We start from the raw sequence: 144,179 nt of genomic DNA on the forward strand, positions 1-144,179 counted from the left end.
GTCATTACTGGATTGTGTCATTACTGCTCTAAAACATATTGGCTGATGTTTAACCTCAGCTGTATGTGGAAAATTACATACAGTGAGAGAAAAAAGTATTTGATCCCCTGCTGATTTTGTATGTTTGCTCACTGACAAAGAAATGACCAGTCTATAATTTTAATGGTAGATTTATTTGAACAGTGAGAGACAGAATAACAACAAGAAAATCCAGAAAAACGCATGTCAAAAATGTTATAAATTGATTTGCATTTTAATGAGGGAAATATGTATTTGACCCCTCTGCAAAACATGACTTAGTACTTGGTGGCAAAACCCTTGTTGGCAATCACAGAGGTCAGACGTTTCTTGTAGTTGGCCACCAGGTTTGCACACATCTCAGGAGGGATTTTGTCCCACTCCTCTTTGCAGATCTTCTCCAAGTCATTAAGGTTTTGAGGCTGACGTTTGGCAACTCGAACCTTCAGCTCTCTCCACAGATTTTCTATGGGATTAAGGTCTGGAGACTGGCTAAGCCACTCCAGGACCTTAATGTGCTTCTTCTTGACCCACTCCTTTGTTGCCTTGGCCGTGTGTTTTGGGTCATTGTCATGCTGGAATACCCATCCACGACCCATTTTCAATGCCCTGGCTGAGGAAAGGAGGTTATCACCCAAGATTTGACGGTACATGGCCCCGTCCATCGTCCCTTTGATGCGGTGAAGTTGTCCTCTCCCCTTAGCAGAAAAACACCCCCAAAGCATAACGTTTCCACCTCCATGTTTGACGGTGGGGATGGTGTTCTTGGGGTCATAGGCAGAATTCCTCCTCCTCCAAACACGGCAAGTTGAGTCGATGCCAAAGAGCTCCATTTTGGTCTCATCTGAACACAACACTTTCACCCAGTTGTCCTCTGAATCATTCAGATGTTCATTGGCAAACATCAGACGGCCATGTATATGTGCTTTCTTGAGCAGGGGGACCTTGCGGGCGCTGCAGGATTTCAGTCCTTCACGGCGTAGTGTGTTACCAATTGTTTTCTTGGTGACTATGGTCCCAGCTGCCTTGAGATCATTGACAAGATCCTCCCGTGTAGTTCTGGGCTGATTCCTCACTGTTCTCATGATCATTGCAACTCCACAAGGTGAGATCTTGCATGGAGCCCCAGGCCGAGGGAGATTGACAGTTCTTTTGTGTTTCTTCCATTTGCGAATAATCGCACCAACTGTTGTCACCTTCTCACCAAGCTGCTTGGCAATGGTCTTGTAGCCCATTCCAGACTTGTGTAGGTCTACAATCTTGTCCCTGACATCCTTGGAGAGCTCTTTGGTCTTGGCCATGGTGGAGAGTTTGGAATCTGATTGATTGATTGCTTCTGTGGATAGGTGTCTTTTATACAGGTAACAAGCTGAGATTAGGAGTACTCCCTTTAAGAGTGTGCTCCTAATCTCAGCTCGTTACCTGTATAAAAGACACCTGGGAGCCAGAAATCTTTCTGATTGAGAGGGGGTCAAATACTTATTTCCCTCATTAAAATGCAAATCAATTTATAACATTTTTGACATGCGTTTTTCTGGATTTTCTTGTTGTTATTCTGTCTCTCACTGTTCAAATAAACCTACCATTAAAATTATAGACTGATCATTTCTTTGTCAGTGGGCAAACGTACAAAATCAGCAGGGGATCAAATACTTCTTTCCCTCACTGTATATACATATAGTAAATTGTGAATGGAATGCTCTGAGCCTTTATTAGCTGACGAGATTACACTCTATATCATGCCCTTTTCGGATGAATAAACACATGGATCATGCCATAGCCAATAAATATCTGTGGTTTTGTATATGACAGATTGTACACGTGCTGGTCATGTGACTGTGTCGCACACTTATTAGCTGGTGGTGTTTTATATATATATATATGTCCTTTTTAGAGATCACATCACAGGAGCCAATAATATTAGAATTATAAATGGCATAACCGCAAATAGTGCAACCTGATGATCACAGGCGGAGTGATCCAGTTCACAACAACATATTTCCTTTAAATAGCTAATTTCATCTGAGAGCCTGAAAATCTCAAAATACCACCAAAGCATTAAACATATTCTGCATCATGCATTAGGCGATGGACTAAAGATGGATTAATATTGTATTGTTTATTTATTTAAAATATTCTACATCATAAGGAATATCTAAAGAATGGATAGATTGATGGATGAATAAAGTATTAGAGAAGCATTTCAAATATCCGATAATCATGTGTATTTTGACAAATGTATAGATAAATAAACAGATGGGGTGACAGATTAATGGATGAATTGATGGATGGATGGACAGTTGAAAGTTCAAATATTCTATTGCATAAGTTTTGGATGGAGATAGCTGGATTGATGAAAGAATGCAGATGGATGGATGAATGGATAGATAGGTTAATGGATGGATATAAAACAAAAAAAGAAGCATCCTCTCACATTCAACTGCTTTTATTTCTAGCAAATAAAAGCGTAATGTGTAAATATTTCTATTAACATAAAAAGATTCAACAACTGAGACATAAACTGAACAAGTTTCACAGACATTTCATGAACAGAAATGGAATAATGAATCCTGGATCCTTGTAGCACTGTCTTAGGCGTCTTACATTACAGACCTTGCAGTTTATTGCGCTGGACACATCTGCAGTCCTCATGCCTCCCTGCAGCAGGCCTATGGCATGTTCACGCAGGTGAGCAGGAACCCTAGGCATGTTTCTTCTGGTGTTTTTCAGAGTCAGTAGAAAGGTCTCTTTAGTGTCCTAAGTTATTGTAACTGTGACCTTAAATGCCTACCACCTGTAAACTGTTAACATCTTAAGGACTGTTCCACAGGTGCATGTGCAGTAATTGTTTAAATTGAAGAATTGATGGATGGAAATAGGTAGATTAATGAATGGATATATTATTGCCAAAGTGATGGATGGGTAGATGGATGGATGGATGGATGGATAGATACATTTGTGTATAGACAGATAGATGGATGAATTGATGGATGGAAATAGGTAGATGAATGAATGTATATAGTATTGCCAAAGTGACGGATGGATGGATGGGTGAGTGGATGGATGGATGGATGAATGGATGGATAAATGTATAAATGAACAGATGGATGGATGGGTGGATACATTTGTGTGTAGACAGATGGATGGAAATAGGTGGATGAGTGAATGGATATAGCATTGCCAAAGTGATGGATGGATAGATGAATGGATAAATGAAAAAAATGGATGGATGGATACATATGTGTGTAGACAGATGGATGGATGAATTGATGGATGGAAATAGGTGGATGAATGAATGCATACAGTATTGCCAAAGCAATGGATGGATGGATGGATGGATAGATTTAGCATTGCAAACTATTTCAAACATTCCATATCATAATGAACACTTCCTTGGTCCTGTATGTGAAACGTGGGTTGTTAGAGCAGCCAATCACAGTGCAGCTCTGAGATAATGAGCAGCACATCCACACTGTACACATAGTATATAAATATAAGTGCTCCTACATGTCTCCTGGTCATGCTAGTCGTGTTGTGCTGTGCTAACCTCAGGTAGACTGGAAGAAGAGAAGCAGCAGTTCTGTGAAACCCCGCTGATGATTGGGAGGAGAGATAAAGGCAGCGAAGGCTGATTATTATGCTCTCACGGCGATAGATTAAAAGGGTGCTTCAGGTACGAGAGGTCAAAGCTTCGCCCTCTAATTATTTCAACGAGGACTTGAGCAGTCCTTCACGCCGCCATCTGAGAAGTCCTCAAGCGTGAAGGCGACACGGGAGCAGGGAATTCTCAATATGTCCACTTAATCAGTGCAATTAAAACAGATGTGTTCCAGCATGCTGTGTGTCTCTCACCGTGTGTCAGCCGGCTGGAAAGTGACAAGACGCTCTTGCAGGGAGATGGATTTCTCTCTATGCCTCAAAATGAGCCATTTACACATTTTACATGTCAAACATTACTCAAAGTGAGCTTTACAAATAATATACAAATAATATTCCGTGAGCGATTTTGACCTGAGAGTAACAAGACAAACAAGAAATGGCAATTATTTCAAATAATCATTGAAACGTGAAACACTGTTAAAATTAATTTTAAGAAATATATCTCATATTTCACAATTAAAAATAGATTTTAGTCACAGTCACATGACCTCCATTTCATATTAAGATACACTAATGCCATCATGAGGGAACCCCCCAAAAATCAATTTTTTCTATTTATATTATTGGTGTGGCTAAAAATGAAGAGTAATTTTCAATTTATTGAGTATTTAATATTTTTTAAAAGATTTAATGGCATAGAAATGTTGATTTTTTTATTTTATTCATGATAAACATATTAATCATATTTCATAGTAAGCAATACTAACAATATTATTAAACAGACACACAATATCCAATCCTATTTTTGTGTTTCCTCATGATGGCATTATGCGACATCGACTAAAAACTTCTAAACTTGCAAATTTTACACGTGAAACATAAAAATCCTTCATTTAAAAAAATAAATATTTAACTAATGCTCCTTTAGCTATTTTGACATGACAGTAACAAGATTTTAGTTTTAGAATTAAAAGTTGATTTTAATCTAATAATAATATGTTCATGTTGGTAATAGTGACAATTAATATTAGATTTATTGAGGATATTAAATAATTTTGGCCTTTCTATTGCTATAAAATCTCAAATAAAACAAAGTAAAATGATGGGACAGTCTTTGCTGAGTAATGAACAGCAGAGCATCTGAGGCACAGCCAGCATTTATTTACTTTATCTCTAAACTTTGTCAGAAATATGAATGGCACGCTTGAACTGGATATATAGCTTTTCCGATTTGCGATCATTAAACGAGATTAAACTTGCGTGCGCAAAAAAACCAAAGAAAACCATATTCATTTCTTCTGGTGCACCAAATACGAAACATTGCAGTCCATACATCTACATCCTGACAGCGTAATTGATTTTCTATTGATGCACTGCCCAGCCAGGCTTATCCCTAATTCTATCACTGAATTTAATGACAGAAAATAAAAGCTATCGGATCTTGAGCTGGCCATGATGGAAGAGAGGCCGAGAGCGGAGAAAATCGACCCCGGACTTCTACGTCTCACGCCGTACATACAAAATTTAAGGAACTTTAAGGAATTGCAATGTTTTATGACCTAAAGGATTTCAATATTGATTCAGGAAAACGGTTCTGTTTTTCCTTTAAGCTGTAAGCGACACGTGATGGATGATGCACTTATGGTCGTAATATTAACAAGGTGAATAGACAAGATTCAAGATTTACAACTCAAAAGTGAGAGAAGTTTCAGAAGAACACTTCACCAGGAGAAGACGTGTGTGTGAGACTACTACTGGTAGACTGGTTACAGTTCTGTCCTAGTGACCAAATTGTTTTGAGTTAAAATCCCAGGGATTATACTCAACTGTCAGCTGTGTAAATGGCTTGTATGGATATTTTTGTCATTAGTAGCTAATAATAATAATAATAATAATAATAATAATAATAAATATAGCTGCAAGCAGCCATACTGGGGACAAGCCAATTATCAGCACCATGAGCAGCAAATGAATCTTTGTGACATGTTTTTCGTTAGAGTCCAATGAACAGTGTATGCGGAGTTAGAAAAAGTACATTTTCAATCATATAAAAAGCAGGCAATTTTCCAAATCAGACAAACGGCGTAGGACGAGTTAGAAAAAGTAGGTTTTTAAGAACATTCAAAATGGTGGAAAAATTTTCATGACGGAAAATGTCATAGGAATTCATGCAATTGAATAATCTTGAGCCAAGGAATCGGAGAAAAAAATAATTTTGTTTTTATTAACGTAAACATGAGGGCAACTTTGGACAGTTGGTGGCACTAGAGGGATTGAGTTAGAGACTCCAAATTTGCTTTATTAACAGATCAGACTGCCCCCTATCTGTGTGCCAAATTTTATAACTTTCCCGCTAGCGGTTCTATGGCCTGCCTTAGACTTCCAGAGCAGAAGAAGCTGAAGAAGAAGAAAAAGAAAACTAATGCTTGACTTCTAATAATAATAATAATATAATAATAATAATAATAATAGTAATAATAATAATAATAATAATATTTATTTATATTAAAAGTGCTTTACAGACAATAAAGAATTAATGTAAATAATAATATTGACAAATGTATAGATAGATGCTGATAAAAATAAACAATAAATGAATCATATATAAAGCCAATAAAAGGCAAAAAATACAATAATAAAATATAAGCATGTAAATAGTCAAACAAAATTACGTTCAGAGAGAAGTGCAATATATAGCAGAGCTAAAATTGGCACGAACAAAAAAGATTTAAAATTGAGATTTATTGCACTGTGGGTGCCAATAATTTTGCACAAAAAAACATAGACTGAGTTGCTAGAGCAAATGTTTGCGTAAGTATTTACATAATGCTGGATTACAGATATGAGAAGTGTTTAAAGGATTTCATACCACAGTGCTGTTGATGAATTTTCTAGAACAACAGCACTGACAGTAGCACAGCTTCTAATGACGTTATGCAAAATGCCCTCGCGCTGATCATGTCATCGTTTCTATAGTAACAGCTTGAATAGGGACTTTTACTGTATGCTGGAGGCTTGTGTTTATTTATGTTTATTTAACATTTTTGGAAGGAGTTTCCAGTGTCAGGACTTTGTAACAGTTAGATGTTATGTGACAAGCAGCAGGTTTTTTTGTTTGTTTGTTTGATTGTATTGTATTTCGTATTTGTATTTTTGTATCCAGAGAGAAAAAAAACAGGGTTGGTTAGGGAACATCTGTTTATAGCTGCTATAACGTAAGTGAGAACAAGAGCCAACTTGCTTCATGGCTAAAACATAACTACAATTACAGCATTTGGCCTTATCCAGAGCAACATATATTTTTATATATCTGAGAAATTGAGCGTTAAGGGCCTTGCTCAAGGGCCCAACAGTGGTGGCTGGCAGAGCTGCGGTTTGAACTCACGACCTTCTGATCAGTACCCCCAACATCTTAACCACAGAGCTACCACTGCCATTGTTCTTGATGATAATTTGAAAAAATTGCTGTGGTATAAGAGGAATAAAACACTTCACTTAGGGACGTGCTATTAGAGAATTATATATATAATATATCATATATATATGTTATTCCAAACCACCTTCCTATTCATTCATTTCATTGTGTCTCACGATCCACGAACACAAAAAACATGTTGGATTTCAAGATTTATAGCTTCTCCTCCGCTAGTCAACCGTAAACACTGAGGAAATTACAAAGCATGCAGCATCATAGCCTTCGCAGATAAGGATGTCACGGATAATAACGCCTTCTTCTGGACAGCTCATTATCAGTAGACACAAACATGTATTTAGGCTTTGATTAGCGTGATTTGCACCGCTCTCAAACGCTTTTGGACGAACTTCAAACCAGGTTCCCGGACAAAGGCCTCTCTCGCCTGCGCCTTGGCTGAATGAGACAATCATTTTGAATGGGGCCCCCGCGGCTCGCTTTTTCCCCCTCCCGCTACACACCGCTTCAAGGATTCGGCACTGTGAATGTTTGTTGATTTTCCCCCTCCCGAAATCAAGCGGCAGATTAGCTTGAATTGGTCAGGAATGAGGCTCGGAGGCTAGGTGGCTCGCTGCAGCCCGAACCCATTTTCCATTTCCTGTGTGGGTGTATGCGCGTGCTGGAGGTGTGACAGAGAGGGCAATGGTAATTACCGTCTGTTTCTGTGGCGGACTGCAACACCATCCCTACACTAAAATTGGCTGAGCAACTTGTGTTTGCATTTGCACCATATTACATTCCAAGAGTATCAAATTCTAGATCTGGACTCACATAAGACACAAAAATATCTGAAATAATCACATTCTGGCTATTTGTTTGGATCTTATCCCAGTGCATTATGGGATTTCTTAAGTGTGCTAAATATTCTCCACTACGACTAACCCTAGGTGCGATTTCAGACAGATTCATCCCTCACCGGTTCTTTTTATTCCCCTCGACGGGTTGCTGTGTGTGTGTGTGTCAGCTCATCATCTCCTTTTTTCTCATCCTTCACATCATCTTGTTTTTTTTTTGCCTGGAAAAATGCATCTGATTACAAAGGGGAAAGTGTGGCGCTAACCGCAGGCCCAGCTGAAATGCTTAATTAGTAGATTATAATGAGATTTCACCTGACACAAGGTTTTGGGGTTTTATTTATTTGCTTATTTTTTTTATACTTGGCCCCCCATGTTCAGTATGGACTGTTTAGGTGGTGTTCAGGTTTCTGAAAAGGGCATGAAGGCATCTACGATGTAAGAACAATGCACCAATCAGCTCAGAGCAATTCCTCAGATTTCTTGAACTAATGATGTGTTCAAATGTGGACGCGTGTTTGCCTCTTTTTCTTATATTTATGTTACTTTGGACAAAATTTTCAGATAGCGCTGATTGAGGAAGGAAACTGTGATGCAATGTTGATGTAGAACCCATGGAATTTGGGTTAGCGGTCAGTGCTAAGTGTAATTTTAACTGTCTAGTATGTTAATTTTTAATTGTTTACCTAAGGAAAATCTGAGGAAAATGTTGATATTTCTCTTGGTTTTGCATCATTTTCTCTTCACATTTTACCTGTACACATATTAAACGCTTCTTGCTAGCTAGCTGAATTATTTACCTGTCATTAACTAGTTGTTAATGACTGAGTAGTTAATGACTAGTCATAGTGTTCTCAGGACTTTAACACTTTCGCTAGGCAACATAAGGTAGCTAATGTCTGAGGCTAATGATTCAGCCAGCTGACATATAACCACTGCACTCTTGGAAAGGTCACATGACTTCTATTCTTAGTGCCCTGCCCCTTTTATTCATCATGTTAACTAGGGGTGTGACGATTGGATGAGTTGGATTGATGCATTGATTTGAAAGGCGATGACTGAAATGAATCAAAGCAACTACGAATCGATTATCATTATCAAAATAGGACAAACAATGATTGTGTGTACAAAATCAATTATATTTTTAATATTTTTATATTTTTGGTGTAGGCCTTTGCTAGATTCTAAACAAAGTTAGTCACATAGAGATCAGAGGACACTAAATGGTATCGTCAAATATCGTATCATTGCATTATGAATCAAATATCGAATCGTTGCCTGAAGAAAAATAACCTAAAGCACATGTTATTTGACGTTGGGAGAAATTACAGCCCAAAATTTCTGGCCCCCCATTTCTTTTTTTTCCACGTTAACAATGAATACATTTCACAGCTCGCTTGCTCTAAAAGTGTGGGTGGTGCGGCATAACATCCTACACGGCAAGAGAGAGAGAGTATATCCAACGGCTCGAGCCCATCTCCAAAGCTGCACACTTCGCCAAGCTCATCAATTATTGACAGCCATGCACACAAAACTCCTGCGCTTGAAATGCAGTTTCAGGAGTCTGAACGAGCAGCAGCACAAAGAAAATGACTCGCTTACAGATTTCTGTCCCAAACCTGTTCTAATATGCACCAGCATCATGCTATTCAATAATAATAATAATAATAATAATAATAATAATAGCAATATTATTATTATTATTATTATTATTGTTGTTATTATTATTATTGTTATTATTATTATTATTATTATTATTATAGTGATAGTAACAATAACGATCATCATCCATTCATTCATTAAATCATCTTGGAGCTGGAGTCTATCCCGGGAATTCATGCATACCGAATGGGATGCAGTTCCATCGCACACACATTTACACACTCATGCACACCATGGGGCAATTTTGAGTCACCAATCCACCTGCATGTTTTTGGGAGATGGGAGGAAACTGGAGAACCTGGAGCAAACCCGGGACACACATAGAACATGTGGAATTCCAACCGTAACCCGAGCTCAAGATCGAACTGCTTCTATGATAATAATAATAATAAGAAGAAGAAGACAAGGTTGTGCATTCACCGTATTTACGAGAAACATCCTTGAGCTCCGTATACAAAATGATCCGATGCAAATTTGCTTCGTTCTTTTCTCAATTTGCCAAAATCCATAGAAGTTTGGCTAGCAGTTGATCCTAAATGTAAATGTAAATGAATGGAATTTGAGAGGAAATGTTTATATTCATCATTTTATTTTTACGTTGTTCTTAACACTGTACACTCCCAAAAATAAAGGTACCAAACTGTACTTTTCCTTGATGGTGTTGGTGGTACCATCAAGAGTCCATTTTTTTGTACCTTTCGTATCCATTTTTTACATTTTAAAATAATTTAATGACCACTGATACCTGTACCTTTAAAGCTTTACTCTCAAATTTCATTAAAGCTACATCACAAACACCTTCCCACTTGAAAGGTACTAAAGTTGTACCCTTGGTGATACTGTATCACACGAGCAACAAGAAAAGGTACCAAAAGGTACCGTTTAATACCCTGCATTTCTGGCAGTGCCTGCTGTTGTGTCTTATTACTCTAGGTACTTATAGGTTTATGTAGAATAATACCAACAATCATTATCTATTTCTACAGATTGATCAGTGGAAGTCGTGTCAATATATAACACGACACACACTAGGACACTTTCCTATATTCATATACACTATTCATGACTATGTCATGTTTAATACAATTTTCTTTCTTTTTTTACAGGATATAAATTTCAGCTTTTATTCAATTGGCAAAGATCTCATACAGTGCTCTCAGAAATAAAGGTACCAAACTCTGCTTATCCTTGTCTCTGGATTGGTGCCATCAAAATGATGAAAATGTTTTGTGATTTTAGTATTTACTTTTTTATACCTTTAAAAAAAAAAAAAGGTATAATAAATAACATAATTAGGCCTTTAGAGCCACTGATACCGGAACCTTTAAAGTTTATTATTCTAAAAGCTAAGTACTACAAGCTAGATATAGTGACTGGGACACTATACTGTAAAATCAGCACCGTCTTTCGAATGAGACGTTAAACCGAGGTCCGGACTCTCTGTGGTCATTAAAAATCCCAAGACACATATCGTAATAGAGTAGGGGTATATCCCTGGTGAAATTCCCTCATTGGCCCTTATCTATCATGGCCCCCTAATAATCTCTATTCCTGAATTGGCTACATCTCTCTCTTCTCTCCACCAATAGCTGGTGTGTGGTGGGTGTTCTGGTGCACTATGGCTGTAGTCGCATCATCCCTGTGGATGTTACACACTAGTGGTGGTTGAGGAGATCCCCCCTCCACTATGTCAAGCACTTTGAGTGTCTAGAATAGCACTATATAAACGTAACTGTAACTAACTAACTAGATACAAAATGGCGGTACCACACCAGCACCAAGGAAAGCACTTTATTTCTGACAGTGTATAATGACATACATGGATTCTTTAACCGTGTACTTCACATTTTAAGAGTTTTCCATACAGCTATTTCACCAGAAATTGAAAAACTTTTTTTTTCATTCGAATAGTACTCACATTGAATATTTTATGACAAAAAGAAAATGTTAAAAACCTTTTTACACAGGGTTAAAACACACAGTGGGAGTGCGAGTGCAAGCGCTGCTTCTTGCACCGCACACATTCCCTCCGTACTGTATATTATGCACCTCTGGGCAGATAGAGAATAAAAGAAAAAGAGGGAGAGAGAGAGGGGGAGATGGAGGGGGAGGGAGGACGAGTGCATTGGCTGCAATGTATAGGAATGAAAAGAGAGAGCCAATGGAGTGTGGAGCTCTGCCCCTCCCGCTTGCACATCTCAGCTCCTCTGCAGCTCGCGCAAAGCCTGATGAATAACAGAGAAGGGACTTGTCTCTGGGATTATTAATTTCCCATCTCTCTCTCTCTCTTTCTCTCTCTCTCTTCCACTCTCGTGCGCACTCGCGTTCCCTTGATCTCTTTCTTTCTCTTTCTCCATCTCATGCGCTCGTTGTTCTCAGGAGCTCTTTCTGTTGTTGTTGTTTCATGGTTATCCTTTTCCTCAATCTCCTCCTCCTACTCCTTTTTCTTCTTGTTGTTGTTCTTGTTCTCCTTCTTTTTCTTTTCTTGAAATGATCCTTTCGCTCACGTGCGAGAGCGCGCGAGTGGGCTGCATGGAGCCACTCTGTAGCTGCCGATTCTGCTAACGCCGATCCTCATCATCCTCATCCTTGTGAGAGATTCGCATCCGGTGAGTGGATACACGTTACAATGAATGAGGAAGAAGGATTCCGGGATGCAGAGGGGTGATGGAGGGGTGCGTTTACTAATGAAAAACAAGCCTATAAAGATGCAGTTTCTGAGGACTGTGTGCTGGTGCGCACCGCCGGCACGTGTGTGTGTGTGTGTGTATGAGAGAGAGAGAGAGAAATAGAGAGAGAGAGATCGAAAGAGAGAGCGAGACAGACAGTCAAAGTATATTGGCCTTAGTTACCTTGTTCACAGAGGCGAAAATGGCAAACAGTGCCTAAATGGGTGATGATAATAATGATAATGAGGCATAATTGAAATAGCTGGGAATTATGGTTTGTTTTGTTGATCTCATTCCATTCCTGTCTCACACACACACACACACACACACACACACACTTGCACATGCACCAATCCCATCTCTATCTAAACTACTCGCTCTCCATGTTCAAATATTGATGGCTCTCCGGCTGCAGAAACAATAACGACACTAATGACATTTGCATTGGAAATGAGTTATGGAAGCAATAATAAGTTCTAATTGAACACTCAGCTATTTATGTGACCTGCTTAAGGCACTAAATTGTTTGTTGAAGAATGATGAAGAATAATTGCTCTTGAATAGATATTGGATTTGAAATATGCACATGGATGGATGAAGGGGCGGAGTCTGACTGTGGTGGTTTTGTTTGAATGGGATAGGCATGATGGGGTTGGAATTGTTTTTTTGTTTGTTTGTTTGTTTGTTTTTTCATCACAGTGATGTCAAAACCCAGCGGTTGGGAATAAATAGTTAAATAGATGAATAGTTAATAGCTTAAAAAAAGTTCAAAGTGCTTATTGAATATGAACGAATGATATTTGTTTGATGCCAGACTTTATTACAATATGAAACATCCAGCAGTGTGATGAAACAAAATCAAACCACACCATAATCTAATCAGACTGCTCTGAGCACTGTCAAAGTGGGTGTGGCCTACTATTCTAATCAGCATGCTTGACTGACAGCTCTCTGCAATGAACTGGGATTGTTCAAGTCATGCGCCAGTCACATGGGCTATACTGGCTAGTTCATTTTTGCTAGCTAGATTTTGCGTAGTTTCGATGAAATATCTATGAGAAATATGAGCAACTTCAGCCCCGTTACCTTACATTCAAGCTAGCAAGCAGCATATTAGCAAATTGTGTATGACACCATAAACCGACAAATCCAAATGATTGGTTCGAATGATTCCTGTGACATATGTGGTCCGTCGTTTTTTTTTAAATTCCCCACCTGCAGTTAGTTCCCGTTTGCTGTTTAACACACAAATATTGAAGAAGAATTGTCATATAGAATAATCAAGAAGAAAAATAAAGGTTGGAAGGAAGTAGCAGAGCTCGTTGGTGCGATCTCTGATGAGTATACATAGCTAATACAGTTAGCATGCTCTGCTAATCTAATCTGGAAATCAAGCCAAGCATGTACCAGGTATTCATACTTATATTTAATTTGCTATTTAATTATATATATATATATATATATATATATATATATATATATATATATATATATATATATATATATAGCAGTTGCTATACATCCACACAAGAAACAGACAACAAGCGCGACACAGGTGATGCCACAAAAATTAAACAGAATTAGCCCCACCCACTTTTCATTACCAAGTACTTGTAGACGTTGAAATATTTCCAGTTATTCATAGTTTGTTCTGTGTATTGTGCCCATGTTAATGTCCTGTTTCTTTTTACTGCTTTGAAAATTGCTTTCATGGCAAGAAAAACAAAACAAACAAAAAAAAAAAACAAATGACTTTACTACATTTCCATGCTGCTGTGTTTCTCGTGCTGTGCGAGTGTAGTTTTCTTCCGCAGCGTGCTCGGAGGCGAGGATGGAACATGGCACACGTTTACAAACTGAAAACAAATCATCCTCCATAAACTACACATTTTTTCCTCGTGTCATCCCCGCACGATGTATCAGTTTTCAGCCGTATTTTTTTTTCTCTTTTACTCTGTGGGAAGGCAGCCGCGAGTGCTAGAATACCCCCATATCCAGTTTATGTAATTCGGTGACTCATGATGTGGGTGCACCAGGGCGTTATGCAAGTTCTGGACTGCGCTTTGAATAATTGCTTGTCTGTGCAGCACCTACGAGGTTCCTGGCAAACACACGCTTGACTGCACCCCCTGCTCCCATCGGCAGAGTGTGTGTGTGTGTGTGTGTGTGAGCAGTGTGTGTGTGAGCAGAGTATATGTATGAGCAGAGACATCCTTTTTGCTCTCCCGCGAACCACCCCACAGCCCCTACCCCCCGCTGGGTGATGTTTCGATGGATAAATCCTGATGGGCGGCAGCACACTCACATGTCTGGGCTAAATTATTCCGGCGTGAGGAACAGACGAAGGATCCTGCACATGCCCCGTGCCTGCAATCTACTTTAGCACTCATTAGACCCGGAATACATCATGCAGATTTTCTGCCCGGTCCTCTCATTTAAAATTCCACTGTACTTGACAGAATTTGAGGGGGGGTTGTATCATCAAAGTCACGCAGCTCGAGCTTGCCATAGTTTTTCTTTTAAAAACCAGAGCCACAGTGAGGTTCCAATGTCCAATGTGGAGATCCATTGTGAAAGTTGGGGAGGAAAACTATCAGTATAAGATTTTATTCAACAACACCACTGACGGACGTAAGAAAAAACACACAGAATAGCGTGAAGTCTGATTTCTTTCTAGCCCAGACTGTAGGGCTGATTTGGTACGATGTTTTTCACACACGTCCACAACATGTGAAATACAGTCGCGGGACTAATGAACGTGAGGTGGATGATCTACTCTGTCATCGTTTTTTTCCCTCAAAACACCTTTGGAAGAGAAGTAGATAGACTAAACACACATTGTCCAGTCAAAGTAGAAATGACACCAAAGGACAAAGAACTATAGTATTTTGTTTGCTTTTTTTTGCTTAAAGGTGTGTTTTGTATTTGGAGGAAACACGGCATGAACCAGTCAAGCTTGACACACTTTAAAAAATTTGAAATCACGAACACAGCTGCTGATCTCTCTTTAAGTGTGTGTGTAATATATTTTGCACCACATCATTCTCATGGCATCATCAATGAAACCTCGTGATATACAATTCATACCGTGTTATAGACACATGTGATACTGTAAATGTTGGTGTGACTCGTAATCCTTCAGAAGAAGTGCAGTGTGGCAGTCTGCTGCTGTGATTTCATGTTTTGATCTGTGGAATATGCTTAGCTGAACTCAGCGATCCGTTTCCTCTCGTCTTTACATTTTCCCTCTGAGCCTGGCAGGGTAGCTCTGTCATTTTCTGCCCAAGTTAAGTGCTGCGCAATTCACTTGCTTATGCACAGGTTATGTAATGACGGCTGTAGTTTTATTTCGGGGGCTCTACGAGGCCTGCAGCGAGCGCGTTACACTCGTTTTTAGCTCGCCGTCTCAGGTCAGAAAGGGGAGGGGAGGACGGTAGAAACCTCACATCAGGGAGTCTGTGATGCTTTATGGCTTGGGAACATCGCCTTCCACTTGAAATGTTAATGCGGCGAATGCAGATGGTCAGGAACCGAAGTCTGAACCCCCTCAGGGAGCCGAGGAAATAAACGACACACGAGATAAATACAGTCGCACCTTCTGATCTGATGCGACTCCAGGGGCGTTAGCTGGAGTCCAGATTCTTCTCCATGCATTTTTTCCAGCTCAGCTAGTAGCCTAAGTTTTGTTTTATGGAAGCTGAGGTAACTTAGCTGTCAATGTATGACATGATCAGAAAAGTTTGGATTTTATCATAAAACTTGCCTCGGGTGTTGTCACTGTTTGTAGGACTACCAGACTGATAAAATATAAAACTTTTCTAACTAGGTTAGTTTGGTGTCGCTAGCCAAGGGGAGGCAGTTTAGCTGCTACAGCCCCATGCAAAGTACATTATCTGTCCTTATGCTCTGCTCATATCATGTTCACATAAATTGTAACTCATACAGACATTTACACACCTTGTTTTCCTGCTCAGCTTCAGAGGATGTCACTGTTTCAGTTTCAATCTCTTTACTGGTTAAAAAACTAAAATCGGAGTATGTCAATTTTCCCTCACACTGACTGTGAGTTAGTGTTTGGCGGAATTGAGAGACTGTCAGCCAATAAGAGTATTTCCATGTATTTTCCTGTAAACCCTGTCTGATTGGTCTCACCTCCATTCACTGAAGGTAGAAAATTATAGGCGGTCTTCTTTTACTGACGTTCAGTTACGTAGTATCAAACCACTCCAAGTGGAGAATTATTCAGGGCTAAAGACAAAGTCTTCAGGGCTACAGCCCCGAATGCCTAGGCCAGGTTACGCCCCTGTGCGGCTCTATAAAAAAAGGAGCAAATACAAGGAAGCTGACTCGGTTATGAAGTGCGTACACGTTAGAGGAACGCTCACCGACTATCTTAATACTTTAAACTGAAGCATTAGCGAGCAGAAGGGCGAGCCTGGCGCTTTGTAAACATTTCCGCATGAGCGGACGCGCCGCCACAACAGAACGATAAACCCTGGGTCGAACACGACGATAAAGCGACTGCTTCACCAGATTAAAAAGCGAGCTGGGTGCCAGCTTGGCAGCATCGCGTGGATTATTTATAATGGGTGCCAGAGAAAAAAAATGCAAATCATGCAATTACAAGGCTCGGAGCTATAACAGAGCGGAATTAATACATTCTGCAGATGTGAAGAAGTTAAAAGAGATAAATTTAAATCTGGAAATGTTGCCAAAATGAGACAGACATCTTGCAAAAGAGTATCATTTATAACCAGAGTTTAATTCACATAATGGCAAGGCTTTGAGAAAAGAACTGTATTTTTACGTTTACACAGACACAAGCTGTTTTCCATATGCATTATATTTACATTTATATCACACTCACGCTGCATGTAGCGCATAGTGCCGATGCTAGCTGGTATATTTACCCACTGCTGAATGTTGACGTATAATCCACCGAAGTACCAGTACAAAAATGCTGAATATTCTTATGAATTATTTTAAATTTGCAGATTTCTGATTATTTTAGCTGGCTGTCTTCATTTTGTTAGTAGCTAATAGCTTTGGACACTGGAATTATTTAGCAATTAACTTAATGTAATTATGTTTATTATTGATTTACAAAAAAAAAAAAAAATTTATAGAAATAAATGTTTTCCATGCAGCCAGTGGTGCTATAGTAATGTGTACAAAATCATGAACTTCTTAAACATTCTTTAAAAGTTTAAAGAAATCTCTATATAATAAAGATAAAGATTCTCCTCAGAAATAGCCTTTAGTCTGGATAATTGATCTTAGCTATGTCTGTTGATCAAACAAGCTAGCTGTGTTAGCTACCTGAACTAGCTATAATGCTAATTCAGGCCCAGCTGTGTACCAGTTGCTATTGCATTAGTCATTCTACTCTCTGCTAGCTAAGCTTGCGAAGTCAAAGATATGTGTGCATGCGATTTAGCACAATGCTAGTTTAGGGGTTACAGTACCATATAGTGGAGCCACTGTTGGATTATTTACTTCTCAGATTTACTCTTCGATTGTATTTTGCGTTATTTAAAAAAAAATGACCGAACATGAATTATAAACATGAGTCAGAAATCCTACGTAACTCTAATGCAATATACGCTAAACAGGACATTCAGGGTAGCGTGTGAGTGGTGACTCGGCCAATCTACACCGCCGTTGTTCATTAAAGTTCAAATCCATGTTCACACGTTCATTGCGTACTGTTTATGCTTTTTTTTTCTCCCCTGCTGTGTTTTCACATCGTCTTGAGTTTAATTTAAAGGACGTGAATGGGCAGCTAATTCCTGTGGTTTGTACGTAGCGAAAGCTTGTATAGGGAAGAGGGAAAAAACTAAGATGTAGCATTGGCCATGTGAGATTAGGCTTATCTTTAATTGCATTGTATATATGGATATCCGTGGTGACATTGACAAACGGGGGCGCATCTGCCTCCAGAACAATCCAGGAGCGGGGTGTGTGTGTGTGTGTGTGTATGTGTGTGTGGCAGTGTTTTTTTGTGGTGATGAATAACATCGTGGTCGGGATCCATCCACCAAATACCTTTAGTACTGGCTGAAAAGAAGCGCTGTGCATCTGAGGCCAGAAAAATTATATTAAGATCTGTATATTGTTTAAAAAATGTAATGTGTGTCATGCTGTTATAGGAAAATAATCAACAATGGAGTGGAGTGATGAAATGGCGTTACTGAAGTTGATTATTCCTCTTCTACCACAGCAATTTGCCAAGGAGCACAGTTTATTTTTATTTATTAAAGAAAGGCACGTCATGTTTTTTTTAATCCGTTTATAGTTGCATTTAGTGTTGCAGAACTCCATAGCACATTTCTGAATGGGAATCACTGTTGTAGGGTTCTACGTAGTACCTTTAATGCTTTCTCAAAATCTGTATAACTTTTTTTTTTTAATAAATGAGACTAAGAGTTAGAAAAAACAGTTCCTTAATGGTACTTCGGGTGCTTAAAGCTTAGCTTCTGAATGGCAAATGCATTGTTTTAGGGTTCTACATAGAAGCATTAAAAGCATCTCCCACATGGAACCCTTTAAATCACTAGACAGATCTTGTATTTCTGACCATGGCCTTTTATTCCACTGCACTAAGTACCAGAACATTCGGCACCAGAAAAACTGTAACTGTGTGGTGTTTTTTTTTCCTTCCAGTGTTCCAGTACCATATTGGTTCCCCAAGATGGACAAACCAAAGAATGCTTATAACCTATATCTGTCATCATGGCCCTTTTCCAACTGCACCATTAGTCTCTTACCAAACAATCCATCTAGAGGTACCAAATTAAGATCAGTACATAGCTGTACAGCAACGAATGGTACTCGGGTCATGTTGGCATGAATAAAACTGGTGGTCAGTGATTGGTTAACGATACAGCTTTACATAAAACATTGAAAAAGCCACAGAAAATTTTGTTGCTGTTTTATTTTTATGTTTCTGCACAGATTTTTATCAATGTATTTATTTTGTCTGCCTGTGTTTACGTAAAATAGCAGGAACGTGATTGTAACTGGTGTCCCATCCAGGGGATGGTATCCGAAACAGTATGCCTGTTTTCCTGCACAGTGTCCAGACAAATGAACGATGCTGATCCAAGCTAGTATTCAGTGTTGATCGTACAGCAGTGTCGTCATGCTACATAACAATGATGTCATTGCTTTTTTTTTTCCTCAATCTTTTACTTCCAGTTTGGAAGGGAACAAACTAGAACCTTAAGTTCCATGGTTCTAGTATGGGCCTGCTCTTGTTTCTGAATGTGCAGTGGAAAAACCCCATGTTAAACAATGTTAAGAATCAACTGAGTCATACAGAATTTTGGACTAATTTTACTAACTCATGACTTTTAAACCACAATCTCCTCAGTAAATTCTGGATTTTTCAATCAGTTCCTAATTAATTTACGTTTTAAGTTGATTGGTAAGTATCAACCGATGAAGAAATCAGTGAAGAAATCCGAGTGAGGTCAATTCCGCCGTCATGGTAATCGCTGATCTACAAGAACATCTAATCATCCGCTCTCAAGATGTCTGCCAGAGACGGGCATGCAGGGATTGCCTCGCAGATGGCATTGTCAGCATGAGTTATGTCTTATGGGAGACTTTGGTTTGGAATATTTTAAACACTCATGCTGAGGCGACAGGGGACTTTTTCTTTTTTTCTGCGAATTAATGTTGCATAAAAAGTGAAGACAAAGACGGAAAGCATGAAGAATTCAAAGAGTCAGTATGTGCTAAGGATTGAGTAAGGAAATTGTCGCCAAAATGTTTCTTAAATAATCTTACATCGTTTGTCTTGAGAAATATAAGCAAATAAGGTTGGTTTGTATTGGATAAAAAGGCGGGGCTTATTGATGGACTCCATGTTAGGAGCTTCTCTGTTTTAGAATTTTAATAAATTTGAAGATCCCATGGTTTTTAACATTTTTAATATTAAATTATTTTCATTAAGTCAGGGACAATGCTATGGTTCTGAACTTGATAATTTCATACTTTTTAAGCATTTGAATGGTACTTTTCCCTAGCTAACACCAGTTATCAAGCCTAGCATTTCCTGATTATATTAAATATGACACATCAAATGTGATGTATCTAAAAATCACTTAAAAAGAGTCTGTTTATAGAAACATGTGTTGCATCGAACCCATCTTTGTCAGACAGAGTATGAGTAGGACATTGTTTGGTATTCGTATTTACAAAATTGCGCAACCTACATCACAAAGCATTCTATATAGCTCTGTTAATGTTTAGATAGTGGCAATGGAAAGTGCACAGAAAGTGAATAGGGAAAGTGCAGAGTTGATTTTGAAGTTTTTAGCTAGCTACTAGCTATTAGTTGGCATGGATCGCGTGAAGAAAAAACTTGTTTTCGATTGCGGCTAACCAACATACTAGAGCTCACCTAGTGTCATCTTGAGGCATTTTCTTACCCATCTAGTGTGTGCAGCTAGCGATAAACTCCTGGTACTGACTTTTATGTTTAAGATGTTTTACTTTTTTGTATTGTTGGAAGTTTCTCTCCTCCTCTTGATATATTCACAGAGCACAGATTGCAGTCTTTTTGACCCTTTGATTGTCAGCATTAATAGTGAAATACGTCCAGGTCATCTGTCACTCTGTGTCATCTGTTCATTAGTGCAATAAAGTCACGTCACATAGCATCACCTAGTATCAGATGTCAGATTATGATGTATTTATAACTGAAATAATGAACTACTAATTACTACCTGGTCCAGTTCACTGTTTCAGGTTAATGACAGATTGGCTTATCTCTGAACAAAATATATGATGACTGATACAGTATCTCACAAAAGGGAGTACACCCCTCACATTTTTGTAAATATTTGATTATATCTTTTCATGTGACAACACTGAAGAAATGACACTTTGCTACAATGTAAAGTAGTGAGTGTACAGTTTGTGTAACAGTATAAATTTCCTGTCCCCTCAAAATAACTCAACACACAGCCATTAATGTCTAACCCGCTGGCAACAAAAGTGAGTAAACCCCTAAATGAAAATGTCCAAATTGGGCCCAATTAGCCATTTTCCCTCCCCGGTGTCATGTGACTTGTTAGTGTTACAAGGTCTCAGGTGTTAAATTTGGTGTCATCGCTCTCACACTCCCTCAGACTGGTCACTGGAAGTTCAACATGGCACCTCATGGCAAAGAACTCTCTGAGGACCTGAAAAAAAGAATAGTTGCTCTACTTAAAGATGGCCTAGGCTATAAGAAGATTGCCAAGACCCTGACACTGAGCTGCAGCACGGTGGCCAAGACCATACAGCGGTTTAACAGGACAGGTTCCACTCAGAACAGGCCTCGCCATGGTCGACCAATGAAGTTGAGTGCACGTGCTCAGCGTCATATCCAGAGGTTGTCTTTGGGAAATAGACGTACGAGTGCTGCCAGCATTGCTGCAGAGGTTGAAGGGGTGGGGGTCAGCCTGTCAGTGCTCAGACCATACGCCGCACACTGCATCAAATTGGTCTGCATGGCTGTCGTCCCAGAAGGAAGCCTCTTCTAAAGATGATGCACAAGAAAGCCCACAAACAGTTTGCTGAAGACAAGCAGACTAAGGACATGGATCACTGGAACCATGTCCTGTGGTCTGATGAGACCAAGATAAACTTATTTGGTTCAGATGGTGTCAAGCGTGTGGCGGCAACCAGGTGAGGAGTACAAAGACGATTGTGTCTTGCCTACAGTCAAGCATGGTGGTGGGAGTGTCATGGTCTGGGGCTGCATGAGTCCTGCCGGCACTGGGGAGCTACAGTTCATTGAGGGAACCATGAATGCTAACGTGTACTGTGACATACTGAAACAGAGCATGATCAGTATGCAGTATTCCAGCATAACAACCCCAAAGTACAAGATAACGACCCCAAACACACCTCCAAGACGACCACTGCCTTGCTAAAGAAGCTGAGGGTGAAGGTGATGGACTGGCCAAGCATGTCTCCAGACCTAAACCCTATTGAGCATCTGTGGGGCATCCTCAAATGGAACGTGGAGGAGCACAAGGTCTCTAACATCCACCAGCTCCGTGATGTCGTCATGGAGGAGTGGAAGAGTACTCCAGTCGCAACCTGTGAAGCTCTGGTGAACTCCATGCCCAAGAGGGTTAAGGCAGTGCTGGAAAATAATGGTGGCCACACAAAATATTGACACTTTGGGCCCAATTTGGACATTTTCACTTAGGGGTGTACTCACTTTTGTTGCCAGCGGTTTAGGCATTAATGGCTGTGTGTTGAGTTATTTTGAGGGGACAGCAAATTTACACTGTTACACAAGCTGTACACTCCCTACTTTACATTGTAGCAAAGTGTCATTTCTGCAGTGTTGTCACATGAAAAGATATAATCAAATATTTACAAAAATGTGAGGGGTGTACTCACTTTTGTGAGATACTGTATATATTTATTTATATGTATAGCTTTATATATTTATATATAAAGCAAATGATGTGCAAATAGGATATTCAGATCTGTTTCAGCTCCTTAAAAAAGATTTCTTGTCTTGTCTTGGTTTGTGTATAAATAATGCAGTCTTCGATGATAAGTATAATCCGAGTCAGTCTTTAGATTCTTTTTTGATAAATGATGAAATTATGTGCCCAGCCACACCCGGTGGCCCCCATGACCCCCCTCCATGCCTCCTTTACCCCCAGACTCGGCTCTATTACTGCAGAACCATAGGATCACTAATTGGCCTTGATCCACTTGGCTCTGCCATAAGTGGCCTGTTCTGTCTGGAGCTTTTCTCTATTACTCGTGAACCTTTTTTCCCCCCTCTCTTTTCTTTTTTTTTTCCTCCACTGCCTTTTTAGACCATTACCTAAATGAACCTGCACCATCAGAGAGCCAACAAGCTCCATGCTATTGATTTGTGGCTTATAGGAAGCGATGATATCTGCGTCTTTAATCCTCCAGTGAAAGTTTAAAAAAAAGCGAGCTGGAGAGTTGCATTCTACATTTATCACATGCACGGGTGATTATAGGTTTGGTGATAATACAGTGTTGGCTTGCAAAGGGTTTGCTTAAAGGCTATAGACTTTAGACAGAAAGAAAAGCATGAATATTCATGAGGAGCTCGTGTGATGGGGAAGTGCTCTGCTCAAAGCAGGATGATGTCTAAAAGCTTAGGCCCGAGCTTACATTACTACACTTATAGACAAATATAAACATATTTATAATGTAAATTCAGGTTTTAATCATACATATATAAATCTGTTAATTATTGCATTTTTACTACTTATAACAGGAAGTCCCAGTGGTGTCTATTTAAAGGTATTTTTAAATAATATAAATTAAAAATCTCTCTTTAAGGCATTATAAACAACTTTCAGAAACAAAACAACCTTCTTGAACATGGCAATCCTCCTGAGTATAAATAAAATGGGATAAAAGTCATTTCACATGGAAAAAAATGCTAGAAAATATATTTTAGTATTATTCCTGTTTAAAAGAGAAAGTACTGCATAAGTATTACAATGGCAGAAAAAAATGATCTAGAAAGACTTGTAACATTACTGCACAAGATAAACACCGCACCATTAATTAAAAATGTAAAATGGTACGTGAGCATCTAGAAACCGAGCGCATCCAGGCTTGCAGACCACCATGGCCATCCGGCGTCAGACTTTTTGAGCCAGCAAGTCCGATCCCATTCACTACTCAGCCTCTCCCGAGTGCGTTATTGTGCATTTGACAGTTCTTGACAGTTCAATTTTAGCCCGCCGTCGAAATGACATTATTCTATCAGCGGCCTGTATAATCTGCGGGCCGTAATATGCAGCGCCTGCTTATTTTCCTGGACCTCTGCAGCACAGGCCAGCCACCTCCATCAATCATCTCACCATTACCTAATCTTAATCTAATGCATCTCGCTTACTGTAAGTGCCGGGAAACACGACAACGCACAGAGACGGGGAGGTGTAGGGGAGAGAGAGGGAGACAGACAGAACAGAGAACGAGAGAGAGAGAATGAGATCGGAAGAGAGGAAGATAGAAATCAGGAGTGGAGAGACAGTCATGGTGAGATAAAAAGAGCTTAAGGGAGTTGGGGTTGGGGGTAGGGGGTGTTAAAAATAGAGCCGAAAAGAAAGAGTATGTGGGATTTTATAACAGGAAATGCTGTGTCGGTGCCCAGAGAGAGAGAATCGAGTATGAAACGTGTCAGCGGATGTATAAACAACAAAGAAACAAGATCCAGGGTAGGATTAAATGTAGTTTTTCAAGCACCACTAACAAAAAGGAAACACAATGTTTTGTAGAAAAACCTATATTTAAAAAAAAAAAATACTCATTCAAAACATGATTCTGAAACTAATATGGTAGATTTAATTACGTAAGACCATCAGTGAAAGAAATGTGCTACAGTTTGTTCCCTGACCAGCTCTCTTTTATTTCTCTCTCTTGAAATGCAGGAACAACAGAGTATAAATGTACAGACTGATTAAGGGATGAAGACAGAACAGGTGCACACATTAGGGAAACAAACCATTAAGACAGGACTGGGGACCAAAAGCTGGCTGTGCTGGGACCCATGATTCATACTGAGGTGGGGGAATTTGTGACACTGCCAGGTCACAGCTACAGGTCAAGACTGAAATTGAGCCATTGTATAGAGCAGAACGTATGCTTGGTTCACATTCATTCCAAACCTGAAATGAAAGTGGCCCAAGCGTAAGTTCTGCTCTATATGATGGTTTCATTTCACTTGGGTTATTTTTCATCCAAATGCTGTGAAACCCTCCTAAACTTGTCATAACTGAGCCCTGGTCATGTCCTCTTTGAGTTGCGGTCTCATTCATTTCTGAGTTGTTGTGTTCTGGCCGTCAGATTCGGATGAGTTCATTCCCGTCATCTCACGTTGGTGTGTATGCCGCAGATGAAAGCGGTGTCTCATTTGTTGTCTGAAGTTTGCTAGTAAACCAATTAAGAAATGGATGCAAAGCCAGAAAAGTACAAAAGAGATGGAGGCAGCAGTGCAGCATCTCTTCTCCTCTTCTTTTGATCTCTGTCAGCATGACTGCCCTCGCTAAACGCGCTAACAAACAGCATTTGCGAATATAAAATATCAATAAGGCTCACAAAAAAAAACAACCTCAAAAACAAATAGGAGTGGAGTAACCTGGGGATGTTTCATCTACTACTACTACGTAACTACTAGTTTCCGGGCCAAACCGCAAAGCGAATCGCCTGCTTTTTCTTCAAAGAGCATCATCAGCTGGAGGATTTATGGTGGGCCAGATAATGCAGCCATCCTGAGCCGGCTTCTAAATCATTTTTAAAACTGTCAAGCCAAATGCTTTCCAGTAAAACCGGCACACTAGCATATTAGCGTTGCCCTGGAAACGCGGGGAAAAGAAATTGTTTGATGTATCCTCGCTGGGCTTAAATGAGGCTAGGTTGGTGTGTGTGTGTGTATATGTGTGTGTATGTGCATGCATGTGCATGCGCGTAGAAGTTGTTTTGCATTCCATTCTGGCTAATTGTCTTGGATGGCTCGTAATTAATCAACGTGTTTTTGTCAGGTCGATGCTCTTGCGGATCTGTCAATAAGTTGTCTGCATACGTACTGGCGGCTCACTACGCAATTAGAGACCAGTTGCACTACACACACACCCACACACACATATTGAGCATTGGTGTGTGTGTGTGTATGTATGCATGCAGATCCTCTGTATGTAAAAGTGAAGAGGTTGCAGCCAAGATCTTGAATGTTAATGTGTTTTGTCAGCGACGTGTGTGTGTGTGTGTGTGTGTGTGTGTCAGTGTGTGTAGGTGTTTATGGGGACATTTTCAGCCACAGAACATTATCGTTAGTCCACTACCTTGGTCAGGCTGTTGGAGCTTCAGCAGTGTTACATTCAGATCCCCAGAATCTCCTGAAGCCGTGGATTTCCTCATCCACCGAGCCAAAAAGCCATCGGATTCATCTTGGACACTAAAATTCACCCTCCTCATCTCCAGTACACCTCTTCCTGTCTTCCTGTTGTGTTTACAATCCAGCAACAGATGTCATGCTGAGCCGTGACATTGGATGTGATTTTATAGCAAGACCTCAATGTCTCAGTTATAAATATAGTCAGTATATAACTATATTTATGGAAATCTATGCCCAAAAGCCATTCCCATGCTTGGGAATCCTCCTGCAATCTGTCTGTACAGATTGGTGTAAATCATGCTGTTTTCTGATTTGAAGAAGCCTTTATTTGTCACTATACATTACAGTAGAGTGAAATTCTTTTCTACGCATATCCCAGCTTGTTAGGAAGCTGGGGCCAGAGTGCAGGGTTGGCCATGATTCGGCACCAGAGAGGGTTAAGGGCCTTGCTCAAGGGTCCAACAGTAGCAGCTTGGCAGTAATGGAGCTTAAACTCCAGACCTTCTGATCACTAACCCAGAGTATTAACTGTTGAGCCACCACTGCCACTCTGCACCACTGTTTTACCTTTGGTGTGTTCTCCAACCCTCCAGGATATCGATCTCTTCAGTGAAAGTGTCAAGGAAAACTGATCCTGAGGTTGAACAACATGATTGTTTTTCCAGCCTCTCTTTATTCTTTCTCTTGGAGACAAAAATACGCAGCTTGTCATGTTACAGAGAAACCACAAAGCATAAACTCCTGTGTTCTGAAGATGGCGGAAAAGTTACAGCTTTTCCTCTGACTGTTACTAAAGACTCTGTAACATCCATAAATGTTAAATAAACATCTCATTACCATAAGAACAACTATACACATTTTGAATACGTTTATGTGGAGCATCCGCCATACTCTAAATGAGCCAAGAAACAATGATGGAGGGAATTTAATAATAATTAGAATCACCATTTTGTTTTATAATGACTTGAACATAATCTATAAATTTGTCCATTAAAAATTTGGAAAATGCACTTTTAGGATTGTTCCACTTTTGACCGGAACACAGCATTCAGATTCAGCATGCAAACCCACGGATATCGGACGGAGAATGTCTCTTTAAAATGCTAATAAAAAAAGAAGGACCGAACTGGAAGACAGCATCATTTCTTAGCGTGGGAGTTCTCAGCCCAGGGGAAAAAGATGCCATCTGACAGTTTGTGGCTTTCCGAAGAAAGTGTTTGACACATGGTGGGGAAATCTGATAGGTGCAGACCTTCAGTAAGCCAACTTTAAATCCCGGGGCTTCCAGCAGTCACACATTTAACATACAGCCCTTGATCCTGATCTTTTCCTTTAACCTGCGAGATAGTCCCTCTGAGCAAAACTGACACTTTCCATAGAAATCAGAGCTGATGCATATGCACTGGGGAAATAGTCCGAAAGAAAGATGGCACCCTAAATGTTATGCGTTGATACCGTCATAAAAGTATACCCCTAATATGTGTGACATGTTGTATGAATAATTGTACATAGCACGTTCGCAAAGCAATTTGGGTCATTTGGAAGGCTAACAGATGGGCCACGTTCAGAGATGCTGCATCCTCTGCTAAAATTAATAGTGCGTCTTTTACAGCAGCTGACGCTAATGTTTTTATGTTGTGCTTGCTTTTGGAGTATTTTTATGTTACAAGTTCTAAATTAATAGCTTGGGTTACTACACAGTGTAAACATTCATAACAAACATCTGGCAGCGACGGGATGCATCTTGTTAGACGGCACGGCTCGTCCTGAAAAGCTAACGTAATTATGACAGATGCCAGTCTTCTGGATTCAGTCGTGCAGAAATGTGTGTAGTGATGTGACGCAGAAATCTGCCTCGGGATTAATTGGTTAAAATTAAAAAACAAGCATGATGATTGTTGATAAGATGTTGAGTGAAAGCGTGAAATGTAATCTGTGTGCGCGTGTTATTGTGAATTCTTTAAAGTGTTTCTCATTTAGATTTTGCTAATAGACATGTTGACACAATGTACTGTTGTGATTGGAATAAGTAATTGGAGATGGGCCCGGCTGGCACGGGTACCAACTGACACGGACATCTGCGCGTCCTGGCCCGCTCGATGCATGTGTCCATCTGTGACTGATTAGTCTTGCTCTTAGTGTACCTGTGCGCCTGGTTATAACCTCATGCAGTTCTGCTTCGTAACATCTGCCACGACACAACCTACAGAGACCCACACAACATCTGGGGCGAAAAGCTCAGCCTTTGTTCTTGGCCGTCTTGATCCCTTTTTTTCTCTCATTTCATCTGTCCTGCATCAACTGAATCAGTGTTTATTTAACTGGATTTAGTTTCAGTAATTTGATCAAATTAAATGCTAGTTATATTCATATTGTAATCATTTGGTTATTGTTAGTTTTACTCTAGATTTAGCTGATGAAAAATTATGTTGATTTGTTAAAGGTTTTAGCATTTCTTTCCCTCAGACTTCCCAAGTTAGTTTCCAAAAGACAAATGCAATCATTTCCTAAAAAGCGCATTTAATGTTACTCTACCAAGCATATGAGCATGTTCATTACACTGCATAAACTTAATAATACTGAATTAATTTCAGTGAGCTCTTGTATCTACTATCAATACAGGCACTACAAAAAGCAAATTTCTGTAGGGGACAAGAAAGGTTATTTATTCATAAAATAATGTCACTGTAATTAAAAAAAAAAAAAAGTTGCTGGAAATAAGCTCCACCCCAAGCAGGTACAAAGCTTCCCAACTCTGCCCCTTTTTCTTAAAAGGTAACTCATGAGGTATAAGTAGCATCAAAAGAGAGAGGGTGAGATCATTTGCGGAGAAGCATTTACAATTTGGCAGCAGTGGGCTGTAAAAATTACAAACCACTCCTTTAAAAAATCGTAAGCAAATACTGTGATTACCTGTACATATTTTTTGGAACCATTTCAATAGTTGGCTTTGAGGCAGGAAGTTTTGCTTAACAAAATCAACAGGATTGCATATTTGCAGGCTGCTCAAGCTGAACATCATCAGACCATGTGCATACAGCTGAGCTAGACGAAGTGACATGATTTCAAGGTTAACAGTGATGTGTGATTAATGTTCTTTCAGCGCGTTCTTTTTAGAACAGAGAAAGACAGTGCTATGAGAGGGGGGAAAAGGCATGGAGGGTACCAGGGGGTGGAAATGAGCTTCAACAGCCCGGTGCAGAGCCACCTTGCCACCTCGTGTTTCAGCTGTGTAAATAATGCCTGTAATTAATGTCACCTGTACCTGACAAGCATTGGCCTGATGAGCACTGCGTGTTCGGGCCGCGTTCGCAGCTGTGACAGCAGCCATATTGTTCGGCAAGTCAGGGGGTGAGGATCCACGAGCCATCACGTGGCTCGGGCTAAACATGGAAACATGGAATGACACTGAAACGTTTTATCAGCACAGCCACAAAAGTGCTGTAGTGACTATGATACACAACTGCACACACACAAAAATGCTTTCACATCCTGACATTAAGCAGCTAGCCTTTGTGTTTCTGATTGCCTGAGCTAAGTAGAGAAAAGTCTTTTAATAGCTCTGTGTGTGGGTCTCCGAGAGGTGAGTGTGTCTTTCATTGTGTGCTGTCCTGCTCTCGCTTCAGTGCTACAGGCTGGCTGATGACTCAGGCCTGATCTGCCACCACTCTTAGCATTCATTACTGTTAGCTGTGTCTAGTGTGCCGTTCACATGGACTCTAACCCTGCACACATCCACACTGTAAACTAGTCGATTGCTGAGATGCAGAACAAAAAGTTTGAAAAGATGACAGACGAAAGTGCAGTTCTTTTAAAGGTACTTGAACTTGTGATCTCCTTATACAATATTTACCCAAAGAGAAATCTCTAGCTATAAGCGATATCCAAAGTTGTTTAGACCTCCTGAGCCACCAGGGGGGCCATGGAAACAGCCCTGTCCTCAGTGCTAGAATGTTATTAATGGATTGGCGGCTTTTATTTAGATAACATCCGATGCCTCACAGACCGATCTTTATTGAACCTTATGTCAGGTTTGGTATGCTAGCGCATTCCCAATCCTTTCTTGCTGGTTTGTATTCTTTATGTTAGAGTTTTAGCCTGGAGTGGTATAAACAGTCACTTAAGGTCCACAAGCCACCAGGGGGCCCTAGAATGTTGCTTAGGGCCCCAAAAGGTTCAGAAACAACTCTGGGAACAGGGTAGATAACTTCCAAGGCCTCACAGGGTAATCTTTATTGTATGTTGCATCAAGTTTGGTGTGTTGGTGTGTTCCAAAGCCTTCTTTCTTGCCAGATTCAGCTCTGTGAGTGTTCTGCCTGTTAGAGGTTTAGCCTGGAGTGATATAAACAGTCACTTAGGGCCACTGAGCCACCAGCAGTGGGCCTAGTATGTCGCTAGAATGTAATTAAGGCCTTGGAGACTTTCTTGGATAACTTCCAAGGCCTCACAGACCACTCTTTATTGTTCCTTGCGTCAGGTTTGGTTTGCTAGCACGTTCCTGTGTATTCTTTTTTGCTGTTAAGTAAGCTTCTGCTCTGTGAATGTTCTGCGTGTTAGCCTGGAGCAGGATCGCTGAGCTCTCCCCCATCCTGCCCCATTTCTTTCATGCTGTAACACAGCAAACATGACAAAGGAGTCCACAGCTCCTCTAACAAGAGGCTTCAGAGGGAGGAAAGAGGGAAGGATGCAGACGTCGGGAGTTGAAAAGGTAGTTCAGGAAGTGATCCATGTGCCATGTCGATCTTAGCCTTAGGATGTCAACGAGCATGATGCGTATTCCTCTACGGGCTGTCATACTTCAAGACAAACATACTGGCTTTACAAAGCTGCACTCATTTTTCTATATACTACACTCTTGCCCTTTTTTCAGTAAGTTAAGATCTGTAAAGCAAGCATGACAGGTTCCATACAGACTCCATATGGCCGTGTCGGTTTGCGAGTGCCACCTTCACCCATATGACTGTGACAATAAGTAATTACAGATGTGTATATGCATGTGTGTGCGCGTTCCAGTTGGTGAACTTGAGCGGATGATTAAGCCAAATTAAGCCAAAACATGGCTGTCTAATGACCTTGCTTTATTAGCGACCGTGACAATTTTGAGCCAACATGCTGAGCACTTTCTGCTGCAGTGTGCCAAACCCAGCAGGGACTGAGGGTCCACAGAGAGCAATAGAGGGATGAGAAAGAGAGAAAAAGACAAAGAGGAAAGAGTGCACAGGGTGGACACAGCCAGCTGAGCTGCTCCAAAGTTCACTCCGGTTAGAACATGAGATTTGCAGCTTGGGATGGAAAGCAGATTTGTTCCAGCACGGTGGCTCTGAGGAAGGTTACAGGCCTTCACTTTGGAGATGTATACACTCTTGTCATGTGGAGCGAAGCAGAGCCGCTCAGGATTGATGTGTATCAAAGGAGAACTGGAAGAGGAACAGCTGCAAAGGACACTCAGACTACGTATCTACCATCTGGTTCTCTCACTCCCTCTCCCACATGCATATTCCCTTTCTTCTCTGCATGATGTCATTGACATTCCACTCCTGTACCGTTGCCAACTGCTTCTCTCGACTTTCCCGACAGAGAATTTCTAAAACGACCAGAGGGTCTTAGCAAGTATCCAAGTGAGTGAGACACAGGGTGTGATAGATAGATAAATACAGTAGATAGATATATAGATAGATAGGTAGGTAGGTAAGTAGATAGATAGATAGATAGATAGATATTGTTTAGTGGATGGATAGATACATTAGTTGTTGAATAGGTTGGTTAGTGGTGGATGGGTGTGTTCATTGAGGTTCCATGTTTGGTTGGTTGACTGAATTTTGGGTGGATATGTAGATAGGCTAATTGATAATGGGTACATAGGTAGGTTCATTGATTGACTGGATGGTTGGTTTGTTGTTAGGTAGGTCAGCTGTTGGGTGGATAAGTAGGTAAGCTAATTGGTGGGTAGAAATGTTCGTTGATTGGCTGGTTACTGTCTGGGGGGTTGGTTGGTTAAGTAGGTTAGTAGGTTAACCATTTATGTGATTTGGTGGGTTGGTTTTTGGGTGGGCAGTATGATATGTTGAATACTAATTTCCTGAGTGGATGGGTTTGTTTATTGATTTATTGGCAGGTAGGTTGTTTTAGACGTTGGTTAGTTGTTAGGTTTATTGATTGGCGAGTAGCTAGGTTAATTATTGGTTGATTGCTGGGTAGGTAGGTTCTTTGATTGGTGGTTTGGTGGGTGATTGCCTGGTAGGTAGATTCATTAATTAATTGCTAAGTTGGTAGGTTGGTTGGTGGGTGAGTGGACTGGTTAGTTGGTTGGTGGGTAGAACTGTTTATAGATTGGCTCGCAAAGTAATTTATGAGTTGGTATGCAGGATGGTTGGTTTGTTGGTGGGTGAATAGATCAGTTGGTCAATAGCTCGCCAAATCGATAGGTAAGGTGGTAAAGTTATGGGTGGAAGGTAATAAGCAAACAGCAAAAATAATATGTAAATAGACTAAATGCAAGTAATTAAATAAATACTAAGTAAAAGTAAAATAAGTGGCACTAAAAGAAGTTATGTTATGATATTACTTCTTATTTATTCTGCTGTTATTCTGCCCTCTATCTGCCAATATATTAGTCTGCTGAAGTAAAATGAGAAGGAAACCCAAAACCTCTCAGCAAAAAAACAATGTAAAGATGATTGTATCACATCTCCGTCTCATCTGAGTGAGAAACGGTGGGAAAATGGTGGAGGAGGGAACCGATGCTTTTGATCACTGTTTTTTTTTCCCTAAGCTCCAGCCTGTAGATGGGACTGCATCTGAAATAATGAGGCCAGGAGCCACTGTCTTCCACACTTGGAGACATCATTACTGTTTCTCCGTACACACGCGCTGTACATCGTCTCCAAACTCCTGGCTGAAAAAAAAACAGTGGAATTCAGCCAGCAGTGTTTGAAATAGGAACTTGGTTGTGATTGCATGTTTTTGCGTGCTCAAAATAGACTCCACTAGCGACTCTCAAGAACGCCTGCTCTCGAGATGCTATTTTTTGCATCTTTGTTGCGGCGTTAGGCCAAAGAAATGGCAGCAAGCCTACCTCAAATTGGTAGTCTCCAGTTGCAAAATGTCATGTATGGTTGGACGAACAAGGGCTTTTGCGGCTTTCCCCATAGTCTTGAACAATAGAGGGCACTTGGCTGTATGCCAGTGGAGAATTGTGTATATGAACCTGGGTGGGGGGGGTGGATACTTGTAGGGGTTTTACCATCTCATAGATCACACTGAATCTTACCAGATGCATTTTGAGGTGATATACTTACCCCTAAATATCCTAAGCACTGATAAAATAGTGTGTGTGTGGCTCTCTGTGCTTGGGAAGTATTGAAATGTCAATGCCAGAGGCAGGGTTGATGGGCAGGTGTGTGAGAATCCAGCAGAATAGCGGATGAGTGTTTTTCGGCGGCCATGCTGATTTCCCTTTCGTGATCCTACATGATTGACAGGATTTACGTTTGTCATGGTGCACCGCTTAATCCATATCAGCTCTTTAATTCTAATTAAACTGCTCGGGGATGCACTTTGGCGCCTGCAGTGGCTTTGTCTCAAACCGCTTGGCTTGGAAATGAAACAGGGCTCGGTCTTACGTTGTAGAAATATGAACTGGAAAAATGGAGGGGTGCATTATTTGGTCAGAGTGTTGCAGAATGAAATAACCCTGGACATTCCTTGTCTTTTTGTGTTTGATTAGAGATATAAAGAGTATTTCTGGAAATGGAGACAGCTCCTGATTTGCAAATCCTCCTCACGGAAGTTGACGTGTCTTTGTAAATGATTCTGTTGGAAAAATCCTAAAATCATAAGGGTTAAGATGTTTAATTATAGTCAGTGTGTGTGTGACAGGAGAAAGACCCGTGCGGGGTCCGGAGAGGACGTGGCTAATCCTCTTCCCGCGCCATGTTATCCCCATGTGAGTGTGATTGATGAACTGATTCCACTTTACGTCTTCATTTGCATGAGAGAGAGATGTAGAAAGAGGGAGTAGGCGAAAGAGGGAAGAGGGGACGAGAGAGCGAGCGGGAGAGATAGAGATCAGCTGAGAGTTGCTAATGCAAGCTAATATGATAATGGGGGAAGAAGGCAGAGGCTTCTTGGCCCATGCACAGGCCTCATGCATTAACTCAGTCCACACACACACACACACGTGTGCACATATGCGCACATTTAATATGCATACACATTTGCACACATATACATACACAAGCATGTGCATACACCTAAACACACACACACAGAAAAAAACATACATGCATGCACGTGTGCACATGCGCAAACACAAACACACCTTCTCATCCGCGCACATGCACCCACACACACATTTTCGCTCTCCCTCCACCCACTCACTCAGGAACCTTCCTCGCCGAGATCAGCTCGGGTCACGTCAGAGTTAAAACACACACTTACATTAGCGCGGCACATTCCTGCACCGGGCTCATATCATTTTAAAAAAGATAAAAGCCCCCCTGTTGGGAAGTGGGTTACTTTTGGAACGGTTCGCAGCAACGCGCTACAAAACCTCCTGCATTATTAATTTGTTTACTGCGAGAGAAAGCAAGTCGATGTTCCCGCCGATAGTGCTGCTCACAAAACGTTAAAAAAAAAAAAGCGCACACACACCAGTGCTACAGCTGAAATTATCTCTTTATCACACACACACACACACACACACACACACACACTTTATAACACACTGATGTAGAGAAGGGGACTGGTGTATGTCATCACACGTCTGTCCATCATGACGCCACTGTGGGGGTGTTTCATTGTATAAGCCCCGCCTTTCAAACAGTGCATTATGTTAAATAACAGGGCATTCATGTAGGATTTGTACTATACTGTTTTTGGGGCAAGGCCACGAAATGGAGGGCACTTTCAGTAGTGCCCTATATAGTGAGCAGGTGAGTTTTTGGACTTGCTCTAGGTTTAGCACGCTACATATTAAAAGCAGAACATGAATTGCTCTGAAGTCATGGGGGCTGATTTGACGTGTGGCACACGGTGGAAATAATGAGTGTGTGTGTGTGTGTGTGTGTGAGAGAGAGAGAGAGAGAGACCACAAGGCATCAAGGGAGCGATTTGCCCTTTAAGTCGATGAACTGATGGCCAAAGTGGCACCCTGTGGGTCTGGACAGGATCCAGCTTTGTGTTGGAGAGCCTACAGGTTCTTTCTGTCTCTCTCTCCCACACACAAACACATTGAGCGAGAGGAGGTGAAGGTCGATCGAACGTCCGAGCCATGGGAAAGCGGCCGAGCCAGCAGGAGCTTGGGACGGTCTTACCTCAGCCCGTTTTCCCGGGTTTGGTCCAGGATTTTACTTTGTGTGTGTGTGTGTGTGTGTGTGTGTATGTGTGTGTGTGTGTGTGATATATGACAGGGCCACATGGTTTATGGCTTTACTAAATCAAGTGGGATGGCATGAATATCACAGGTGATCAATCTTCACACACAGACAGCTGGACTTCAGTGTCTCAGTCACAACGTTCGCGCTGACACCAGGAGGAAATACAGTTTTCAATCCTTCCACCATTATATTTCGTTTTTGTTTTTAGTTTTTTTAAACCGTTTGAGAAAGATGAAAGGTCACAGCATCCAGGTTTTCACACCTTACCCTCTTGTTTTCTGAGGGTATTTTTACTCACTGTTTTTTTTTCTTTTTAGTTAATTATCTTGTGTACTTATTTCTTTTTTCAATCTTTCATTTTTTTACTTATTTATTCACTATTTTCTGCTTCTTTGCTAAGCTAGCTTGTTGTTTTATTTGCTGTTATTTCCATATTTTGTCACTGATTTATAACCTTTTTTTAACCAAATTTTTTAACCAACTTTTTTACTTTTTCAGCCATTTGTTGTTTTGTTAACTAACCATTTTTAAATATAGTTAATTGCTTTTTATGTTTTTTGTTGTGATTAGATTAATTTTAAACTTTGGGTTACTTTTTTATTTTTAAAATGTTTTACACGTCATTTGTTTTTGTTTTTTAGATGTTTTGTGCCGTTTTCACTTTGCTTTTTTGTTTAAATCGCTTTTTTTTAGGGTTTTCTTTTTCCTGACTTAGGTAACTAGTTGATTTTTTTAAATTGTTTTTTTTAAATAATTTGTTAAGCAGTCTTTTGTCTTTTTTTAATTGTTTAATTATTTTGCATATTTTTAACTAGCTGCTGTTTGTTGTTTTGGTTTTTTTTTCTTTTGTCCCCCTAGTTGTCCACTTATCGCGTCTTGTAGTATTAAGTCTTGTAGTCAGTTTAAGTAAATATCTTAAATATTAAGTGAATAAACTTTTTTTTTAAAGAAAAGAAAAGAAAAAAAAGAAAGAGGGAGAGAGAAGAAGTGAATAGTTTTGGGGTGTGGTTCTTGTTTGCTTTTTGGATGACTAGTTACTTTTCTTGGTCTTTATTATCAAGTTATTAGATTTTTTTTATTCACTTTTTTGCTATTCGCTTTTTTCTACTATTTATTTATTTATTTAATTATCTTATTAACTTTTTTTGTATAGCAAAAAAATCCTAGTCCTAGTTGTCTTTGCCAGACCCACTCACTGCTCTCAATTTATTTTACAGCCTTGTAGTCAATTTAACTGAATATCTGGCCTTCCAAACTTTAAGAAAAAAAAAAAAAACACAATATAAAAACATCAACAACTGAAGAATGGAGAGAAAAAAGAAGAGAGAGTGAAAAAGTGAAACATTTCAGAGCATGACTCTCATTTACTTCCTCCTCTTCCTCCTCCTCCTCCTTCTCCACCCCTCACTTCCCTCCCACTTGCACTCACTCCCTCATTCACACACACACACACACACACACACACACACACACGCACACACATCCACGCACACACACACTCATCCATAATTGATGCTCGCTCGGGGCCGATGCTGCAGGGCTCAGGACTGAGGCAGTTGCTTAGTTTATGGAGGAAAAAGGGAGCAAGATGGTGGAAGAGGTATATTTTTTAATTTTTTTTTTTTGCTTAGCGAGCATATTGTGCAGAAGCTGCAGTGTGTGTGTGTGTATGAAGAGAGAGAGATACACAGCATGCACCTTGAAGAAAGACTGAGCTCCCTTCAGCTCCTCTTATCAGCAGCTGGTGGGCTTTTTTCCTCTGTGTGTGTGTGTGTGTGTGTGTGTGTGTGTGTGGCTATGATTATGGATTTCTTTAGTCATTTCAAGCTGGTTAAACCTTCTAGCGATGAGACGTCCAGAGTAGTGTCCACAAGTAGTGTGTCTTTTTTGTTTTGTTTTGTTTTGGGGTTTTTTGCAAATATTTTCTGAACTAAAAAAAATCCATGTTGAAGTACGTTTCACGTGATGGCACGCGTCGTCTGCCAGTGATTGTGGAGTGTGTTTTATGGTTCTCTGGAGTGGAGGAACGGTGAGCCCTGTGCGCTGCCACGTAAAACGGAGATCAGGCCTCCAAAATGTGGTTCTCATTAGGGAGGAGGCTGGAGCGCTGGAGCCGAGCCTGACTGTCTGCCATCTATTTTCTCCTTCCTCCTTTTTTCTCCTTCTCCACTGCTGTTCCACTCTCTTTCTTTTCCATCTCTCTCTCTCTCTCTCTCTCTCTCTCTCTCTCTCTCTCCACACACACACACACATACACACAAATGTATCTCTCATCTTTGACAATCAGGCCTAAAGAGTTTAGCACTCCTAATCGAGTGAAAGCCTAATTACAGCACCGGGCGTCTGCTCTCGCTCTCTCTCTCTCTCTCTCTCTCTCTCTCTAGCTCTCTGTCTCTCTCTCTCCATCTCCGGAGGTGTCAGTGCAGGAGGCGGTGATGGTGTTAATGGCAAACGGTGTGATGTGCACAACATCTGCAGAGAAAGCAGCGGGGAAGTTTTTTTTTTTACACGTTTGCCTTTCTATTTCCTTCAGAAAAACACTAGACATGAAAAGATGTGCTCTCTCCTTCTCTCTCTCTCTCTGTCTCTCTGGCTCTCTCTTTCTCTCTCTGTTGCTCTCTCTCTCTCTCTCTCTCTCTCTCTCTCTCTCTCTCTCTCTGTGTTTGTGCGTGCACCTAAGTGGATAATCCTGATCGAATGAGAAAGCTCCTCATGAAATAAAAGTCACATTGTGTGTGTGTGTGTGTGTGTGTGTGTGTGTGTGTGTGTCTGGTGCCCGAACGCACTTGTTTGTTTGTTTGCAGTGTCATGTAATTTGATTCATAATTTGATCTGGCAGCGTTTGGAAGTCTGAGTGTTGAGAGAACTGTTTATATATTTAACTCTAACAATTTTAACCAAGAACTAAAAATGATAAATGGAATTTGTCACAAAAATTCGTTTTGACCAAATGAAGGCATTGGTATCGAAACAAACAAAAAAAGGTGACATCAGATCTTACAAGAACAGACAAGGATTTCTCAAAGTTAAGCGTAGATTAGACATTTTTCCCTCAATTTTTTTTTATAACAAAAAAGTAAAATCAGATGTTCACGCTTGACGTAAAAGGCATCATCAAAATTTCAAGACTTTGCAAAATCTTTTGTCTTTTTTTTTTTCAAAAACTTTGTTTTTTTTCTAAAACTTTTTGTCTGTCCTCTTATTTAAAAAGAAGTCTTTTTGCATGTATGTTTTAGGATACGGTGTCAAAAGTTGTCAAGAATTCCTGTTAAAAATCACAACAAAAACCCTTAAATAATAATGAAATAATTGCACTCAGTGGAACAAGTGAAAATCTAATATTTTCATTGTTATTATTTATTGTAAAGGAAGGAAAATAATAATTATACAATAAGAAAAAATTTTAAATCCCTTTTCTACACATTTTATTAATTCCCAATGGCTTTTACATAAAATATTAGCACCCCTTTTCCACACTTTCACACCTTTTCCTCATTTTCTTGTGTCAGACCTTCACTTTCAGGAAAGAAAACTCATTTTAACTAAGTGTTTTACATTTATTAATAAATCTGAAAAAATATATATATATAATAATAATAATAATAATAATAATAATAATAATAATAATAAACGTTTTGCACAGGTATTTCGACACTTTATGGGTTTAATGCAAAAAGTTCAACACATCTGGATGCCAATAAAAAAGTGAAGTTATATAATTTTTTTCGGATTTTGTCTAATTTCTTTCTCTCTCTGTGTGTGTATGTGTGTGTGTTATTGCAGGGTAATCAAGACGCCCCCGCCCCACCGGAGCCCATGGCCCAGCCATACCCCTCCGCCCAGTTCGCCCCCCCTCAGAATGGCCTGCCCACTGAGTACCCGGCGTCTCACCCTCACCCCGCCCCTGAGTACCCCGGCACGAGCGCCGTACCCGAGCACACGCTGAACATGTATCCTGCAGCGCACACACACAGCGAGCCCAGCGCCGACTCCAGCGCACACACTGTCTCCGGCACAGCTACGGTAAGAAGAGGCAGGGGACACGCCCCAGACATGCCCTGAACACACCCTGAACACGCCCACCCTCCACAAGCACCTTCTCTCTGTATGTTGCTCCAATATTTTCAGGTACAGAATAAAAAGTCCTATCTGAGCTGAGTCGAGTCAAAAGTCCTGGGGGCAGAGTGTGTTTCAGGCTGGACATGCCCGGGCATGTCAAAGACATGCCCTAGACACGGCCTGAACACTCTCAACCTCATCAAGAGTGCTTACTTTTTATATTGCTCCAGTACTTTCAAGTAGCTTTTGCTGCAAAACAAAAAGTCCAGGAGGTGGAGTCAGACCTGCTCCAGCTCCTCCTATCCGGGTAAAGTCCAGGATGGAGTTTGTTTCAGGCTGGACACTCCCTGAACACGCCCACCCCCTCAAGCGTCCCCTCTCTGTTTCTTCAGTTTCTTTCTATTCCGTTGTCTCTTTCTGTCTGTCTGTCTGTCTGTCTGTTTGCTTCTTTGCATTACTTTATCTTTCTTTCTTTCTCTCTTTCTGTCTCTCAGTCTCTGTCTGTCTTTCTGTCTGACTCACTGAGTCTGTGTCTGTATTTCTATCCATTTGTCTCTCACTGTCTGTCTTTCTATTCCTTTCTTTCTGTTTTTATGGTAGTGTCTCTCTGTCTCTCTCTCTCTCTCTCTCTGTCTCTCTCTCTCTACCTGTGTCTGCCTTTCTTGTCCATCAGTCTTTCTCTCTCCTTAACTGTCTTTCTGTTTATATTTTCTGTCTCTTTCTCTCTTTTTATTTCTGTGTGAATCTGTCTATCTTTCTGTCCTTTCGAAATTGTGTATTTCTGTATATTTGTTTTCTCTCTGAGTTTCTCTCTCTCTCTATATCTCCCTCCTCTTTCTCATTATACATCTTTCTGTCTGTCACTCTATCTGTCTGTCAGTTTGTCTCTCTGTCTGCATTGATTTATTTTTATTTTGCTCTCTCTCTCTCTGCATGTTTTTTTTTATTTTTATCTCTGTCTCTCTCGCTCTGTGTGTGTATCACAACCCTTCTTTATTTTTTTCTCTGTCTATCTGTCTCATTCTGCCCTTATCTTTAACTTTTTGTGTCGCTATCTGTTTTTCTGTCTCTCACTGACTCACTATGTCAGTCTTTCAGTGTATTTGCCACCCTCTGTCTGGCTCTCTGTCTGTCTCGCTGTCTGTTTCTCTCTAGATCTGTTTTTCTCTGGTCCTTCGTCTGTCTCTCTCTCTCTTTATCTCTTTCTCTCACTCATTCTGTCTGTCATTTTTTCTGTCTTTCACTCTCTGTCTCTCATTGTATTTCTACTTCTTCTCGGTCTGTCCATCTCTGTCTCTCTCTCTCTCTCTCTCTCTGTATCTTTTTCTTTTGGTTTGTCTCAGAATTCTGGCTGTCTTTTTGTTAGTCAGTCCCTCACTGTCTATCTTTCTATACCGCTATCTGTCTGTCTCTTTCCATCTGTCTTTCACTGTCTATTGTTTCTATTCATCTGTCTGTATCTTTCTGTCTATCTCTCACTGTCTGTTTTTCAATTCATCTGTCTGCCTCTTTGGATCTGTCTCTCACTGTCCATCTTTCTGTTCCTCCCTCTGTCTCTTTCTGTCTCTCTTTCTCACTATTTTTCTATTCCTCTATCTTTTTGTACTGTTTGTTTTTGTCTTCCTCTGTCTGTCTGTCTCTCATTGTCCATCTTTCTTATTCTTTTTTCTCTACTTTTTCTTGGTTTCCCTCTTTCCTTCCTTTTTTCCTTTTTCTTTCTTTCTCTTTCTTTCTTTTCCGCTGCTTCTTTCTTTTCCTCATATATAACAAAAATAACAACAGGAAAATAAAGACTCACACACTGCACGCATTTTGACAGTTGTTCTGGGTTTGGAGTAAAGTGAACGCTCTGCACGTTTTATTTTTATCTGAACTGTTCCTTTAAAGCTCAATTAGTAGAAAAAGTAGTTTCCTGAAGGACCTTCAAACTTTTTTTTAGATTTTATTCCAGAAAGGAAAATGTGATTGCTTTGCAGATGTGGCGCCAGATGTTCTTACGTCTTCTACCTTTCGCATTTTTTCGTAGCGACAGAAAGAAAAGGAGCAAAAGCACATCTGGAAAAGCCATTATACCCACCCCCTTTCTCTCGCTCTCTCGCTCTCTCTCTCTCTCAGGCTCTGCAGGGTTCTAGTGAGAACTGCAGCACCGTCTAAAGCGATGACCTCATCCCGAGTTGTTTAGAGAGCGATGTCATTCCTCACTCGCATTCCTTCCTTCAGTCCTCTACAGAAACACAAATCTGCGCTCTCTATCTCTCTCTTTCCCCCTCTCTCTCTCCATTTGCTTAGTTTGTTTCTTTGTGTGAACACATTATACAGTGCCCTCCACTAATATTGGCACCCTTGGTAAATATGAGCAAAAACGGCTGTGAAAATTGTCTTCGTTGTTTAACCTTTTGATCTTTTGTTTAAAAAATTTACAAAAAAACTCTGCTGTCATGGATATCAAACAATTGCAAAAACAACACAGGTTTATAAAAAATATTTCTTTCTTAAATATAGGTGTGCAACAATTCTTAGTCAATCCTTTTTAGTCAATACTTCGTGCTACCTCCCTGTGCAAGATAACAGCTCTGAGTCTTCTCCTATAATGCCTGATGAGGTTGGAGAATACATGGCAAGGGATCTGAGACTCCTGAGACTGAGAGCTGGGATTCCTCCATACAGAATCTCTCCAGATCCTTCAAATTTCGAGGTCCATGCTGGTGGACTCTCCTCTTCAGTTCACCACACAGGTATTCTATGGGTTTCAAGTCAGGGGACTGGGATGGCCATGGCAGGACCTTGATTTTGTGGTCAGTAAACCCTTTTAGTGTTGATTTTGATCTATGTTTTGGATCATTGTCCTGCTGGAAGATCCAACCACAGCCCATTTTAAGCTTTCTGGCAGAAGCAGTCAGGTTTTCATTTAATATCTATTGATATTCGATAGAGTCCATGATGCCATGTATCCTAACAAAATGTCACCTCCATATTTAACCGTGGGCATGAGGTACTTTTCCATATAGCTACCTCCCTGTGTGCACCAAAACCACCTCTGGTGTTTATTGCCAAAAAGCTCTATTTTGGTTTCATCTGACCATAGAACCCGATCCCATTTGAACTTCCAGTAGTGTCTGGCAAACTGAAGACTGAGTTCTTGAGTTGGTTTTTGGAGAGTAGATGCTTTTTTCTTGAAACCCTTCCAAACAACTTGTGGTGATTTAGGTGACCTTGGATTGTAGTTTTGGAGACTTTCAGACCCCAAGACACAACTAACTTCTGCAATTCTCCATCTGTGATCCTTGGAGATTTTTTGGCCACTTGAACCGTCCTCTTCACAGTGTGTTGAGACAATATAGACACACGTCCAATTCCAGGTTGATTCATAACATTCCCAGTTGACTGGAACTTCTTAATTATCACTGTGATGGTGGAAATGGGCATTTACAATGCTTGTGCTATTTTCTTATAGCCACTTCCCATTTTGTGAAGCTCAACAACCTTTGGCCACACATCACAGATATATTCCTTGGTCTTACCCATTGTTATGAATGACTAAGGGAATTTGGCTGATGTGTTACCTCATATTTATACCCCTGTGAAACAGGAAGTCATGGTTGAATAATTTCCTGTTCCTAGTTACCCAGGTGTATTAAATCATATATTTTCTCATATGAATTCATAGGGGTGCCAGTATATATATTATATATATATAAAATTTATTTATTTGTATTTTTTTTAATAAACCTGTGTTATGTTTGCAATTGTTTGATATCCATTAGAGCTGAGTATTTTTGTCAATTTTTTTGAGACAATTTGTCACAGCCATCTTTGCTCATATTTACCAAGGGTGCCAATATTAGTGGAAGGCATTATACGTGTTTTTAGCTTTATTTATTTAATGTGTGTTATTACTGAGTGAAAGCGTTTCTTTCTTTCTTTCTTTCTTTCTTTCTTACTTTCCTTACTTTCTGTTGTTCTTTTCTTTCTTTCTTTCTTTCTTTCTTTCTATGCCTCTTAGAGAACATGAGACTGCTTTTCTTTCTTTTTTCCTTAATTTCTTTCTTTTGTTTGTTTCTTTGTTGCTTCCTTTTCTTCTTCCTTTCTTTCTGTCTTGCTTTGCCTGGTAGAGTACATTAGTCTGCTTTTCTTTCTTTCTTTCTTTCCTTCTTTCTTTCTTCCTTCTTTCTTTCTTGCTTTTCATGTTAGCATCACAAACCACAAAGCGTAAACTCCTCTGGAAAAACTACAGCTGTACCTCTGACTATTACGGCTGGGTCTCAGGTGGTAGAGCGGGTTGTCCACTAATCGTAGTGTAGGCGGTTCGATTCCCGGTCCACATGACTCCACATGCCGAAGTGTCCTCGGGCAAGACACTGAACCCCAAGTTGTTCCTGATGACAAGTTAGCACCTTCATGGCAGCTCTGTTACCACTGTTGTTTGTGTGTGTGTTTGTGTGAATATGTGAATGAGAACCAGTGTAAAGCACTTTGTTGAACTGCTAAGGTTAAAAATCGCTATGTAAGTACAGACCATTTACCATTTATTACAAAGCACTGACACTAGAGACCCCCTCCATAAATGTTACAGAAAACATCACCATATCAACTTTTTGTTTTTTAGTCCACTGAGCTGAGCTGTTACTATAGCAACAATGATATATTAGAACGAGCGTGTGAATATAAAAACGTGTGATTGAGGTTACAGTCTGAACTACTGTCAGAGCTGCTGTTATAGAAAATGAATCAACAGCTTCTGATCTTGGTTCGGGAGAGTTACAGCGTGCAGACGTGTTCGATACGTGATGACACGACTGACGTACTCACACTTTTACGTGTCCAGTAAGCAGCCCTACATACTACCTCACTTTATCCATGCTTCACTGGCCTGTTTCTCTGCCCTCTGTTTGTGTGTCTGTGTGTCTGTGTGTGTGTGTGTGTGTGTGTGTGTGTGTATGTGTATGTGTGCTGTCTCACTCGGTTGGCTTTCCTCCGTTCATCCTCGTCCTGGGAGAGCGAGAGTCGTGTTTCCTGTCAAGCGCAGAAGACACACACCTGCAGCGTGAGAGAGCGAAGTGTGAAACAGAGAAACATGTCAGATCACTTACTCCCACATTACACCATGACCTCACAAAACGCTGCGCTCTGATTGGCTGCCTGCTGATGTCCCTTATTTTCCTTATATCAGGACACTTTACATTCATTTATAAATTAAATTAATAAGAAGATTCTCTCTCTGATTAATTACATCAGTTATGTTTTCTTTCTTTCTTTTAGTCTTTCTGTTGAATTTTCTTTCTTTCTTCCTTTCTTTTTTCTCCATTCCTTTTTCTTTCTTTTTCCTTCTTTCCTTCCCTTCTTTCTTACTTGCATGTTTCATTTATTTTTTGTTTTCTTTTCTTTATTTTTTCTTCCTTCTTTTTTTCTTCCATTTTTTATGTCTGTCTGTCTTTTTTTCTAGGTTTTCTTATTACATTCCTTTCTTATTTCTACTTCTTCTTTCTTGCATGTTTGCTTCCTTTTTTGTTTTTATTTTTCTGTAATTCCTTCCTTCTTTTCTTCAATTACTTCATTTGTTCCTTTCTTGTTTCTTTCTTACTTACTTTTTCTTTCTTTCTTGCATGTTTGCTTTCTTTTTTGTTTTTCTTTTTTATTCATTCCTTCCTTCCTTTCTTTTTCTCTACTTCTTTCTTTCATTCTTGTTTTCCTTCCATCATTCCTTTCATTTTTCTTTCTTTCTTTCTTGATTTCCTTCCCTTCCTTCCTTTTTGCTTCCTTCTATGCTCCTTCCTTCATTTTTTCTTCCTTGCATTCTTTCATTCTTTCCTTCTGTTAACTGTGTTTGTGTGAGACAGTGTTATATGTTGATCACTCGAACTCACTTTTCTGTGACTCTTTTATTTGTTAATAGATGAGTGTTTTGAAGTGAACTAAAGCGAGTGTATGAAAGCAAGAGCATGTTTCTCTCTCTCTCTCTCTGTCTCTCTCTCTCTCACGTTTGTTTATTTTCCTGTTTGAAGCGGTGAGTGTGTGCCAGCGGGGAGACGAGCACTACGCAGATGGCATGCGGCACCGAGTGTCAGCTGTTAGCGTGCTGCATCCTCGCACAGTGTGTTTTAACTTGGCACTCAGCCCGGGATTGTGTAGAAACAGAGGAACGACAGAATATTCTTATCGTTTAACTCGACTGAAGGAGCTGGAGCTGCAGTGCTGGCTGTGTTTCTGCTCTTTTGCACCATTTTTTATACTCATTATGGAGAGGCTGAAATGTTTATTTAATCCCAGTGAGTTGTGGATCTGCTGGTGGAATATTTCCGCTAACAGACATGACGTCTTCCAGCTCGGGTCCTGCTGCAGGCATCTACAGAAATATCCAGTGTAATGTAAAGAATAATGGCCTCAGCTACAGGCAGGTCCTGTGGATGGTGCTGATGATGCTGATGGTACTGATGGACGCTGATAGTACTGATGGACTTGGATAGTACTGATAATGCTGAAGGTGCTGATGGTGCGGATGGACACTGATAGTGCTGATGGACACTGATGATGCTGATGGACACTGATGATGCTGATGGTGCTGAAGGACAATGATGGTGCTGATGAACACTGATGATGCTGATGGACACTGATGATGCTGATGGTGCTGAAGGACACTAATGATGCTGATGGACACTGATGATGCTGATGGACACTGATGATGCTGATGGTGCTGATGGACACTGATGGTGCTGATGATGCTGATCGACACTGATGGTGCTGATGGTGCTGATGGACACTGATGGTACTGATGATGCTGATGGACACTGATGGTGCTGATAGACACTGATGGTGCTGATAATGCTGATGGTGCTGATGGACACTGATGGTGCTGATAATGCTGATGGTGCTGATGGTACTGGTGATACTGATGGACACTGATGGTGCTGATGATGCTGACGGGATTGATGATGCTGATGGACACTGATGGCACTGATGGTGCTGATGGACACTGATGGCACTGATGATGCTGATGGTGCTGATGGACACTGATTATGTGATGGACACTGATGGTGTGATGGGCACTGATGGTGTGATGGGCACTGATGCTGCTGATGGACATTGATGGTGCTGATAATGCTGATGGTGCTGATGGACACTGATGGTGCTGATGATGCTGATGGACACTGATGGTGCTGATGGACACTGATGGTGCTTATGGACACTGATGGTGTTGATGGACACTGATGATGCTGATGGTGCTGATGATGCTGATGGACACTGATGGTATTGGTGATGCTGATGGACAATGATGATGCTGATGGTGCTTATGATGCTGATGGACACTGATGGTGGTGATGATGCTGATGGACACTAATGGTGCTAATGATGCTGATGGACACTGATGATGCTGATGGTGCTGATGATGCTCATGGACACTGATGGTGCTGATGATGCTGATGGACACTTATGGTGCTGATGGACACTGATGATGCTGATGGTGCTGATGGACACTGATGGTACTGATGATGCTGATGGTACTGATGATGCTGATGGACACTGATGGTACTGGTGATGCTGATGGACACTGATGGTGCTGATGGACGCTGATGGTACTGATGATGCTGATGGACACTGATGGTACTGATGATGCTGATGGACACTGATGGTACTGATGATGCTGATGGACACTGATGGCACTGATGATGCTGCTGGACACTGATTGTGCTGATGGTGCTGATTGCGCTGATTGTGCTGATGGCACTGATGATGCTGATGGTCACTGATGGTGCTGATTGTGCTGATTGTGCTGATGGACACTGATGATGCTGATGGACACTGATGGTGTTGCTGGACACTGATGGTACTGATGATGCTGATGGACACTGATGGCACTGATGATGCTGATGGACACTGATGGTGCTGATTGTGCTGATGGACACTGATGATGCTGATGGACACTGATGATGCTGATGGTGCTGATGGATACTGATGGTGCTGATGGACACTGATGATGCTGATGGTGCTGATGGACACTGATGATGCTGATGGACACTGATGGTGCTGATGGACACTGATGGTACTGATGATGCTGATGGACATTGATGATGCTGATAGACACTGATGGTGCTGATAATGCTGATGGTGCTGATAATGCTGATGGTGCTGATGGACACTGATGGTGCTGATAGACACTGATGGTGCTGATAATGCTGATGGTGCTGATGGACGCTGATGGTGCTGATGGACACTGATGGTGCTGATGATGCTGATGGACACTGATGGTACTGGTGATGCTGATGGACACTGATGGTGCTGATGATGCTGACGGGATCGATGATGCTTATGGACACTGATGGCACTGATGATGCTGATGGTGCTGATGGACACTGATTATGCTGATGGTGTGATGGACACTGATGATGTGATGGACACTGATGGTGTGATAGGCACTGATGCTACTGATGGACATTGATGGTGCTGATAATGCTGATGGTGCTGATGGACACTGATGTTGCTGATGATGCTGATGGATGCTGATGGTGCTGATGGACACTGATGGTGCTTATGGACACTGATGGTGTTGATGGACACTGATGATGCTGATGGTGCTGATGATGCTGATGGACACTGGTGGTGCTGATGATGCTGATGGACACTGATGGTATTGGTGATGCTGATGGACAGTGATGATGCTGATGGTGCTTATGATGCTGATGGACACTGATGGTGGTGATGATGCTGATGATGCTGATGGACACTAATGGTGCTAATGATGCTGATGGACACTGATGATGCTGATGGTGCTGATGATGCTCATGGACACTGATGGTGCTGATGATGCTGATGGACACTGATGATGCTGATGGTGCTGATGGACACTGATGGTACTGATGATGCTGATGGTGCTGATGGTACTGATGATGCTGATGGACACTGATGGTATTGGTGATGCTGATGGACACTGATGGTGCTGAAGGACACTGATGGTACTGATGATGCTGATGGACACTGATGGTACTGATGATGCTGATGGACACTGATGGCACTGATGATGCTGCTGGACACTGATGGTGCTGATTGTGCTGATGGACACTTATGGCACTGATGATGCTGTTGGTGCTGATGGTCACTGATGGTGCTGATTGTGCTGATGGACACTGATGATGCTGATGGACACTGATGGTGCTGCTGGACACTGATGGTACTGATGATGCTGATGGACACTGATGGCACTGATGGTGCTGATGGACACTGATGGTGCTGATTGTGCTGATGGTGCTGATGGACACTGATGATGCTGATGGACACTGATGGTGCTGATGGACACTGATAGTACTGATGATGCTGATGGACACTGATGGCACTGATGATGCTGATGGTGCTGATGGACACTGATGGTGCTGATTGTGCTGATGGTGCTGATGGACACTGTTAATGCTGATGGACACTGATGGTGCTGATTGTGCTGATGGTGCTGATGGACACTGATAATGCTGTTGGACACTGATGGTGCTGATGGACACTGATGGTACTGATGATGCTGATGGACACTGATGGTGCTGATTGTGCTGATGGTACTGATGATGCTGATGGCACTGATGGTGCTGATTGTGCTGATGGTGCTGATTGTGCTGATGGACACTGATGATGCTGATGATGCTGATGGACACTGATGATGAGACTACACATGCGCTTTCTCACTAACATGACAAGCTGTGGGTTTTTTATCCCTTAAAAACAGAGACAAAGAGAGAGGCTGGTGAGGGAGTGACTGTTTATAGCTGCTTTAACGGAGACATTGTTTTGCAGAACTTTGCATTGTAACTATAAGTGGATAAAAGGCATTATGTGTCGTTTTTCATTAAATGAAATAGGTAACAGTTGGCAAACAAGAAAAAGAAAGAAGGACCTCCCATTCTCCATTTCCAGACAACTCCATCTGTCTATTTTTATGTCTGTTTCTCTCTCTACATCTCCATCTCTCTCTTTATGTCCATCTCTCGCTCCACACTTCCATTACTCTCTACACAACCATCTCTCTCTACACCTCCAGCTCTCTCTTTATGTCCATCTCTATATATACCTCCATCTCTCTCGACACCTCCATCTCTCTCTTTACATCCATCTCTCTACACACATCCATCTCTCTATACCTCCATCTCTCTTTCTTTATGTCCATCTCTCTCTCCACACCTCCATCTCTCTCTCCACACCTCTATTTCTCTCTCTACACATCCATCACTCTCTTCAAACCTCCATTTTTCTCTCTACACATGCATCTCTCTCCACGCCTCTGTCACTCTTTCTACACCTCTGTCTCTCTCTCCACACCTCAATCTCTCTCTACACCTCCATCTCTCTCTTTATGTCCATCTCTCTCTATACCTCCATCTCTCTTTATGTAAATCTCTCTCCAGACCTCCATCTCTCTCTATACCTCCATCTCTCTCTTTATGTCCATCTCTCTCCACACCTCCATTTCTCTCTCCATACCTCCATCTGTCTTTCTACACCTGTGTCTCTCTCTACACATCCATATCTCTCCACACCTTTGTTTCTCTCTCCACACCTCCATATCTCTCTCTTTACCCCCATCTGTGTCACTCTGTCCTGGAAGAAGGTTCTTCTGTCCTTTTCTATTTTTTCTTCCTTTATTTCTTTACATCCTTCCTTCCTCAGGTATTCTGTGTTGAAAAAGATTTTTAGTAAAACATCTCTTTATTAATTCTTTAGCACAGTATTTCCTTTAAGACAACCAAAGAAGCATTTATTTTTCAAACGGTGTGTAAACGTGTTGTTCAGAGAAATCGTTAGTGAAGTGGATTTGTTAACTCAACTTTGTGAAATGTTCAACATTTTATTTTTGCAGTGTGAAACAAAAACTTTCCTTGTGCACTTTGAGAGGTAAAACCATGCGTCTTCGATCATGATCAAGTGACGTTAGGAAGTTCAGCTAAAGAGCCACGCCCCCGTCCCCTCAGCTTTATTGCTATTATAAAACAGAACGTGCTCATTTCCGATTATAATCTCACCAGTGTGTCATTTCTGCAGGCTGATCATTAAAAATGAAGCCCCACGCAATCAAGCCGTTTCAATTTGACCAACGCAGTAACACTCTGTCACTTTTACACGTGATACTTTACTGCTGTGCTTTAGTGGATTGCGTGCTGTTGTTTCTCGAGGAGTGGGCGTGATTTTCTTTATGACATGTAATATCACACAATACTGTTTTGATTTTTTTTTTCCCAAGGCCGTTCGTGTCTTGAAAGACTACCGGAGCGATTCTTTACGTCTCTGTCTACTTCTTGTTGTTGTAGCTTGCGGCATTTGTGTTGTTGATGTACGTGTTCAGATCAGCGGGGTGTCATCTTCCTTCTTTTTTTTTTAATCTCGTTCCATCCTTAATATGCGATGCTGCTGATGGAATAGCCCAGAGCACTTCCTGTGATGATAACACACCTATTTGAAGACGTACTAAAGACATAAAACACTCACTTAGGTGCAAGTTTATTACACACACACACACATACAAACTCACACACACACACCTTCATAAAACGTGTTGATGAACAAAACATCTCGTGTCTAGGTGACTTTTTTTTTTTAATCAATTATCTAATTCAATACAAAACAAATACACATCATTATGTTAAATCCTATGTAGTGGTCATGTACAGTATAGTGAACAGGAAACCATTTGACCAGCCAAACCAAATTCTGCATTGTGATTGGTCAGAAGGTGTACAACAGCAGCCCTGAAGAGTGGTGCAGGTTTATATTTATATTAATGCGCTCGTTCTAATACGTTATCGGTTCTATAGCTCGTTCACAGGGAACTTGTGCGGCACACGCTTCTTATAAACGGATTAAATATTTGTTGATTTGGTGAAGTTTTCTGTAGCGAGAGTTTGATTTAACATTTATGGATGGAAAGAGTCTCCAGTGTTGGCACTTTTTAACAGTCAGGTTTTACAGAAACTTTGTGGTTTCTCAGTAACAGTTTTGTCTTATTAACTTCAAGAGAGGTTGGTGAGGGAGTGACTGTTCCATAATGTTAAATGTAACTATAAACGTATAAAAAGTACAACATATCATTCTGCGATTGTTCAAATACTGTTAGTGATGGGAACTAAAATGCTTTGGGACAGTATCAGCGAATCCACTTCATCACACTTTGATTATTCAGTTGTTATAGTAGTTGATGCATTATTTGGACGATGTAAAATGACATAATTTGAGGTAAAAATGCTGTTTTGAAAGCATGCTCATGCTGGGCGTGAGGACAGCAGGACAGTTGAGGACAGGATGTCTTTAAGGACTGGGCAAAGGATGCCACAATGATTGCAGTCTTCTTTGAGATTTAAAAATACCTCCAGGCGCTGCCCGAGCCGAGACGAGCTGAGCTAAGCTTCCCCTCCTGTTTAATGAGACAGTAGTAAGAAAAATAAACATATGCGCATATTATACACACACATACACATACACACACACAAGAAGAAAAAAAGGCTAACTGCAGAAATTCTCTCCAGCTAAGGCAGTATCTCAGAAACATAAAGCCCACACACACATTTAAAGCCCATCACATACACTACACACAGGCATGACGCCTGGCTCAGATGGAGATAGGCACAGAGAACTGGCCGTCAGTCAGCCGTGGAAGAAGAGGAGAGAACAGAAAGAAATAGAGAGAGCGAGACGGAGAAGGCAGCCATGTCACTTTTTACATATAGCCTTTTTTTACACCCCAACCTCCTCTCACACACTGCTATAGTATGAGCCATCAGACACCAGTGCATGTGCATGTTTGTGTGTGTGTGTGTGTGTGTGTGTGTGTGTGTGTGTGTGAGAGATCCACATATGTTTTCCATATAGAACAGAAATTAGGAGCAGGTGGCTAGAAAGAAGCTTCCACTCGCCTGGTTGTTGCTGAGACAGAGCCGAGGCTCCAAAGGACGTCACGGAGAGACAGGCTGAGCAACTATGGCCTTATAATACAGTGCACATGACGCAGGTTGACTTTAAAAAGTCTCAATTTTTCGGAAATATCATTTTACACATTTCGGGTCTGAATGAATTTGTCCAAGTGCACACACTACTGATATTTTGCAGTGCTACTGGTGGTGGGTGCCATTACTTTCACAAGCACTCCATTAGTCCTCCTATGTGCAAAAGTCCATTGGTGCACGACAAGGTTCTACCTGGCACCATAATGCAAGTTTTTATTTCAGAAAATGTTCCTTGGATAGTTGAGAGAAGTTTTGTACTTGTCCATTAAAAAACAAAAAGGTTCCACCTTGCAGCCGACAAGGTTCTTCGGTTTGTCCCTTTCAATTTCTCTCATAAACCCTTAAAAGGTTTCATGTAGGACCCTAGAACACAGAGCATCCCTTGTAGAAAAAGTTCCTAATAGAACCCCTTTTAGAAACCTAGAACTGTTAACTATCTAAAGAACACTTGGGGAATCCATGTACTCTTCACGGATTCTTGGGGGTACTTTTTTGTCCTTTAAAAAAAAAAAACACAAAAAAGTTCCCAGTAGAACCCTAAAGGGTTCTTAAGGTTGTCCCTTATTTTCTGTCATGAATAGTTAAAGGTTTTATGTAGAACACAGGGATTCCCTTTCAGAAAATTAGACCCATTTAGAAAAATAGAACCCTTAAACCATCTAAAGAAGCTGAAAGGTTCTTTGGATTAGTCCCTTCACTTTCTCTGAAGGAGGACCCTTAAAATATTCTGTGAAGAACCTTCCCTTTCAGAAAAGGTTCCAAGTAGAACACTTTTAGAAATCTGGAACCAAGAATCATCTAAAGAACACTTCACAAGTTCTTTAGGAGTTCTTAAATAGTTCTTAGATTCTGTAGATCCTAAGAGGTTCACCGGGAATTCCACATAGAACCCCTTTAGACAGCAAGAACCATTAGAACACTTGCACTCTTCATTGGCTCTTCAAGGCTTCTTTACATTCTTTTTTGGAAGCTTTAAAGGTTCATCCAGAGGAACAATTGGGGTTTTCATTTCATTCAACAATTTCATTATTGGGGTTATTTATGCCTTCAGTGTGAACCCTTGGAGGTCATAGGTATAAACCTATGACATACGATTTCCTTTTCACAAAAACACAAAGTTACTGTAGAGCTTTTGGGAAACCAACAAGACAGCCTTTTTTGTTGAGTTTTACAGTGAAATACATGCATTACATTCTTATACCTAACTGTTCTCCTCCCTTCTTTCATTCTCTCTCTCTCGCTCTCTCTCTTTTTTTTTACCTATTTCTCCATCTATCCTTTTCCTTTACAGCAGACAGACGATGCAGCACAGACAGACAGCCAGCAACAGACACAGTCCTCCGAAACCACGGAAAACAAGACGCAGCCGAAGCGGCTCCACGTCTCTAACATTCCCTTCAGGTTCAGAGATCCAGACCTCAGGCAAATGTTCGGCGTGAGTACCTGCTTTTTCCCCGCTCTCACCATCTCAGCTCGGGTGTTAGAGTACATCTGTTTACTGCGCTCGAGGTTATGCTAGCATGACATCGAGCACCGGCACAGATGCACAGGCTTATTCAGAATGACACTGTGAAAATGCACCCGATATTAAGTGTTTCGAGCCTTTTGGCCTGAGATAAGCTACGCTGGCGACACTTTCAGAATAATATTAGCAAAGCGTCCTGTTTTTAATGTGAATTTTTCAACTCACATTTAAGAAAATTCATCAGGAATCTAACTCACTATATATATATTTAATAAATAGTTCTTAAGCAATAAACTCTTAAGATTTTTTGAGTAAATGAAGAGATAGCAAGTACATGAGTTTGCTTAGCATTATTTTGATTTCATTATGTTCACCTTTGAGATTAATAAGGAAAATTATCCTAAATGTCCTGTCACAATAGCTTATTATCCATGTAGCTAGCATTACTAGGGAATATTGTAAACATTAATAAAAATTATCTTAGAAATCTTGTCAGGTAAGCTCTGTTAACTAGCTTGCTAGCATTAGCATTTAAGATTTATCCTTAGCATTGAAAATTTGTGAATATTACATCAAAATCCTCTCAGACATCCTGTCATGTTAGCTAGCTAACTTGCACTTGGAATTGGCCTATCATTTAAAAAATCCTTAGAAATGTTATCAGATTAGTGCATCTTTGCTTGCTGGCTAGAGTTGGTGATGACCATTGTGAAAGATTTGTGTCAGATTAACATTTCTTAGCCAGCTGGCTACTGTAAATGGTGAAGATTATGAGAATTCATGAATATGGTTTAAAAATCCTCTCAGAAATCCTAGCTCATGTTAGCTAGCTTGATAGCATTGGGAGTGAAAATTTGTGAATTTGACTATTACTTAAAATCCTTAGAAATCCTGTCAGATCTTTTCTAGCTGCTTAGTGTTAGTGGTGAACATGACTAGCAAAATGGTAACCAGCTAGCAAAAGGGACTCAGTCAGGACTCCTTTTCTCAGGGACCTGTTAACATTATTAACTTAACTTTTAACACCAAAGACACATTTAAATGAATAACAACATACATTAGTTTAAAATCCTTCATCCACATCATCCACACATCCTTCATCCACACTTGAAATTTATGAAAGTTATGAACTTGGAAAATGAACTAGGTTATACATTTTGAACCCTCATTTGTGCTGCTCTAAAATAGCTGTTAGTCTCCATTCATACATTCATACAGTTCAACTACATGGACAACTCTATGAACAATAGTGAAATGTATACACTAAACTGAAGAAATACCATATTGTAGCCTATAAAACACAGTAAACAGTCATAAAAGGATGAACGTGTCCCAGTTCTCACTTATGCTGAAGTCTAACTCCAGCTTTAAATCACTGTGTGTTCATTATGTGCCATATAAATCTGGGGAATATGGACACGCTCGCAGATATCTCATGTTAGCTACATAGCTAGCATTAGGAGTGAAAATTGTGAGTTGACCTATTACTAAAAAAAATCCCAAACAACCTGTCAGGTTAGCCCATGTTAGCTAGCTGGCTAGCATTAATGGTGTTCATCAATATGAATGGTGACCATAAGTGACGAATAAGTGATGAAAAAATTTCTGATCATTTGTTTTTTTTTGTTTTTGTTTTCTTTCAGCAATTTGGTAAAATCTTAGATGTTGAAATCATTTTTAATGAGAGGGGTTCTAAGGTATGTATTAGAATCTGTTTCCTTTGCATGCTTTCAATAACAGTATAATATACAGTAGTTATAATAATAATAATAATAATCATAATAATAACAACAATAATAATAATGTCTTCTTATGCTATATACAAATACAGTGTTGCTAATGTGCTTGATTAATTTATGAAAAACGGGAACATGATTGCAATTTAATTCAATGTCTTTCTTTATTTTAATGCACAAGCTATTGTTGGAGAAACATTTTTGCAAAAAGTTCACAAAAGCTGCTGTAGATCTGCTGTTAACTCCCTGTGCAAGCCCAGATTCACGCTTGCCACTCATGTTACACAATAATTATATTAGTTATAATCGTCATAATAGTTATCCCTTTTTTGAATTAAGAGGCTGAGCAGTCAAATACATCATTTAAATTGTTAATGCAATCTCACGATCGCAAATTTTTAAGAATTAATACTTGAAACGTGATGAGAGGTTGGGGTTAAATGGTGCATTCACCACCACATGCCGGAGTAATGATATATGAGTCGTTTCTATGGTAATGCAATGGCAGCATGAGCTAACAGTTAGGTAATATATATGTCAACATCCTTTATTGGTTTTTCACACTTTCAGACTCCTAATCGTGAACCATTTCATATGAAAATATACAAAGGTTAGGGGTGGGGCTTGTGTTTTGACCTTATTGTACAACCATACAGCTAAATCCTTCCAATTCAGTTTGTTCGAATTTGTACCAATTTTGACAGATACGAGCAGAGAATTCCCCCGAGTTTGTAACTGGTTTGTAATTTGCTGCATTTCTGACATATTACATGTGAATGCACTATAAGAAAACGGACAGGGTTAGTCGCATTCATTAGTTGTAATTCCTTAAAATTTGCCATGAGATTGTGTTGAAATGATTTGTTCTAAGTTCAGTTTGATCACTCACTCTTTCTCTACGTCGTAACGTACGTTTCCTAATGAAATACCGAATTCGCTGTGATTTGGGTTTTTTTTATTTTATGTTTTAACATTATGCCATTTCTGTGAACATTGATTTATTTATTTGAATATGAATTATCAGACGGGAAAGAAAACGTAACATTTTTATTAGTATATTTAACTATTAAAGGTATAGCTATCATGACTTTAGATAATGTTTCGTTGTTGTTTTTTTTGTTCTTTTTTTTATTGTTTTCTTTAGAGGTTCTAACTGAACTGGTAAATTACTGTTCATGCCTTTGGCTTAATGGTTGCCCGTGTTGATGCTTGCATGGCGCAGGGGCAAATAAAAAGGAGCAGGGAGGTCTGTAAAAGCAGCAGCAGCAGTAATGTGTAAGAGAATGGCAGTGAGGTAGAGCTCAAAGGGTTGTTTTTTTTATTACTCTTATCGTTTTTTTGTTTGGTCCTCGTGATCGTTTTTTCTGACTGAATTAATGATGTGCATGTTGTTTTCCCCCCTCTCCCACCTGCATGCAGGGTTTTGGTTTCGTAACTTTCGAAAGTAGTGCTGATGCGGACAGGGCGAGGGAGAAATTACACGGCACGGTGGTAGAAGGCCGTAAAATAGAGGTGCATGTAACAAATATTTCCCTTCTCGAAAAACAGTACTCTTTTTTTTATCTTTGTTTTTTTTTGTTTGTTTCTATGTTGCTTTTATCAGTGTTTTCTCTGTGTCTGCTTTACTCTCATTTAATACGTCGATTCCTCTTTTACATGTGTGTGTGAGACACCCCCCTCCTCCCTGCCCCCAAAACCCTGCCCCCTCACCTTTTACCCGTTTGGTTTCGCCTCACTCATTGAACTCTGACAGTTGTATCGCTTCGATATCCGTCCTTCTCTAAAGTTGACATCTGCTTTCGTTTTTATTTAACAAGCTAACGGGTGCAGTGTGTTGTTACGTCATTAACGAGTGGCCCGCTTGCATCTGACATGGCCTTATTGTGAGGTTGATCAGGGGATACGCCGTGACTCCAAACGTAGGCAGCCTACATCCAGAAGGAGCCCTTAATTGGTCCGGTGCTGGCTTTTCCAATTTAGGCCTCTTTGTCCTTGACTTAAAATAAAAAAAGTCCGAAAAAATAACATTTTGAGAGAGATATTGCATTATGCAACTGCGAGGAAACAATGAGTCTCGCCACCACTGGTTTCCCACTCAACACTGTCTCCACTTCTTTCTTTCCTTATTTATTTATTTATTGATTTATTTATTTTCCGATGTGACGTGTTGTCGCATTTTAGTAAGACATTGCATATTTTGCTTCTCATCCCCTCCCCTCCCTTTCTTCTCCTACGGTAGCCCGTAGAGCCCTCACCAAACTCTCACTAGCCAATACACACACGCTGAAATCCGAATGGTAAGTGGAGAAATCCATCTGCCATCTCGCGCTGCAAACCACGTGATCTTTTTTTTTTTTTGACTTTATTACGTTCTCCTTGATACTGTTTTCTCTTGGTACACGTGGACTTTATTAGATGCGTGACAGGCACTGATTGGCTTGGACTTGACTCGTTGCACATCTTACTCCGACTGTTAACTCCATTTATTGTGTTAACCAGTGCACCCTGTTTTTTAGCTGTCGTTCAATCTGGAATGCGTTTCTTTCTTGAGTTTTTTTTTTTTCCTTTTCTCTTTTTGTTTTTCATTTGATATTCTTGCAATGAGACGAAAAAGGCTCTTGGCCCGAGTGTTTGAATGCTAAATGTTGCTTCCTTTCCAACAATTCCAACCTACTCTAAAGTTTTCATGTATGTTGCACAATGCCTCACTTGTTTGTCCTTCTGTTTTCCTTTCTTTCTTTTTTTTTTAAACTTACATTTTTCCCTTTTTTTCCTTTAACCTCCTCCCTCTTTCCACTGCATGTTATTTCATGTGCGATAAGCATTTCGTTTGTTAAATGCATTTTGTGTGTGTGCGTGTGTGTGTGTGCGTGTGTGTGTGTGTGTGTGGGTTTATTTATTTGATTTCATTTTTTCATTCCCACATTTTCTTTCAAATTGGTCTTATGTTTTGATGATGCATGCTGAAAAGTCTCTTCATGATGACACTGTTGTAAATGTTGATTTATTTGCTTTGTATGTCCTTTTTTTAGTATTGATGAATGAGATCTGTTTAAAGTCAACTCTCGCTTATGACAACTGTCGGATTATGTTCATTTTTTTAGTGTAATGCATGCAGACTGCTTAAATATTTTAAGCTGTCCTGTCTTGTGATGTTTGTACTGACTTTACTTTCGTTGTGCTCAGGTGAACAATGCAACAGCACGAGTAATGACAAACAAAAAGACCGTCAACCCATATGCAAACGGTAAGAACCCAAGTTCACGCTTCATCTAATTAGTTATTGCATTACACTCTTTTAATACATATTTCTATAGAATAAGAGCTGCATAAATATTCTTTTTCACAAACTCATTCAAGAAAGTAGTTGACTATTCTTTTTTTCCTCAGTTAAAGCAAAAATGTCACTATTTTTTAGGCTTTTTTATTAGTGCGGTTAAACGCTGATAGACAACAGCATAGAATGCATCAAACTGCACGAATATCAATAAATCAGTGCAATAAATGTACAATTAATATAAAAAATAGTACCTATTCTTTAAATGCATTGGTGTTAACAAGGCTCAGAAACATTCTGGAACTGAGAGCACGCAGCATGGAAGCTCATGCCCATCAACAGAGCTGAGCCATCTTTCTTAGATGGAGGAAATGGTGTCTACAGCAGTGTCTAGGAGATTTTTTTTAGGCCAATAATGACTTGAGAGTTGAACCACCATGTAGTGTCTACAAACAAGTTTGCAAAAGGCTCTGAACAAGTTGAGTGGGCTTGGATAATGACAACAACGATAGCTGGTCAGAATTCCTTCGGGAGCGGGCGGGCACATCTACACTTCATACACAGTGATATGAAAGTGAGAACATTCTATTAAAGCAAATGAAGTCTGAAGTATATTTAGCCTGCTTTCTTTACCGTCTGTCTCGCTGTTATTTCCACTGCCATGACTAGTCCAGAAACAGATACTGCATGAAGTGATGAAGTGGTTCAAAACAGAATCTATATGTAATTCTGTATGTTTCAAAATGAAAAGGCTTGTAAGATGAAGCCTGAGACAAACAAAATGATCTCGAGAGTGCGCTTGTTCTGCACGATTAAAATCCGCCAGTTTACGGCCTTGTCACTTTCAGTTAGCCATGATTTAACATCATCAGTATCAGTAACAGATATCACTGAAGTCTGATCCCTCGTCTCTCTTTTTATTCAGGCTGGAAGTTGAATCCTGTGGTAGGTGCAGTCTACAGCCCAGAATTCTATGCAGGTGAGCATGTGGAGGTGATCTACAGCCATCTGATTGTATTGCATTATGTGGACATTCATAATATTCCTGGAAAATCGAGGCATGGGAAAGTCAGCAACACACCAAAGTAGAACTAAAAAAAATCTCCTTATATAATATAGTAGCATTGAAGCTGGAGAGATGGAGTATGATGTCTAGGGCATGAAAATGACATGCTTTTTTGACACTTTTATACACCATTTTAATTGAAAACATGTCCTTGTACATTCACACTCGACTTGAGCATTGTCCTGACTTTTATGTGGTTTGTCTATTTTGACCTTGCAGAAAATTAGCTTAGGCAAATTTCGTACTTCAAGAAGAGACCACCAGTGTTCTGGCAGGAACCTATTCAGAATCTCAGGAAGTTAGTTTATGGGCTTTAGTTCCAGAAATCTCTTTACTTTGTGTAGGTACTTCCAGAAGACCAAGAAGTGTTGAGAAAGACCTTGTTGTACTGAACATTTCTGATGGGTCAAACCTAAGCTTCATCCATTTTTAAAAACACAGCACATTAGTAAAACTTGATTGATATCAGAGGTGGCACAGGATGACAGGTTTTATCTTGGTCAGGGTTGGAGTAGATCCAGAGCCTGTCCCAGCAACACTAGTTGTGGGGTGGGAATACGCTCAGAAAGGGACACCCGTCCGTTACAGGGAACCCTGAGCTCAGGATCGAACTGTGGAGCTAATATTTGGGTAAACAGGGCAGGGAGAACCAGGAGCAGAGCTGTTAATATTCAGGCGGCAGAAACACTGTTTTATGCAAAGATGGAAAGGTTGGCAGAAGAAAATGAGAATTTTGTATTTCCATCCACTTCTGTTGGGTAAGTAAGGTGAAGAACATCGGGAACTGGAGTACACTTCATCATTTATTTAAAAATTAATCCTTTTCCATCACCCTCAATGCAATCTGTATCGATAAGTCACAGTTTCCATTTCAGCCAAGTGTGAAATCTCCGGGGTGAACCACAGGCTTCTCTGGCGCAGGGTTTGGCACAGACTCGGTTTTGGCACTCTGTGTGTGTGTGTGTGTGTGTGTTTGTGTGCATGTGTGTGTGTTTGTTTGTGTGTGTCGCCCCACCAGCAGGGGGCTTGTGGACTCCGTTGCAAACCCAGCATGCATCTGTGAAAACAGCGGGATTGAGAAAGGATGCATGCTTCTGGGGTCTGTTTTCATTTCCAACTCCAAGAGGAAGGAAGCAGACGCCGGAGGAGATTTTTTACCTCCTCTTTTGCTAAAAATAATGTGATAGCAAGATAATTGTGATTATATCTGAGAATAAAAGAAGGGCCGGTTTATGTAAGCAGGGGACGAAATATAAAAAAAAAAAAGATTAATTTGACGAGGAAATCGAGGAGCTCACAAATGTTTTTGGTGGGGAATTAAAATCAATACTTTCAATTTCTTCAGTCGTTTACCTAATTCCTGAAATCGATCCACGTTTGTCTCACTTTTCCATCCTCCCAGAACGACGCATTAGAGTGAAGGAACGCATCAGATGCTCCACCATTTTATCCTAATTATAATTAGTAGGTCATTAATATGGCATGATTGGCCTGACTCTGGAAAGCTCTTCGAACCGCTTCACTTGATTGAGGGCTAAAAAAAGGGTGTCGGCATCATGGTGCTTCTTTAATCACGGCCAAAATAAATCAGTGTGAGTGGCCTGTTCTGGAGCAGCCATGTTTACAGAGAGCTCTTATTCTGAGTGTAAGCTTCTGATTTACGAGATGGACCACTCAGTGACTCGGCGACTAGAGCTTCGTTTCATTAACCTTACAGCTCGGAAGCTAACAGTTTGAACTACGCAGAACTTTTAGCTATATATAGCGTACATCTCCAATTCCGAAAAAGTTGGGACTGCTAATAGTCACTGCTAAAAGTTGCTAATAAAACAAAGAGGAGTGATTTGTAAATGTACTTTGACTTGTATTTAAACAAAAAATGTATAAAGACAAGGTATTTGTTGTTTTATCTAATCAACTGCATAGTTTTTTTTTAAGGTAAACGGTTATTTTGAAATTGATGCATGCAACACAGGGGTAATTTAGGACTAATAGCGATGTGACAAGTTGAAATGAGAAGGTGATGTGAAACAGGTGAAGCAGTCATCTAATCATAGTGTATAAGGAGCCTCCAAAAAAGGCCTAGTCCTTCAAGAGCAAGGATGGGTTGAGGCTCACCAATCTGCCAACAGATGCATCCGCAAATAATCCAACACTTTGAGAACAACATTCCCCAGAGACAAATCGGTAGGATTTGGGCATTTCACCTTCTACAGTGCACAATATAATTAAAAGATTCAAGGAATCCGGTCAAATCTCGGTGTGTAAAGGGCAAGGCAGAAAACCACTTCTGAATGCATGTGATCTCCGATCCCTCAGATGTCACTATCTTAAAAACCGTCATGAGTCTGTAATGGATATCCTGACATGGGCTCGGGAATTCTTTGATAAACCTTTGTCAGTCAACACCATTCGCCGCTGCATCCAGAGATGCATGTTAAGGCTTTACTATGCAAAGCAGAAGCCATACATCAACACTGGTCAGAAGCATCGCTGACTTCTCTGAGCTCGGTCTCATCTGAGATGGACAGTAGCACAGTGGAATCGTGTTTTGTGGTCCGACGAGTAACATTTCAAATAGTTTTTGGACAAAACAGCCGTCGTGTTCTCCGGGCCATAGAGGAAAAGGACCATCCAAGCTGTTATCAGCGTCAGGTCCAAAAGCCAGCTTCTGTAATGGTATGGGGGTGTGTCAGAGTGTCAGTGTCCATGGCATGGGTAATTTGCACATCTGTGAGGGCAGCATTAATGCAGAAAGATATGTACACGTATTGGAGCAACATATGCTTCCATGCAGAGTAGGACAACGCCAAACCACATTCTGCTTGGATAAGCAGAGTGTGCGGGTACTAGCATGGCCTACCTGCAGTCTTGACCTGTCTCTGATTGAGAATGTGTGGCACATTACGAAGCACAAAATAAGGCAATGAAGGCCCCGTACAGTTGCGCAGCTGAAAAAAAATGTGTGAAATAAATTATTAAAAGAAAAGGTGATGTTACACAGTGGAAAACAGCCAACTCTCCCAACTTTTTTGGAGTGTGTTACAGTCCTCAGATTTGAAATGAGTGTATATTTTCAAAAATAAATTCAATTCACAAAGTAAAACATCAAATAATGTGTTAATAATGTGTTTTCAATAAAGTACAGGGGGAATTGAATTTTCAAATGACCTTTTTTGTTTGTTTTATTGCATTTTCCATACCATCCCAACTTTTTCAGAATTGGGGTTGTATATTGTATGTAAGTAATCAAAGGTGTTCTGATTTGTCAGAAGGTGTTGAATAACATTTTAAACGTTTTTTAAAGAAAACCGTTATTGTTGATATGGTGAAGTTTACTGTAAGGAGATGTTTATTTAACATTTATGGAAGGAATCTCCAGTTTCAGCAGGACAGAGGAGTTTACGCTTACGGTTTCTTGGTAACAAGACCAAGGCTGGTGAGGGAACGACTGTTTATATAACTTGTGCCATGGACGTCCCACAAGAATAAATGTAACTACAAATGGATAAAAAGTACACTAATCATACTTTAATTAATGAATTTGTTATTGTTGGCAAATTGCTCTGATTTAAGAGGAAGAAAACACTTCAGGAACAGTAACCCTCGCCTCATTATTTTCTTATAACAGCACGTCCTGAAGCATTTTATTTCTTATATATATCACTATCAGTACATGTAAATATTACAGACCTGAATTCGCAGTAATTTTCCAGAGAACATGAACCGTTCTGATATGAAACGCGAGATTGCTCAGTGGCGAGGAACAATGCGGACCGACCCCGACATGTGTAAGGAGACAATTAAACGTGTACGTTAATTAAGTCCTCTTTTTCTGAACACATTTGAACAGCGTGCACGCTTTGAGATAGAACACCATTCAGATTACAAAGCCAATAAAGACAGACAAGAGAAGAAGTCCGGCTCAGAGCCCAGGCATTCTCTTCCGAAAAGTACAAAGCAAAAAAAAAAAGACGCTTTTCAAATTTAATTGCCTCTCATTTTGAGTCCTCACCTTTCGCATCCGGTTTTGTAAATGTGGAGTTATTTTCATGTCAAATACAACCCAAATGCCAAAAAAAAGTATGGAAAATGCAAAAAAAAAAAAAAAAAGAGTCATCTGAAAATTCAATTCCCCCTGTACTTTATTGAAAGCACATTATTAACACATTATTTTATGTTTTACTTTGTGAATTGAATTTATTTTTGAAAATATACACTCATTACAAATCTGTTGACTGCAATACACTCCAAAAAAGTTGGGACAGTCGATTGTTTACCACTGTGTAACATCACCTTTTCTTTTAATAATTTCTTTTATGCATTTCTTCAGCTGCGCAACTATACGGGGCCTTCATTGCCTTATTTTGCGCTTCATAATGCACCACACATTCTCATTTGGAGACAGGTCAGGACTGCAGGCAGGCCATGCTAGCACCCGCTATCTCTGCTTATCCAGGCAGAATGTGGTTTGGCGTTGTCCTGCTCTGCATGGAAGCATATGTTGCTCCAAAATGTGTACATATCTTTCTGCATTAATGGTGCACTCACAGATGTGCAAGTTACCTATGCCCTGGCCACTGACACTCTGACACACCCCCATACCATGACAGAAGCTTGGATGGTCCTTTTCCTCTTTGGCCCGGAGAACATGAGGGCTGTTTTGTCCAAAAACTATTTGAAATGTTACTTGTCAGACCACAAAACACGATTCCACTGTGCTACTGTCCATCTCAGATGAGACTGAGCTCAGAGAAGACTGTGTCGCTTCTGGACAGTGTTGATGTATGGCTTCTGCTTTGTATAGCAAAGCTTTAACTTGCATGTGTGGATGTAGCGGCGAATGGTGTTGACTTACAAAGGTTTACCTAAGAATTCCCGAGCTCAAGTCAGGATATCCATTACAGACTCATGACGGTTTTTAAGACGGTTACATCTGAGGGAGATCACGTGCATTCAGAAGTGGTTTTCTGCCTTGCCCTTTACGCACCGAGATTTGACCGGATTCCTTGAATCTTTTAATTATATTGTGCACTGTAGAAGGTGAAATGCGGAAAATCCTACTGATTTGTCTTTGGGTAATGTTGTTCGCAAAGTGTTGGATTATTCGCGGAAGCATCTGTTGGCAGATTGGCCAGCCTCGACCCATCAATGCTCTTGAAGGACTAGGCCTTTTTTGGAGGCTCCTTATATGCTATGATTAGACGATTGCCTCACCTGTTTCACATCATCTTCTTATTTCAACTTGTCACATCACTATTAGTCCTAAATTGCCCTGTCCCAACTTTTTTAGAATGTGTTGCATGGATCAATTTTAAAATAAATACCTTCAAAAAACTATACAGTTGATAAGGTAAAACATCAAATACCTTGTCTTTATACGTTTTTTGTTTAAATACAAGTCAAAGTACATTTACAAATCACTCCTCTTTGTTTTTATTTTCATTTTACATACTGTCCCAACTTTTTCGGAATTGGGGTTGTACAACAACAAAGCTAAAATCTTTTCAGTTTTCAAAAAAATAATAAATAATAAATTGTACTTACTTATGACTTCGCTACATTTACGATTCGCTGCTTCCGCTGCCGAAGCACGGGATTACATCTGAGGAAGTTATCATTAGCGATGCAGCGATCACATTATGTACCGTTTTTAACACCGAGTTCTGGATACTGAATGATTCTGATCACAGTTCGATACTGACATCCTTCTACTAGCTGTTTTTAAAAACGTACCTCCATTTTTAAAGTGTTTTCAGGGAAGATGCGAACACGATGGTATGAACACACCAGCCTGGTGATAGCACGTCATAAACTGTTACGTCAAACACCTCAAGAATATCGTTAAGAGCTGCGTATTGAGCGTTCGAGAAGGACAAATGCAGAAACACGCCAAAGATTTAAAATATTGACAAAAAAAAAAAGATGAGTGATGTGTGAACTGACAATGAGGGGGAACTGCTGTTACGCTTGAATCCAGCCAGAGAGATGGATTCCGGTGGAGTTATAAGGTGTGATCCATATTTTGTGTGTCTGTGTGTGTGTGTATGTGTGTGTGTGTGTGTGTGTGTGAGAGAGAGAGAGAGAGAGCTATGGACTTTTATGGTTTTTGACAGGCAGTGACCACTGACTCCACACTGTCATAATTCATCCCCAACATAGACTGTCTCTCTCTCTCACTCTCCTTCTCTCACTCTCTCTCCCTCATTCCCTCTCTTTCATTTGCTCTTATTCTCTCTTCTCATTCTTTCATTTTCTCTTCATTTCATCTTTCTCTCATTCTCTTTCATTTTCTGTCTTTGATACACTCTCCCTCTTGTATTCTTTTGTTTTTATTTTCTCTCTCTATCATTCTCTTTCTTTTTCATTCTCTCCCCCTTTTATTCTCTCTCTCTCTTTTTGGATTCTCTCTCCCTTTCATTAATTTCTCTCTTAATCTTTTCTTATTTTCTCTCTCTCTCTCTCTCTTGCACTTTTTATTCTCTTTCCTTCTTTATCTCTTTCCTTTACTCTTTATTTCACATGCACTTTCCTCACTTTTGCTCTTTCTTTCTCCCTCTCTTTCTTCTTCTTTCTTGTTCTCTGTCTTTCTGGTTCTTTCTTTCGTTTCCTCTGTCTCTCCTTTTCTCTCTTTACTTCCTCTACCTCTGTCTGTCTCTTTTTCTCATTTTTCCACTTACTCTTGCTTCACTGTCATACTTCCTGTCTTGCTCTCTCCCTTTTCCCCCTGTCTCTCTCACTCACTGTCCTGTCTTTTGTTTTCTTTTATTCTCCACCTCTCTGTCATACTTACCCTCCTTATTCATCTTGTACCTTTCTCTGTTTTTGTCATTTTCTCTTATATGTACCTCTTCCTTCCTAGTGTTCCTCTATTTGCCTCACGCACTATTACTTTTCCTCAGTGTCACGTTACAAAGATGGATGACGGAAGCAATCGCAGATTTCAAACATTTAATAAACAAACAGACAAAAACCAAAGACACAATAACACGAGGCAAAATACTGTAGCAAAACTAAACATCGACACGTGGGCAAAAGCATGGATAGACAATATGTAAGACGAAGAAGCAGTGCAAACAGTGGCTACTGTATATATATGAGTGCTCGTTAAACAAAAAACATGATACACGTGCAGGTGGTCATGTGACAATGATGTAATATGGTGCAGTGGCTGCTGGGAAATAAAGTCCAGAGTTCCCTCCTTGATATATGACAGAACCCCCCCACCCCCCCACCCCCCGGATTCTCCCAGAGCGCCCAAAATGCACTTCCTCCCTCTGGTGGTCCTGGCCCCCTGGGCAAGATGTCCCCAGCTGAACGAGGAGACTGAGTGGCGTCCTCAGCGGAGCAAGAAAGCAACACAACGTCCTCAGCGGAACAGGTAAGCAGAGCAGCGTCCTCAGCGTGGCAGGACAGTGGGACAACTTCCTCAGCAGGACAGGAGAGGGGCACGATGTTCTCCGCGAGGCCTGAGGAAGCTCCAAGATTTCCATGAGGCCATAGAGGGGAGCAAGGTTCTCCGCGAGGTCAAAGGAATGATGGATGCTCTCCGTGAAACACGAGGGGGAAACGATGCCCTCCGTGGAGCAGGAAGGGGGAGTGACATACGGTGCGCAGCAAAGAAGAGGAATGACGTCTTCAGTGGAACATGGAGGCAGAACGACATCCTCAGCGAAGCAGGATGGCGGAGTGACAACCTCAACCGAGCAGGAAGGCAGAGCGACGTCCTCAGCTGAGCAGGAAAGCGGAGCAAAGTCCTCAGCCGAGCAGGTAGGCAGAGCGATGTCCTCAGCCGAGCAGGAAGGCAGAGCGACGTCCTCAGCCGAGCAGGAAGGCAGAGCAACGTCCTCAGCTGAGCAGGAAGGCGGAGCAAAGTCCTCAGCCGAGCAGGTAGGCAGAGCGACGTCCTCAGCCGAGCAGGTAGGCAGAGCGACGTCCTCAGCTGAGCAGGTAGGCAGAGCGACGTCCTCAGCCAAACAGAAAAGCGGAGTGCCTTCCTCAGTGGAGCGGTAAAGCCGAGCGATGCCCTCAGCAGTGCAGAAAAGCAGGGCGAGTTCCTCAGCGGAGCAGGCAAGCACAGCGGTGTTGTGCGCAGGGTTGGCGAACAGAGGGGAGCACTTGGGTATGTTGGGACAAGGAGCAACGTCCTCAGCCCACCAGCGTGACTGAGCGACGTCCTCAGCTGATCCGAAAGGCTGAGCAGCATCCTCAGACGAGCAGGGAGGCTGACTTACGTTCTCCGCTGACTCCGTTTGCTGGACTAGATCCATAATAGGGGAGGGAGGGTGGGAGATGGTACTAGCCCAGTTAACAGGCTCCCACTTGTACCCAGACTCCTCCATGTCCTCCTGCTGCTTACGTAGTGCAGCTAGGTACTCCTCCTCCTGTTGGCGTAGCGTAGCGTATTGGCAGAGTGAAGCCCAGGTATTTCATAATGAATCTGCTGCTTCCGAGTTTTAGGTCTTACGTTCTGTCACGTTACAAAGATGGATGACAGAAGCAATCGCAGATTTCAAACATTTAATAAACAAACAGACAAAAAACAAAGACACAATAACACGAGGGAAAATACTGTAGCAAAACTAAACATCGACACGTGGACAAAAGCATGGATAGACAATACGTAAGATGAGGAAGCAGTGCAAACAGTGGCTATATATATGAGTGCTCGTTAAACAAAAAACGTGATACAGGTGCAGGTGCTCATGTGACAATGATGTAATATGGTGCAGTGGCTGCTGGGAAATAAAGTCCAGAGTTCCCTCCTTGATATATGACACTCAGGTTTTTCCAATATCTTGTTGTTCCATCTCTCTCTCTCTCTCTCTCTCTCTATATATATATATATATATATATACATACATAAAATTTCACACACACCTGTCACATGCTGAGAGAGAGAGAGAGCCGGAAAAATAAAAGATGTGAGATGATCATGCCCACTGCAGCGTCACCATTTTAAAGATATTTTAGTCATTCTGTGTTTTTCCCCCCACAAGTGCTGCACCTCACGTTTAAATGAAAAACTCTCAAATAAATGAAGATGAAGCCCCATGCTGGGTAAAGCCTCAAACAGGACCAAAGCCTTCAGCTGGGCAGAAGTGTGAGCAAATGTAGGGAAGTTTAAAGTTTATAAATAAGAGAAGGACGATATGCAGCAATATGCAATTTTTTAATTCATCCTTATGCTAATTTTATCAGTCGTTTACATGAGCTATATTTACTGTTACCTGTAAATCAATATCTTGGTTTTTGGTGTGTTGGTTTACTGGCTAAACACTAGCTAAGCAAACTTTTGCTTATTGTTACTTAAGGGGCTTTCACACTGAGCACGATTACGCGACACAAATGTACGAAATGATGACGCTCTTGAAACGAAACAATAGATCCCTATGGAGCTATTCACGCCGGAAGCGATATTTTTATTTTCGACCAGTATGTCCGCAATGAAATTTAGCTTGGAGCTTTAGATCACGTTCCCGGAGCCGCTGCTGTTACACAACAGGGCACAAGGTCTGAGAACAGAGAACTTTTTCATAAAAGATATAGAGACTACAAAAACATCTTTTCTGTGCTTCTTAACCATTTGTGTTGTGGTGCTGTGCACCAACATTTAAGTGATTCTTCTTCTCAGTGGTCAAAGGCGATAGGCCGATCAGCTGAATAGTGGTTTTGCGCCACCTAGTGTGCAGGCGTAAAATGCATTCTCGGTCAGCAGTACGTATAATGCAGGCGTGAATTATCAGAAGTCGATCAGTCGTTTCATGTTCGATGTGGAAGCACCGTTCATCTGTGATTCACTTCACTTTATCCCATCACGCTCAGTGTGAAAGGGCCTTTAAGCAGCTCAAAAGTATTTGGTGGTTAATAAATGTTAGCTAGTTGGTAATAAAAGCTAGTTTGGGATTAAATTAATTAAGCTAAAGCTTAATGTTAGATCAAGTTAGATAGTGGTCATGCATGTTACCTAGTGACATGCTAGTGTTTTTGTTTTTTTTTTGGTTAGTTATTAGCTTATTTAAGTTAGCTAGGCATTCATGTGTTATCTAGGGTTTAATGCATGTTATTTAGTGGTTAATGTAGGTTAGCTAGTGGTAATGCAAGCAGTTTAGTGTTTATTTTAGCTATGGGTTAATGTAGGTTAGTTAAAGGTTAATGTAAGTCAGCTAGTAGTTAATGTTGGTTAGTTAAAGGTTAATGTAAGCTATGGGTTAATGTTGGTTACTTAAAGGTTAATGTCAGTTAGCTAGTAGTTATTGTTGGTTAGTTAAATGTTAATGTAAATTAGCTAGTATTTAATGTTGGTTAGTTAAAGGTTAATGTAAATTAGCTAGGGGTTAACGTTAGTTAGCTAAAGGTTTATGTAAGTAAGCAAGTGGTTAAGTAGTTTACCGAAAAACCAGCAGGTGAACGTTAGTGTAAATAAATTGTGTAATATTTTATAACAGCTGAGCTCTGCACACTCGTGTTTAGAATAGACAATTGTGTGATGTTTTGTAATCTTTTGCATATCACTGTATCACTTCTTTTTGCTTCTTCAGTTTTTTAAGTCACTTTGGATAAAACACACCGATCAAGTTAACAGATGTAATATTTCATAAATTTTCACTGTTTATATATTTCACTTTCTTTGTTTCCGATATCTTAATTTTGTTTTTACATTACCTCTAACTCTGAGGCCTCACTTGAGGGTTAAAGACATGAAGGTAAAATGGAACGATTATTGTGTTCACCTTTACACTCGAGCCCTTTTCATCCAGCACTAAATTTTTCATGCGTCTAATGAATGATTCAGTGTTTCTGTTATATTTTTATTAGATCACATCTTTTTAAAACTGTATAATTAAAGGATGAAAGAGCGCCTCCTCCTCTTCCTCCTCCTCCTCCATTTAAATTACCTCTCTCATGTCATCATCATCATCATCACTCCATTAGGATTAATGATAAAAAAGCAATACTGTACTTTTCTCTCTCGCCAAGCCCATAAATCTCTTTACATTTTACTTTTCTGCACTTTTTTATTGCGCCTTCTGTCTAATTTAGGTTTTAAATGGATGGTGTGTGTTTTTTCTCAGTATATGAGCTTATTTGCGAGACACTTTAGAGTTGGATTTATTGCTTTTTGCTTAAATTAGTGTGCTTAAAAAACATCCTCATAAAAATAAATTGTGTTTTCCTTCATTGTAGTTTCACTTCCTGTTGTGTAATGCCATCCGTTTATCTCCTGCTTTACTTCCTGTTATTTTTACTTCTTGTTATATAATGAAATAAAGAATGCTTTTGTGATTTCGACATGCGAATACGCCATATTAGTTAAAATTCGTGAGAATGTTGTTGCTAGGCAACTGGGAAATCTAAACGGCCAGTAGGGAAGCTAGCTACTTAATGACTGAAGCTATTCAGCATTTAGCTTGTTTGTTTGTTTGTTTATTTTAAGATGGAATGTTGGAAAGAGAATAGAAATGAGACAAAAATGTCTAGAATATCAAAATTTTCCTCAGATGTATTGGTAAATTACCAAGAACTCTGTTTGATTAAAATTAAGCTCTAAATATACTTAACACTGACCACTAACCAAGCCCAGAATCTGAGTTTTCTGAAAAAAGTTGCTAGGCGACTTGGGAATGTAAATGCACTTATAGCTTGCACTTGCAATACAGCACTTAGCTATATGACTTTATTTTTAATAGAAGTTAAATTATGATGGAAATGAGACAAAAATGTCCGGAATATAAACATTTTCCTCAGATATGTTGGTAAATTACTAAGAAAAGACTTAATATGACTAAAATTAAGCTGTAAATATACTTAGCATCTACTGCTACCTGACACTCTATGAACTTCTGAAGTGGGTCTCAATTTGATATGTCCTAGCATTTTAATTGCTAATAATTGGGAAATTTGATATCTCAACCTGATCCAAGTTACAGCTGTGAGCTCGCTATCTAGCTAGGTTGCATAGCTAGCATAGAACTTAAATGTCGGCCACTCTAAATCGTAGGCTAACAAATTTTTTATTATTCAGAACTTTGTTGTGGTTTGCAATGTTTTTTGTAAATGTAAACAGTTTTGAAAATAGTATAAAACATGTGCTTCCATTTCCGATCTTTTAAAAGGGGCTTCTAAAAAATGTCTAGCACCTTATTGACCGACTTTATAGCATTATATGCTACTGTGGGGGATTCCGCTCTTTTTTGGAAAGAAAAGATGTTTATTTTATTACTTTATTTTATACAGTGATAGTAGTTAGCTACCAAGCTAACCCTCACAATGACATCCCCTCTGTATAACAGCTTAGCTAACTAGCTATTTAAGTTGTTATCTAATTAGCTGTTTCTTTTTACTTTTTTTATTTTTGTTAAATGTGGCAACTTTTTTTTACTATGTACTGTATTATGTGTATTGTGTGCAAGTTCTGCAAAGTGCTATGGCTAGATAGACTTCGGTTTTTAATGTTTAGGACAAAGTACCATTTGTTGTATGCTTTTAATTAACGGCGTACATTTTATCCCCTAAAGCTGCCATTTTATGATTTGTGGCAGTTACATAGTCATACCTTTATAAACCAGATCAAATTAAAAATGAAACCCTTTTTGGCTGACAGATGCAGTTTTAGCAGTTAATTCCTAATTCGTGTGTGTGTGTGTGTGTACAGTGCCAGGCTTCCCGTACCCAGCTGCCACGGCGGCTGCAGCCTACAGAGGGGCACACTTAAGAGGGAGAGGACGCACCGTGTACAACACATTTCGGGCAGCAGCTCCTCCACCACACATCCCAGCGTACGGAGGGTAAAAGACCACACACACACACACAAACCTGAACACCTCTAAATCTCGAGTATAGGGCGGATCTCAGCACCTCCATTTTCCCCCTTCTGTAATGTAGCAGGATTTGTAGTTATATCTCTATCTGACCAGCAGTATGAAATTATATTTAGATATAGGATGTAAGAGCAAGAGAGCAAAATTGGCCGTGCTTTCTGGGTGGGAGGGGCATATTCTCAATTAGGGCAACACTAGCCAATCGTAGGCTTCTGTGAGCTCGTGTATGTGGAAGAGGTTGGATAGCGGCATGTTTGATTCACTTCCCGAAGTCGAGTCAATTCTGAGTCGAATCGCTTTCTCATTGCACTTGAAACCAGACCGAACTGACCTCGCTCAGGTGCTCTCAGACCCGAGTGTTCCCACCTGCCTGAAGAACCACACCGAGGTCAAGAACAAATCAGGGTTCAGTTTAAACAGACTGTGCGCATGTGAAAGCAGTCTAAGACTCAATAAAGATATCAAATGAAAATAAACATGCAATAATTATTATTAGTTTGGTTAGTTCTGTGATGTTGGAGTTTGTTCAAAACCTTCAAAAAGTTTTAAAGCTTTAATATAAGTGTAAAGGGATTGACTTCCTGTTATATTTTCACTTCTCTGAAGGTGTCCCTGTTTCTGAAGCTAGAGCTTTTTAAATCGTGTGTTCTACCTGACAGAAGCGATTTTGAAGACACCGCGGCTCGCTTCTAGATTGTTTCCTCTAACTTTGTTCCCGTAATACAGTTACCGCATACCTGGGCCGTATTCTGAATGACTCATTTAGAGTTATTGCACTTTATGAGACACTCGCGCTCTCACGCTCTCACACTCTCGCATGTCCTGATTTCCAGCGAGGATTTTTTCACCAATGCCGGCGTCCTTCAGGGTTCTGGAGAAAAGGGGGGAAAAAATCACATTGCAGTCTCTAAATGAATAATACACTCAATAAACAAATATCAAATGCAAACATAGGATGAAAGGAAAATCCTTCATTCACTTGAAGACATTAAATAAAGCCTTCCATTCTGTTTGATAGAATATTGCTGCATGATTGGGGTTTTTTCTACCTGTTTTTCATTCTTATTGGGCTTCTTCATTTTAAAAAAAGAGCGAGTGCCATCGCTGTAAATGGATCAATCTAAAAGAGAAATTGTTTTGTTGTTTGAGTGTGTGTCTGAGTGCAGTTATGAACGTGCTCGCGTTATTTAAATCAGGATTATTAGATTGAACAGCGTTTGCACTTGAATGGGAACATGTACTTACATGGAATTTCTATCTCTGTGTGTATGTGTGTGTGTGTGTGTGTGTGTGTGTGTGTGTGTGTGTGCGCACAGTGTCGTGTACCAGGATGGATTTTATGGTGCAGATATTTATGTAAGTATGAACCGATATATCCTTTCTTACACCACTTCATTCCACCTCATCTCCAATTAACAAGTCTGTTAATAAAAAAGTGTCAAACATGACAATTTGTTCTAATTAACCTAACGAAAAAAAATATACCAAGGTAATGTCAATTACGGTTTTTGGTAAATATGACAAAAAAACATTTTTAGTCACAGAGAAAATGATTTTTTAATGATTTTTTTTGGTTACATTAATTAGTGAAAACACACTAAGTATCATGTTAATTAATGTAACAATTAAAAAAAATTATTACAGTGATTGTTGAAGTTAGTTTAGACTCTTGGTAAATATCAAATGAAAAAATTATTTTTAGTCATTGCGATAGAAATGTCATTTAAAGAAATTAAAATGTTACGTTGACTAGCGAACTCACAAAATGCTATGCAAATTAATGTTTACAAAAAAAAACAACATATTTCTATCACCCCAATATTTTAAGGTCAGTTTGGTAAATATAAAACTTTAAAAATGTCTAGTTGCTGTCACATGACCTTCAGCTCTTATCTCCATAATCTCTTATATTTATTATTGTGTAACTTTGTGATTTGGAATGTGTTACAACATCAGCTATTCCACTCTTCCAGTTAGGGAAGCTGCACCTGATTAGCATTTTGCACAAAAGTAGTCACAACATACGTATGATAAGAATGTTTATCACAAGGAATGATGCAGTGCTACCTTATCCAGATGACTAGCCCATTCAACATGTTTTCTTTTCCCACTGATCATCTGTAGACGGCCTTTCACACCGTTTATTTATTTTTTTCTACAGAAACACACTTACTAGTCCTACCTTGTACCAGCTAACTACTTAGGCTAGCTTTCTCTCTAGATTAGATTTATCATCCTCATTAATGCAGATGAAATAAAGATTGATGAGGCGGTTGTTTGTCTTCACTGCTTTAGCTACAACCCAGCTAATGTCTGCTCATCGGTGGTCCCTTTCCATTGACGTGGCGCCAATACATTATGCAAACCAACAGATGGACTGCAGTCAGTAATTTTACACTTACAAAGTCAGAGGCTCCCAAACGTCCTGGAAAACTAGGAAATGTACAGACTTTTCCAGTCATGAAAAAGATCTGGAAAATAACACAGGCAATAAAACGTCCTGGAAAATCAGCCAGGTCATAAAAAAGTGGGTGCTATCGCTTCATTTATAGTCATTTCTCCTCAGCTGGACTTTCTTTCTTTAAAAGAAAAAAAAAAACGATTATAACTGTTAGCAAATTTGCTGTGTTTTGTAAGGAATAAAACACTCTTTGTCATGCTGTTATAGGAAAATAACCCCGACAGCGTGGTGTGATGAATGGAGTTACTGTTACCACCTCAGAGTCGATTATTTTCCTATAAAAGCACATCCTGTAGTGCAGTTTTTCAACAGCTATTTATTAGTTAACATGTTGCGCTTTTTATGCAGTTATAGTTACATTTAATATGGTGGATTATCTGCACTTACGGACGTTATAGCAGCTATAAACACTTATTCCCTCACTGGCCTCACTTTTTTCTCTTTCCTAACATTTCTTGTCGTTTTTTTCTTACCAAGAATCCTGCAAAGCATTTACCTAACACTGGAGGCTCCTTCAATAAATGTTTAAAAAATAAAGTCCTTAAATTTTCACCACATCAACAATTACACACGTGTTTGTTTGTGAAATAAAAAAACACATCTTGGATTATGCAGATCGCTCATCGTACACGTCCACTCGAATGAGCCGTTACTATGGAAACGATAACGTATTGGAACGAGTGCATTAATATTAAAATAAACCTGTTGTTATGGAAAATTAATCCACACCTTCGATGCATATTTGATACAACTCGACAGCACTATGGTACGAAAGAGGAATACGGCTCTTTGGGACGTGGCATTATTGGAAAATGATCAACGCCGAGTGTTTTATTGCTTACTTGTCTCATACACTTATGTGTCACTCTTGTATCTCATATCTATAAATGTCATGGTGAGAATTATAGAGAAATTACAAACGCAGTAGCAGGTGTGACAATTATCGTCTCCTTTACACAACAGCACTTGGGCAGACAACACACGCCCACGCAGGAGCACTCGATCCCCAGCAGCGGGGTATAGCGGTGCAGATATGCCTCCTCCTCCTACACACACACACATACATAGCACTTCACTTTTCGTCACCCTCTCCTCTCCACCCTTTCCTTGCTGCAAGTCATAAAGATAAATGATGGCTTTGCTCGGGATCGGTATTAAACTCCTGACCGCACTGTCACTCCTCCTGAGCCAGCAGCTTTGTCCCAGTGCTCAGATTGGCCTCAGGACTAAAGGGAGCTTTAAATACAGGTTCTAGATGTTCCCCGTTCCCCCAGTAAAGCCCAGTCCTTCTCTGACACTGTGTGAGTAAATGATTTGTCAAGACGACTGGCTGGAGAGAGAGAGGATGACTGAATTAAGCAGTGAGTCATCAGGCACAGGGTTGCCAGGTCTTTCCTGCAGAATTTCAGTGTCCGGATTTATTTTTGTAGGAAAATAATCAACAACTGAGCAGTGTGATGAACCGGAGTTACCGTTACCACTGTGAAGTTGATCATTTTCCAGTAACAGCATATCCTGCAGTGTTTTAGTCCTCTTAATCCACAGCAAAATGGCAAAAAAAACACTTTTTATACACTTTTTTTTTATCAATTTATAGTTACGTTTAACATCCACAAAACCAGTTAGTTCCTGTGCTCACTTATGTTATAGCAGCTATATACAGTCATTCCCTCACCAGCCTTTCTTTTTATGTTACAGCGTTACCTTGTGCTGACACTGGAGAATCCTTCCATAAATGTTAAATGAACATCTCCTTACACGGAAAAGTTGAAAACGTCCAGCTTAGCTTGAAAAAAAAACCCCATGAATGAGCTGTTACTATAGAAACAATAACGTATTAAAACAAGCATATTCATCTTTGCAAGAACATTGTTGTCATGGAAAATTAATCAACATCTTCTGACCAATCAGAATCCAGAATTCAACATGCAACAGAAATAATTAAACAAAATCAGCACATTAAAAATCGCCTCATCAAATGGTCCCTGTAAAAAGATTTGAATATCTGCAACATCCTGGGTTGATTCTTGTTACGCAGACCTGGCAACCCTAGTCAAGCAGGGAAACCCCATTTCTGGAGCAGAAGCAGAGCGAGGAAGGAGTAATGCAGTGTGATGGCCTAGAGGAGAGAGAGAGAGAGAATGCTGCAGTGTAATATCTTCGGAGAGGAGAGTGAAAATGGAGATGCAGAGAGCAGAGAAGGTTTTTTGGTAGATAAAAATCAAGAGATTTTCTTCTTCAATTTCATGTAATCATAATGTTTACTGTGGCATCATTCTGGGAATCTTTCTTTTCTGAACATGTGCGGCGGTGATGTCTACTCACGCAAGCACTCCACTAATAATAATAATAATAATAATAGAAATAATATGGGCTAGTTAGCTTGTAACAGCTAGGTGGTAGCATTGTTATGGTTGCAGTGTGTGTCACTTGAGCCTTTTTTTAATATCAGTAGCATAAGATCAGTGTTCTGCCCAAGGATGTGCTATATTATTTTAAAATAAAATAGTCTAGTTTAGAGATTTTATGTGTATTCTCACATCTACAAAGAGTATTTAATGAGGAAAGGTAGTAAAAAGATGTTCACTTAATGTTTACTTAGTTCACAAAAGCGTATCATGATGTTCATATATATCACAATATTGATACTGATATTGCATACCCTAATCACAACATTTGTAGAATCAGTACACATAAAATATATCAAATCGGAACAAAACTGAAAACATATGTATCGTTACGTTTCGAGCGAGACGTAAAAAGAAAAGGGAGAAATTGATAATAAATAAATAAATGAATGGAGGCAGCCTTGAGGAGGAAAGAGAGGAGAAGATAAAAGCAGGGTAAGGTGAGAGGGCAGTAATGAAAAAGAAAAGAGGACAAAAAAAGTAAAAGGAAGAAGAGAGAGAGAGGAGCGCTGAAGTGTGACAGCCTGGAGGACGAGTGTACTGTACCATCCCAGATAAGGATAAAGGAGAGAAGAGCAGGACTGCAGAGAGATAGAGAGACAGAGAGAGAGAATGGGGTGAAGAAGTGAGAGAACAGGACAGAGATTGAGTTTGGAGAGAGTCCGGGGAGAACACGAGGGCAGATGGCTTTGTGTTTGTGCCCTCACTTCTCTGTGGGATTTTTAAAGGGGAAACTGCGGATCTTCACTGCACACAGAACCCCTCCGTCCTCGCGGTTTGAGATTTAGGTTTATTATATGAACCTCTGATGTTACACTTCCACATGTTTATAGTATTATATTTAATAACAGTGATTAAAGACATGCGGTGAGGAGTAGGAAGAGGCCACTGTGGAATGTAAACGTCCTGTAGGGAAGCTAGCTAATGATTGAAGCTAAGCAGCATTTACAGGTGCATCTCAAAATATCGTGGAAAAGTTCTCTTTTTTTCATGTAATTTAATTCAAAAAGGAGAACTTTCATGTATTCTAGATTCATTACACATAAGGTAAAATATTTCAAGCCTTTTTTTTTAGAATCAGGAGATTTTTGCAGGTGTTTTGAGTTAATTAGCTGATTCGAGCTCTTCTGAGGTCGATATTTCAGTATTATAAATTCTTTATTCTAATATTTTGAGATAGTGGATTTTTTTATTTCAATGAGCTGTAAGCCATAATGATCAAGATTAAAACAAAAAAAAGGCTTGAAATATTTCACTTTATGTGTAATGAAATTTAAAATGGACAGATAATTATGATGTGATTAAGTATTTCTGATGGTGAGGTAGTGGGCGTAAAGCAACAAGTATCCCTTATAAGTGTTCCTTTGTATGGTTTCTTGTGTGTGTGTGTGTGTTTGTGTGTGTGTGTGTGTTGTAGGGCGGTTACGCTGCCTACCGATACGCCCAGCCTGCCACAGCTGCCGCTGCCGCCTACAGTGACAGGTAAGACACACTCTACTACTTACACACACACACACACACCAGATCTCCAGCAGAGCATTGCACTCCAGCATGGATCAGTTTTGCTTTTTCTTTTTGTTTTTTTCCCTCCGAGGTCAAACTCAGCCCCCCTCCCTCCTCACAGTCCTCGGAGAGGGAAAAAGGCCACGCAGATTTATTAGTCTAATTCCCATCTCACGGCACGTTAATTGGCAAATTAAATCAAATGAGATGTCATGGCAAATGTAATGGCAGGAGGCGTCCATGGTGGACTACAACTGCAAAATGAACCCACAATATCGAGTTTCACTGACCCATGCCTTCCCTCTTCATTTTACAACATTCGTGTTAAAGATTCAGAAGGTAAATAGTGTTTATAATGTAGAAACTCTGTAGATACCCAAACCCATACCTATGATACAAAGAGTAGACATTTCTAACACTTCTGTTTTACCTTCACCTTCATTTAGTCTCAGATTATTTAATGAAATACCTGTAAAATAAATACAAGAGAAATTAAATGAAGGCAAACGATGTTCCGTGCTCTGAGACCCATTTTAGTATTAAATGAATGATGCAAAATAAAATTACACAAATTTACACTCACTCCAAATGTAGTCTTTTACCTAAAACCTTTTTTACTTTTGCACTGGAGCTACACAACTAAAGTAGCTAATAACTATTAGAAGTCGACCTCATCCAAAATCGAAGATGAATACATTATTTTATTATTATTATTATTATTATTATTATTATTATTATTATTGTCTGTTGTTGTTGTTTATTTTCTTTAGAAAGTGTGGGAGAAAGGTTTACAGGGCATCCAGTTAAGACTAGAGGTGTGTATCAGGACTGGGATGTTTAAGGACACAACAGTTTAATTTAGAAAGAAAGAAAGAAAGGATGGAAGGAAGAAGGAAGAAACACAGTCTAATGTACTCTATCAAGGAGAGAAAGAAAGAAAGAAAGAAAGAAAGAAAACCAGTCTAATTTATTTTCAGGGAAGGAAAGAAAGAAAGAAAGAAAAGTAGTCTAATGTGCTCTACCAGGGAAAGAAAGAAAGAAAGAAGGAAAGAAAAGCAGTCTAACATACTCTATCAGGAAAAGGAAGGAAGGAAGGAATAAAGAAAGAAAGAAAGAAAATCAGTCTAATGTACTCTACCAGGGAAAGAAAGAAAGAAATAATGAAAGAAAGAAAGAAAGAAAGAAAAGCAGTCTAATGTACTCTATCAGGGAAAGAAAGGAAGGAAGGAAAAAAGAAAGGAAGGAAGAAAGAAAAGCAGTCTAACATACTCTACTAGGAAAAGAAAGAAAGGAAGGAAGAAAGACAGAATAAAAAGAAAGAAAGAGCCCTTGCTGTTTAGGCCCCCTTCTGGTTTTTAATCCAGATATGATGTTTGGTGCGCTGAACAGATACAGATACAGATAGTCATGTGCATTGCATAACCCTGATTTTGAAACAGTTTTATATTTACAAATTTAAGTTCCACATTTCACATTTGCACCATTTTGCTATAATTTCACCTGCATATTTTGGGAGGCGGGGCATGTAGGGATGGAGTCATATCTAATTGAAGTGAGAAAATTATGTCTAAGATGGTGGCCTTTCATTAGGCTATATTCTCCTCATACCTTGAGTACAAGGTTTTTAATAATAAATAAATAAATACATACATACATACATATATACATACATACATAAATAAGCAAGCATCAAACATGTCTTTGTGGATCGATTTAAAACTGGGCATTTGGGTCAGAATAGAACATAAGAGTTGAATGGGAAAGGCACTGACTTGATTCCAGAACAAAAATGTATGCACATTTTGTGACTTTTGATTTTCTCTTACAGCCCTCAGAGTAAAAAGCACAACACACTGCTGAGTAAACACAGCATAATTCAGCAATACTTTGTTAAAAAAAATACTAGAAAAATAAATCTCACCCACTTTACAGTACCGCATGTTGATCCGTTCTTTGAAGAACAAGATTTCTTTTCTTTTTTTTCAGAGGGTAGGACAGTATACCAGAACTCCTTGTTTACATCATGTTAATTAAAACATATGAAACTCATTCGATACATTGCTAATGCTTGCTTGGTAGATAGACTGAGCAAGTAGATGGCTAATACACGACTCGCATCTACAGTTTATTAAACATGAATCAGGCAATCAGATGATTTATTTTTTCTTAGCTGTGGATTGATACTGTTTACTTCTTCATGTTGTTAAATCTCAAGTTGTAACCCTGATTTGTTAATAGACCAAAAATATGGTGTTGAAGTTTGTACGGTTATCAAACTGAGCATTTTTCATCTAATCTAACCCTGTTTGAAAACAAATTACACATTTGTATACAGTCAACTTCAGAAATTTTTTGGGGGGAAAAACCTGCACTGAAGGATTTCAAACATGAACATGTGAATGCACGGGTAGTTCTCATCATTCTCAAAATTAAATTATTATTATTTTTATTTTGATCTCTTACATTCTTAGACTTCCTGGAGAATGAGAATGAACAAACTTGTTTTTGCGCTTTTTATTTTTAATTAGCAATGTCAGTAATTTTGCTACATATAATTTCATATAAAAAAAACTATTACTATTGTTCTAGCAGAAAATGTGATTTAGCACAATGTTTCTATTTTTATTTTATTATTTTTATTTATTGCCCATTCTCTTGAAGGGTGCCAATAATTCTGAAGTCGACTGTGCTTCTCGGTAGGAGATCCAAACATGAATTATTCTCAATCATCGTGTCAGATATTGACATTTCCCTTTTTTTCAAGGTAATAAATCCTGTAAATATAATGGTTTTTGATGTCACAACATGAGCGCGTGACTTCCTGTCAAAACCGTAACCTGCGACCTTTATTTTCTGTAGAAAAAACTAACACGCTCAAAGTGACACTTTATTATCCTGTCATATTCGAGCTGCAGTCTCATAAACTGTCAATCTTTAGGGTTTCTTTTTGCATGACTTGAGTGTTTGTGCTGTGAAATGTGCTGACTAATTAATTGTGAATGGTGTCATGCCCTCATTACGTCACCTTTTTTTTTGCGTGGTGGTGTGTGTTGTCCTCCTGTTGCTCTCGGCTTGTCTTTTCACACTCACTAACACACACACACACACACACACACACATACACACAGAGTACCCAGTACGTTCACACTATGAGTAGCACCTCTAACAGAACCTCTCCAGAGGCGGCGGCGGTGTGAATGTTGTCAGGTGTGAGATTCAAGTAGCGAGATAATTAAGTCCTTAATCATGCGTTTGCTCTTTTGTGGACAAATGTGCTGGAGCATAAAGACAGTCTGCAGTCTCTAAAGATCAGAGTGGTTTATAAATATGAAATTCAACTTTGTTTTTTTTTTTTTAAGGAATCGAATTGCTAATTTCATTTACAGTAAGTTGAAAAAAGTAGAGGCTGAAGAAAAGAGATCACACTTTCTTTATTGCTTCTTTGAAATTTATATTTTATGTTTCCTGCATTTGCATGCAAACTAACCCAATCCTTTATGAAAACTTAAAAATTTGAATATCTCCAAAGCATAAAAGCTATCTAATTAGTATTCAGGTAATGCTAGCGATGGATAAAATTTTGGTTGTTGAGGAGTTGTATTTTGACAGGTTTAGCTGAAACAAGAGAAGGTTTACCAGGCATTAACTAGCTGCTAGATATTTGGGATCGCAAGGATAAATATGCGAATATTACACTTGGCATATTTATGCAAATTCATAGATCATGGAGTTTTTAATGATGGTAAAGAAGTAGAGATGGCCTTATGTATTAGTTTTATATTTTAATAATTATTGTACATAGATTTGTAATAACTTCTTACAACAACAACAATAATAATAATAATAATAATAATAATAATAATAATAACTACTACTTATGTCCATGGAACAGCCAGATATAAATGTAATATCTTATACAGTAATGTTTACAGAAACACTGTAATCCCCCAAACCTCCCCCGATTCCACCTCTTAATGGTATGATCCATTTTCATTACAGTTTCAAGCATCATGATAAGTAGATAAATAAGGAATAACACACAACTCGGCATGCTGTTAAAGGAAAGTAATTAATGCTGACACAAAGCAGAGCTAGTGCTACCACCTGGAAGGGGATTATTTCCTTATAACGGCACATTCCAGATTGTCCCAAGTGTTTTATTCCTCTTCAACTACTGCCAGTTTCCTATTTATTAATTACTTACACATTTTTTTTATCCTTTTAGAGTTACATTTAATGTTGTGGATCATCTGCGAAGCAAGTTAGTTCTGTTGGAAAACTTAAAGTTGCAGCTTTACCTTTGAGTGTTACAAACAAAGCTCTGACACTGGAGACTCCTTCCATAAATGTTACATAAACATCTCTTTACAGAAAACTTCACCATATCAACGAATTTTTTTTGTTAAATATCAAATCGTATTTCCAAATCTGTTCATTGTTACTCAGATTGCGTCTTGTGTCCATCATATACAGTAGTCCACTTGTATGAGCTGTTACTATAGAAACGATAATGTATTAGAACGAGCGCATTAATATAAACCTGTGATTTATGTTACAGCCGGAGTTATTGTGAGTGCTGCTGTTATAGAAAATTAATCAACACCTTCTGATTGTGGTGTAAAATAATTTAAATATTGATGAAAGATTTTAGTCTGACAAACTGTTCAGTGTGATAGGATAGATGTTAGTTTATATAATGATCAGATGTATGTTTTATGATGTGATATTTTAGATTTTTTACACTTGCCCTCTGGGATTATTTCTGCAAAATGATGTTGTGTTGTTGAAACTCCGTCTCGGCCGAGACCCCAATGCGTCACGTCTATTATGCAAATCGTGCGGCTCTCAGTCACAATCGAGTTCTGCTGTTTGCCCGTGGCGGTGAAAAAGAATAGTTTTTGCGAAAATGAAACTTGCCACAAGATCACCAAGCAGTGAAACCGAGGTAAATCTGAACGTGGCTTTTTGGAAACAACACTGTAATGGATTGTTGTTTACAAGGTCATATTTGTTTTAAATTATGCTAAATAATAAAAACAAATTACTCTGCGGTGTAATTGTCTAGAATTAATTATTCACGTTCCGCTGGGGAACACTGAGAACCATTCACAGCAAAAACAGATGTGAAATTGCTTACTAATCAAGCATAATTAGATATTTACAAAATAAGGTTTTAATCTTTGCCAAGTCTATTCTGAAAGATCTCGTTGACAAAGAAAAAAACATGGCTGCTAAACCAGTATGACCTCAAACTACAGAGTACAGAGTCAGCTCTGGAACTATTGACACCCTTCAAAAAATACATTAAAAAAAAAAACAACATTTTTTTAAGTACACAGTTGAAAAACTGCTTGCTTTGTTTTTTATTAGATTGTTTTATTGTTACTGCACAATTAATTATCTTTTTATTAAATCATAATAAACCATTTGTGGTTTCTTGGAGTTTATAATGTTAAATTAGCTCAAAATATGTCAATAGTACTCAATGTTTACATTCATTTTTTGCTTGTTTTAATGAAGAGTGCCAATAATTTTAGAGCTGCATTTAGCAGATAACATCTAACTGTACATTTTATTTTGTTGACTTGTAAATTTGTAAATTATAGCCTAAAGCTTAATGCTTGCTGCTGTTTCTGTGGGTTAAAATGGATAGATTTGCAATGCATTGTGGGTAACAAGCATATAAATACGTATAAATATTCCAGAATAATGACTAGCAAGACGTTTTCTCAAAAATAAATCTGATTCCATCCTCACTTCACTAAGTGTGCCAATTATAAAAACATTACAGTATTTATCATTAATCTAAAATGGCCACCTTTTTGATAAATAGTGCATTATATATGGTGTTAAAGTCATTGTTTCCAGCCATGTGTACTGCACAATATACCAAAATTTCTCTCATGCAAATTCAGTGTACATGTGAAGCAGGTGGACGGGATTTTAATTTCTTATCGCACCATATCGAGTGCCCTAGGTCAAGGCCAGATGTGATGGGAGAGTGTGTTGCCGTTCTTCACTTCACAAAGCCCTCTAGTCGAGCCTCAATGCCTGCATTAGCCCACTGAACTTTGTGAACTTTGATGTTCTATGTGCATGCACTCAGTTCTCCGGTGTTCCCAGAATCCACGTGCTAACACGCAACACACACCAGCTGTGTTTCTCTGCACCACGAACACTGACTTGGTTTGTTCATGATGAACAGGCTGCATAGATACCAAACGGCTTGTTGTGCATGACCTTGCCTTTGTTGCTTGACTGAGAAAGCTTGAATTAGCTGTTCTATGCTAATTACTAAATAATTACTTAATTACTATTAACCTTTTATGCTCCTTTACATTCATGAACCTTGAGGCTTCTTATTAAGCGCATGGGGGAAAATGACAAAGTGAGGAATGGAATCATTCATGGTTTCTTGGTTTCTGGTTAGAAGGTTAAATTATCTGTTTTGTGCACAAAAAAATGACGCTTGTGTTTTCATACTATTGTTCAGTCATGCATAACTGGCTCTTTAGTTAACACTTCTGTTCTTCAGCATTCTATAGAGGGTCATGTTTTCATCACGCTTTTGTAAACTACAACAAAAGTTGCTGCTTGGTTCATTTGTTCGATTGCATAGCCGCAACAAGCTGCTTTATTTTCCCTCCGGTCAATAGTGTCACGTTGAACGGTGTGCACATTCAAAACAAGTCCACTAATGTGATTAAGAGGGCTGATTCTATCCAAACACTCACAGCGAATGAATGATTCATTAAGTTATTAAATATAGCTGCAAGCAGCAATTAAAAAGGGGCCCTGCAAGATGGCTGCCAAGTCAGTGTCCCTAATTAGATGTGAGTTTGAGGTTGTGATGCGTCATTTGTCACACCTGTGCTCTGAGTCATGCAGGCTGGGTAATGCACTGAATGCAGGTCACATTCACTGTGTTTATGTAGCATACTAACTGATAGATCACACTCACCTTCCATAGACACTGCCTTCACACTCTATGTACTAACTTTATATTCCTCTCTTAGACACTGACTATACACTCCTTCCCTGCATCCTAAGTTTATATTCCTCTCTTAGACATTGACTATACACAACTTTCCTAGCCGCTGGCTTTACACTCCCCTCTGAGACGGTGGTAAACTCCTTCACTTTTATACTGACTTTACACTCCTGCCTTAGACATGGACTTTACGCTCTTGCCTTAGACACTAACTTCATACTCCTCCCTTAAACACTGACTTTACACTCTTGCCATAGACTCTAGCTGCGTTTACATGGACAACAATAATCCACTCTTAACCCGATTAAGACCATACTCTGATTAAGAAACTACCATGTAAACAGCAATTTTTACTTACCTTAATCTAATTAAGGTCATAATCGAAGTAAGCACTAATCGAATTAAGACATGTGGAGTACTCCTGTTTTAGTTGCATTATCGACGTGTATTACAGACATGTAAACACCTTAATCACATTATGAACGTCGTGTGAGAGTTTTCACCACATTTTGCGACAGGACACGATCACACACGGCAGTTTTACGGCAAAGAAGAGAGTTCGGCTGCATCCCAAACCGCATACTTTCCTACTATAGGCCTGTAGTGGGGAAAAATACATGTATCATGGCTACTACATAGACGGTAAGTTCACGGTTTGAGACGCAGCTCACGGCTTCAAGCAGTTGTCTATTAGCACGTATAGCATGACAAATAATTAACTGCACTTAAAGCGTTCGTAAAAATTTTTTATAAAAACACCCAAAACTGTATACAGTACCATAACAAAGACGAACTGTATGTTGATACGTGAAATTCTGGAGGGACATCGGACGGCGTGGCGCGGTGACGTAATGATGTGTGCTGTTAATCTAATTATGTTCTAAAACATGTAAAACGGCAACATGAAAGGAGTATTCTAAAAGCGACTCATGTAAACACCTTAATCACATTATTATCTTAGTAAGGTCCATAATTAGATTACTGCTGTCCATGTAAACGTAGTCACTGAATTTACACTACTGTAGACACTGACTTTACACTCCTCCCTTAAACACTGACTTTACACTCCTGCCTTAGACACTGACTTTACACTCCTGCCTTAGACACTGATTTTACACTCCTGCCTTAGACACTGACTTTGTGACTTTATGCTCCTGCCTTAGACACTGAATTTATTCCTGCCTTAGACACTGGCTTTAGTTCCTGCCTTAGACACTGGCTTTACACCCCTGCTTTAGACACTGACTTTATGCTCCTCCCTTATACACTGATTTTATGCTCCTGCCTTAGACACTGACTTTATGCTACTGCCTTAGACACTGACTTTATGCTCCTCCCTTATACACTGATTTTATGCTCCTGCCTTAGACAATGACTTTATGCTCCTGCCTTAGACACTGACTTTATGCTCCTGCTTGAGTGAGACACTGACTTTATGCTCCTGTAGGCACTGACTTTACATTCTTCCCTTATACACTGACTTTACGCACCTTCCTAGACTTTACGCTCCTCCCTTATACACTGACTTTATACTCCTCCCTTATACACTGAATTTACGCGCCTGCCTTAGACACTAAATTTATGCTCCTCCCGTAGACACTGACTTTACACTCCTGCCTAGACTTTACACTCCTCCCTTAGACACTGACTTTACACTTCTGCCTGAGACACTGACTTTATGCTCCTGTAGACAATAACTTTACGCTCTTTCCTTATGCACTTACTTTACACTCCTGCTTGAGACACCGACTTTAGTCTCCTCTGTTAGACACTGACTTTACACTCCTGTAGACACTAACTTTACACTCCTGTAGACACTAACTTTACACCTCTTCCTTAGACACTGACTTTATGCTCCTGCCTTAGACACTGACTTTACACTTCTGCCTTAGACACTGACTTTACACTCCTGCCTTAGACACTGACTTTACACTCCTGCCTTAGACACAGAATTTACACTCCTGCCTTAGACACTGACTTTATGCTCCTGCCTTAGACACTGACTTTACACTTCTGCCTTAGACACTGACTTTATGCTCCTGCCTTAGACACTGACTTTACACTCCTGCCTTAGACACAGAATTTACACTCCTGCCTTAGACACTGACTTTAGGCTTCTGCCTTAGACACAGAATTTACACTCCTCCCTTAGACACTGACTTTACTGTTCTGCCTTAGACTCTGACTTTACACTTCTGCCTTAGACACTGACTTTACACTCCTGCCTTAGACACAGAATTTACACTCCTGCCTTAGACACTGACTTTAGGCTTCTGCCTTAGACACGGAATTTACAGTCCTCCCTTAGACACTGACTTTACACTCCTGCCTTAGACACTGACTTTACACTCCTGCCTTAGACACTGACTTTACACTCCTGCCTTAGACACAGAATTTACACTCCTGCCTTAGACACTGACTTTAAGCTTCTGCCTTAGACACTGACTTTAGGCTCTTCCCTTATGCACTTACTTTACACTCCTACTTGAGACACCGACTTTATGCTCCTGCCTTAGACACTGACTTTAGGCTTCTGCCTTAGACACGGAATTTACAGTCCTCCCTTAGACACTGACTTGACCTACTGACTTCCCTATATGCTGCCTTTACATTCCTCCCTTAGACACTGCATATATACTCCTCCTTTACACATAGACTTCAGTCCTTCACTTCATGCTGGCTTTACACATCTCCTTCTGACCCTAACTGACACTAACACAATCAAATAAGTGTACCAGAATTAACTGTTGTATAAAGTACTATATATATCATGTTACATATTACACCACATCCTACATTATAAAATTTTCAATATCCAATAAAACAAACATATTTCTGTCTTTCTTTTGTTTTCTTTTTTCATTCTAAGTATAAATCGCAGCATACTGTACAGTAGGGGTATTGCATGGTTGAAATGACAAAATAATCTCAAATAAATATATAGTTAATATTATGCTATACAGGTAAAAATGATGTATGACATTGCATAAACTATTTTGAAATCAGGGTCATATACTTGCTTATATATATATATATATATATATATATATATATATATATATATATATATATATATATATATATATATCAGCTAACAATCGAAGTTTTAAAAAATCTTTACAAGATTGAACAAATTATGAATTTCTGAATGTAAACAATATTCAACCTGCTGGTGAACTGATGGTTTTGCTTGTTTCATGTTGTCTTTGAAATAACGTTGTGCAGAAATATTGAGATATACCTGATATACTTCTGGCTTGTTTGGTTATGATACTGTAATCTTTCATAACGTTCCACCCCGGGTACGATCTGTAGTCCATTATCTCTTACATTGTGTTTTACATTGTGATGTTATCATTAAATATTTTGTAGTGAATAAGTGTGGTTGGTTGTATGCAGATGCATAATGTTATTCTGTCCTGTTTAATGTTTTTTGTTTAGTTTTTTTTTCGGTGATGCTTTACATTTAAGGTTTTCTTATTTGACATTATTTGCTGCGTCAACATATGAACAATAAACTTCAGCATTAATAAACCTTAAGTAATATAGATGAAGTAAGAAAGTTGACGTGTGTTAAACATAACATATTAACTAGCGTTTGTTTGGTCCACAAACAAAAATTAACAAAAATTTTGTTTCATTTATGAAAAGCAAAATAGCATTTTCCAAAATGCTAGTAGCTTCCTGAAATCTGGTCTTGAGGTGTAAATAGTCCAACTTGATTCAGCTTTCATGTGAATTTTGCCTGTTAATTAATCCATTGGTCATTGTCGATTCATTTTACTCCCTGATGAAATGAAGAGTAAAAATAAAAGCGTTGAGTGTTAATTAAGTTGTTAATATTACTCATGGTGTATTAATGCTGAAGTTTGTGTTAACTAATGAATGGACCTTAATGTAAAGCATTACCATTCTTTCGTTTGTTTTCCTGTGCCATACAAATTTGTATGCATGTGTCAGTTTAATATTAAGATTTTCATTATAATGCTTTGAATCTCGTAGCACTTTGATTTACGCCACTATGCCTGCAGTGGTTTCAGGAGCCTTGACACGCTCAGGAATAGACTTAAGGCCATTGCTCGGCAACACAATTCCTCTAGAGAAGATCATGGTTTAAAGAGCAGAAGCCCGAGAGCTTCCAAGAGCCGAACCAGTGTGCATTTTGCACTTCTTTATTGAATCGGACGTGTGGATTGAGTTTAGCCATGTGTGCTGCGCTGTGCCTCACTTCTGATTTGATCTCATCTGTCATATTATTTATATACATATATTTATATATATATATATATATATATATATATATATATATATATATATATATATTTATTTATTTATATATATATATATATATATATTATATATACACCAGGGTATTTCACTGAGATTGGTCGATTTATAGATGGAAAATGAATATAATTGAAGAAGTTGCAGCAGATCCTTTTTTAATCCAAACGATATCACATCATACTCATAACACTTAATGCTTGATTATTAATGAATAATAATAATTATTCCTTATTTTCCTAATGGTTTTCAAACCCCATTTGACTTTACTGACAAATATTTATCAATAAAATCACGTCTCATGCTCTGGAACCCTGCTGTATGATATATTTCCTTCCCCACATCCCCCTTCCTAGCATGCTACATGCAGTACGTGGAGTGTGAGACTGCACCATGAGCTCTGCTCTTATGTGTGTGTACTGAAACCCATTTGCCATAAATCACCCTCCACCTCCACCTCCCTCTTTTCTCCTTTTTTTCTTTCTTTTTTGTTTTTCCTTTTACCGCCCATACAGCCAGTCAGCAAGCGGCATTGTGAATTTTATCTTCTCTTGCAGAAATCATTTCGTCCTCGTTGCGGCAGATGAAATTTCTTGTAACACCTCTTCAGGTAAAATAAATAAAATATGAAAATGAATAACAGCTCACCCTCACTTTCTCGATGCACCCACGAGGGAGCGGGCATATCCTTTTTTTATGCACCTCGACAGTGAGTGCTTTTATTGCTCGCCTCTCTCTTGTTTCCGCCCCTTAATTAGTAGATTTGACTTTCTTTTCTTTTATTTATTTATTTTTATTTTTATTCTTTTCCTTATTGAATGCTCATTTTACGGAGTGAAGTAGTCATAGCATTTTGCATGAGGACAGCCAGCAGGCATTGCAACCCCGTTTTTTTGTTTTGTTTTTGTTTTTTGCTCATTCCTTTGCAGTTGGCACTGCTTTCCAACAGTGCATGCGTCCGTCTGAGGAGTGAAATGAACACGCGTGTTTGTGTGTGTATGATTATGCGTGTGTGTTGGGGTTTTTTTCCTTTCCTTCCGTTCATGTGATTGATTTTTACTCCTGATGTTTCTCCGTCAGAGCATCTCCATCTCGATTGGGGTGTGTGGGTGTGTGTGTGTGTGTGTTGTTGGTGGTGGTAATGGTGTGTTTGTCGTGTCAAAGCTCGCTCGCTTGGTTTGTTACATCTTGCACACTTGGCTGTAGGAGGCTAGACGTCCGTGTGTGTTTTGCGACTGGCTTTTTTTCCCAGAGGCATTGTGTTGAAAGGGAAATGGACCTGTCCATCCATCCACATATTGATTTCTTTTTTTCCTTTAACAACCGCTTTCCTGTTAACCAAGGGGAAATTAATATGCTAACAGGGCCACGATTTCTGGCGACGTCAGCCATTTTGTGAAATTGGAATCTCTAATTTGGATGAGCGAGTAGCTCCATGAGCCAAATGCAGAAAATTATACAACCCCAGTGTGAGCTAAAGTGCTTCCCATAAGAACTCAGTGTTTAAGGTTCCATCTTAGTGACTAGCTTAAAACCCCCAGAACTGCCCCTTTACCCCCACCTGAATTGGGCCACACTGGCTTCTGCTTCACTTTGGTATTAGGATATTTTAACAGTGCCTAGAAATTCATCAGTATGTTTATAGAGACATAACACTGTCACTACAGTTTAACCTAAAATCGTAAGTGTGTAGTCAATAATGTAGAACATAGCTGCTGCTGTTCATTAGCAAGCACATTCTTGTAAATCTGTTTCACCTTTGACCCACATCAATAAAAACCTGAAAGGTCACATGGGAGAAACTATGAGAGATAAAGATCTCACATAATTCATATGCTGAGATTTCAATTCACATTCAGAGTCATTATAAACATAAAGCCTATATTTTTTCTTTGACTTTAAAAGTACACTCCTTAGGCCTGGTTTTATTTCATCAGTTAGTAAAGATGAATGCTTTACAAAGGATACTTTATTAAAAGAACAAAAAAAAGTATTTTTATTACTAATAATTGTTGTGTAATTGTCTTGTATATCGCACCATAGAGCTGTTCTGGATCGGTCAGAATCAATGCGAGCGTTCTAATATATTATCGTTTCTATAGTAACAATGTACTATAGGACAGGAACGTGTATATTCATTGCTATGCTGATGTTTTCTGTAAGATGTTTATTTAACGTTTATGGAAGGAGTCTCCAGTGTCAGTTTCATGTTTTGCAGCATCTTCAGGACAGATGTTTTTGTTTTATTGATAACATGACAAGCTGAGGGAGCGACCATTTAGAGCTACTCTGATGTAAGTGATAACAGGAACTAACTTGTTTCGTGGACGTTCCACAACGTTAAATATAAGCATAAACGGATAAAAAGTATGCTGTCAATGATTAATTAATACAGTTTGTAACTGTTGGTAAATCTCTATTGTATAAGAGGAATAAGAAGAATAATTTGTGCATTTGTGGTGGTAAGAATAACTCTGCTTCATCAAACCACCTTGTGATTGATTATTTTCCTATAACAGCATGACATGGAGTGTTTTATTCTTTACTTAATAATGGATGGAATAAACTCAGACTCTCAAGAAGAATTCAACAGTGATATAATGGCTAATAGAAGATTTTGTGATCAATTCCATTGTAATCGCATATGAATAACTTTCATTTATTTTTAATAATTATAATGGCAGTTAGTTATATTTCTCACAACTGATGAAATAAAAGCACGAGCTGTAGACTTCCTGAACCCTCATGCTATATTATATTTACAACCTCAATTTGAAATCTCAGCTCATCAACCTTTCCATTATCAAAGCGGGGTTAATTTAGCAGACATGGCATCCTAAGAGCCTGCTTTTGAGTCAGGGAGTGTGTGACCTCCTGCCCCTCGCTTTCAGGTTCATATTCATTAAAACTTCTCCTGTAAACAGGGTCAGATAAATCGCTTTTCAGGGCGACGAAACATGAACACCAGCTCGAGTGCAAATAAAACGAATAACGATGTCCGCAGTAATTTGGATTAACTTCTTAATCTTAATCGAACATGCGAATATGCAAATGATTTCATTTGCAGGTCGTGCCCTGCCTCCTGATTGGCTCTGTCTGGTCCAGGCGTCCTTAACGAGGGCAGATAAATGGGGCTTATTTTGCTAGCCGAGCCCCAGGATAATTCACACACTCCTCTTTATCAGAGCGGGATAGCAGGAGGTGCATGTGTTTTATGTTATTTGTTTGTTTGTTTTTCTGTTGCCCTGACAGGAAGTGAAATCCTGATAACGTCATTCCACTCAGGACAAAGACAACTGTCTGAAATAATTGTAGTCAATTTTTAACACTTATGAAACGACATTTGTCTTTGTTTCATACGCTCTTTTATTTCTTTTTTTAGTTTATTTTATTTTTCTCCATCAGCTAGCTAAGATCAAATTATTGTGTTGCATGGAACGCATTAAGTAAATAAATCCCATGATGCTGTATTTTCTTATATGTTTATATTTATTTATTACATCTTATTTATTTATATTTATTTTCCTTCAGAGCATCTTGTCATTCTGGGTTGTTTTTAAGATTGTAAGTAGCGATGTATCTTTGAATTCCAGCATGATGGCAGAACGCCTTGTGGTTCCATCTGATTGTTATTGTGAAACACTTTAACATCATCACCATGTGGGCTTGTGTATGATTAAATGCTTCTTTCTGTCTTGGTGTGTTCATTTGTATGACTCAGGATGTGTGTAAAGTGTGTGACATGCTCGTGCTCTGTCCTTACAGTTACGGACGAGTTTATGCTGCCGACCCCTACAACCACGCACTTGCTCCAGCAGCCACATACAGCGTTGGTGCCATGGTGAGACTCCATTTTGTTTTTCCCGTCTCTCTCCTCTTCTCTCCTGCTCTCTGTTTCTTTTCCATTTGTGCATCATTTGCTTTTTGTTGTTGTTGTTGTTATTGTTGTTGTTCTTGTCTTTGTCTTTTTTTTCCCCCCAGCGCATGGATTTTAGTACAGCTGACACCGGCTCGCTTAAACTTAATTGAATTTGTCTTTTGTGCTAACGGCAGCTGAAATGGCACATTAATCCTCGCGGTAAACGTGATGAATGTCTTAATTTCTTGGCAGTGTAGTGCGTGTTAGTTATTATATTTCTAATTTTGCGAATATCACCTAGCCGAGCGCTCGGCTTAATGGAATAATTAGTCATTTTGATAATTGAATCCATCACCTAAGTGGCGCTGCGGTGGCGGCGAGAGCAAAAAAGGGGGGGGGGGGGTGTCAGGGAGAATGAGAGCGAGCTCAACATTGACAGAGCCGGAATTAGCCTGTGGCGTCCTTGGATTTCCATCACGATGCAAATTTTATTTAACTTCATATCACTGTATGCATATTGTTATTATAATAACAATATTAGTAATGCATGTATGGATGTGCGAAGTGCATGACATCATTCACGGGTTTGTTTCATCTTTTTTTAGCTCATCTGTTTATTTGATGTAGCTAAACACTTTTCTGGCATGCGGTATCTTGGTGTTGCTTGCTGCATGAGGATCGTCTTGCGTACAGGTACAGGAAAACAAGTCGGGGAAAAAAACTTTTTCCGTCTTCATGCTGACTCAGGATTCTGTTAAGTTTGCACACTGGCGGTTTGTCTTTGCAGAACGCTTTCGCACCGCTGACCGACGCCAAGACCAGGAGCCACGCAGACGATGTGGGTCTCGTTCTTTCTTCGCTGCAGGCTAGTATATACCGAGGCGGATACAGCCGTTTCGCTCCATACTAAAAAAAAAAAAAAGGAAATATAATACACACACCTAACTCAACTCAACTCAACTCAACGCAAATTCTTCCCAAGGGTGGTACAGAGGGAATCACTTTTCTGAGGCCTGGGTATTGCAATACAATGCAGTCGTGCATCATTTTTCAGCACCTCTTGCGGAGGAGAGAGGACAAAAAAAAAACCACGGATATTTTTCATCTTATACCTCAAGATATTTTGTGCTGTGTATTTTAATATTGTGGGTTTTTAATTTCTAAAACATAGAATCGTTGGCTGTAGAGGTTTCTGTGGTGATCTAGAGAGCTGCTAGATTTCGAAGAAAAAAAAAAGAAAAAAAGAAGACGTTTAAAGGGAAAAAAAAGCTAATTGTTAGGGCTTTATCATTTATGTAAATGAATTATGTATGATAAATATTTAGTCCCTTGGGGTGATCATATTTTGTAAGTGACTACAGTAGTACTGGATTTCTGCTTTTCGTTGTTTGGTTCTTTTTTTTTTGTTGGGGGGGTTTTTATGGTGGATAAATGGCCCAGACACCCACGGAAGCAGCAGCAGGGCGGGGCAGGAGGGAAACGAGCCCCGCCCTGAGTGGCACGAAGACACAACAGGGAGGAGCAAACCACTAAAGCATTGATTACTTCCTCCATCTGATACCAGTCATTACTCCAAACCAAAGTTTACTTTTTTTTTCCTATGTGTTTTTCCCCTGAGTTTTACATAGCAGCTCTTAGAGTAACTCCAAAACTTCACCATGACAGTATTTCAAATTTTATCTGTTATATAGTTTGTAGGTTTAGACCCTTACTAATTTATGCCAACAACAGATGTTCCATACATATATATATATATATATATATATATATATATATATATATACATATATATATATATATATATATATATATATATATGTATGAGTATATGTATGTATGTGTGTGTGTGTGTGTGTGTGTGTGTGTATATATATATATATATATATATATATATATATATATATATATATATAATTTTAGTTCTTCCACTATATTGATTGATTTGCTGACTTTTATATTATGGGAGAGATGAATTAATAGATTTTAAAAAATGCGGGAAAAGTAGTGGTGTTTATATTTTTCTCTTTTTTTTTCTCCAAAAAATAATGATTATTTGTACCAGATGAAAGTTGTTGGGGGGGGGGGGTGAATTATAACAACACTAATAATAATTTATAATAATATTAGAAATAATAAACCAAGTGTATTACAATATGAGCTGTTCAGTGGAAAATGTTCTCTTCTATGAAATACACAGCTGTGTAATGTTTTAGATTTTAGCGTAGTTAGAAGAACGTGTCTCTTTTATTTTTTTATTATTTTTTTTAATGGGAATCATACTCCAAAAATTTATATCAACACAAGTTCACACAAATAATGCAATCACCATTGTATATATGATTATGATATTTTTTGTCTGTACTATTTTGCACACACAACCTGCATTTGTTTTGGGTTTTTTTCATTAATTATTTGCTATTATTATTATTATTATTATTATTATTATTTGGCTTTTATTATTTTTGAGATCACTTGTAACGTGACATCCTTTGTAAGGTTATTTTCTAGAGACGCAGCCTTTACATTTTGAAAACCGTTCGGAAACCTGAGAACTATAGGACTTGTGAGAAAAAAAAGATATCTATATGTAAATACGAATAAGGATCAATATGTCGTTTTTTTTCCAAGTGCTACACGAATAAAACCAAGTGCTCGACTTGGCTGTGCATACACGAAGAAAAACTTCCCTTCCTGTTGTTTACAAGTATATCTACTTAGAGATGTTTGTCACATATCTCCTTTTTTTAAAAACTTAAAAATATGTCGATAAAAAAATGAAAATGGAAATAAATAAATAAAATAGGGCAGCAGCTCAAATTTATCCAGCTGCGAATATCCTCTCGTGCGTGCACGTGCGTGCGTGCCTGCGTGCGTGTGTGCGTGTGTGTGTGTGTGTGTGTGTGTGTTATCACACACCCAGGGTGAGAAAATTGATCGTATTCCACTGCTGTAACTCTGCTATACTTTTCTGCTTCCAGTAGGTGTTGTGAAACGGGCCTTTTCTCCTTGTCATTGTATGTGCATGCACTCTATGATCCGCATAACAGTAACCATAAATAAAGTTTCTCAAGATAAGGAGAACACTTCGTGGCCTGCTCCTTCTTCTTCCTCTTCTTCTTCTTCTTCTTCTTCCTCTTTCTTTTTTTTAAACTCATAAAGTACTATAGCGAGTGGATCGTGTTTCTCGGTGATGGAGTACATTTTTTCCCTCTGATTCAATTCCCACCAAGCTAAATTGCATTTAAAAGGCAGAAGGAGCTCGGATAAAACTGATGCCTCCAGAAGCAATGCGCTCATCCCTCAGGTTTTTTTTTCCCCGAGCTGGAGAGCGATGCGGAGGCGAGAAAGAAGGACGCAATCTGATAAAAGCTCAGCTTCTTCCAGGCTTCCGGCGCACAAAGGTTATGAAACGGATCTCCAGCCGGATCGTTGAGGTTGAAGAGTGGGGGAAGCTCATAATTTTTTTTTTTTTTAATGGGAAAAAAAACTATGGAGTGATGACTGGTAGGTGATTTTCTCCAATTGCAGTGAACTTTGCTAAAAATATCATTTGGTTTATTTTATTTTAGAGGACAAACACAACTTTTTCTCATCAAGCCAGAAGGAAAGAAAAGGACAGGAAAAAAATACAGGGGAAAAAGAAGAACTAAAAAGATGGGGAAATATATGCTGTGTTCCACAAACAGAGTGGTAATGGAAATCAGAGCTGAGCATTGTCCTCCTAGCATGTTGAGCCTCTTTTTTTTCTACTCGCAACTTAGTTACTCTCAAAAGAACGAAAATCAGAAAGGAAAGAAACAGGAATAGGAAAAATGGTAATAAAAAAAGAAAAGGCAGAAAAGTAGAAAGGGGAAAATGAGAGGAAAGGAAAAAACCTGAATTGAGAAAATTTGAACAATGACAGGTTAGAAAAAGGAAGAAAACAGAAAAAAAACAAATGACAAAAATGGAATGAGGAGAAAAGGAGGGAAAAAACAAAGAAAAACTCAATAGCAATGGCCCTTATTTTGGTTGTTCAGAACTTATTCTCAAAAGATTATATTAAAAGGAAAAGGAAAAAGTATAAATAGTATAAAGAAAAGAAAGTGGGGGGGAGCCATTTCCATTTTTTTTCTCCTCTTAGCATGTTGAACTTAAAACTTACTCTCAAACAATTAGAAAAGAAAAGAAAGGGACAGGAAACAGATAAAAAAATAAAGTAAAAAATGAAAGAAGAGTGGAAAGGAAATGATCAATAGAACATGACTAGTATGTGAAAAGGACAGAAAAGGAAAAATAAAGAAAAAGTGAAAAAGCAAGGCAAACTGGAGGAAATGGAAAAAGAAGAGGAAAAGTACAGGAAAAGAAAGATAAAAAGTTTGAAACAGTTTTTAAATGAATAAGGAATGTGGCTTAGTGCTTAGCTCGTTTGCATCACATCGGGGTTGGGGGTTCTATTCCCACCTGTACCCTGTTTGTGTGGAGTTTACATGTTCTCCCCATGCTTTGGGGGTTTCCGCTGATTACTCTGGTTTCCTCCCCCAGTCTAAAGACATGTGTTGTAGGCTTATTGGCATTTCCAAATTGTCCGTAATGTGTGAGTGTGTGTGATTGTGCCCTCGGTTGGCACCCTGTCCAGGGTGTCCCCTGCCTCCTGCCCCAAGTTCCCTGGGATAGGCTCCGGGCTCCCCTCAACCTTGTGTAGGATAAGCAGCACAGAAAATGGATGGCTGGAAAATGAATAAGAATATTTGAAAGAAAAGAACCAAAACGAAAGATAAAAACAAAAATCTCACTGCAGTGGCGAACTTTGTTAAGTCTTTATTTCAGAATAGGACCAAAACCACAAAGTTGTTCTTCTGGAGTGAGAACGTCTCCTTCCCTCGCAACTGTAAAGTAGAAACATCTATTATGGAGGCCGCATATCATCAAGGTGTGCTGGAACTTCATAAATTATGCGCACTGCAGATAGTTTCTAATTGAAGCAGAGACGAATTGTCTCCCGTTTTCGACTCGATCGGCGTAATTAGAAAAACTTAGCCAGCGGATACGCGGCAAGATAAGCGATATAAATGTTTAAACGTGATGAAGGAGTCACATTATGCTAGGTAATTACAACTCATCTTCACAGAAATGGGTGATCAATAATTAACGCGTCTCGGGTCACGTGTCAGGGAGCGTAATTTAAAATTGGTTATTAATTCCATTATATGAGGAGAAAAAGTGCTTTTCTCTCAAGATGCGGTTCCTCGGGGAGACGTGAAGCAGGCCTCAGCGTTTCTTTAATTCGGTTCCTCGGCTGTCTTTTCTGTTTCCTCCTGCAGTGCTTTAACGCACCCTCGCGCTCCCACGCTCGCTCCCTGCAGCTCCTGTCAGTAATAATATGATACATGTTTCGGAATTAAATCAAGTATTAAATGAAGTAATTTGGGTCTCTTTGCTCTGTTTGAGTCGCTGAATGGGCCTGGATTGATTATCATGCAAATTGCAGCCAGGGTGTGAATGGTTGCTTTCTTCGCCCTCAGCTAGCCATTGCTTTTTTTTCTCCCTTTTTTTCCCTTCCTCCTCCCTTCAGCGCTCTGCAGTCTTACAAATCAGGCATGCCACCAGCCCTCGCATTTATTAAACCTCTAAAAACCTTTAATTTTCCACGAGGTGTTCAGGCTTTTGCGTACATTACATCACTGGGGAGGGGAGTTGGGGGGGGGGCGGTGGTTAGGACTCATTTGCTGTTCTGCTGACCACCAAGGAGTAAAAAAATAAAATATATACACACACACACATATATATATATATATATATATATATATATATATATATATATATATATATATATATATATACACACATATATGAGTCTATTAGCCAGAGAATTTGAATCCGGAATAAAAATGCGTTACGTCAAAATAGTGGGTGATGAAAAACTCTGAGCGGGAGGTCTAAAAGAGTGTAAGTGAAATAATTCTGCCTTTATCACAGGAGTTAGTGGTGAAAATGATGTAAATGATGATTAGAGCTGAAAGGAAAAGTTAAAGTGTGTTTGCATGAAGCAGTGTGTTTTAATGAATTAAAATGTACGGGGTTTTTTCAGTATACGGTAAGTTAGTGGATGTACAGAACGACATGTTGCGCCTATTCCCCTACACATCCAGATAATGTAAGGAATAAAACACTCAGTGCCATGCTGTTATAGGAAAATAATCAGCAACAAGATGGACTGATGATACAGAGTTACCACCCTGAAGATTATTTTCCTGAAGTGCTTTATTCCTCGTACACCACAGCAATTCATCAACACTTACACTCAACATGTACTTTTTTATCACTTTATAGTTTTTTACAGTTACTATTAATGGTGTGAAACATCCATGAGACAAGATATAGCAGCTATAAACAGACATTCCGTGCCTCTTTTCTCTCTTTCTTGACATTAATATGATTTTTAAAAAAACAAACACACAGCTTGTCAGGTTATTGAAAAACTGCAAAGCGTAAACCCTTCTGTCCTGAAGATGTCTGAAAACTTCAAATTACAGCTTTACCTCTGCCACAGGAGACTCCTTCAGTAAATGTTAAATAAGCAAGCACATAAACAATACTTCATAAATATATGATTTGCTGCTGCATTATTGTATGTATTGCTGCTGTTATAGAAAATTAATCAACACCTGCCGACCAACCAGGATCCAGAATTCAACAGCACTGTTGTTTAAACAGGATTATCCGACAAAAGACAGCCAGTGAGGTGTTAAAAATGTTGAAAGATTGTTTTAACTGAGCTACATAGCATTAATTAATCTGTTATATTAGCAGGCTAATTTAGTGGTTTACACAGGTGTTTGTGCACCCTTGGCCAAATGACACATTTTTTTAAATGAACACAGCTATTTCAATTAACATTCTTTTTATTATTTTTTATTCATCAAACATAGTATGCTTTATATATATATATAGTTTGCTATAGTTTGATTTTTTTCATCAAAAAAAAATATATATATATATATATATATATATATATATATATATATATATATATATATATATATATATATATATACACACACACACACACATAGTTTGCTACATATGTCGTGTTTTTATTTCTTTTCACTTCAAAAATCAACAATGTCAGTGGTGCCCAAACTCTTGCATACACCTGCATGGGTACTTCCAGTGTAGCTACTTTTTTTTTTTTTTAAGTAATGAGAACTATTAACTACATGATGTGTTGCCTGCTTATGTAACAGGAAGCTGCTCATTTTTATCACAATATTGTGATGATAATGATATAAAGATCTAGAGTGAAGCAATTATGGTGATATATACATTTCCTATGAGCACACAAGCCTTTCTCCTGCATGGCCTTTTCCAAGCCGCCGCATGACTCATCGAGACCTCAGTTCGGCAAATGAGCAGGAGTCACACGATGCCACGTTCTCTAGATCTTTGTTTGGGTTTCGACCTTCAGCAGTAATGAGGGCCCAGTGGAATCCACACTCAGCAGCACCATTTTCATCTGACCGAGGGACCAAACGTGGCCATCCATCGCCGAAAAATCAATTTTATTGCAGTCAAAGTGAAGCTTTCTCGACCGATATGTCAACGACGCATTGTTAGGATTCTGAGTTTCAGCGTTCTTTGTACAAATAAGGCTGAGCATGCATGGTGGAATTATTTTTGCGAATGCTGACCTCTTTGTAAGAACTATTGCTTTAAAAAAAGAGCTGAACTGAGCTGATCTACTGACCCTTATTCATTTTATCCTCAAAATGAATCTGAAAAATTAATCAAAGATGGAAAACCAGTTAGAAATACAAGAGCTTTTTGTTATATTTCTTGTTTTAAAGCTAAAACTGTTTTGAACATCTCTTTTTGCATAGTTTTTCTTGGTCATAGTTATAATGAGCTATAAACAGATTCATATATAAAGAGTGATTATTTGAGTTACTATAAACTTTTTGTCAGCTCAGACCAGTCTGGTCATTTTATGCATTGTGCTGCTGCCACAAGATTGCCACTGTGCAGTTGTACTGCTGTTCCTATAAGAGGATGGTGAGTGCATAATGCCTTATGAATGCATTGTAACAGGTTATGAATGTATTCATTGTTCATTACAGATATGATCATCATAGAAAGTGTGACCATTTTTTTAAATGAAAAACAAATTAACACAATGTATACAGAATTAAAATAAAGAAAAATGGAAAAGAAAAAAATAGCAACAAAAAAATGGAAAAGACACATTACAATAATGTAGTCTCGAGGTCATGAAAGCATTAACTACTTTTTTATGTAGCTTGGCAATATTTCTAAGGTTTAAGGAGGTTATTGTTTCCTGGGAAATATGATTTTCAAATGACAGCTTGCTGTCTAATATAAGACTCAGATCTTTAACTGTAGTGGATGAAGTAACCGTACATCCTTCTAAATATAGATTGTATTCTAAGAACTTTTGTGTACAGATTTTTGGTCCAATTAGCAATATCTCTGTTTTATCAGAATTTAGTAAAAGAAAATTACTGGTCATCCAGTCTTTAATGTCTTTAACACATTCTGTTAACATGGAAAATTTAGAAATTTCATCTGGTCTTGTAGAAATATATAGCTGAGTATCATCAGCATAACAGTGGAAATTAATCCTGTTTTCTTGTAATATTTCCAAGGGACAACATGTATAAAGAAAACAGCAGGGAGCGTAACACCGATCCTTGCAGCACACGATACTTTACTGCTTTCACGTTAGAAAGTTCATCGTTTAAACAAACAAATTGGTAGCGGTCAGGCAGGTAGGATCTAAACCATTTTAATGCCTGTCCTTGAGTACCAATGTAGTTTTGGAATCTATCTAAGAGTATGTCATGATCTAGGGTGTCGAACGCAGCACTAAGATCAAGTAAAACAAGCAGTGAAATGCAGCTTTGGTCAGATGCTAGAAGTAAGTCATTTGTAATTTTGACAATTGCAGTCTCTCTGCTGTGATGGGGCCTGAAACCTGATTGAAATTCTTCATAGATACCATTATTCTTAAAAAAGGAGCGTAATTGAGCAGACACAACGTTTCCTAATATTTTAGACCAATGGAAGGTTTGAGATTGGTCTGTAATTTTCTAGTTTACTAGGATCTACTTGTGATTTCTTAATGAGAGGCTTAATAACCACCAGCTTGAATGTTCTCGGGACATGACCTAGAGATAAAGAGGAGTTGAGAAGTTGAGATAATATTGAAGAAGAGGCTCTCCTACTACAGGAAGCAACTCTTTTATTAAATTAGTGAGTATGGGATCTAGAATACATGTGGTGGATAAGTTTTGTAAACTCTTCCTGTCTAATAGCGGTTAAGGACTGCAATTGTACTTGGGAAACGATATTGGAGGCTAAAACCTGTGATGGTGCTGTTAGTTGTACATTTCCAGTTATTTTCCTGAGGCTTTCAATTTTCAGTGAAGAAATCCATGAAGTCATTATTATTAAACTGTGTTGGAATATTCAGTTTGGGTGACATCTTATTATTTGTCAATCTAGATATTGTATTGAATAAAAACCTAGGATTGTTTTGGTTACTTTCTGTGAGTTTACGTAGATACTCTTCCCTAGCAGCTTTTAGAGCCTGTCTATAGCTAGACATACTGTCCTTCCACGCAATTCGAAAAACCTCTAGATTAGACTTTTTCCATTTGCACTCAAGATTACGAGTTGCTCTCTTGAGAGCATGAGTATGACTGTTGTACCACGGTGAAGGATGTTTCTCTCTAACCTTTTTTAATTTGATAGGGGCAACATTATCTAGAGTGCTAGAGAACATAGTGCCCATATTGCTAGTCACCATATCAAGTTCAGTTGTATTTATAGGTACACAGCAAAGTTGGGACAGATCACGCAGCTTGCTTATGAATCTGTCCTTGGTGGCTGGAATAATAGTTCTACCCATTCGATAACGCAGTACTAAATGGCTAATCTCAGCTACAGGCGGTGTACATGAAATGAGATAGTGATCTGTGATATCATCACTTTGTGGTAGAATATTTATATTGTTACCCTGAGTTCCATGAGATATAATTAAGTCTAGTGTATGATTGAAGCAATGAGTGGGTTCGGTGACATTTTGTTTGACCCCAAAGGAGTTCAGTAGGTCTGTAAAAACAAGTCCTAATGCATCATTTTTGTTATCTATATGGATGTTAAAATCTCAAACAATCAGTGCTTTGTCCACATTAACTATTAAGTCTGAAAGGAAATCTGCAAACTTTTTTTAAAAAATCTACGTAGGGCACTGGGGGTCTATACACGGTAGCCAGAGCAAGAGATAGCAGGGATTTTTTTCCTATACCTAAAAGTGTAACATTAAGCACAATCACTTCAAATGAGCTGTACCTGTATCCTGTTCTCTGAGTAATATTAAGAGTATTACTGTAAATTTGTTGCAAGTCCCCCTCACGACCAATCATACGGGGCTCATGCTTATAACAGTAACCAGGTGATGTGGACTCATTTAGTCCAATATAATCATTTGATTTAAGCCAGGTTTAGTTAAGGCAGAGTGCATCAAAATTATTATCTGTGACGATTTCATTTAAAACTATTGCCATAGGAGCGAGAGATCTAATGTTTAGGAGCCCAAGTTTAAAAAATCCTTTCTGTTCGCCTCTTTTGCTATTGAAATCAGATTTTTAAAAATTCTTGATTATAATTATAATTTTTTCTTGTTATTCGGGGAACAGACACAGCCTCTATAGGATGGACTACAAATGCCATATTATCATTTAAGTAATTTGAACCTTGACTATCATAACTGTTATTGATGTTTATATGTACTTGTTCACGGGACTTGACTAGTCATATGGTGTGTAGCATCTTGGAGATGTTGTCTGAGAGGAGATCCATTCCGAGTCTGCTGGGGTACAGGCCATCAGCATGGAACAACCTGGGTCACTCCCAGAAAAGATTCCAATTATTCACAAAGAGCAGATTCTGTTCACTACATTATGATAATACCCACTCGTTTAGAGCCAAAAGTGTACTGAACCTTTCAAGTCCATGTCTGTATGTGTGGATTGGTCTGGGCATGATGATCTTCGTCACGGGCGATCTGCTGAGTACCCTCTCAATCAGGCTGCCGAAGTCCCTCTGCAGAATTTCCGTCTGCCGCAGCTGGATGCCGTTCACCCCTGTGTGCAGCATGACAGCGGCAATGTTCTTGTCATCCTTCAGGATCGTGGGTACCTGCGCAGCTACATCAAGAACATGAGCACCAGAAGATCAGCGGGTGCTTACCTTACCTTTAGTGAGGTGACGTGGACGTTCCCAACGAGTCTCCAATAATCACGGCGTTGGGTTTGGTCTCATGGAGAGGGGCGAAATGATTCCTTGTGGAGATCTCGAAGAGTGGGGACGGAGGAGGGGGAGAGGTCTTTGCTCACTATCTGGCCCACGCCTTCAGCTGCTGGTGTACCCAGGGTCCGTGGTGTGTCAGCGCCCGAGTGAAGGAGACCTGGGCTGGTCGTGTCCTGGGTGCACGGTCCCTGTGCAGAGAAAAGCACAGAATAGAGGTGGTGGGAGTAATTGTGTCACGCCGCAAACTTACCTTAGATTTACCTTAGACGCGAGATGTCTCAAGTGTGGCTCTCCGCTCACGCAGCTGGGCCTGCTTTTCTAGTAGGTCATGGATCTGCTTCTCCACGGCCTCCAGCTCCAACTGCACCATGTGCAACTCGAAAGCGTCCTCACCTGCACTCAAAGGTAGGCAAACAACCGACACATTCGCCATTGTGAACAGTGGTAGTTGAGTGGGAAAAATGTAAACAAGACTTAGCAGTAGCCGGCTAGATTGATGCTAGCAGGCTACAAGCTGGTAGCGGATGTTCGTGAAATTTGATAAAAACTAGAGATATCACAATGTTCTGAAAAATAGTATCGGGGATATGTCCATACGTTATAATAGTAAAGAATGGAAGGTTTGATCAAAAATAGAAAAGTTGACAAACTTAGCATCAACTCGAGTAGCTCCTTCCTGTGCAGCTCCTTCCTGTGCAACTCCATCCTTTGCAACTCCATCCTTTGCAGCTCCTTCCTGTGCAGCTCCTTCCTGTGCAGCTCCTTCCTGTGCAACTCCTTCCTGTGCAGCTCCATCCTTTGCAGCTCCTTCCTGTGCAGCTCCTTCTTGTGCAGCTCTTGTGCAGATAAATCGGTATACTCTTCATAGTCAATGTAATTTTTTCAACACAAATGACATACAATACAAATGGGTTCATATATATATATATATATATATATATATATATATATATATATATATATATATATATATATGAACCCATTTGTATTGTATGTCATTTGTGTTGAAAAAAAAAAAATATATATATATATATATATATATATACACACACACACACACACACACACACATATTCAAGTGCAAATGATTAGAACTACAAGATACAATAGAATTAATAGGATTTTTCTTTTTAGAAAGATAGACTTATGCCTTTTTTTTGTTGTCTTTTATTCTTAATGCTCTGCTGCCGTCTGCTGGTTTAACAGAACACATATAGACACACACACACATACACAGAGGATTCACAGTATCTTCAATAGGAATTGGATTCTGCTGTTGTTTTAGTTGATATTTTAAGAACCCAAAACATTTCCTTTTTTCACAGTATACGCACCTGGAACTTGACATCTCGTTCAGACCAAAAAACAAGAATTGTAAATTCACTGGAATGTCAGTGATCTCTGCATAGAAATCTCACAGTGTGGGATCTTAATTAACCTTAACATTTAAAAAGTAGATTTTTAGGAACAAAAAATAATAATAATCAAAACAATCAATTTGACTATTAAAGTACCTGTTTACACCAGCCGCTTTAACCACCTTGTTACCAGATCTGTAGTTTTCCTTTGGAGTCAGATGACTTTTTCCTCATGAGTTGGGGAGTTTAGTAAACATTCAATTATTTCTTTAATCTTAGCAAATGAATTTTTATAGTAAAATGCATGTAAGATAGACTCCTTTTACTGAAATGTGTTGAATGAGTTTGCCATAGAGTCCAATGTGGAAGTATAATAATAACTTGAGTGCTAAATCGACACTCAAACCTCTTTTTTCTCTTCCCTTCTTATACCTCTATATATTTCTCCTTGTCTCTCTCTCTCTCTCTCTCTCTCTCTACGTCTCTCTCTCTCTCTCTCTCCCTGTTCTCTTGTTTAATATTTAATCAGCTCTACCTTGTCTGCAGTGTGAAAGTGGCTTTGCTGGATCAGTAACAGCAGTTCACCTCCTCTCTCTCTCTTCAGCCTGTGTAATTATGTGCAGGATTTACGAGGAAAGAAGCAGCTCAGCTTATTTGCAAACTGCTTGATGCAGTCGATGCCACTTCCGGAGCATCACCGAAATGCTTTTTCATAAATCTCTCAAATATTCCCATCTCTCAGAGCAGCTTGAGCAGCAGCATCCCAGAATGAGCTGCTATGAGGCTTTTTGTAGACATGCAAATGCAGAGAAATAACCGAAATTTTAGAAACATTTCTAAATATATACATTTTTATGAATGACTTCAAACTCAAACAGACTTACCAGCTCAAAGGTCCTTTTGTTTTATTTATTATTAAACAATTATTTTATTTTATTTGTTATTAAACAAAGGCATTTTGTTTTATTTATTTATTTTTCAGGATTTTTTTTATTATTAGTGTCCTAGAAATGTATCTTACTTTGTGATTCTTATTTTGAAAATTGTGCCTCAATATGTTTTTGTTTATACCGCTGCACTGTTGAATTCTCAGCTCTGATTGGTCAGATGGTGTGGGTTTACATTAAAGCTGATATGTTATCGTTTCTACAGTAACAGCTTATTCACAGGGACTTGTACAGCAAACGCTACACATAAATAAATTTAAAACTGTGTGTAATTGTTGATTTTGTGAGCAGGCATTTGTTTAGCGTTCATAGAAGAAGTCTCCAGTGTCTGTGCTTTTTACCAGTCAGAGGTGTGTGTGTTAACTACACTAGAGAGTAAAACAGAGGCTGGTGAGGGAGTTGTTGTTTATAGCTACGACAATGTAAGTTATAACTTTTTTCGTGGATGTTCCACATTACCTGCAACTATAAAATGGATTTTTAATAAAGTATGACTTTTTAAATGCCCGGAAAATGTATATAAGAGGAATAATACATGTTGGGGCAACATATGAAAATAATCGGGGTTCTAACACTAACACCGCTTCATCACACAAATCTGTCACTGAATATTTCCCTACAACAGCATAGCACTTGAGTCTTTTAGTCCTTATGTAATACTTATTTTTTGTAGAAATGAGCTTTTCTGTGTTAGAGAGAATTGTGAGAGGAATTGAGGATCACTGAAAATTAACTTTCCTCAGAGATTTCGTGTTTGAGGAACAAATGAAGGAGTTATTTGCCAAATTGCAGAGTGAATAGGATATTTCTCTGTTAAAATCTAAATAGAAAAATATACCCCCAAAAAAGTATGCTAAAATTCTAAATTGCTCAAGAATGCCCAGGAATTTCAAACTCAAACATTTGTAGCATTTTCTAATGTTCATCTTGTCACAGAGCCCTCACATAGAAATTGGGTGTGTATCCCTTTAAGAGACACCATATTCTTTTCTTTTTTTTTTGGTTGTTATGGTTTCTGGTGCCAATTTTGCAACATCCATCCATCCATCTTCTATACCACTTATCCTTTTCAAGGTCACAGGGAACCTGGAGTCTATCCCAGGGCGCATCGGGCACAAGGCGGGGTACACCCTGGACAGGGTGCCAATCCATCGCAGGGCACAATTACATACACATCACATTCATTCATAAACTTTGGATTGGGGGAGGAAACCGTAGCACGGGGAAAATATGCAAACTCCACACACACAGGTGGGAATCGAACCCTAGACCCAGGAGGTATGAGGCGAACATGCTAACCACTAAGCCACCGTTCTCTGGGATAGGCTCCAGGTTCCCCTGCGACCCTGAAGAAGGAGTAAGTGGTAGAAGATGGCTGGCTTGACTTGACTTGATCACTGAAATACAGCACCGTCCCTGTAGTCTGTACTTCTTCATTTGTTTTTTGAGTGACCTTTTTAACAACGTACACTCAGATGTGCAACAGCTCAGAATTAAAATTGCTGCAGCTCATCAACAGGTTGTAGTGTTTAGTTAAATCAATAGAGTGATGCAAGAACGAGTCCTATAACCCCGCAATGAGTTAGCATTCCATCATCCCAAAGTCAGTGGGTTTTTTGAATGGGTTTTTGGTTAAATGCCTGACTTATGGTCTGTGGTTAACACAAGCTCGAGATATTTTCACATTTTATTCTACAAAATAAAATACATCAGTTATACCCCACTCATGGTTTTGTAATCTTTTATGTGTCATGAAGTGGCTAAATGGTACTACAGAGACATCTCATCTATAACAGCCTTGTTGTGTTTATACTTGTGCTTTTGCAAACTATTCCAACTCAAATTTTCCAACTTGTACATTTATCAATTTATAGTATTTTCCAATTGAAGTGTTTTTTTAAACAAAGATTGAAAGAGTTGTTGAAAGTGTAGCAGTGGTGACGTTGAAATCATGTGACTATGTTGTAGTTTCTTATAGCCTAACTTTAGCTTTTTACTTCTGGTGATTGTATTTAGCTTCAAAATTAATAAAGTTGTGTTTAGCTGTGAAGATTATCTTGATGAACAAAACTGTAAGAATCATGTAAGAATCATGAACGTGTATCGGCCACAGAGCTTATTTTCTACAATAATCTAAACGCCAGTGGGAAAATCTTATTGGATTTTTGTCGAGGGAACCAGGGTGATGCTAACTTCCTGGTTGGCCTACAAAAATACCTCATCCCTATAACACTCTATTTCATAAACATAAAACATTTTAAACATGGAGTTGTTTAAAATATATTTTTTTTAAAAGAATGAATAAATGGGTTTTGAAGGCAAATATAAATTTGCTTTAGAGTTGTTCTTCTTCATGGAGCCACAAGATGGCAGCCAAAGTCCTTCCCTAATTCTTCACTCTATCATGCCCAAACTTTAATATTTTATCTTGTGTAAAATAATTGTTGTCTGCCTGTTCGTCTATCTATCTATCTATTTAGTAAGTTAAAATTGTCTTGGGAAACAGTTTGGACAGAAAATAACCTTTGCAGAGAAGTTAGCTCACCTGTGAATGACTGTTTACCAATACAGCGTTACATTTTTTAAAATGCTATAAATAACATTTGTTGCTACTAATGTATTTAAAAATATATGTATATTTAAAAAATATTTATTTAAAAAATCTATTTTTAGAACCAAAAATATTCTTAAAACTATATATATATATATATATATATATATATATATATATATATATATATATATATATATATATATATATATATATATATATTTTAACATTACCTGCTTACACTGTCACTAATTCTCCACCCCCTCAGCCCTTAAACATTAAAGAGCCGCCATCATATTTAACCATGGGCATGAGGTACTTTTCCATATGGCTATGTCTCTGGCGTTTATTGCCAAAAAGCCTTATTTTGGTTTCATCTGACCACAGAACCTGATCCCATTTGAAGTTCCAGTAGTGTCTGGCAAACTGAAGATGCTTGAGTTTGTTTTAGGATGAGAGTAGAGGCTTTTTTCTTGAAAACCTTCCAAACAACTTGTGGTGATGTAGGTGACTTCGGATTGTAGTTTTGGAGACTTTGTGACCCCAAGACGAAACTAACTTCTGCAATTGGGGATTTTTTGGCCACTTGAACCGTCCTCTTCACAGTCCATTGAGACAATATAGACACACGTCCAATTCCAGGTTGATTCATAACATTCCCAGTTCACTAGAATGTCTTAATTATTTCCCTGATGGTGGAAATGGGAGTTTTCAATGCTTGTGCTAAGGAACCAGCTGAACCGTAAGTAATATACGGTCTGTGCAAGTTAATACCAGCTTGGTTAGTAAATTGGTGGTATATAAAAAGACTTTTCGTTACCAAGGTGTCACACAAGAAACATCTCATGATGGGGAAAAGCAAAGAGCTCTCCCAAGACCTTCACAACCTTATTGTTGCAAAACATATCGATAGAATTTCAAACGTATTTCAAAACTTCTGAATCTTCCAGTAATTATCCGCAAATGGAAGCAACATCACTCCGTCATCAACTGGCCATGCACAGGAGCTCCTCGCAAGATTTCTGACCAGGGAGTCAGTAGAGTAGCCAGTAGTAGTATAAGAGCCAAGGACCAATCGAAAAGAGCTCCAGAAACAGTTGGAGGCAGCAGGTGCCATTGTCACAGAGAAAACAATGGGCAATGCACTTCACTGCTCACACTCACCTGCAAGACTCCATTACTAAAGAAAAGGCATGTCAAAGCTCGTTTAAAGTTTGCTACAACTCATTTGGACAAGCCTATGAAATACTGGGAGAGTGTAGTCTGGTCAGACGAGAGCAAAACTGAACTTTTGGCTGTCATACTACACACCATGGTTGGAGAAGAAATGGCACTACACATCACCCTAAAAACACCATATCAACAGTGTTTGGAGGTGGAAGCATCATGGTGTGGGGCTGTTTTTCATCACATTGTACTGGCAGACTTCATGTAATTGAAGGAACGATGAATGGAGCCCTTTACCGGGTGATTCTTGAGAAGAATCTGCTTCCATCCACCAGGATGATGAAGATGAGATGTGGGTGGACCTTCCAGCAGGACAATGAGTCAAAGCATACAGCAAAGGAAACTCTCAATTGGTTTCATAGAAAAAGCAAGGTGTTAGAATGGCCCAGTCAATCACCTGACTTGAATCCGGTTGAACAAGATTAAAAGACAATATATTTACAAGAATGGGCCAAAATCTCATATGAATACTGTGGCCGATTCATTTCTTCTTCTACACATAACTTTGTTTATGGACTTTAATGTTGTGAATTCTTTATAGTTGTGGATTTCTTGAGTTAATAGTGATGTCTAGTGAAAATTGGAATGTGAATAACTTCATTGGAAATATATTTACTGAAAAAAATGTTGATGCGTTCAATACTTATTTCCCCTACTGTGTGTATATTGTCCCGACAGACCAACAGCCGGCACACAAGAAACTAAAATCGCTCCTCCCCCGACTGCCGCGCTGGAACTGAAGAGACGGCCCCGCTTCAATGTTTTGGACAAGAAGTGAAGAAGGAGATCCTGGCGTGGTGTGGGCGAATGCCCCACCAGGCGGCGGCGGAGTTCCATCGATGGAACTATCGGCCGGGGGCCAGACCACACGGGCAGATGAACACCCTTCTGCGCATAACCAAGAGGTGGCTTCAACCCGACATATACACCGCCACTGAGGTGGCAGAAAAGGTGGCCATGGACCGATTTTTAAGGGCTCTGCCACCAACAGAACACCAGGTCGTGGGGGTGCACGCGCCAGGGACACCCAAGGAACTCCTAGCCACTCTGGAGCGCCCTTTGGCCACCCTGGAGCCCGACCGCCAGCACTACCTTGGGGGGTTGAAGGACCCTCCGAAGCCCACCCGCCTATGGGAAGCCCAGAGACGAACCCATGCCAACGGAGCCGGACCTGGGGCCACCCAAGAAGGCCCAAAAACCCTGGTTGGTGGGGTGCACCCTCCACACGCCGAACCCGCCAAGAGCCCCTACCCTGACGGTGTGGGTCGATGGGAGCCCGGTCACCGCCCTGGTGGACTCTGGGAGTACCGTGACCCTCGCCCGGCCGACAATCCTGCCAAGAGAACACGGCTGGGACGGGACCATCACCGTAATCTGTGTCCATGGGGATACCAGGGAAATCCCAGTGACCGAGGTCCAGATCCAAGGTAAAGCAGGCACCTGGCCACTCCTAGTCGGCATTATCCCCAACCTCCCGGTGCCGCTGCTCCTCGGAAGAGACTGGCCAGGATTCCTGGCCAGCCCAGCTCCAAAATCTAGCAGGGCGCCTCAGCGCACGAAGGAGACACGAGCCCGGCAGGCCTACTTGGCGCAAGACGAGGGGGATACCACAGCAGAAGGTAAGCCACACACACACGCCAACACGATATCGTCTGTGTTCCAACAGGTGAACCGGCAGGGGAATTTTGGGTGGGAACAGAAGGAGGATGACCACCTGAAACACTGCTGGGCCCAGGTGCGGCAGATAGAAGGGGTCGACCAGAACCCTAACCAGAGGCTCCCCTCCTCCTACTTCCTCGTTCGGGGTAGTCTCCTATATCAACGGGCCTGCCGCCGAGGGGAGATCGTGGACCTCCTGGTAGTCCCCAAGACCAAGACACAGACACTGATGCACCTGGCCCACACCCATCTGCTCTGTGGCCACTTCAGAGCCCAAAACACCCTGGAAAAGCTGCCGAGTGGGTTGGCATGGACCTCGTGGGGCCACTCCCCAAATCCACCCGGGGTCACGAGTACATACTCGTCATCCTGGATTATGCCACTCGATACCCAGATACCTGCAAAGCCACCTCCCGTAATATTGCGAAAGAGCTGATGCTCCTCTTCAGCCATGTGGGGATACTGACGGACATTTTAACCAACCAAGGTACGCCTTTTGTCTCCAAACTAATGTCTGATCTGTGTCGGCTGTTGCAGGTTAAGCACTTAAAGGCATCCATTTACCACCCCCAGACCGACGGGCTCGTCGAGAGATTCAACCAAACCAACAAGGAAGGGAGAAATTGGGACCTCCTCCTAACCTACGTCCTCTTCACCATCCAGGAGTGCCCCCAAGCCTCCACAGGTTTTACCCCCTTCGAACTCCTCTTCGGACGGCGACCTCGAGGGCTGCTGGGAAGCCTGGGAGGAACAGCCCTCCCCATTCTGCTCAGTCATTGAGTACGTGCAAGAAATGCAGGAGAAGATTGACCGAGTGGCCCCAATCGTTCAGGAGCATATGAGAGCCGCCCATGAGGAGCAGAAATGAGTGTACGACCACCCAAAACAACCCCGAGAGTTCCAACCTGGCGATCAGGTGCTGAACAGTTCCTGCAAGTTCCTAGCCCGATGGCAAGGGCCATACACAGTCCTCGAGCGGAAGGGGGCCATAAACTATCGCCTGCAACAGCCCGGTAAGTGAGTGGAAACACAAACATACCACATAAACCTAGTAAAGAAATGGGTAGAGCCAACACCAGTAGTGTCCGCGTTTGCGACCCGAGACACAGGTCATGATGAATGTACCTTGGTCCAGCTGGGTGAAGACCTCACTCCCGGGCAAAGACAGGAATTAACAGAGTTGGTGGGTTAATTCACGGAGGTGTTCTCTACCTCCCCAGGGATGACGCAACTGGTCCACCACGAAATCAAGACCTGGCCGGGAGTGGTGGTGCGACAGCGGCCCTATCGTGTCCCGGAGGCCCGCCGCCAGGCTATCGAGGAGGAGATCGGCCAAATTCTGCGAGACAATATCATCGAGGAATCCAATAGCTCCTGGTCCAGCCCCATCGTGGTCATACCGAAACCCGATGGAAGTATGCGGCTATGCAATGACTTCCGGAAGCTGAACCAGGTCTCAGAATTTGACAGCTATCCCCTCCCCCAGGTGGACGACCTAGTGGAGCAACTGGGGAGGGCCCAGTTCATCTCGGGGTGAACTATCTCCGATTTGTACCTAACTTCTCCTCTGTAGCCTCCCCCCTCTCAGATCTCACGAAAAAGGGTCAGCTAGAGCAGGTGAAGTGGTCAGCCAAAGCGGAGAGGGCCTTCCAAGCTCTGAAAGACGCCCTCACCCGCGCTCCAGTGCCACGCAACCCAGACTTCACCTTTCCATTTACTGTGCACACAGATGCATCTGAAACCGGGCTGGGCACAGTTCTTTCACAGACTTTCGATGGAGAGGAACACCCAGTCCTCTACATCAATCAGAAGTTGTCCCCCGCTGAGAAGAAAAATGCAGCCATGGAAAGAGAGGCCCTGGCGATAAAATGGGTCACTGAGGAGCTACAATATTACCTGGCCGATCGGCACTTCGTCTGGTGACATGCCACGCCCCACTACAGTGGATGGCCAAGGCCAAAGACACTAACGTCAGGGTAACCCGATTGTTCCTGGCATTACAGGACTTCTCTTTCCAGGTCCAGCACCGGGCGGGAGCCCACCATGGGAATGCAGATGGGCTCTCGCGACGGGATGCACTGTGGGCCCGACACGCAGCGGCAGTAGGCTCGGAGCTGGGGGGGGTACTGTTGCGACGGACCGACAGCCGGCGCACAAGAAACTAAAATCGCTCCTCCTCCGACTGCCGCGCTGGCGCTGAAGAGACGGCCCCACTTCGTTGGGGAGTCGAGAAGCACGTGGCAGTGGGGCGGAGCCGCTGACACACCCTCGGCCGATGAATGGCGCGCCGCACGGGAATAATCGACCATCCAGCAGACGAGGGGAGAGTATAAAAGGCTGCCCTTTTGCTTGACAGGGGAGAGTCCTCTCACATTACATGTGCGCGAGGCTTCTTGCCAGCTATCAGTATTGTTGGCATTGCGTGTGTTGTCTAATCGGCATTGTGTGTGTTTGTTTTCTTTCAGATGATCCGGACCCGAGCGAAGCCTCCGCTCCCTGGCTACAAATGCAGCGTTGCCTGACGGCCGAGAAGAGCCCCTGTTTCTCCAGAAAGCCCCGGCGCAACTCCGGCAACCCTGCAAACCACTGACCCCTCACCACACGCTGTCACGCCCACACGCAAGCACACGCGAGCACACACATACACACTCACACTCACTCATACCCTCCAGAACGCCATAAATAAAAAAATCTCACTTGGCAACGTTACAACGGCCTCCCGTGTGTCTGTGCTCCACCCACCGCTGGCTAATTTCCCTACAATATGTATATATATTTATATATATATATACACACACACACACACACACACACGTATAGTACTGTGCAAAAATCTTAGGCACATGCAAAGTAATGCTGATATATAGGGGTGCTAATATATATAGGGGTGAGACGAGACTCAGGTGATCGTGATTAGGACATGTGATGGGGTCATGTGATGTGCGATGTAGTCCAGGGCCGATTTATGTATAATCCTGACAAAATTCAATGACCTGAATCAGCACAACAGAAATCCCAGTGGTTCTGAGACTCTGCCTCGGAAATGACCATTCATCCTGCAGATAAGTAATCTGACACCCAAATTAATTTTAGTTTTGTAGTTTAGTAAAGTTAAATAAAAGTTAAATTTTTTAAAATATGTCTCTGACAAAAAATACATTTACATGGCACATTTTCTTTTCTGATACCGATATGGAAAACTCGAGACCCATCTGATAATGTTTTCTTTAAAAACTACTAAGCTGTAAAAAGGTTTTTAAATTATGACGTACTTCACAGTTCAACTCTTTCACACAAAAATCACTTATGTTACAAATACAATCACGTGTAAATATAATAAAATCAATTTTAACAAAAGAAAAAAACTGTCAGATCTCTTTACATATAAACATTTCCAGTTCCAAAAATACATTTCTTTTCCAAAACCAATTCTTTGCTATTTGCCAATATATACAATATATGATATGTTTTCTCCACTGTCCGATCCACCATTTTATGCTGGTATTGGATCAGTGCCATCTCAAATTACAGTACTATCTGCTCAACCTCAGTTCAACACTAGACTGAATATTGAATTACAAAGTATAACATGATAATAAATGTAGATTATTTAACGGCTTTAACTGAGAAGCAAACTCAAAGCTAAAAATAACCGCGATGATGGCTTCCAGTAAAACCTCATAAACAGATTTACAGTTTGCAGTTCATGAGGCAGAGGTTTTGTCATGTGTTTATATGCATGACTCATTGGTATTCATTACTGTACTAATCAGAAGGAAACTTCACCAGAGAGCTGCTTCTCTTCCTGATCCAGTCTCCGTCACATCCAGCATAAAATGAACAGCTGGCACCCGTTGGAATAAACGGTTTACACAGGTTTATGTTCGTCTTCATAACGTGTCGTTCAGTACGTTTACATGGACAACAATAATCCAATATTAATCCGATTAAGACGATACTCTGATTAAGAAACTACCATGTAAACAGCGATTATTGATGATCTTAATCCGACTAAAGTCATACTCGAAGTAAACACAAATTGAATTAAGACATGTGGAGTATTCCTGTTTTAGTCGCATTATCGAAGTGCATTATAGACTTGTAAACACCTTAATCACACTATTAACATTGTGTGGGAGTTTTCACCGCATTTTGCGACAGGACACATACACACATGGCAGTGCTCAACCGTTTGATGACAAACAAGAGAGCACGCTGCGTTCGAAATGGCGTACTTACCTACCATATAATAGACGTATTTAATACACGTATTTCTATATACTATATTGTAGGTAGGTACGCGGTTTCAGACGCAGCCCATGGCTTCAGGCAGTCATCTATTTGCACGTATGGCATGACAAATAATTAAGTGCACTTGAAGCTTCCGTAAAATTAAAAATAAAAACACCCAAAACTGTATATGGTACCATAACAAAGACGAACTGTATGTTGATACGTGAAATTCTGGAGGGAACGATGGACAGTATGGCGTGGGGACATAATGATGTGTGCTGTTAATCGATCTATGTTCTATAGAATATTGTCTTATTCAGAATAAGGTCAATAATTAGATTATTGCTGTCCGTGTAAACATAGTCAGACTGTGTCACATAGCTCTATGAACACTATGCTTAAGAATATTATCATTTATACAGTATTTAAAGCTATTTCTTTTTTCCCATTCATGAGACCACATTGACTTATTGAAAAGGTGACAAAAAAGAAAAATATGTATACTGCGACATGGCTCAGAGCTAGTAAGGACTAAAATCAGTCATGCACCTTTAACTTACTTTCAGCAGCAGCACCTGGAAAAATGGCCACCGTGGGAAGATTGATGTTCTGTCAGAATTTAATTAAATTTCTTTATTTCAAACAATGAGGGGTGGAAATATATTGTTATTAATAAAAGAAAGAAAAAGAAATAAAAGGGATGCTATCAAATGCTGTGTAATGCTGAGGCATCTGTTAAAATGCCAAATTATTCCTTCTCTTCTGTTTGCTCTGTTAAAAATGAGTACAGTGGCACATTGGACTTATTTTCAATAGAGCTCAAAACTCATATTCAGCTCGTCCTGTATTTGTACAGCACAATGATTTATTATTAAAAATAGATTATTATGTGTAAGAAAAAAACACACATTTATACATAGTTATACTGTTTTAACTCTTTTATTGTCAAATATACATAAATACTTAAATGAATGTGAGTCCAAAATTCTAACAAACAAACCTGATAAAAAAGTTTTCTAGCAATAATTTCATTTTAGTCCACACACAGAAGAAACACAGTATATCAGGTTACACAATAATGATTAGTTTTTTTAAATTCACATATAATAAACTTCCATAATGGACAATCCAGTTGCAAATCCAGATAAAATGAAAGATTACACAAACTTGCTAGAAAAAAACAACCCAACAGAGACGTAAACAGTGAGCCACAGTTTGAATACAGCAGTTGAATACAAAAAAATAAAGAATATAAGGCTGTGTAGCTAGCAAACATTAGGTATTTAGCTAGGTTAGCATTCCAGTTTAAACTCATTGCTCTTACTCTTCTCCGATAAAATAACTGACTCTATCCTTTTCACCAAAACTTAGGATGACAAAGTAATTGAAGAAGTGAAAAGTAGTAGGACTAGCCAGACAAGGTAAGGTCTTTAATACAGTATAACCTACATTATAAGTACTGTAAATATTTTCCCAGGCTTCCACACTGACTGCTGTATCAAATTATAAAACACAGTATACACAGTATTGTATTGTACAAATTACCAAAATTATTTACTGTATATGTACACTGGTATAACATAACATTAACATAGCGATATGTTTTATCTGATACCTTGTCATCATACACATCTTTGAAGTGGCAGGTGGGGTAGGTTTCCTGCTGAAAATTGTCTGTTTTAAATATTACTAAATTAGATAAATAGGCTGGATTTGTAAACATGGACTCACATATTAAAACAGTATTAAAATCATTTATTTATTCAGTTCATAATGAATTTGTAAAGATTTTGAAATGCTAGGAGGCACCAGTGAATCAGTAATTAGCCTGAAATTTTATGAAGTGACGTTACAGAGACTTTATTTAGCAGACGTTGATTACATTACAGTGCATTAATATCGTTATCCTCTTTGTGACAGAACAATTACAGCCGTCCTCTGAGAATTTAAACCTTTATTCCCATCGGCTGTATACAGCTTTATACTCTTTAGTTCCAGAAAACAATCATATAAAAGATTTATTTACACACTTAAAAAAATGCTGTGCCCCACATAACTGACAGATAATAATGCCGACAGGGCAGTGATACATCCTCCACACCTCATTCTGCTAAGAACCTGTCCTGGTCTCGGCGCATGAGCTGACCCAAGCGAGCAGAAGTGAGCAGAAATGTGATGGCCGTGATGAGCTCAGTAATGAAGGAAATGGCTGCGAAGGCCAGAGACCAACCAAAATAGATGTCAAGGTCTTCCAGAGTCTTTTGCCCAGAGATATGCACAGCCTCTCGGAAGGCAGCTGCAGAGTAGGCCACGTACACGCAGATGCCTGTTAATGTAATTACAGCTAGAAAAAGAAAATGGTCATTAAAGTTGGAACAGATCTGGAGTATTTTCTACTAGAGATGAGCCAATATAAGATATATCAACAGTGTGATATAACAACATGATACGCTTTTTTTTAAATATCGCCATTGTCATTAGGTATCAATGCTTTCATAACTCCATTGTTATTCACTAAAAAGTAATTATTTGGAGATTAAAAACTTTTGTATCAATTGTGTATATTTTAAATACGTCCCTAAATGCCACTATAATCAATCAGACCCATAGTTATGTTCTGAAAATATGTCCCAAAATACCAAAATAATCTATCAGACCACAGTTATGGCCTAAAATATGTCCCACACCACCTGTATAATTAATCAGACTACAGTTATGGCCTAAAATATGTCCCATAACACCAGTATAATTAATCAGACTACAGTTATGGCCTAAAATATGGCCCAAAACACTACTATAACTGAGCAAAACCTTATGGCCCAAAATACATCGCTGTCATATCACAGCAATCTAGTGACTACATTTCCCATCCTGCACTGTGGCCTACAAACATGGCCACCATGGACTGCAACTCCCAGAACATTCACATTCATTCTAATCATGCACACCTGCATCCAAACTCACACACTCCCTCCAAGGTATATAGATATTGTTTTCAAACAATGTCTTTGCGAAGTATTACGCTCAGTTGCCATAGTCTCTGTCGTGTACCAAGCCTTATTCATAGCTTTATGTTTCATGGTTTTGAGCTGGTTCTCATCCTCATTTCTCCTATAATAAAACTCTTATCTGCATTTGCATATTCCTTAAGTGGCAGAATACTTTGGCGGAACATGGAAGCAGCAGGAGAGCAAGGAGAGTGTCATGCCAGAGTACATGGGGATGACTGGCCACCCTTCATGTCAGTCCAGTTTCCCCAGTGGACTGCCATAGAACCCCCGGATCTGAATTATGGATTGTGTGACTACCCGAGGCAGTTCCTGTTCCAATGCCAAATGTCTTTTCAAGTCTGGCGAACCCCAAGCCGGACAAAGGGCATTGGCTCGGCTTCCTTGTGTCCCAGTTTTATTGCCTGGATTACCAATGGGCACAGCATCTGGCCAGTACAGGGTCCAGTGCCCTCACCCAAGTAACTCAGTTTGCAAAACTATTTTTAAAGGAGTTTGGGAATCCAGGACCGAACTGCAACCTGGATGAACTGTTGAGAGGAGTCAGTGTAGTGGGCCAGCATTATCTGCCTTTCCACACTTACTATGAGTGGATCGACAGGGCGGCCTCCACAGCTCAACTTCAGCCCCCAGCCAACAGGGCAGTGGTGGAGGTGACGCAGACCTGCAAGACCTAGGGCTGCTGTAAAGAAGCCCAGCTACAATGTCCCACCTGTAGTAAACTTGGGATACCTGTATTACATTTCTGCTCTTAGGAATGTTTCAAGGGTAGCTGGCCCACAAATGGCTCCACAAGAAAGCAAGAGCAGAACTCCCACCTGAGACCCACAAGCTGGTCTCAACTGCCGAGCTCCAGCCAGAGGTCAACGTGGTGACCTCCTCCCCAGAGCTCCAACTGAGACCCACAAGGTGGTCTCATCTGCCGTGATACAGTTGGAGGTCAACGTGGTGACCTCCTCCCCAGAGCTCCAGCCTGAGACCCACAAGGTTGTCTCATCTCCAGAGCTCCAGCATAAAGTCAAGTTCCTGCTAGAGTTCAACGAGGTGACCTTGTTCCTGTCTGAGGTCGAAGAGAGGATCTCTCCTGCCAAGTTCATGTCCGAGGTCGATGAGGCGACCTCCCAAGCCACGTTCCCGTCTGAGGTCGACAAGGCGTCCTCCAAAGCCACGCTCCCATAAGAGGTCAACAAGGTGACCTCCCACGCCATGTTCCTGTCCGAGGTCGAAGAGACAACCTCTCAAGCCATGTTCCTGTCCAAGGTCGAAGAGATGACCTCTCAAGCCCAGTTCCTGTCCGAGGTTGAAGTAACAACCTCTCAAGCCAAGTTCCTGTCCGAGGTCGAAGAGACGACCTATCAAGCCAAGTTCCTGTTCAAGGTCGAAAAGACGACCTCTTAAGCCAAGTTCCTATCTGAGGTCGAAAAGAGGGCCTCTCAAGCCAAGTTTCTCTCCGAGGTCGAAGAGATGGCCTCTCACGCCAAGTTCCTGTCTGAGGTCAAAGAGCAACCTCCCACGCCAAGTTCCTGTCCGAGTTCGAACAGGCGGCCTCTCACGCCTAGTTCCTGTCCGAGGCTGAAGAGCCGGCGTCTCATGCCAAGTTCCTGTCCGAGGTCGAAGAGACGGCCTCCCAATACACGTTCCTGTCCGAGGTCGACAAGGCGTCCTCCAAAGCCACGCTCCCATAAGAGGTCAACAAGGTGACCTCCCACGCCATGTTCCTGTCCGAGGTCGAAGAGACAACCTCTCAAGCCATGTTCCTGTCCAAGGTCGAAGAGATGACCTCTCAAGCCCAGTTCCTGTCCGAGGTTGAAGTAACAACCTCTCAAGCCAAGTTCCTGTCCGAGGTCGAAGAGACGGCCTCCCAATACACGTTCCTGTCCTAGGTCGAAGAGACGGCCTCCCAAGACACGTTACTGTCTGAGGTCGAAGAGATTGCCTCCCAAGACACGTTCCTGTCTGAAGTCGACGAGGTGACCTCCCACGCCAAGTTCCAGCTAAAGGTCGACAAGGTGACCTCCCATGCCAAGTTCCAGTCTGAGATCAATGATGTAACCTTGCACGCCATGTTCCAGTCTGAGATCGACGATGTGACCATCCACGCCACATTCCAGTCTGAGACCGAGGTCACGACCAACCAAGTTATGTTCACGCCAGATTCTGTTGTCACGACCAGCCAAGTTCTCCTCATGCCTGAAACTGACATCACGACCAACCAGGTTCTGCTCACGCCTGAAGTCGATGTTACGACCAACCAAGTTATGCTCAAGAAAGAGTCTGTTAACACGACCAACCAAGTCCTGCTTACTCCCAAGTCTGCTGACACGGCCAAGCAAGTTCTGCTCATGCCCGAGTCTGCTCACATGGCCAACCAAGTTCTGCTCACGCCCGAGTCTGTTGACACGGCCAACCAAGTTCTGCTCACGCCCGTGTCTGTTGACACAGCCAACCAAGTTCAGCCTGCAGAGTCGATGGAGGACGACGCTCCACCTTCCTGCTCCGCTGAGGATGACGCTCCACCTTCCTGATCCGCTGAGAACGTCGCTCCACACTCAAGAAGGGCCGACGAGATGGCCCACCAAGTCAAGCACCTGTCTAAAGCTGACAACACTACTTCCCAAGCCTGGGTCTTGCCTAATGACCTCGGCGAACCAGCCCCAGCCTCATGTCTGCTCCTCAGCACCTCAAGGAACCTGCTACTTATTGGACAATGCCTGCATTGGAACCTGAGGGGTTGTGAAGACATTTTGCCCAGAGGACCAGGACCGCCGGGGGAGGGAGTTCTGTCATATCACAGCAAACCATTGACTACATTTCCCATCCTGCACTGCGGCCTACAAACATGGCCACCATGGACTGCGACTCCCAGAACATTCACATTCATTGTAAACATGCACACCTGCATCCAATCTCACACACTCACTCCACAGTATATAGAGACTATTTTCAAACAATGTCTTTTCGAAGTATTACGTTCAGTTGCCAAGTCATAGTACCAAGCCTTATTCATAGCTTTATGTTTCATGGTTTTGATCTGGTTCTTGTCCTCGTTAATTGAGTCTTGTCTTTGTCTAGTTTATCCTGTTTGCTGATCGCCTGACCATTTGCCTGTTCTGACCATTCTATTGTTTCAAGATTTGGATTTGTCTGCCTATATCTCCTATAAATAAAACTCTTATCTGTAGTTGCATCCATCCCAAAATACCACTATAATCAACCAGACTCACAGTTATGTTCTGAAAACATGTCCTAAAATACCACTATAATGAATTGGACCACAATTATGTCCAAAATGCGTCTCAAAATACCAGTGTAACCAAAAAGAGTGGCAGTATGGCCCAAAATACCACTATAACTAATCAGACAACAGTTTTGGCCCAAATATGTTGCAAAATACAAGTATACAACTGAACACCCCAGCCACTGAGATCACACCTAGATAAGGATAAAAGCAGAAGGGTTTTATGCTATTATCCTACAAATATAAGAATTGAATCATGAAAGCATCAATTATGATGAACATTTATTCATGCTTCTAGATTTGGAATACTGAAGTACTTCTAAATTAAAATATTGACAATAAAAACACGCCCTCTGTGGCCGATTCCAATTATATAGTTTTCAGTTTGGATTTATTCATTTAAAACAGCACTTGTGTATAAAACTGAGCCCATTTTGTGATGTCACACGCACACAAAAAACATGGCTTTGAACCACTCAAGAGAATCGTAGTGTTATATTTTGACAGGTTTGGCTGCTATGCAATAAATCACTAGAAATATATCAATGCAAATGGAATATTCTGGGATGGCAGAGCTGGCATGATTCCAATTTGCATATTCATGTATACTTCTTTATCCATTCAGTCACTGATTCATATTTCTGTAGCTGTTAGCTATTTCTACGATTATGACCAGAGCACTGCTTTTTCTATGTACAAAGAGGCTTTGATTAGTGGTATGTGTGTTTTTAACGTGGACTGTGAGTATAAAGCACCACTGAGTCATAATGGTGCTCTATAGTGTTTTAAGAGAGTGTGATTGTGAGGAAGCTCACTGCCGCTGAGGAGAAGCAATCCAGTGGCGAGAAGAAGACGATGGGCTCGAGCAAGGATGCTTATGACACCCATCATCCCTCCAATAAAGAGGACGATCACGCTGAGGGGCAGCAGCACGAAGAACGTCGCTTGCATGTCTGTAAGACATTAATAATAATAATAATAATAATAATAACTTTATTTCTAGAATACGTTTCATACACAAAATTAAATAAAGGATGATGTAAAATTATAAGTACAAAAATAAATATAAAGTAAGTACATAAATATAGAATAAAAATGAAAATAGATTTTTTTAAAACTAAGAATCAAATAATTAAACATTAAATCCCCAAGCAAACAGGTACTTTTACTTAAATTTCTAATTAAATCTAATTAAACTTTGCATGCTTAAGATGTTTTGAATATGTAATCTATTTGTAATAACAATAATTTGCAAAACATAGTTTTTAATTACTCAAATGTGCTAATTAACTCACATTGACAATCCATGCTGGAGTATGTACACCCTTGTACTTTATAACTGGTCTAACCTCTTTTATCAACTATTACCTCCACTAAACATTTCCAGTTGATGATCAAAGCTGCACAACAGCGAGAGAGGAATATAAAACTATTGCTTTCTCCCTCTTCACGTCATGCCACAGCATCTCAATTGGAATAAGATCGAGACTCTGACCTGACCGGACAAAACATGCCTGTAGCCTGTAGGTGATTCAATTGGAAGCTGATGGTTTGTGTTTGTGTGCTGCTCTGCAGGGAACACACGTGCAACAGCTAGCAAATTGAGCAAAGTAAGTGATTACAACGCAACTGTTTCCTTTCTCCACTGGAGGTGAGTTTATGAGTGACGAAGAACACAGAAGAAAACAAGCTTTACACCCGCTCATTAATTGCTTAATATTTTAGATTACTGGTACAAGACTGTGCATTGAGTGCTGCCTCACACATCCCAGGAGAACTCTGAGCATGTAATCAAGAACTTGTTTTGAAAGCCCAATAAGTCCTGTTGCTTTCACCCTGGGAAATTGAAACAGATTTATGCATAATAGCAATCCACAAAGTGTCCAAACCGCTACAAACCTCTGATATCGATTTCGACAGATTGCCATCTTTAATTACTTTGTGCTGATCGCTTCGCTAACAGATATTCAACATCACCAAGTTGATGGTGATATCTCGGACTCAGGACAACAACGTCAATTTTGGTCAGCACACAAATGCCATCAGCAAAGGCTGAGCAATCACTGCACAAAACCATAACGTATTCTAACCACTAATGGGGGAAAATACACCAAGATTGCAGCTACTTCCAAAATTATAGTCCTTCCTACTCACCACAATAGAGCCATCCAGCAAAGAGCAGAAGTGGTATATTGAGAGTTGGAACATCCTTTAAAAGCCTGCTCTTCTTCCATCTGGCCATCGATAATGGATATTGTGTTGTAAAAATGCTGGTTTCATAAGGAACCTCAAGATCCATGTGCAATGATACAGCTCTCGACATCAAAGATATGCCCTCATGTATGCGCTATATATGTTTAATGGTGGACTTAAATGGCTGAGCAGAATTTAAATTTTGAGGAAGCTCAGGACCTTCAGCGTATGCAACAGGAGGCTAGGCAGTTGGTGGTGGTGAGCTCCAACTTGGGCAGTGGCATGAGGGTATGTGATGACAGCAGACTGAACAAAATGATTGGAAGGCTGAACCTGTTTAAGAATTCGAGTAAAATGCAGTCTATTCAAACTGTGGAGCTGGGGGAATGCAATTATTACAAGAGTATCTCTGGGATTGTAGTTCCATCAGAATCAGTCATGGCAGTCATTGTTTGCAAACTGCTCATGCACACGTTTCGGAAGATTATACCATATTTTACCATTTAAAAAGGCAAGTAGAAAAACCACAGATAATATGTATCCAGTCCAAATGGACTAGTATTTGTTCTATTGTCCAGAGATCTCAAGTTTGAATCCTGACAATGCCACAGCCATTCGTGACCAGGAGTCCCAGAAAGCAAAACTGGCTGTGCTTTCTTCCTGAGAGGGATGGCATACACTCTCTCTCCTGTCAATCACAGCAAAACGAGCCAGTTGTGGGTGTCTGCAAGCTTATGAGCAGCAGTTTAAAATATTCTTCAGTTCTTCATGTGTCTTAGAGGAAGCACATGTTAGCCTTCACTCTCCCTGGTTGGTAGCTGTCGTATGATGGGGAGAGCCTAGGTTAGGTTATTGAGTTCCATGTTATGTCACGTTATCTACTGATGATTAAGCACAACTTGTACAGCAATACCCCCTACAACAAGCATTTATAATGAAGGACAAAGCAGTCAGATTGTATTAAATTGAGGTTTATATAGTATGCATAGAATTTTTAGTGTGACTACCAGTGTACATAGTGAAGACATGTCCATCGCTGTGATTTATCCCATATGAATCAATCATAATTACTACAGACATCCTGAAGCAACATTATTGAACAGACATATGTCCAGAAAATGAACCTTGTCCGAATAGTAATATAGTATGCCCTCTATTTTTGCCTTTTTCAGACCTTTTTCAACCCTTTAAAAACACATAACATCTGGAATCCAGATTAATTCCTACATATCTGCACATCAAGAAACTCAGCATGTGCTGACACTCAGATAAAGTCTGGAAAAATGTTTTTGTGTTTCCCTGAAGAAAGCCAGAAAGCCCATTACAGTGTTTCATCAGGAAGCAGGAACACAGTCTGTCTGCTCTAAAATGCTCACAGGAAGCCAGCAGGCGCACATGGCACTCGGCAGCAGCTTGCTGAGCAATTTGAGCAAATGAAGTGATGTGAAAGCCCCATTCCAACTCCAATTATTATCCTGGGTGATTTTAACCACACCACAACAAATGAACTTCCCAATTATCCAGCTCATTAGGGGCTTAAAACTAGATTACTGAGAATCAAGGCCCTGCTTTGTGCATCCCTGCTTTTCATCAAAGACCCAACAATTCCATCTCCATTCGGTGTGAATAATAAACATTTTTCTACTATTATTCATTTATAAATACTTTTTTCCTTATAATTCCACTTGCTAGAGTCACAGGGAACATTGTGTAAAATAATAGAAATGTAAGATAAACATGAATATTCACAAATGCCATATCATTCACTGTTCAAACCCATAACTGTCGAGGTGGGCGTGTAATATTCTAATTAGCACACGTGTTTGACATTCCCACCCTTACAGAAATGTCACATGAAATTCAAATTTATATCTGGTTTTACACACAGGGTTTAGGCTTCACTTTTTAACATTTCACATTTTTCACATGTGCATGTGTTTTTATATTCATGTGTGATTTTTCCCCCACATGATTAATTTATTTTCATGTGTCATTTTTTTCATAGTTTTCTTTAAATATGTGATTCATGGGATTTATTTACATGATTCATTCACATATGATTCTTTCACTTGATTCTTTTACTTTCACATGTGATTTTTTTTATACTTGATTAATTTATTCTCACATATGATTTTTACCCAGTTCATTTTTATGTGATTTTTTTTGTTTTCACATGATTAATTTATTTTCATATATTATTTAATGAATAGTTTATATTCAAGTGTAATTTCTTACATGAGTCATTTATTTCCTTATGTGTTTTTTTTTTTTTTTTTTACACAATTCATTCTCGTGTAGTTTAATGAGCCGCTGAAACATATTCCAATCCCTCCAGGATTTTACGACTGCAGAAATTAACACAAAATCAAGGAAACTCTGCAATAATCAGAGAAGCTTGCAATTTTTCAAAATTACCGCAGATTTGGGGCAAGATGCATTATGTGGCGTCATCACAACACACATTCACCCAAAGTACTCTTCAATTATCGTGCCTCGAACATGAGTATAGCTAAAAGGTCTCAATTACCAACAAACATTCCTGTAAAAGATTCGTGCAATTGTGATTTCGCCAGTTCAATTAGTTTTCTATTGGGTTTTGTAATCTGTTTTATACAATCTGAAACACAATCATCCTCAGACACAGAGTAACATTTACTGTTAATGTTACCATGACAACGTGATTCTTTTAAGTCCAGTCAGAGTGTAACAAGTAGCTAATGTTAGGTTAGAGTGCTCACTGCAATAATTTGCTCCTTATTTTGTGTCTTAAATGATGTTCCTTTCAGCAAACATCCTCCAGCTGTCCTAATTAAACAGTGTGATTGCTGTGTTTTCCAGCTTGTTCTTTTTTGTGAGGTGTAATACTTTGACTGACAATAAGGCCTTGATTTACAAAGATATCAAATGAAGAAGCTAATGTGTGTGCAGTCAGATACATTGTGCATGATTTGCCAATTATGTCACATATTGAGAGAATAGGAGATGAAAAAAAGAAGGGAAAAGCTTTGTATTTGGCAAGTAGTCAGACATTAAAACAGTATCAGCATGTGAAAGTGCGTTGAGGCTCCAAATAATTAATGAACTTCAAGAAGTCTTGCAGAATTGTGCTGCTGCCTTAGGATTCTCAGAAATATTGTTATTTTGTTTTTTAAAAATCACAATAATTGAAGTATTTCAAACTTTGGAACTTGTGCAAAGTAAAAAATGAAACGGAAGTCTAGTAAAGAAGTGGAGATCGAAACAGAAAAAATTGAATTAATAAATAACGAGGTAGAGAGAAGGTCACGGCGACCCAAGCAATACATTTAATGGTTAAGCTATTACAACTCAACCATGCCAACTCGCAATTATTATAAATATAAATCCATTCTGTGGCTTTCAATGTCATTGTGCAATCTAGCCACAAGATGTCCAAATGTTGTTATGGAGATACAAAATAATAACAGAAATAATAGCAGAAAACATGTTTTCAGCAGTCTCCTTTCATTAGGACTGTCCTTGTACTATACTCCAAACACAAATGGAGGGAAAAAAACACAATCGGCTGTGGCACTGTTGAATTTTGGATTCTGATTGGTCAGAAGGTGTTGATTGATTATCTATAACAGCAGCAGCTCTGACAGAATTGGAGCTGCAAATCGCAGGTTTATAATAATGTTCTAATACCGTATTATTTCTATAGTAACAGCTCGTTCACAGGGACTTTTTATGGCAGACGCACCACATAAATAGATTTTTTTTTTAAAATGTTTTAAATATAAGCATTGATATGGTGGACTTTTCTGCAAGGAGACATTTATGTAATATTTATGGAAGGAGTCTCCAGTGTCAGCGTTTTGTAACTGTCATATCACAGCAAACCAGTGACTACATTTCCCATCCTGCACTGCGGCCTACAAACATGGCCGCCATGGACTGCAATTCCCAGAACACTCATTCATTCTAATCATGCACACCTGCATCAAATTCACAGCACTTACAGTATAAAGAGACTGTTTGAACACAATGATGCTTTGTGAAATATTGAGTGTTATCACCATACCAAACGTTTGTACCCTGTTCCTCATTTTGTTTCATGTTCATTGATCTTGCTTCTTGTTTCTTGTTCTCGATTCTTGCCTTGCTAGGTTTATGCCTGCTTGCCAATCACCTGACCCATTGCCTGTTTCTTGACCTCGCTATTGTCTCATGTTTTGGATTTCTCTGCCTGTCTCTCTCTAAATAAACTCTTATCTGTTTTCGCTTCTGTCCTCACCTCCATTACATGGATTTCGTGACATTACCAGGTTTCTTATTAACATGACAAGCTGCAATTTGTCTTATTTTTGCATTTTTTAAACATTTTTCTGCCTCAGCATGCAGCACAATTTCACTCAGACCACCCACTAATCATTAATATTCATAAGCAGACCCATTTGTTTGTTACTATTCATTAGCTGAAATGCACAGCAGTGAAAACACATGTGGTGTGATTGCTTTTTTGTATTTTTAAACAGATATTTGACACAATTATCATTGTTTCTTTGCATTACTTTACTTATGCTTATTCTTTCAATTGTAAATTCATGGTTGTACGTTATCGATGAGTAACACACTCCATCTCATGTTCTATTGCTTAAATAGGTAATACGTTTACTTAGTAAGTAAACACTAATGCCAAATTTGATGAAGGGCCATGATCTGGATGAAACAATCAGCACATAATTTTCGCCATGCTTGTGCTCTTGGTTAATGTTATGCAATATATTTAATTTTCACTTCTTCACCTTTTTGATCTTCCCTACTGTGTGTAACGAAATTCAGAATTAATTAAAACAGGATTAAAGTGCTTGTCTGCATTGGGAAACTGCTGCATGTGTTTTCATAATAATAATTTTGAGAGTGCAGAATGTCTTTTCGGATCTCAGAACGTCCAATTATATGCTTCAATAATGTGACTGAGTGAGACAGAGAATGTGAGAGATGTTTGATTAAAGGAATACTCCAGTGTATTTCCAACCAAATCTCTATCTACTGTATTTGTATTTTAAGCCTGTTTACCAGAGAAGATCATTTTAACACATTTCCCTGCACTAATGGAAGTCTAATGGAAGTCTAGTGGCAACTGCAGAATTCCATTAGTAAATGTTAACAGTATGTGATTACAGCTTGCAAACTGGAATGATAAAGTTGTGAGGAGATAGATGTCTTATTAAAGGTGTTCTTATGGACTTCTATCAACTTTCCAGTACTAGAACAACACAGTAAAAAGTTCTGGTTACTTTACACTTTTCTGAAGGGTTTGCAGTATCCATACGCCATTAGTTCCATCTCGGAAAGTATCAAATGTCTTTAAAGAATTCATCAAAGTATTCAACAACAATACAATTCGAATACATGTCTATTGACAGAACTAAACAGCTGCCATTAGACTTCCATTATAATTGATTTTGCATGAATTAGACTGAATATCTGTCTTTTCTCATTGCAGGGAAACATGTCGAAATTTTTGTCTGTAATACTGACACCCGCACTTTAGATGCTGTACATAGAAATAAAGCTGAAAAATGCTGGAGTATCCCTTTAAATGCACTTGTGTACCTCCCCATTTTTACACTATATGGCCAAAGGTATGTGGACACCTGACCATCACACCAATATGTGGTTCTTCCCCAAACTGTTTCCACGAAATTGGAAGCACATAATTTTATAGAATGTCTTTGTACACTGTAGTATTACAATTTCCCTTCACTGGAGTTAAGAGGTCTAAACCTGTTCCAGCATGACAATGCCCCTGTGCACAAAGCGAGCTCCATGAAGACATGGTTTGTTAAGGTTAGAGTTAAAGCCCCACCCCAAAATCTAGTGGAAAGCCTTCCCTGTAGAGTGTTGTTTATTATAACAGCAAAAGGGCAAATAAATCTGGAATCTGATATTCAACAAGCACATACAAGTGTGCTGGTCAGGTGTCCACATACTTCTGGCCAAATAGTGTATATAAAATTGTCAATAGTGTCCAGCAGTGCTCAGTTTTGCTCAACTTAAAAGCCTCTACAGTGTTAGGCATGGACTAAATTCACAAATTTAACATTTTAATTCACTCACATTAACACCACCATTATGATTGTTTTTTTTGTTGTTGTTTGTTTCGTTTCGTTTTGTTTTGTTTTGTTTTTTACGAAGCGAGCAGCTCCATGACACCATGGTTGGCGTTGCTATAAGTCTAATGCAGTGTGGGTCTTCCATTTACTGAAACACCACACTATGTTCCAGCTGTCTAAGTAGAGGTACATAAAGCAGACATTATACACGCACACAAACACTGATTGCTTTGTGTTATTTGGAAAACATTTATGTGGGTAAAGTGTATAATAGAACTGGCATGTTAACTACGCCAACAATCATTTTCTGTCCAATTAAAACTGTTGGGACACAAAAAAAGACTTTCATAGCAACAGATGGACAATGTAGGTGGATTAATGTAGCTACAAGAGAAGTACACCTAATAAAGTGGCCTCTGAATTTTTACTTCTATACAGCATACGTCAGTATTTCTAGCATTTAGTACCCACATAATGATCATAAATGTCATCATGTACCCATTTCCTGTACTATATTTACTATAACAGTGAGATCTGTGAAATATCATTGCACCATTTCTTTAAAATTCTCCAGTGAATGACTCAATCTCACCGTCTACACTTTATCACTCTGCGGGACATCTTATTAAACTGACGCCACAACAGAGAGCAGTGGAATAATAACCAAACTGGATTAGCTATGGTTTTTGAAATGAGGCAGATAAGTGGAAATGAAGATCCTGTATCCTCAGGGTGGATTAATAAATATAACATGAACAGACAGAAAAGCTAACATTTCAATCAGGTTATAGATACATAATATGTTATCGTATCTATAGTAACAGCTCACTTGCAGGGACTTGTACAACGGACACACCACATAAACGGATTGAAATATGTTCTGTAATTGAAATTAATAAGGTGATATTTTTTTTCCACCTTTAAATCAGGATAAAATACTATAATGATTTATTTCTTCTCCAGAGTCATTTGGATTAGATGTGAAACAGTGTGTTTCTGAGGTTTATGTTCTACTGACTTAGATTTAGTTTTGTTTTTCCTCCTGCCGTCACTGTAGACCTTTCAGGTTACCCACTAAAAAGCATCATGATTAAAGCCGGACCCACTGCTTATTGTAGACATTGATCAAAAGCAAAACTTCGATACTGAAGTAGCCTTGAGGTTTTTCACTCAGCTCGGCAAAAGTCTCTGTGTTGTTTCCGATGTTTCAGCCTGTGGATAAAGTGTGTCCCCTGTTTGGACCAGCAGTTATTTAATTTCTAGTCGTTTGATGTGTGAGATGAAAAAGAAGAAACCTCAAAAGGAGAAATGCTTCTGTAAGAATAAACCGAGTGACATGAAGAAGGAAAAAAAGAGCAATCAGTAACAAATTTAAAGTCTGCAGAATAGCAGTTGTGCTGCATTTGATTGCGTTCTTTTTCAGAAGGAAAGACATTCCAGCTAATGTGTACAATTATGTGACGTCTGATGAAGCATTGTAATCGGCTGGAATTGATTGAACATATTAATACGGGCTGAGCTCAGCAGGCACCTTGGCTTTTTAGTGAAAGAAAGAGAGGAAGGTATTGAGGAGCACTGTTAGATGACCTAGCTAAATTACTTATGAGAATCATGGCACTCTGCTGAAAGATGAGAGTGTCATGTATCTATGGGGACTCAAGGAAGACACTCCAGTCAATTATCATTATGTTTAAAGATTCTTGAATAAGTCTGCTTTAAACCTGGTCAGTCTCTCCTGTAATCCTCATAATGCATGTGGAAATTTAGATGGCTTGTTTATCTGTTAAGTTACAAAATGAACTTATTAGTATTAGTGTAGTAGTATGAGGGTGTCAAAGGAGAAGAAATTAAATGTGTTGCCTTCCTTAAAGACTCCGTGATGTCCTGCTTGTTTGTGTTTGGTGGCCATCTGTCAGTCATTTTATAGACTCTCCCCCAACACTCCTTCACTCCACCCATAATCTGTGTTTGGAAAAAAAATATGGCTGAAACCTGTAATCACCAGCGCAGCCAGGGAAATTTCCTGTCAGCAAAAAAAATAAAAATAAAAATAAAAATAAACTCTGCGCTTATTCTAGGTTTTTTCTGGTTTATGCAATAGAACTAGAATAAACATTGGCAACAAATGAGCAAAAATTAGCATTGCTTTATTAATTCAAACTAGAAAATTAAAAGCATGATAAACTAACTTTCATCCCATACTCATATTGCAATTTCATGACTTCATTAAGTTGTGTGCTCGAGTAACTATCAGAGCACTATATAAAATATAAAATGCAAATAATAATAATAATAATTGTCACAGCTCAGTCAGATCAGAACTCAATTTCCCAAGATGCAACACTCACTTCTCATGCACGCATGCACTCACCATCCCCGGAGTTCGGATCAGACACACCTGGCACCAATCACACACACACACACACACACACACTCTCACCGCTAGTACTTAGGGATGTCATTCACCTAGAGTCAATGCGAAGTATACCTTCAGTCAACTCGTTTCTCTGCGTTACCAAGCCGATCTAGTTAATTAGTCTTCTCGTTATCCTCGACCCTTGTTTCCGGTTTTGACTATGCTCTCTGCCCGACCCCGTTTGTGTTGTTCGTCTGAACGCTTGACCATTGCCTGTCTTACGACTACGTTTCTTGAACTTCCCGATACCACGCTCTACACCTGCCGCCCGCTTCTGCTTCCGTGCCAATTCGAGGTTCGTGACAATAATAATAATAATAATAATAATAATAATAATAATAAAAATAATAATTGGATGTGTGCTATTATATAATCTGCTGAATAGCCATTTTGTTAAGTTAAGCCAAAATGTGTTGTGTTTTTAATTTGTGATAATTACAAATAGGACTGTTTTTGCAGCAATAGACTAAATTACTATTAGATTTATTTAGAATGATGAATGATGCATACAGAAAATCAACTTAATAATCTGCATAACCCAGCTCTGAATATGTGTAACTTTCCCTACAAATGTTTAGGACAACTATAAATAGATCCTCTTGTAGGTATATTGTTTCATCTACCATTTAATGTGCTCATCTGTTGCTTTTTTTGTGTCCAAGTACTGCTAAAATGCAAAAATGATTAGGTGTGCAAGTTCTTGGCTTATTATTATTAAATTATTCAGTAATTAAAGTGAAGCTAACAGAATGATGTGTAATTACAATGAGTATTGTAAGTATTTTCAAGTGGTTAATATTTGTTCATTAGTTTGTGTGTGTGTGTGATCACTCATTTGTTAACTTCTTGGCATGACAGAGCAATCAATAACAAATTTAAAGTCTGCAGAACAGCAGTCGCGATGCAGAGCTGCATTTGATTGCTCTGTTTTCAGAATAAAAAGCAATTCCAGCAATTGTCTCAGAACTGCATGCGGTCAGATGAGACGTTGCAACCATTTAGAATTGATTGAACACATTAATACAGGCTGAGCTCAGCAGGCACCTCTGCTTTTTAGTGAAAGACAGAGAGGATGGTGTTGAGGATAGTGCTGTTAGGTGGCCCAACTAATGTGATAATCACAGCACGCTGCTGCAGGACGAGAGAGTCATGCATCCATGGAGATTAAAGGAAGACGCTCCAGTTGCTTATCACCATGTTTAGAGGTGCTTTTAAATTGATGAAGTGTGTGTGTGTGTGTGTGTGTGTGTGTTTGTGTGTGTTATACAGCTTGACTCTTGTGCATAAGTGTGGTGGGTGGGCACCAGTCTGCTATAACCCTATTCAGTCTCTTATGCAATCATGAGACTCACTGTGTGGAGATGAAGATGCCTTGTTTAGTTGTATCATATCGAGAGGTCAGTTTTTTAGACCTGAGTTCCTTGTAGCTACACTAATCCACCTATAATATAGCCCATCTGTTGCTCTGAAACCTTTTGGCTTATTGTTAATTATTCATGTCCAAGGTGCCGTATTACTCATTAAAGCATGTTAGTGTTGGTTATTTTTCTATACCAGCAGCTCTGACAGTAGTGCAGCTGCAGAACACAGGTTTTGATTAATGTGCTCATTCTAATATGTTATTGTTTCTATAGTAACAGCTCATTCACAGGGATGTGTACAGTTGACACTTCACACAAGTGGTTGTTAAATAGTTTATATGGTGGCATTTTCTGTATTTATCTTTTATGGAATTAGTCTCCAGTGTCTGCATTTTGTAACAGTCTGATGTAAAGCTGTAAGTATTCAGGACAGAGGCATTTATGCTTTGTAATTTCTCTGTAACATTACAAACTGTTCTTGTTTTTTTTATTATTATTAGGGCGCCAAACTCTGAAGATGTGTAGGCACCCTATTGTTTTTCTATGTTTTCTTCTTCATCATCTTCTTTTTCTTCTGGATAGGGTGGCTATGGCCCATAGAACCGTCTGGCAAAAAAGTTGTGAAATTTGGCACATCGATTGAAGAGGATCTAAGGAACATTCTGACCAAATTTGGGCCGAGTGCTACCAACGCCCTAGCGCCTTCATCGGGTCAAATTTGGGCCTAATTTGGAAGTACGTTTATGGTCGTAACTTTTTAACCGTCTCTAAAATTAAAAGCATTATTTAAATATGAAATTTAAAGGTATCCCTGGATTCCTTGGATTGTGAGAAGTTCAACCCACCAATGACGTCAAGATGAACAACTGTTTTTTCACTACTCCTCCTGTAAATTATGTCCAATCATCACCAAATTTGTCACACATCATCTTCAAAGTAAGCCTAACAAAAGTTAAGAAAAGAATTTTGAATACTCCAAACAGTTTGCCTGTAATGGGCCAATGAATCTGACAGCAAATCTACCAAATTTGAAGTGAGGCTATATCTCAGCAACGACTTTGCACACTGACACAAATCTTGGTAGGTCTCCATCTTGTTTGGACTCTACATTTTCAGTGTGGTATGACAAGGGCATTAAACAATTAAAAAATCTGTATGCTGATGGTGTCTTTGATAGCTTTATCTGTCATCTCCTTATGACCTTCCTGTGACGCATCTGTTTCGTTATTTTCAAATTCGAAATTTCGTTTCTAGGTGTTTTCCTAATTTCCCCTCTGCGCCTCCTGAACAGGCTTGGGGAAAGCTTGTTTTCTAACAATCCACATCAGAGAGGAATAATTTCGTGTATATATGATTTTATTCTGGCGTTAGGTAGTGAGTCGAGTCCCAAAATTAAGAATGCATGGGAAATGGAGTTAAGAGTACAGCTAAGTGAAGAGTGTTGTGAACGTGCTATAAGTAGGATACAGTCTACCACTTCCTGTGCTTGTCTTGGACTCATCCAGTTCAAAGTTTTACATAGGGTCCATTTGTCTAAATCGAGACTTTCTGTAATATATCCAGAAGTAAAGGACAAGTGTGATAAATGCCATGGCTCTCCCTGTCATTTTGGCCATATGTTTTTCGTTTGTCCTGTCTCTATGGTTTTTGGACTGGTTTCTTTACTATCATGTCCACTATTCTCGGAGTAGATTTAAAACCTTGCCCATTCATTGCTATATTTGGGATTCCTGATGCCTCAGTTCAATTATGCTCGGTACAAAAGGATATTATCGCTTTCACATACCTAATAGCAAGATTTCCCTATTGTTGCATTGGAAGTCTGCTAAATATCCATCCATCTCCCAGTGGCTAAAGGACATGATGTTTTTTTTTAAAACTCTAGAAAATAAAGTATATGATGAGGGGTTGTACTGACAAGTTTTATGTTTATAAATGGCAACCGTTTATTTCATATTTTATGGAGTTACAGACACTTCCCATTTGAATTTTTATGCCTGTTGCTGGGTTTTGCAATATATACATAACCAGGTATAGATATTGGTTAGCCATGTATTGTTGCTATGTGACCAGGAGGTTTGTTTTTTCTCAATAAAAATATTTTGGGGAAAAAAAAAATCTTGGTAGGTAGCTTCAGGACCATGACCTGAGGCTATGCAACAAATTTCATGACTGCGCCACCTACTGGCCAAAAGTAATAATAACGTGCTTAAAAAATGCTTACATGTAACTGCCATTTTTGGTACTCATTCAAATGTTGCCCAATCTTTACCAAATTTGTCTCACATAATCATGAGACCTGTCTGAACAAAAGTTATCAAAGGAATCTTGATATTCAAAACCATTCTCCTGTAACACGCTGACAAATGCAAAAAAAAACAGGATTTGAGGATGTATCTCAGCAATGCATCTATTTATAATCATGAAACTAGGCAAGTGTCTCCAGAACCATGCTCTGAATGTACATCACCTTGTGGTCAAGAACTGTAACAACTTTATTTTTTTTTATTATATCATTTGAAGAACTCATTTTTTCTATAATTCCCTGGAGTGTGCTGAAATGAAAGCAAACCAACATCTGAAATTCGATTGTACTTCCTGTTGACCATCTTGGATTTTATATTTTAAAAAAAAAGGTTTTTCACTACTCCTCCTACAAATTATGTCCAATCATCACCAGATTTGGCACACACCATATTCAGAGTAAGCCTCACAAAAGCTAACAAAATAATTTTGAATACTCCAAATGCTTTGCCTGTAATGGGCCAATGAATCTGACAGTGAAGCAGCCAAACAGGTAGTGAGGCTGTATCTCAGCAACATCTTTGCGCACTGGCACAAATCTTGGTAGGCAACTTCAGGACCATGACCTGAGGCTTTACAACAAATTTCGTTCCAGCCTACTGGTCAAAAGTAATAATACCATGCTAAAAATTCTTACATCTGACCAATATTCATCAAATTTTGTCCAATAATCACTAAACTTTGCCCACATCTTGAGATCTGTCTAAATAAAAGTTATCAAAGGAACTCTGATATTCAAAACCATTCTCCTGTAACAGACTTTCAAATGCTTGAAACTATAAATCATTCTTGATTCCTATTCTTGACTCTGCTTTCCTGTGATTGCTTATGCAACAATGGTAGTGCATATGTGAATGTGTGGCTCACTGAGTCTGCGTGCTTGTCCCGCGAAAATGCAGCTTACAGCTTTTCTTCTTATTCTTATTAATCTCAAGAGAGAGGAAAAAGAGAAGCTTATGAGGGAATAACTGTTTATAACTACTAAGTGACATTCCACAACATTAAATGTATACTATAAATGGATAATATATGCGAGGTTATTTTATAAATAAAATTAGTAATAGTTGCCAAATTGCTCTGGTATAAGAGAAATAAAACACTTTGGAGCGGTAACAGTAACTCTGCTTCATCACACCCTGCCGTTGATTAGTTTCCAGTTATAGCATGACATAGATTGTTTTATTCCTTAGGTAATTACTAAGAGTTATTCAGTAATTATTCAGTAAGGTTTGTAGTTAGAGTGAGGATTGTAAGTGATTGCTCCTGGGAGTTTAAGGGGTTAACTGTGTTGTCCTCCCAGTGCTCATGTCTGCGATTTCTTTTTTCTTTACTGGTGTGTTTACTTGTTGGCGTCGTTAACAGGCCTGTTCCATTAAATACTTGACCCACTCTTGACTGCCTGATGTGTGTGTTTATGCGCTTGATGTATTTATGTGCACTTGTGTCTTGTTTCCATGATAACAAAAAACTCTGTGTTCGTGTGTGTCTTTGATGTCTATTTTATGTACACTCACACTAAGACAACTGGAATGTGGCATTTCTCCAAAAGTACAAGCCACACTGCATTGGACTGAAAGTAACATCAGTCATGGTGTCATGGAGCTGCTTGCATTTGATGGTTGTGTTAATGTGAGTGTAATAAAACGTTTAGTTAATTTCTTTCTTGTATATTTGTGAATCTTGTCCACATCAATCTCTGTAGAGGCTTTTATACTGCCTGAAACTTAGCATTGAAAATAATTACATATTCCTACACACTACTAGCAAATTTGTATCAAAATGTAGAGGTGCTTAAGTGCACTTAAATGGATACTCCAACATTAATCTTTATCTGCAGTATCTAAATTGTGTGTGTGATTATTACAGACAAATATTTTGATTCCCTTCACTGAGAAATGAACAGAAAACCTGGTAACGCCAAGCTCACTTATACATTAATAGTGTCTATTAAAAGTCTAAGGGCAGCTGTTGGATTAAACAGCTTTTTTATGTGCAATGTGTTTTTGTAGAATGATTAGATCAATCCTTTTAAACTGTTTGCATATAAATGAAGTGCTAAATCTGTAGAATTCATCCTTTCAGAGATGGAACTACTTTTTCCAGAGGAAAGGCTCTGATGGCGTATGGATATGACAAAACCTTCAGGAAAGCGTAAAGTAACCGGAATTTCTTTTTATAAGAAACAAAATTAGACAAGAAGAATAAACCCATTAATTTGAACACTAAAAATGCATCTTACATTTTTTTTAGACACTTGTGTCCCATCTTGCTTCCTTTTTTTAGTTTATTGCTGTTCATTGCTCTTTATAGTCAGTTTTTTAAATGTGGAAATGTTTCATTTCATTATTTTTGAAGTCATGTATTGGGTGGCAATGTTCCCTCAAATCTTTTTTCTTATTGAGCAAAGCCTTTTTCTATGGGTTAGAGCTTTTTGTCATTTAAGCAGAAATACATTAGTATGATAGATGGTGAACAATGGCAGTAAATACTGAAACACAACTTCCTATTCTTCGGCATTCGTAGCACAGAAGTGTGAAAAGGGTCTACTGACTAACATTTGTGGGGGGTTTTCTTCACGGATGCATCATCAGAAGTGTGCAATCAACTTTGAGGGAACAGTGCTGGGAGGGGTAGCACCTCTGGGAGTGATGGCTTGTCATGTCCTTTTCAGAGCAGCAGACTCCCCATCAACACCGTGCTCTCACTTCAAATCCCAGCACCACCTAGCTGTCACTGTGATGTCCTTGAGCAAGACCTTTAACTCTCAACAGCTCAGCTGTATCCTGTCTCAACTGTAAGTCGCTTTGGATAAAAATAAAGGTGTCGGGTAAATGTAAATGCCTCGACAGTCGGGCTAAACCAGGTGAGGTTAGCCAGAGATAAGCCCTTCTGAAGCAGAACGGCTCATGTACCCTAGCAGACCCTACCCTACCCTGGAATCAGCTGACTACTCCTCCACAAGGAGGTTCAACAGCAGGACAGTGACTTCCACTACATCCCTAACTGACTATAATATCAGAGTTGGTGACCCAAAATCAAAATTATTCCAAGTTACTAAATCGTAGAGTTGGGGTACTCTATCCCGGACTCGGATTCGAGTCCAGACTCAAGTCCAATTATGAACAAACTCGGACTTGTCATGCACTCGGGTAAATTTGTACTCAAACTTGACACAGACTTGGATATTTTGGACTCTTTGTAATTTTCCCGTGTACAGTCAAGTCCGGTCATGGGTAAAATGAAAAAAAAAAAAAGACAGAAAATAAATAACATAAACAGGCATCCCACCTCACCCGGAAGTTCTGGGAGTCTCCCGTATACCGATAGCGGCTCCCTGATGGCCGCAAGTTATAGACAATATACTGGAAATCGATCTTTTTTTTTTTTTGAGAGCAAGCGAGAAATCAGTAGGATCGGAGAACAAGGCTGCGTTTGAAACCATATACTTACCTACTATATAGTGGGCGAAATACATGTATTTCAGCTACTATATAGTAGGTAAAGCGGCGGTCACACTAGGCTTTAGCGCTCCATTGACTTCCTTTCAAATGCATCTGACAACGGCAGACCGGAAACACAAGCTCATGTGTAGAATTTTCGTTGCCCATGGTGGGTTAAATGATTTGTAAAAGACATGTTCAGGGGAGTTTAACAGGTGTCATTTGTTCATTAGCATAGCTAATGTTATTTAAAGTAGCTGACTAGCTTCTAAGGAGCTACTCTATTGATATCCTACATGATGAGGCCAAACTCCTTGTGGGCTTGATTAAAGTTATAATAGAATTTAAAAAATGACTAAATGAGTTGAATATAATATAATAGTACATATTAAGTACATATTTTAATGTCACATTTAGCTATTAGCGTTGAGACTGCCAACAAAATACGTAAAAATGAGTGTGTGTGTATATACAGTATCTCTCAAAAGTGAGTACACCCCTCACATTTTTGTAAATATTTGATTGTATCTTTTCATGTGACAACACTGAAGAAATGACACTTTGCTACAATGTAAAGTAGTGAGTGTACAGCTTGTGTAACAGTGTAAATTTGCTGCCCCCTCAAAATAACTCAACACACAGCCATTAATGTCTAAACCGCTGGCAACAAAAGTGAGTACACCCCTAAGTGAAAATGTCCAAATTGGGCCCAATTAGCCATTTTCCCTCCCCGGTGTCATGTGACTTGTTAGTGTTACAAGGTCTCAGGTGTTAAATTTGGTGTCATAGCTCTCACACTCCCTCAGACTGGTCACTGGAAGTTCAACATGCCACCTCCATGGCAAAGAACTCTCTGAGGATCTGAAAATAAGAATTGTTGCTCTACATAACGATGGCCTAGGCTATAAGAAGATTGCCAAGACCCTGACACTGAGCTGCAGCACGGTGGCCAAGACCATACAGCGGTTTAACAGGACAGGTTCTACTCAGAACAGGCCTCGCCATGGTCGACCAAAGAAGTTGAGTGCACGTGCTCAGCGTCATATCCAGAGGTTGTCTTTTGGAAATAGACATATGAGTGCTGCCAGCATTGCTGTAGAGGTTGAAGGGGTGGGGGTCAGCCTGTCAGTGCTCAGACCATATGCCGCACACTACATCAAATTGGTCTGCATGGCTGTCGTCCCAGAAGGAAGCTTCTTCTAAAGATGATGCACAAGAAAGCCCGCAAACAGTTTGCTGAAGACAAGCAGACTGAGTACATGGATTACTAGAACCGTGTCCTGTGGTCTGATGAGACCAAGATAAACTTATTTGGTCCAGATGGTGTCAAGTGTGTGTGGCAGCAACCAGGTGAGGAGTACAAAGACAAGTGTGTCTCACCTACAGTCAAGCATGGTGGTGGGAGTGTCATGGTCTGGGGCTGCATGAGTGCTGCCGGCACTGGGGAGCTACAGTTCACTGAGGGAACCATGAATGCCAACATGTACTGTGACATACTGAAGCAGAGACTGGGCTGCAGGACAATATTCCAGCATGATAACGACCCCAAACACACCTCCAAGACGACCAGTGCCTTGCTAAAGAAGCTGAGGGTGAAGGTGATGGACTGGCCAAGCATGTCTCCAGACCTAAACCCTATTGAGCATCTGTGGGGCATCCTCAAACAGAAGGTGGTGGAGCACAAGGTCTCTAACATTCACCAGCTCCGTGATGTCATCATGGAGGAGTGGAAGAGGACTCCAGTGGCAACCTGTGAAGCTCTGGTGAACTCCATGCCCAAGAGGTTTAAGGCAGTGCTGGAAAATAATGGTGGACACACAAAATATTGACACTTTGGGCCCAATTTGGACATTTTCACTTAGGGGTGTACTCACTTTTGTTGCCAGCGGTTTAGACATTAATGGCTGTGTGTTGAGTTATTTTGAGGGGACAGCAAATTTACACTGTTACACAAGCTGTACACTCACTACTTTACATTGTAGCAAAGTGTCATTTCTTCAGTGTTGCCACATGAAAAGATATAGTCAAATATTTACAAAAATTTGAGGGGTGTACTCACTTTTGTGAGATACTGTGTGTGTGTGTGTGTGTGTGTGTGTGTGTGTGTGTATATATATATATAGATATAGATATAGATATATAGATAGATATAGAGAGATATATATATATATATCTATCTCTATATCTCTCTCTCTCTATATATATCTCTATAGATAGATAGATAGAGGGGGGGAGAGAGAGATTTGAGCTGCAACAACTAATCACTAAAATCGATTATGAAAATTGTTGCCAACGAATCTCATTATCGATTAGTTGGTCTGCGCATGGCACAGGGGAGATATACTCATTACGCTATTTCTGTTCCGAAAATACGCTTCGGAGAGTAAATACTAAAGTTGTGTCCTAAATGAAGTACTATACACTTACACTATGCACTGTGTACTCTACTGTCTAGTGTGTGGATTTT

The 144,179-nt window shown here is 39.6% G+C and overlaps 2 protein-coding genes across 5 annotated transcripts in view; one reads left to right on the plus strand and one right to left on the minus strand.

The window, feature by feature from the left end:
* Positions 1-34,716: 34,716 nt before the first annotated feature.
* Positions 34,717-95,354, plus strand: rbfox1 (RNA binding fox-1 homolog 1). 4 transcript variants are annotated; one of them, XM_053651866.1, is made up of 12 exons: positions 34,717-37,089; positions 39,273-39,512; positions 53,808-53,951; positions 55,625-55,678; positions 57,137-57,229; positions 58,904-58,964; positions 59,920-59,973; positions 72,716-72,848; positions 74,198-74,237; positions 79,168-79,232; positions 94,294-94,369; positions 95,175-95,354. In XM_053651866.1, the coding sequence occupies exons 1-12, from the start codon at positions 37,057-37,059 to the stop codon at positions 95,295-95,297; spliced, it is 1,116 nt and encodes a 371-aa protein (XP_053507841.1). In that variant the 5' UTR covers positions 34,717-37,056; the 3' UTR covers positions 95,298-95,354. The 4 variants fall into 4 exon arrangements, with proteins under 4 accessions (XP_053507841.1, XP_053507850.1, XP_053507868.1 ...); XM_053651875.1 differs by lacking the exon at positions 34,717-37,089 and adding an exon at positions 91,086-91,138 and having other exon boundaries at positions 95,175-95,264; XM_053651893.1 differs by lacking the exons at positions 34,717-37,089; positions 95,175-95,354 and adding exons at positions 91,086-91,138; positions 92,747-92,822.
* Positions 95,355-118,658: 23,304 nt separating this feature from the next.
* LOC128624322 (transmembrane protein 114) overlaps positions 118,659-144,179 on the minus strand; it is a 30,624-nt gene continuing 5,103 nt past the window's right edge. The window contains exons 3-4 of the mRNA XM_053651905.1: positions 124,734-124,871; positions 118,659-120,016 (exon numbers count right to left, since the gene is read on the minus strand). Coding sequence (XP_053507880.1) covers positions 119,775-120,016; positions 124,734-124,871 — 380 coding nt within the window. The 3' untranslated portion in view covers positions 118,659-119,774. The remainder of the gene's footprint in view (positions 120,017-124,733; positions 124,872-144,179) is intronic.

Source organism: Ictalurus furcatus, chromosome 2 (assembly GCF_023375685.1).
Source record: "Ictalurus furcatus strain D&B chromosome 2, Billie_1.0, whole genome shotgun sequence".
Lineage (NCBI taxonomy): Eukaryota > Metazoa > Chordata > Actinopteri > Siluriformes > Ictaluridae > Ictalurus > Ictalurus furcatus.

What these genes read in the sequence shown, in the direction of transcription:
- rbfox1 (XM_053651866.1), top strand. Translation starts at nt 37,057, where the DNA reads ATGGAGGAAAAAGGGAGCAAGATGGTGGAAGAG. An exon ending in GGAGCAAGATGGTGGAAGAG is followed by an intron (nt 37,090 to 39,272) that starts GTATATTTTTTA and finishes GTGTTATTGCAG; the next exon opens with GGTAATCAAGACGCCCCCGC. An exon ending in CAGCCCAGAATTCTATGCAG is followed by an intron (nt 59,974 to 72,715) that starts GTGAGCATGTGG and finishes GTGTGTGTACAG; the next exon opens with TGCCAGGCTTCCCGTACCCA.